Below are 144,179 nucleotides of genomic sequence, written 5' to 3'. Positions count from 1 at the left end.
GCAAGGTGTTCAGGGTCATCATCAACAGTGATAAGTCATGCTGATAGTATGTACTCTTTTTACGATACGGTGAACATGGCACTTTACCTCTGTAGTTTTCCTCCCCAGCCCTATATGTTTCTACTACACAATGAAAAACTGTAAAGTAACTGGTAACAGACCATATTGATCTCTAGAATTTTTCAAGAACAACTAGACGTTTTTAAGTTTTAAGAGAACTGAGAGAAAGCAAAGATGTCTGTATGCAAACTAAAGAATGAGAAATTGCCTCACCAGGCACTGTCTTCATACAGAAATAGTCAAAATTTTCTGTTATTAAAGTGAAGGATGATCATAGATATGTCAGAGAGCCAGAAAACACTAATATTTAACTGATTAAAAACCAAGAAAAAGATGGTTAAAGACACAGACATTTGTGTAGCAAGGTTTTGGTCTCTGGTCCCGTCTAAAGTCTGGCTTTTTAGAAAAGAATGAGGAGAATTAAGATGCAATGGCAACTCTAAGAGAAAGAAATACAGAACATGCTGTTAGAGGTCAAGACAATGCTTTTCCAGCTAGAAGGATTTGGGGTATGTCTGCAGACCAATATGGGCAGAATAAGACCGGAATCTAATAAAAGGCAAGAACATTGGCTAGTAAAGTTGTGTACTACATGCCAAGGTTGCAGAAAGCCAAATCCAGTTTTACCCTATTCTCTGTAGCAGGTTCTAGAATTACCTCATAATGACTTAGCCGGGAACTTTTGTTTCCAGAGAGTGTGAGCTGGGTAACTTGAAGTAATGCTCCTACAAGAAAGCAGCTAAGGAGTCTGAATTAAAAGATTTAAAACCATTTAAAACGCACTGGAGAGCTAAAAAGCTAGTAGGGAATTACCGGACAAAGACTAATGGGAAAGTAGGAACCCAGAGAGATAAGCAACCACAAAAGCTTGTTTTGTCCTGAGGACACTTGCTGATCAGAGAAAATTCATGGTTGTCTTAATGCCCCTGCAAAATTAGGGGACTAGAAATAAAAGGCAAGACCTCCTCAAGTTTCAGTGTCTAACACGAGACTTTCTCCATGTTTCTCCAGTTTAGAGTACTCAAGAGGTTACAAGGTTTCAAGGTACAGAGGAACTAGAAGTAAACTGGCCTATCCAGAGATTTGCAACCTAGGGTCACATTGCCTGAAATGGCCATGGAACTCAAGCCAGAAATTTGGTTTAAATTAGTTCTGTATTAAACTGTCCAATGTTGCCTGGAAAAATAAATATAGCCTTCCTTGGAGGCAAGCACCTTAATACCAGAACTCAAATTATTTTTACAAATGATTTTCAAGGAGTATAATCAGTTTACAAAGATAAGTAAGTACAGAGATAAAGAAAGATTCTATGTAATAGTCAGAAACTAGAGACACAGAAAGAGAATCACAAAGACTTCAGATATTATAAACTTGGGTACTCGTGTTCCAGGATATGTTTACAAGAATGTCTTCTAGCAACAATGGGTGTAAAGTCCAAAACTGAAGAAAACCTCAAATGCACATCAACAAAAGGATAAATTTTTGTTTAAATATTTATTTTTTAACATCTTTATTGGAATATAATTGCTTTACAATGTTGTGTTAGTTTCTGCTGTATAACAAAGTGAATCAACTATATGCATACGTATATCCCCATATCCTCTCCCTATTGCATCTCCCTCCCACCCTCCTTATCCCACCCCTCTAGGTGGTCACAAAGCACCGAGCTGATCTCCCTGTGCTATGCAGCTGCTTCCCACTAGCTATTTTACATTTGGTACTATATATATGTCAATGGTACTCTCTCACTTTGTCCCAGCTTACACTTCCCCTTCCCCGTGTCCTCAAGTCCATTTTCTATGTCTGCGTCTTTATTCCTGTCCTGCTCCTAGGTTCATCAGAACCTTTTTTTGATTTTTAGATTCCATATATATGTGTTACCATATGGTATTTGTTTTTCTCTTTCTGACTTACTTCACTCTGTATGACAGACTCTAGGTCCATCCAACTCACTACAAATAACTCCATTTCATTTCTTCTTATGGCTGAGTAATATTCCATTGTATATATGTTCCACATCTTCTTTATCCATTCATCTGTCGAAGGACACTTAGGTTGCTTCCATGTCCTGGCTATTGTAAAGAGTACTGCAATGAACATTGTGGTACATGACTCTTTTTGAATTGTGGTTTTCTCAGGGTATACACCCAGTAGTGGGATTGCTGGATCATATGGTAGTTCTATTTTTATTTTTTAAGGAACCTCCATACTGTTCTCCATAGTAGCTGTATCAATTTACATTCCCACCAACAGTGCAAGAGTGTTCCCTTTTCTCCACACCCTCTCCAGCATTTACTGTTTGTAGATTTTTTTTGATGATGGCCATTCTGACCAGTGTGAGGTGACACCTCACTGTAGTTTTCATTTGCATTCATCTTTTCACGTGTTTGTTGGCAATCTGTATATCTTCTTTGGAGAAATGTCTATTTAGCTCTTCCGCCCATTTTTGCATTGTGTTGTTTGATATTGAGCTGCATGAGCTGCTTGTATATTTTGGAGATTAATCCTTTGTCAGTTGCTTTGTTTGCAAATACCTTCTCTCAATCTGAAGGTTGTCTTTTTGTCTTGTTTATGGTTTCATTTGCAGTGCAAAAGTTTTTAAGTTTCATTAGGTCCCATTTGTTTATTTTTGTTTTTATTTCCATTTCTCTACAAAGTGGGTCAAAAAGGATTGTGCTGTGATTTATGTCATAGAGTGTTCTACCTATGTTTTCCTCTAAGAGTTTTATAGTGCTGGCCTTACATTTAGGTCTTTAATCCATTTTGAGTTTATTTTTGTGTATGGTGATAGGGAGTGTTCTAATTTCATTCTTTTACATGTAGCTGTCCAGTTTTCCCAGCACCATTTATTGAAGAGAGTCTCTTTTCTCCAGTGTATATCCTTGCCTCCTTTGTCATAGATTGGTTGACCATAGGTACATGGGTTTACCTCTGGGCTTTCTATCCTGTTCCATTGATCTATATTTCTGTTTTTGTGCCAGTACCATACTGTTTTGTAGCTTTTGTAGTATAGTCTGAAGTCCGGGAGCCTGATTTCTCCAGCTCAGTTCTTCTTTCTGAAGATTGCTTTGGCAATTCAGGGTCTTTTGTGTCTCCATACAAATTGTACAATTTTTTCTTCTAGTTGTGTGAAAAATGCCATTGGTAGTTTGATAGGGATTGCACTGAATCTGTAGATTGCCTTGGGTAGTATCGTCATTTTCACAATGTTGATTCTTCCAATTCAAGAACAGGGTATATCTCTCTATCTGTTTGTATCATCTTTAATTTCTTTCACCAGTGTCTTATAGTTTTCTGCAAACAGGTCTTCTGTCTCCTTAGGTAGGTTTATTCCTAGGTATTTTATTCATTTTGTTGCAATGGTAAATGGGAGTGTTTCCTTAATTTCTCTTTCAGATGTTTCATCATTAGTGTATAGGAATGCAAGAGATTTCTGTGCATTAATTTTGTATCCTGCTACTTTACCACATTCATTAACTAGCTCTAGTAGTTTTCTGGTAGCATCTTTAGGTTTCTCTATGTATAATATCATGTCATCTGCAAACAGTGACAGCTTTACTTCTTCTTTTCCTTTTTGGATTCCTTTTATTTCTTTTTATTCTCTGATTGCTGTGGCTAAAACTTCCAAAACTATGTTGAATAATAGTGGTAAGAGTGGGAAACCTTGTCTTGTTCCTGATCTTAGAGGAAATGGTTTCTGTTTTTCACCACTGAGAACAATGTTGGCTATGGGTGTGTCATATATGGCCTTTATTATGTTGAGGTAGGTTCCCTCTATGCCTACCTTCTGGAGAGTTTTTATCATAAATGGGCATTGAATTTTGTCAAAAGCTTTTTCTGCATCTATTGAGCTTATCATATGTTTTTTCTCCTTCAATTTGTTAATATGGTTTATCACATTGATTGATTTGCGTACATGGAAGAATCCTTGCATTCGTGGGATAAACCCCACTTGATCAGGGTTTATGACCCTTTTAATGTGCTGTTGGATTCTGTTTGCTAGTATTTTGTTGAGGATTTTTGCATTTATGTTCATCAGTAGTTTTCTTTCTCTGTGACATTTTTGTCTGGTTTTGGTATCAGGGTGATGATGGCCTCGTAGAATGAGTTTGGGAGTGTTCCTCCCTCTGCTATATTTTGGAAGAGTTTGAAAAGGATAGGTGTTAGCTCTTCTCTAAATGTTTGATAGAATTTGCCTGTGAAGCCATCTGGTCCTGGGCTTTTGTTTGTTGGAAGGTTTTTTTTGTTGTTGTTGTTGTTGTAAGGTTTTTAATCACAGTTTCAATTTCAGTGCTTGTGATCAGTCTGTTTATATTTTCTATTTCTTCCTTGTTCAGTCTTGGAAGGCTGTGCATTTCTAAGAATTTGTCCATTTCTTCCAGGTTGTCCATTTTATTGGCATATGGTTGCTTGTAGTAATGTCTCATGATCCTTTGTATTTCTGCAGTGTCAGTTGTTACTTCTCCTTTTTCATTTCTAATTCTGTTGATTTCAGTCTTCTTTTTTTCATGATGAGTCTGGCTAATGTTTTATCAATTTTGTTTATCTTCTCAAAGAACCAGCTTTTAGTTTTATTGATCTTTGCTATTGTTTTCTTCATTTCTTTTTCATTTATTTCTGATCTGATCTTTATGATTTCTTTCCTTCTTTTAAGTTTGGAGTTTTTTTAATTCTTCTTTCTCTAACTGCTTTAGGTGTAAGGTTAGGTTGTTTATTTGAGATTTTTCTTGTTTCTTGAGGTAGGATTGTATTGCTATAATCTTCCCTCTTAGAACTGCTTTTGCTGCATCCCATAGGATTTGGGTCATTGTGTTTTCATTGCCATTTGTTTCTAGATATTTTTAAATTTCCTCTTTGATTTCTTCAGTGATCTCTTGGTTATTTAGTAGTGTATTGTTTAGCCTCCATGTGTTTGTATTTTTTACAGTTTTTTTCCTGTAACTGATATCTAGTCTCATAGCGCTGTGGTCGGAAAACATACTTGATATGATTCAATTTTCTTAAATTTACCAAGGCTTGATTTGTGACCCAAGATATGGTCTATCCTGGAGAATGTTCCATGAGCACTTGAGAAGAAAGTGTATTCTGTTGTTTTTGGATGGAATGTCCTATAAATATCAATTAAGTCCATCTTGTTTAATGTATCATTTAAAGCTTGAGTTTCCTTATTTACTTTCATTTCGGATGATCTGTCCATTGGTGAAAGTGGGGTGTTAAAGTCCCCTACTATGATTGTGTTACTGTCAATTTCCCCTTTTATGGCTGTTAGCATTTGCCTTATGTATTGAGGTGCTCCTATGTTGGGTGCATAAATATTTATAACTGTTATATCTTCTTCTTGGATAGATCCCTTGATCATTAGGTAGTGTTCTTCTTTGTCTCTTGTAATAGTCTTTATTTTAAAGTCTATTTTGTCTGATATGAGAATTGCTACTCCAGCTTTCTTTTGATTTTCATTTGCATGGGATATCTTTTTCCATCCCCTCACTTTCAGTCTGTATGTGTCCCTAGGTCTGAAGTGAGTCTCTTGTAGACAGCATATATACGGGTCTTGTTTTTGTATCCATTTGGCCCGTCTATGTCTTTTGGTTGGAGCATTTAATCCATTTACATTTAAGGTAATTACTGATATGTATGTTCCTATTACCATTTTCTTAATTGTTTTGGGTTTCTGTAGGTCTCTTCCTTCTCTTGTGTTTCCTGCCTAGAGAAGTTCCTTTAGCATTTGTTGAAAAGCTGTTTTGGTGGTGCTGAATTCTCTTAACTTTTGCTTATCTGTAAAGGTTTTATTTTCTCCATCGAATCTGAATGAGATCCTTGCTTGGTAATCTTGTTTATAAGTTTTTCCCTTTCATCACTTTATATATGTCCTGTCACTCCCTTCTGGCTTGCAGAGTTTCTGCTAAAAGATCACCTGTTAACCTTATGGGGATTCCCTTGCATGTTATTTGTTGCTTTTCCCGTGCTGTTTTTAATATTTTTCTTTGTATTTAATTTTTATTAATTTGATTAATATGTGTCTTGATGTGTTTCTCTTTGGGTTTACCCTGTATGGTACTCTCTGTGCTTCCTGGACTTGACTATTTCCTTTCCTATATTAGGGAAGTTTTCGACTATAATCTCTTCAAATATTTTCCCAGACCCTTTCTTTTTCTCTCCTTCTGGAACCCCTATAATTCGAACATTGGTGCATTAAACGTTGTCCCAGATGTGTCTGAGACTGTCCTCAATTCTTTTCATTCATTTTCTTTATTCTGCTCTGTGGTAGTTATTTCCACTATTTTATCTTCCAGGTCACTTACCTGTTCTTCTGCCTCAGTTATTCTGCTATTGATTCCTTCTGGAGTATTTTTAACTTCAGTAACTGTGTTGGTCATCACTGTTTATTTGCTCTGTAGTTCTTCTAGATCCTTGTTAAATGTTTCTTGTATTTTCTCCATTCTGTTTCTGAGATTTTGTATCATCTTTACTATCATTACTCTGAATTCTTTTTCAGGTAGGTTGCCCATTTTGTCTTCATTTATTTGATCTTGTAGGTTTTTACCTGTAACACATTTTTTTGTCATTTCTTTTGTTTTTTTTTTTTTGATTGGTGGTGCTGTATTCCTGTCTTACTGGTTGTTTGGCCTGAGATGTCCAGCACTGGAGTTTGCAGGCAGTTGGATAGAGTTGGGTCTTGGTACTGAGATGAGAAGCTCCGGGATGCCTCACTCTTATTAATATTCCCTGGTGTCTGAGGTTCTCTGTTAGTCCAGCAGTTTGGACTCGGAGTTCCCACCACAGGAGCTCGGGCCCAACCTCCAGCCTGCAAACCAAGATCCCGCAAGCCGGTAACTGGGGGTTCCTCCCGTCCCCTTGGTGTCCGTGGTCCCCCACTGGTGCCTGGCAGGTGCCCTAGTTGTGCGGAGACGCGAATTCCACATCCTCCTATTAGTCTATCTTGACTCTGCAAGGATAAATTTTAGTATATCCATACAATGGAACACTATTGAAGAGTGAAAACAGCATGATGCATCTCAAAAAAACCATAATGTTGGGCAAAAGAAAAAACAAAAAATACATATAGCATGATTCTATATATATATATATATATATATATATATATAAAGATAAAAATAGGAGAAATAAAACAACATTTTCAGGGATGAATATATAGGTGGAAAACTATAAAGAAAAACAAGGAAGTAACTATTACAAAGGTCAATACAGAGGTTACATTTAGGGAAAAGGGAGAGCTTGTGATCAAGAAAAGACATTCTGGAGACTTGTGGAACTTAAAATAGCCTGTTTCTTGACCTAGTTGGTTGGAATACAGGTGTTTACTCTGTAATTATTTGTGACACTGAATGTTTATATTTTATGCATTTTGCTGTATGTATGTTAGGCTTCACAATTAAAAAAAAAAGAACAAGAACTTAGTGAATATGTTAAAATACCTAAGTTACTTGTAGACAGATTGATGTTGGTTTCAGTTTCTCACTAAGAATTAATTAAAACAATAATCGACAAATGCAGTGGATGTTTCTGTGTAGTTTGCTGCGTAGAATCATTTACTCATAAATTTAGTTTTAGTGATTACAGCTCTCCCTCATATTCAGTACTGTCACCATGACTCAAAACAGTGCTATTTCCTTCCTCGAAGTATGTAGCACTGTCATCTATGTCAGTTACTCAGTATGTAATACACAGCTGTCAGTTGGTTATAGATGGTGACTTGTTGCCTTCATAGACTTCTCAAGAATTCATGCCTTGTCTCCCCTACCAGATTGTAGTTGCCTTAAAGACAGGGCACTCTTCCTCATTTTTACTATAGATCAACTTCAGCGGGAGCAGATCCCGCAGCTATTTAAGTGATGGTGGAGTTTTATTACAATGACTGAGTATATAAAACTCATGCCTCCATTTTACAGATGCTGGGGATGACTAAGCTGGCTTTCTTGTCCCTTTGGGAAGATTCTCAAAAAAAGACATTTTCAGGGGCAGGGTGATGTTTTAGAGATTAGGCAAAAAGTGAAGTTAATTAAAAGGATACAAAAACTAGGAAAAAGAAAGCCATCAGAACAAAAGCAGCCATTCTCTCAGGCTCTCTCTCTTTCTCTGAGCCACATGGCCATTCACCTTTGATTACTAAACATAAATGATGTAGTCTCTCTCTTCAGAAACTGGCATTTCTTAGTTCCCTATGTACATGACTAAAGGTGGTGTCCCAGAGCTCCCTATTTACACATTCCTAAATTCCAAACACACATAATACTGACTCCTTCAAAAAAACAATATGTATTCTTTTCTTGCTGATTCTTTGCTGATTACAAAAGTAGTAGATGATCATAATTTAAAATATTTTTTAAATTATAGACTATTTTTTAGAACTGTTTTAAGTTCATGAAAAAAAAGTTAAAATTACCAAGTTCTCATATGCTTCCTCCTATTTCCTGCCACACACACACAGTTCCCCCTATTATTAACAACTTGCATTGCTCTATTACGTTTTCTATAATTGATGGACTGATATATTTTAAAATTTATTTCATTGAGGTAACGTTGATTTATAACATTATATAAGTTTCATGTGTACAACATATTTCTAATTCTGTATACACTACAGCATGCTTACTACCAAAAATTTAGTTTCCCTCCATCTCCATTCAGTTAATCCCCTTTACCTATTTCACCCACCCCAGCTTTTCTGATGGGGCTCGTTAAAGGACTGGCTTCTCTCTTGCTCTTGTTGGAGCTCTGGCAGGTCCAACAGAATCTAGCCACCTGGAGGAGAGTCAAGATGGTGCCTTTGGCTAGTAATATGAAATTTGTTGTTTAAAGGTAAACATGTATACTACAAAGCTACAGTAATCAAGACAGTATGGTACTGGCACAAAAACACAAAGATAGATCAATGGAACAGGATAGAAAGCCCAGAGATAAACCCACGCACATATGGACACCTTATCTTTGATAAAGGTGGCAGGAATGTACAGTGGAGAAAGGACAGCCTCTTCAATAAGTGGTGCTGGGAAAAGTGGACAGGTACATGTAAAAGTATGAGATTAGATCACTCCCTAACACCATACACAAAAATAAGCTCAAAATGGATTAAAGACCTAAATGTAAGGCCAGAAACTATCAACTCTTAGAGGAAACCATAGGCAGAACACTCTATGACATAAATCACAGCAAGATTCTTTCTGACCCACCTCCTAGAGTAATGGAAATAAAAACAAAAATAAACAAATGGGACCTAATGAAACTTCAAAGCTTTTGCACAGCAAAGGAAACCATAAACAAGACCAAAAGACAACCCTCAGAATGGGAGAAAATATTTGCAAATGAAGCAACTGACAAAGGATTAATCTCCAAAATTTACAAGCAGCTCATGTAGCTCAATAACAAAAAAACAAACAACCCAATCCAAAAATGGGCAGAAGACCTAAATAGACATTTCTCCAAAGAAGATATACAGACTGCCAACAAACACATGAAAGAATGCTCAACATCATTAATTATTAGAGAAATGCAAATCAAAACTACAATGAGATTTCATCTCACACCAGTCAGAATGGCCATCATCAAAAAAATCTAGAAACAATAAATACTGGAGAGGGTGTGGAGAAAAGGGAACACTCTTGCACTGCTGGTGGGAATGTGAATTGGTTCAGCCACTATGGAGAACAGTATGGAGGTTCCTTAAAAAACTACAAATAGAACTACCATATGACCCAGCAATCCCACTACTGGGCATATACCCTGAGAAAACCAAAATTCAAAAAGAGTCATATACCAAAATGTTCATTGCAGCTCTATTTACAATAGCCCGGAGATGGAAACAACCTAAGTGCCCATCATCGGATGAATGGATAAAGAAGATGTGGCACATATATACAATGGAATATTACTCAGCCATAAAAAGAAACGAAATTGAGCTATTTGTAATGAGGTGGATAGACCTAGAGTCTGTCATACAGAGTGAAGTAAGTCAGAAAGAAAAAGACAAATACCGTATGCTAACACATATATATGGAATTTAAGGGAAAAAAATGTCATGAAGAACCTAGGGGTAAGACAGGAATAAAGACGCAGACCTACTGGAGAACGGACTTGAGGATATGGGGAGGGGGAAGGGTGAGCTGTGACAGGGCGAGAGAGAGTCATGGACATATACACACTAACAAACGTAGTAAGGTAGATAGCTAGTGGGAAGCAGCAGCATGGCACAGGGATATTGGCTCGGTGCTTTGTGACAGCCTGGAGGGGTGGGATAGGGAGGGTGGGAGGGAGGGAGACGCAAGAGGGAAGACATATGGGAACATATGTATATGTATAACTGATTCACTTTGTTATAAAGCAGAAACTAACACACCATTGTAAAGCAATTATACCCCAATAAAGATGTTTAAAAAAAAAAGGTAAACATGTAGACAAATACTGAATACTGTAATATTTTAATCATGATGAGTAAGTCACTTTTAATTCTAGTATAAAAGTTAAAGAAAAAAAAACTATAATTTTAAAATCTGTTAAAAGATACAAATATGGGGGGCTTCCCTGGTGGCGCAGTGGTTATGAATCTGCCTGCCGATGCAGGGGACACGAGTTCATGCCCCAGTCCGCGAAGATCCCACATGCCGCGGAGCAGCTAAGCCCGTGAGCCATGGCCGCTGAGCCTGCGCGTCCGGAGCCTGTGCTCCGCAACGGGAGAGGCCACAGCAGTGAGAGGCCCGTGTACCGTAAAAAAAAAAAAAAAAAAGATACAAATATGAACAGATGTAAAATGTGACAACAATAATATAAAGTGTGTGGGGGACTTAAAATGTAGAGGTTTTGTAGGTGGTTGAACTTAAGTTGTTATCAGTCTGAAAACAGACTGTTACAGTTCTAAGATATTGTATGTAAGCCTCAACGTAACCATGTAAAAAAATACCTACAGCCTTACACCCATTAGGATTGCTACTGTCAAAAAACAGAAAACAAGTGTCAGTGAGGATGTGGAAAAATTGGAACCCTTATGCACTACCGATAAGAATGTAAATTGGGGGACTTCCCTGGTGGTGCAGTGGTTGAGAGTCCACCTGCCGATGCAGGGGACATGGGTTCGTGCCCCGGTCCGGGAGGATCCCACATGCCACGGAGCGGCTGGGCCCGTGAGCCATGGCTGCTGAGGCTGCGCGTCCAGGGCCTGTGCTCTGCAACGGGAGAGGCCACAACGGTGAGAGGCCCACGTACCGCAAAAAAAAAAAAAAAAAAAAAAAAAGAATGTAAATTGGCACAGTGGCTGTGGAAAATTGCATGGCAGTTCCTAAAAAAATTAAAAATAGAAATACCATATGATCCAACAATTTCACTTCTGAGTATATACCCAAAAGAATGGAAAGTAGGGTCTCAAAGAGGTATCTGTACACCCATGTTCATAGCACCATTATTCACAATAGCTAAAATGTGAAAGCAACCCACGTGTCCATGGATAGATGAATAAGCAAAATGTCATATATACATACAATGGAACATTATTCAGTCTTGAAGGAAATTCTGCAATATACTATAATATGGGTGAACCTTCAGGACATTATGCCAAGTGAAATAAGCCAGTCACAAAAAGATAAATACTGTATGATTCCATTTATATGAGGTACTTAGAGCAGTCAATATTATACAGACAGAAAGTAGAAAGGTGCTTGCCAGGGGTTGAGGGGAGAGGAGAATGGGGAGTCATTGTTTAATGGTTATAGAGTTTCAGTTTTACAAGATGAAAAAGTTATGTGAATGTATTTAACACCACTGAACTGTACTTAAAAATGGTTAGGATGGTAGATATCACATTATGTATATTTTACCACAATAAAAAAGAAAAATACAGACTTCCCTGGTGGCACAGGGGTTAAAAATCCTCATGCCAATACAGGGGACACGGGTTCGAGCCCTGGTCTGAGAAAATTCCACACGCCACAGAGCAACTAAGCCCCTGCGCCTCAACTACTGAGCCTGTCCTCTACAGCCTGCGAGCCACAACTACTGAAGCCCACACGCCTAGACCCCATGTTCTGCAACAGGAGAAGCCACCTCAATGAGAAGCCCATGCACCACAATGAAGAGCAGCCACTGCTCGCCACAACTAGAGAAAGCCCACACACAGCAAAGAAGACCCAATGAAGGAAGGAAGGAAGGAAGGAAGGAAGGACCTACAGAAACTACACAGAAGAAAGAGAGGAATCAAAGCACAGCTATACAAAAAAACAACAAAACACAAAGGAAGACATCAAGAGAGGAAAAGGCAGACAAAATAATTAAAAGACTAACAAAAAGGGGGTAGTGGGGGTTTAAAAACTGTGCAACATTGACAAAAGGACCAAGATAGTCAAGGCCCAGGAAGGGATAGCCCCAAGGACCTGGGGTGTCTCCTCTCCCGAGGCCAGGAGCAGCAGCAGGGTGGAAAATGGGGGTCCCCCTACCCCCTGCATGGCCCAGTCCATGGGCCTCTCTAGGTGGGGTGGTACCCCAAGGAAGAGGCCTCAGTAGTGTGTGCTTATCATGCAGCCTGGATGCCCCTACCACTCACTCCACTGCAGAAGGAGATAGAGTGACAGCAACTCAGGAGCATCCTCCCCATTGCTGAGGCTGTAACCCACTTGCTAAGAATGGCCAATTGCCACAGTGCCCTTGGTCTCGCTCCAGCGTGCTCTGGATCTCCTTCAGGACCCTCTCATCACTGAGCAGAGCATGCTCCATCTCAGGCCAACCTCCTCTCCTCTCCATCACCTTGGCTGAGTTCCTGGCTCCACCCAAGGCCTTCTCAGGGCCCAATCCATTGCGGGGGCAGCTGTAGTTCTTTGCTTCTGCTGAATCCACCAGACACTGGGGCTCAACCAGCCACTTGGTGGAGAGAGAGGAGTGCTCAAATTTGGAGGGTGAGATCAGGTAGAAACCTTGGCCATATTTGGTCAAGATGCAGAAAGCAATGCTGCTGACATCCACTTAGCAGAAGTAGCTATAATGAACCTGGGGCTTGAGCAGGGGCAGTGAGACCACCTGGACATCACCCACATTGGTGATGACAGCCAGGTGATGTTCCCTATAGTCCTCAGCTCGACAGCTGCGGAAGCAGGCCACAGTGACTCACTGCACCCGCAAGCCCTCTAGGGTGGTTAGCTTCAGCTTCAGCCTGGCACTGACCTTGGGCAGCGCGAAACACCTTGAACTGTTCTTCTGACCCAATGAACAGCTGGTGGCTTCCCTGAATGTCCAGGCTCTTTGACAGGTCATGGGCCACTTCCAGGGACTTGAGAAGGGGCACACTGTGTCCGTCCAGCACCAGGATGCCCACCAGGCATCAGCTGGATCTCCTTGGCCTGCTCCGCTCACACCGGCTCATCCATTCTGTGCTCCTCGGGTGTCACGCACAAGGCAAAGGCAAAGACGGTACTACCATTGGTGCCAGCCCACAGCAAGAGGCAGAGGCGAGAGTTGTCCCTCAGGTAGATGTCAGTGAAGTAGAGGGTCCGGACTAAGCCCGTGAAGGTGTCTGCTGCCGAGTGGGCCTCCATCTTGCACTGCACGGGCGCCAGCTCCATGTTCTGCATGTGGGTCTGCTCTGCCTGGTGCTCCCCTCCTGCACATCTCCTGGAGGGCCAGCGGGCCACTGCTACCTTTTGGACACCCGGCTGCAAAGTGTCCAGCGGAAGGACTGGCACAGAGACGTCTTTAGGGACTTCACATGGGACAGTGGGCCCTCCAAGGCTAGCTGATCACTGAGGTGTGTGCACTTGACAAAGACCTGCTGCTACTGCCGGTGGTCAAAGAGGCTGAAGCCGTGGCTGGTGCCGAAGGCCACGAAGTGCCACTGGGAGTGCAGGGCCAAGAAGGTGACCACAACCAGGGGCTGGCACTGCACCAATACGAAGGGCTGAAAGCCAGGCTCAAAGTGCACAGGCCCCAGGCAGGCACACAGGCGTTCCTGCCCCTTCCAGCGGTAGCCTTCCTGGTCCTGCAGCAGGTCAGCCTCCACCTGCTCCATGGAGTGCTCCACCTCCTCATCATTTAGCTCCAGCACCCTCACCTGCCCTGCCGTGGTGGCCACAACCAGGTAGCCACTGTATTTGCAGAGGAAAACCTTCTGGATGCCCAGCTGAGGATCGTCACTGTGGGGGTCGAAGGAGCCCACCTTACAGAGCAGGGACCACTCATCCTCACCCTGGGCAGTGAGGTTCTCACTGGGGTCTGTGTTGGTGAGGAACACCTGTACAGTGCTGAGTTTGTAGAGCAGCAACAAGCACATGCCACAGGCATCCCAGAACCTCACCATGCTGTCCTCATGCCCCGTGAGTTATGGGCCACTCCACGGTGGAGAGGTGTGTGTTCTGCCAGCTGCCAGCAGTGATGATGTGCTCCCACAGCTTCAGGAGGATGTTGGAGACTTGGTGGGAGCAGGTGATGGCAGAGCAGTTCAGGGAGGCCAGGCAGGGAGGCTAAATCTGCAGCCAACTGGCCATCTGCAGGTCAGTCACCACCAGCTCCTCCTCAGCCAACACCACCTGCGTGTAGGGGTCATCAAAGGTAGCCGCACAGTCCATCTCAACGAGAAGAGTAAAGTCGATGACTCGGGAGAGGAAGTCAGAGGCTGTCTGCTGGCTGTTGTGGACCACCGAGATGCAGTGGCAGTCCCCATAGCCAGCCCACAGCATTACACCCTTGAAGATGGTGAAGGGCAACCCCTGCTTGGTGGTCAGCCAGAAGATGTTGGTAATAGCTTTGCAAGGAAAAGGACCAAAAGGCACACAGCTGTGCAGGGGCTCTGGCTGCTGGGTATCACCGGACATGGGCCACTGGCAGTAGCTGCTGTCAGAATGGCAGCTATCAGATGACCATCCCACTGCCAGCAGATATTCTCCTGTTGCTGGCTGCTGAGGAAATGACAGAGCACGCGGCTGCCCTGCAGGTCCCAGATGACGATGAGCTCCCAGATGTAGCGAATAAGGATCTGGCTGGGGTGCCAAGGATGCTCCTGCAGAGCCTCCACCACCTCAAACACCCACAGATGGAGGGCCTCCTCTGGAAACTATGTTCATAGCAGCACTATTTACAATAGCCAAGACATGGAAACAACCTAAATGTCCATCAACAGATGAATGGATAAAGAAGATGTGATATGTGTGTATATATGTATATATACACACAATGGAATATTACTCAACCATTAAAAAGAATGAAATAATGCCATCTGCAGCAACATGAATGGACCTAGAGATTATCGTACTAAGTGAAGTAAGTCAGAAAAAGACAAATACCATATTATATCACTTATATGTGGAATCTAAAACAGGACACAAATGAACATATCTATGGAACAGAAAGAGACTCACAGACATAGAGAACAAACTTGTGGTTGCCAAGAGGGAGGGAGGATGTGGGAGGGAAGTATTGGGAGTTTGGGATTAGCAGATGCAAGCTATCATATAAAGGATGGATAAACAACAAGGTCCTACTGTATAGCACAGGGAACTATATTCAATATCCTGTGATTAAACCAAATGGAAAAAAAATGAAAAATATATATATGTATGATTGAGTCACAATGCTGTATAGCAGAAATTAACACAATATTGTAAATCAACTATACTTCAATAAAAAGTTTTTTAAAAAGAAAAAGAATAGACTAGAAAATATCAAAGTATATCTCCCATAATACCAATAAGTGTTATTTTATGACACTTGTTTCAGTTATGAGTATAGGCGCACACAAATGACATGGTGGGTTACAATATTAACCATACTGATACTTGTTACTGTGAGTCACAGTATAAAATGTGTGTTTTTTTCATGGTATAAAATGTTTGAAAGCTACTGCTCTCTCGTACCTAACCTAGAGGGATGCCTAATACTCTATGAATGCTTAGTGAATTGAACAAACTGAGTAGTATGATACAATACATTTATTACAACTTCAAAGCTTCCACTTTAAAAGAATATAAAGTATAATGGCTATTGGAACAAAAGTAAATGGATTCTGGGCTATGTGAAGCTATAGGGGACAAGGTGGAGAAGGAGTAGAGAGGGATCCGAATACTTCCTGTTATATTTCAACAGACTTTCTCCCCAATAACTAAAATGTGTCTATATTTAAGGAAGATTAAATACAATTTTGGCTAAGTTCACTTTGGAAAGCTTTTCTTGTTCACTGAAATCACCTCACGATTATAAAGTTCTACATCTTTAAAATATCTGGTATAGGTAATTCCACCATGATTCACAAAAGGATCTTTCAGAGGAAAAAGCAAACAAACAAAAAAAACAAAAAAAAACAAAAAACCTAACAAGACAATGAACTCAATGGTAACAGTAAATCTTTTTCTGTCAGTAATTAACATCAAATGAAAAAATATTAAACTCTTTAGTCAAAAGACAAAGAGTGGTTGAACGAATTAAAAAAACAAGACTCAACTATATGCTGTCTAAAAAGGACACACATGGGCTTCCCTGGTGGCACAGTGGTTGAGAATCTGCCTGCCAATGCAGGGGACACGGGTTCGAGCCCTGGTCCGGGAAGATCCCACATGCTGCAGAGCAACTAGGCCCGTGAGCCACAACTACTGAGCCTGCGCGTCTGGAGCCTGTGCTCCGCAACAAGAGAGGCCGCGATAGTGAGAGGCTCGCGCACTGCGATGAAGAGTGGCCCCCGCTTGCCGCAACTGAAGAAAGCCCTCGCACAGAAACGAAGACCCAACACAGCCATAAATAAATAAATAAAATAAAATAAAATAAAATAAAATAAAAAATAAAAAGGACACACAGGTTGAAAGTGAAGGGATGGAAAAAGATATTCCACGGAAATAGTAACCAAAATAGAGCAGGGTTGGCTATACTTATATCACACAAAATAGATTATAAGTCAAAAATTGTCATAAGAGACAGAAGGACGTTATACTGATAAAAGTGCCAATCTACCAACAAGATATAAGAATTATATATATCACACACATCAGAGCACCTAAATATATAAAGCAAACATTGATAGTTTGAAGGGAGAAATAAACAATATAAGACAAGACAATAATGGTAAGAGACTCCGCTCTCAGTAATGGATAGAACATCCAGACAGAAGAACAAAAAGGAAACAGAGGACTTGAACAAAACTATAGACTAAATGGACCTAACAGACATACAGAGTAAGTCCCTTACATACAAACCTTCGAGTTGTGAACTTTCGAAGATGGGAACGTGTGTTCGCATGTCCAATCACGTAAATTAGTTCACTTGTCTGGCGTACATTGTCACGTGCATGCATCCTCTACAAGTAGTTGTGCTTCTGTGTACTTTACTGTACAGTACTGTACAGAGTACAGTAGTACAGTATCTTTATTTCAGCTAGATCTGCAAGAGGACGACTTTATTGAACTCCTTGCTGTGCAAAATGAGGAGATTACTAATGAAGACCTGATGGAACTAGAGGCCCAGAGAAAGGACGAAGAGAGACAAGAGAAAGAAGAAGTAACTGAAGAACCGAAGAGATTCACGATGCAGGAAATGGCAAGGGGATTTTCTTTATTTGAGGAGGCACTGTTAGTTTTTGAGGCATAGGACCGGAACATAGAACAGTACACAAAGGTTGCAGCAGCCATTCAGAATGCAATCCAGTGCTACCATGTCATCTATGATGAGAAAAAAAGAGCTACCACCCAGACATCACTGGTTCATTTTTTCAAGAGGGTAGACAGAAATAATTCCAGCAAGGAACCAGAACCTGTGCCATCGTCAGGTGTGAGTTAAAACTGCAGCTTGCCCTCTGTCTCCTATTGTTGTCTTAACAAATTTAAGAAGATTGGAATTATACCAAATATCTTTTCTGACCACAATGGAATGAAACTAGCAGTCAACAGTAGACAAAAAACTGGAAAAATGAACAAATGTGGAAATTAAACAACAATAATCTTGAACAACAATTGGATTTAAAAGGAAATTTGAAAATACCTTGAGATAAACAAAAACACAACATATCAAAACATATGAGATTCAACAAAAGCAGTACTAAGAGGGAAGTTTATTGTCATAAATGCTTCATTAAAAAAGAAAAAAAATCTCAAACAACCTAACTTTACACTCCAAGAAGCTAGAAAAAGAATAAATTAAGCCTACAGTTATAAAAAAGATGGGAATAAGAAAGATCAGAACATAAGTAAGTGAAATAGAAAAACAAGTGAAAAAAACCAATGAAACTAAGAGTTGATATTTTGAAAAGATAAATAAAATTGACAAACTCTTAGAAAGACTAAGAAAAAAAGAGGTGACAAAATAAAATGAAAGAGAAGACATTAAAAACGATGCCACAGAAATTAAAAAGATCGTAAGTGACCAGTATGAACAATTATACACCAACGAACTGGATAATCTAGAAATAACGGATAAATTCCTAGAAACATACAACCTACCAAGACCTAATCATAAAGAAAAACAAAGTCTAGGGAGTTCCCTGGTGGCCTAGTGGTTAGGATTCTGGGCTTTCACTGCTGTGGCCTGGGATCAGTCCCTGGTCAGGGAACTGAGATCCCACAACCTGCATGGCACAGCCAAAAAAAAAAAAAAGTCTCAACAGACCTATAACTTGTATGAAGGTTGAATCAATAATCAAAAATCTCCCAAGGAAGAAAAGCCCAGGACCAGATGGCTTCACTAATGAATTCTACCAAACACTTTAAAAGAATTAATGCCAATCTGTCTCAAGCTCTTCCAAAAACTTGAAGAGAAGTATACACTTCCAAATTCATTTATGAAGTCAGCATTATCCTGATACCAAAGCCAGAAAAAGACACTACAAGAAAAGAAAACTACAGGCCAATATCCCAGATGAATACAAATGCAAAAAAAACCAAAAAACAAAATACTAGCAAACCAAATTCAACAGCTTTTTTTAAAAGGACTGTAGATCATGACCAAGTGGGATTTATCCCTGGGATGCAAAGATGTTGGTTCAACATATACAAATCAATAAATGTGATACACCACAATACCAGAATATAGAATAAAAATTACACAATCATCTCAATAGATGAACAAAAAGCACTTGACAAAATTCAAATATCCTTTTATGATAAAAACTTTCAAAAAACTAGGAATATAAGGAAATTACCTCAACATAATAAAAGCCATATATGACAAGCCCACAGCTAACCTCACACTAAATGGTAAAAAATTGAAAGCTTTTCCTTTAATATTAGTAACAGACAAGGATAACTGCTCTTGCTACTTCTATTTAACACAGTACTAGAAATTATAGCTAGAACATTTAGGTAAGAAAAAGAAATAAAAGGCATCCAAATTGGAAAGAAAGAAGTAAAACTTTCCATGTTTGCAAATGACAATATCTTATATATAGAAAAAAGACTACACCAAGAAACTGTTAGAACTAATAAATTCAGTAAATTTGCAGGATACAAAGATCAGTTGTATTTCTATATACTAACACTGAACTATCTGAAAAGAAAATTAAAGAAACAATCTCATTCATAATAGCATAAAAAACAACAGCATATTTAGGAATAAATTTAAACAAGGATGGGAAAGACCCATGCACTGAAAACTATAAGACGTTGATAAAGACACAAACAAATGGAAAGATATCCATATTCATGGATTGAAGAATTAATATTGTTAAAATGTCCATACTACCCAAAGTGATCTACAGATTCTATGTAACCCCTATCAAAATTCCAACAGCATTTTTCACAGAAGTAGAAAAAGCAATCCTAAAACTCATATGGAAACACCAAAGAACCTGAATAGATAAAGCAATCTTGCAAAACTGGAGGCACTCCACTTCCTGATTTCAAAATATATTACAGAGCTACAATAGTCAAAACAGTACTGTACTGGCATAAAGACAGAGATTTGGACCAATGGAACAGACTAGAGAGCCCAGAAATAAACATATGCATACATGGTCAACTGATCTTTGACAAAAGTGCAAAGAATACACAATGGGGAAAGGATAATCTCTTCAACAAATGGTGTTGGGAAAACTGAATATCTATATGCTAAAGAATGAAATAATACCCTTATCTTATACCATACACAGAAATCAACTCAAAATGGATTAACATTTAAAGAAGAATTCTGAAAGTGTAAATCTCCTAGAAGAAAATGTTGGGGAAAAGCTTTATTGGTCTTGAATATGATTTTTTTGTATATGACAACAACAGCCCAGGCAACAAAAGCAAAACAGTCAACTGGGACTACATCAAACTAAAAAGCTCCTTTATAGCAACAGAAACAACAGAGTGAAAAGGCAATTTATGGACTCAGAGAAAATAGTTGAAAACTATATAACTTATAAGGGGTTAATATCCAAAATATGTAAGGAAGTCCTACAACTCAACAGCCAAAAACCAAAACCTGATTTTAAAGTGAACTAAGGACTTGAATAGGCATCTCTCCAAAGCAGACATATAAATGGCTATCAGGTATATGAAAAAATGCTTCAGGGCTTCACTGGTGGCGCAGTGGTTGAGAATCTGCCTGCTAATGCAGGGGACACGGGTTCGAGCCCTGGTATGGGAGGATCCCACATGCCACGGAGCAACTAGGCCCGTGAGCCACAACTACTGAGCCTGCGCGTCTGGAGCCTGTGCTCCGCAACAAGAGAGGCCGCGACAGTGAAAGGCCCGCGCACCGCGATGAAGAGTGGCCCCCGCTTGCCACAACTAGAGAAAGTCCTCGCACAGAAACGAAGACCCAACACAGCAAAACTAAATAAATTAATTAATAAACTCCTACCCCCAACATCTTCTTAAAAAAAAAAAAATGCTCCACAGTCTATAACCATCAGGGAAATACAAATCAAATCAAAGCCACAATGAAATATCACCTCACTCCTGTAAGGATGGTTATTATTTAAAAAAAAAAAAAAAAAAAAAGGAAAAGACCACAAGTGTTGGTTAGGATGTGGAGAAATTGGAACCCTTGTGCACTGTTGGTGGGAAAGAAAAATAGTGTAGCCACTATGGTTAACAGTATAGAGGTTCCTCAAAAGATTAAAAACAGAACTACTGGGACTTCCCCGGTGGTCTGGTGGTTAAGAATCTGCACTTCCAATGCAGGGGGCATGGGTTTGATCCCTGGTCGAGGAACTAAGATCCCGCATGCTGTGCGGTGTAGCCAAAAAATAAAAATAGAACTACCATATGACCAAGCAATTCCAGTTCTAGGTATTTATCCAAAAGAATTGAAACTAGGATCTCAAAGAAATCTCCCATGTTCATTACACTCCATTACAGCACCAGTCACAATAGCCAAGACGTGAAAAAGCATGAATGTCTATCAACAGATGAATAAAGTCATAGTGGTATACACATACAATGGATTATTATTTAGCCTTTAAAAAGAAGGAAACTCTGCAATATGTGACAACATGGATGAACCTTGAAGATATTATCCTAAGTAAAATAAACCAGTCACAGAAAGGCAAATATTGCATGATTTCACTTATACAAGGTATCTAAAATAGTCCAGTTCATAGAATCAAAATGTGTAATGGTGGTTTCCAGGAGCCAGAGAGAGGGGATGTGTGAATTATTAATCAACAGGCATAAAGTTTCAGTTAAGCAAGATGAATAAGTTCTAGAGATCTGCGCTACAACACTGTATCTATCCTATAGTCAACAATACTGTATTGTATACTTAAAAAACTACTAAGAGGATAAATCTCATGCTAAGTGTTATTAAAATTAAACTCTGAAATGGGTTAAAATCAATGTGTTGACAGGACTGTGTTCCTTTCTGAGGCTCTGTAGGATAATTTGTTTCTTGCCTTTTCCACTCTCTAGAGGCCTTCCACATTCCTTGGCTTATTGCCCTCTTTTTTCATCTTCAGAGCCATCACCATCGGACTAAGTCTTTCTCACACTGCTAGCTCTCTGGTTCTTTGTTATGCCTCTCTCTTCAATTTATACAAATTATAATTACATTAGGACCATCTGGATAATCTAGGATAATCTCTCTACACATGGCAGAGTGAATAATGTCCTCCAAAGATATCCAAGCCTGAGTTCCTGGAACCTATGATTGCTACCATATATGGAAAAAGGGACTTTTGCATATGTAATTAAATTAAGGATTTTGAAATGGGGAGATTATCCTAGATTATCTGGATGAACTCTAAATATACTTGCAAGTGTTCTTATAATAGGGAGATTGAGGGAGATTTCATGAAAGAGAGGTGAAGGAGATATGACAGAAGCAGAGATTAGAGAGATGTGCTTCAAAGATAAAGGGGCCCCAAACCAAGGAATACAAGTGGCCACTAGAAGATGAAAAAAACAAGAAAAGGGACTTTCCATTCAGAGACTCCAGAAAAAAATCAGCCCTGAAAACATTTTGACTTTAGCCCAGTAAAAACTGATGTTGGCTTTCTGACATCCAGAACTGTAAGAGAATAAATGTGTGTTGTTTTAAGCAACAGAACTTGTAGCAACAATAGGAAACTAATATACCATCATCTCAAGGTCTGTTGATTACCAACCTTAATTCCATCTGAAACCTTCATTCCATTTTTCCATTCCATTTTGAATTTAATATAGTCACAGTTTCCAGGAATTAGGACATGGACATCTTGGGTGTAAGGGCATTATACTGCCTACCACAACTTTACACACAGTGAAAGTCCAGATGAACAAAATATGTCGATGTCAAACATTAACAGAAAATGTAGGAGAATGTGTTCATAATCTTGGGTGTGTAAAAGGCCTTAAGACAACAAAGTTGTTAAGACATCTTTTTTAAAAAATGATACATTTGCTTCCATCAAAGTTTTAAAATTCTGTAAGCTAAATAATACGATATATAAAGTAATAATACAAGCAACAAGCTGGCAGAAAACATTTGTAACATATATAACCAAGCATTAATAGCCCATTTTATACTAGTAAAAAATAGAAAACGACTTAAGTTTCCATCATTAGGGGAATGATTAACTAAATTGTACATTTATCCATACAATAGGTTACCTACAGCAGTTTAAAAGAATGAGGGAGAATCTTTCTGATTCTTTGCAAAAATCTCCAAGACATATTGACATTTTAGACAGTTATAGAACAGCATGTACTGTGTGATGCTATTTTAAGAGAGGAAACAACATGCACCAAACAAAGTCATAAAGTATTTCCCCCAACTTTATGAGGATATCAGCAATTACCTCTGGGGAAAAGAGTAGCAGCAAAGGGAAACATTAATTCTGTTCTATAACATTTGAATGCAGACACATTCATGTATAAACTGCATAATATTTTTTAAAGCACAGTTTTGTCTTGCTCATCACTGTATCCAAGCAGCCTGCACAGTACTTGATATGTAATGTTTGTTTAGTGAATGAAATCCAAAGAGATGGGACTTATTGCTAATGCTAAATCCCGTGCTAGTGAGAAAATGCCCTGGTTATACCTAAATTCTTCCTGCTTCAAGCCCCATTTGGTCTTCCTTTGGGAACTGCTTTGGGGAAACTGGAAGCCTGAGCCAGAAGTGTGTGCATGCGTGCACGTGCTAGCATGTATAATAATTTATATTCTTTATGTTTAATCCAGACAACAAGCCTGCAAAGTAGTCACCCTCATACCCATTTTACAAATGAGGAAATTAAGGCTTAGATAAGGGACTAACTGAATGACTTACCCTGGAGTTTTCTTTTTTCTCTTCCTGTAAATGCAATTTTGACAGTTGCAGAGTTCTTACAAAACAGAATGTGGTCAGTTCAAGAAACAACTTCCTTCTACCAGTACTTGACTTGCTTTATTAGTTATTTGTTTTACTAGTATTAGATAGTTTATACATTTGCTTTTAAACTGGCAGTAAATTGTATTCAGTACATCTACTTCCCTCCCTTGAGACAATAGTCAACAACTTTTTGTGTGTCTTTCCAGAAATATTCTATGTACATACAAGCACACATACAAATATTTCTAAAGTTTAATTTGAAGCATTTTACATACATTATCCGGTACCTCTCTTATTTCACTCAACAGTGTATCTTGGAAATCATTACATATTTGCTAGATCTGCTACATTCTGGACCATAGCTGTACATGATTAATTTTAGAGAAACCTCATAATTTAATTAATCCCTCCTCATTTATGGCCACTGAAATTGTCTCATATCTTGTTATTACAAAGCTACAGTGGCTATTGTTATACATGGGCCATTTTGCACATGTGCAGATGTATCTGCAGAATAATTTCTAGAGGAGCAATTGCTGAATAAAATAGATGTCCCTTAAAATTTTTCATGGATATTGATAATTTTCCTCTGTAGATGTTATATAATTTCACTCTCCCCAAGTAATGTTTATTCGTACCCCACCTCCAACACTTGGTAACATTTTCTTATACAAGAGGGAAAAGACAGAAAAAAGAAAAGAAAAAATCTATTTCATTTGCATTTGACACCCAAAGGTAGTTTCTTCAACCTTGCCCAGGGGCAAGTTGCAGTTCCATCAACCCCCCCATTTCCTGCAACTGTACTACTTTTCAACTGAAACTGTGAAAACTATTCCCCTCTCTTTTACTTTATACGTGATTGATCTACGTCATGTAGGACTCGGCATGGAAATTATTAATTCTGCTCTTCTATTTCAAAGATATCACTCCTTTCAAACTGATCGACCCCTCACAATCCTAGGTCACTTTCTGAGGGCACTTTCCAGAAATTTCCACCTTTGGTTCTGTGGTGTAGCTACTGCCTCCTCCTGAGAACTATTTACCTGAGGTACTTTTCCTGGCAAAAAAGAAACACACTGTCCCCATTTCTTTCTTCCCCCCCCTTTCATCAATCTCAAGTGTTTTCCTTAGGAAAACACTTTATTTCATTATTATTTAGCTTTGTGCAAACTAGTTTCCCCAGTTGCCCAACTACAAAGATAGACTCCTTGATTTCTAAGGCCAAATCTATTTTTTCTTACTATTCCTACACAAAGCTCGAAAATATGGCAACTGATAAAAAAAATTTTTACATATTAAAATAGCTTTAAAATTATATAGCAACTAATAGTAACTTAGAGGTTAGTAGGTAGAAGGATCCTGAGATGTACTTCCTGGTTTGCTAACTTCAAATTTCATCTGTGACAACAGTTTTCTCACCTGAGTTATTAACAACAACAAAAATCATTTCATTATATGATTTATAGTAGGGAGCACTATTTCTCTCTCTCTCCTCACCTCCAATAAAGAAAAAATACTATCACTAGCTTTTTCTGGGTAGAGTTAACATGTTGATTTGTTCTCTTATTCACTACAAAAATCTTTCTGGCAATCTTTACCAAATCAAAGCTATTTGGCTTGGTTGGAAAACAGATGTGATTTCAGTCCATTAAGAAATTTGTCTTTGTATGAGGGGAAAGATTTTCTCAGAAGGTAACTAGAACAGAACATTGGTAGATCCATGAACAGTACCAGTACTTTCTGTTTTGTTTTTATCTTTCCTTAGAGATGGTGAGTAGTCCTACTGCCTGGCACAGTGCCTGGCATACAAGAGGTGCTCAATAATTATCTCTTGAGTCAATTAATGAATAAGATTACTTACAGAGAAAGAACTCCTCACATTCTTCCCCCTCAGCTCTCACATATCTTTTTCTAGTAAACTGGAGTGCAAACAGGGTCGGGGGGAGCTCCATTGTCCACCTGAATGGAGACAGAGGTTAGGGAATGATTATTCTGTTTGCTCATAAATACCTTAAAGATATTAATAAACAGAGGAGATAACTTAAATAATTTCAGGTAGCAGTCCACAGGCAGAAAACGTAAATGCAGACTTGCTCCTTGGCTGCGATCCCTCAAGAGAAACAATTCTCTAAGAGCAAGCCGTCTACAGACAGAACTGGGGCAACACCCGATGATTTAGTCAGCTATTTAAAGAAAAAGACTATTGAGATTTCAGAAAACAGACTAAATCATTGTAAGCCAGTTCACTCAAAGAAAAGTTCAAATAGAAAACAAATGGAATAGTAATATTCACTTTAAAATATGTATGTTTGCTTATTGCGCGAACGTTATTGCTGAAATCCGGTACGTGAGTTCTGGGAGGAGGTGCTTCCTTTCCCGCCGGCCGCCCGGCCTACGCGGGCACCTGGGAGACGCGGCCGAATCCAGGGCTACTCTCTGGGGCCTCGGGCTCCCAGGTCGCTGCACCCGGCGCGCTCCCCACTGAAGCTAGAAAAATGCCTCAGTCCGGCAGTACCTTTTTTTCTTTCCTCCACGGCTGATTGGCTCCGAAATTTCGTCCGTTATTACGGGAAAGCCCCGGCCTCCGACCTCCGAGCCGAGCTGCGGTCCCGCAGCCTCCCCTCCGGCCTCAGGGCCCCAGCCGTCTAGCATAGAACCCCTCCCTCTTTCCTCTTCCTCGCTCCCTTTCTCTCACCCTCCTCGCTCTCTCTTTTCTTTCTTTCTTTGTTTTTTAAACCAGAGAAAGCCGCCGAGTTTCTCGGCCCGCTCTCCGGGGGCCCCGGCCCAGCCCCGCGCGTTTCACTTCCACGTCGCTCCGGCGGCGCAAGCGGCCGGCCAGGCCGTCGCTTTCCGTGCTCTGGAGAGGCGCACATGCACGCTCTGCTCTGCGAGCGCAAGTTCGAGCGGAGCTCTGGTTGGCCGGAGGCCCTTGGGGCTTACAAGTGAGCGTCCGTGCTGCCCCTGAGGCGCTCCAGCCTGCTGGCTCCAGCCTGCTGACTGCGTGTGAGGAATCTCCAAAGGAGAAGAGCAGGGTGTGCGTGCGTGCGTGCGTGCGTGCGCGCGTGCGTCTAATAAAGTTGAGGAAAGAAGAGCCAGCTCTTAACAGTGCAAAAAAGAGAAAGGGGGGAGGTGGAGAAAATTTGGAGGGGAGTAGCTGACTGTTAGAGGGGGCTTCAGAGAAGTAGTGGGGGACAGGTAACCCAGAAAGTGGGAAGGCGGGGCATGGAAGACTTGCGTCCCAGTCACAGAGGATGTATGGAGGAAGGAACTTGGCACATCAGAGGCATTTTGCCATTCTGCTCGAAAGCAAAACAAAACAAAGATTAGAAGGGACGTCAATGGAAATGGCAGAATAGGAAGCTGCACGGGCCCATCCCTACACAGAAACCCCCAAAAAATAAGTGTCAGAATTGACTTTGTGGGAACTCTGGGAAATAGCTGAGCGTTTGTAGCATCCAAGTGAATCCTCAATCAAGAAAAAGATGACTTAAACACAGCATAATGGGGACATTACTAGCGAATTTAAGGGAATAAAAAGGATTATGAGAGAAAACTCTGAACAGTGTACACTAACAAGTTAGGTAACCTAGATAAAATGGGCAAATTCCTAGAAACATACAGACCACCAAAACTGATTCAAGAAGAAAAAATAGGAAATCTGAGCAGCCTTAAAACAAGAGATTGAATCAGTAGTTTAAAAAACAAAACAAACAAACAAAAAACCCTTCTGACAAAGAAAAGTCCAGGACCAGATAAGATGGCTTCACTAGTGAATTGCATCAAACTTTTAAGGAACAATTAACACTAATCCTTTTCAAACTCTTCTAAGAATAGAAAAGCAGTGAACACTTCTTAACTCATTTGATGGGGCCAGCATTACCTGATGCCAAAACCAGAGACATCACAAGAAAAGAAAATTTCAGACCAATATCCCCTATGAGTATAGATGCAAAAAATCCTCAATAAAATCCTTGCAAACCAAATCCAGCAAAATGTTAAAAGAATTACACACCATGACTAAATGATATTTATCTCAGGAGGGATTCAACATACAAAAATCAATCAATGTAATATACAGTATTAATAGAATGAAGGAAAAACGTAACCATCTCAACTGATGCAGAAGAATAATTTGACAAAATCCAACACTTTTTCAGGATAAAAACATTCAACAAACTAGGAATAAAGAGAACTTCCTCAATCTGATTAAGGGCATTTATGAAAAAAAAAAAAAAAACTACAACTAACATCAATAGTGAAAGACTGAAAGATTTCCCCGTAAGATCAGGAACAACAACAACAAAAAGAATGCCTGCTTTTGCTTCTTCTATTCAAAATTGTATAAGCAGCATTGTCCTGAAAGTTCTAACTTGAGCAATAAGGCAAGAAAAAAGAAATAAGAGGCACCCTGGTGGTCCAGTGGGTAAGACTCTGCACTCCCAATGCAGGGGGCCTGGGTTTGATCCCTGGTCAGGGAACTAGATCCCACATGCCACAACTAAGGAGCCCACGTGCCACAACTGGGACCTGGTGCAGCCTAAATACATAAATAAATAAATATTAAGAAAAAAAAGAAACAAGAGGCATCCAAATTAGAAAGAAACAAGTAAAACTACCCCTCTTTGCAGCTGACATGATCTTATATAGAAAATCATAAGGAATCCACAAAAAACTATTAGGGCTAATAAACAAATTCAGTGAAACTTCAGGATAAAAGATCAACACATGAAAATTAATTGTATTTCTAAACACTAGCAATGAACAATCCAGATAGGAATCTGAGAAAATTCAATTTTCAGTAGCATCAAAAAGAATAAAATACTTAGAAATAAATTTAACCAAATAGGTGCAATACATGTACACTGAAAACTACAAAACATTGTTGAATTAAAGAAGACCTAAATGAATGGAAAGACATCCTGTGTTAATGAATTAGAAGACTTAATAGTGTCAAGATGGCAAAAGTACCTAAAGTAATCTACATATCCAGTGCAATCCTTATGAAAATCCCAATGGCCTTTTTTTTGGTAAATGAAAAAGCTGATCCTGAAACTTACATGGAATTGCAAGGGAACCCAGATACAAACTTGAAACAGGTCAACATTATTTTGAAAAGAAGAACAGAAATGGAATACTCACACCCCCCAATTTCAAAACATACTGCAAAGCTACAGTAATCAAAGCAGTGTGGAACAGACATTAAAAATACACATATACCTCAGTGGAATATGATTGAGAATCCAGAAATAAACCAATACATCTATACTCAATCGATTTTTGACAAGAATCCCAACCCATTCAATTGACAAAGAACAGTCGCATTAATAAATGGTGATAGGACAACTGGAGGTCCACTTGCAAGGGAAGGTAGAACCCTACCTTACACCATATGCAAAAAAATACATCGAAATGCATCAAAGACTTAAGTGTGAGCTATAAAACTCTAAAAGTCATGGAAGAAAACATAGAGGTAAATCTTCAACAAGGACCTACTATATAGCAAAGGGAACTCTGCTCAATATTATGTAACAACCTAAACAGGAAAAGAATTTGAAAAAGAATAGATACATGTATATGTATAACTGAATCACTTTGCTGTACACCTGAAACTAACACAAAATTGTTAATCAACTCTACTCCAATATAAAATACAAAGTTAAAAATAAATAAAACATAGAGGTAAATCTTTGTGACCTTGGGTTTGGTAATGGAGTCTTGGATATGACACCAAAAGCATAAGCAACAAACAAAAAAAACAAAATTAATTAGGCTTCATCAAAACTAAAATCTTTTGTGCATAAAAGGACACTCTCGGGACTTCCCTGGTGGTGCAGTGGATAAGACTCTGCGCTCCCAATGCTGGGGGACCGGGCTTTGATCACTGGTCAGGGAACTAGATCCCACATGCATACCTCAACTAAGAGTTTGCATGACACAACTAAGGAGCCCATGTGCCGCAAGTAAGGAGCCCCCTTGCTGCAACTAAGGGGACTGCTACAACTAAGGAGCCCCCCTGCAGCAATTAAGACCTGGCACGACCAATAAATAAATATTTTTTAAATAAAAAGGACACTATCAGTAAAGTGAAATTACAGCAGATACAATGAAAGAAAATATTTATGAATCATATATTTGATAAGGATCTAGTATCTATAATATACAAAGATTTCATACAACTTAACAGCAAAAAGAAAAGCAACCCAGTTTTTAAATGGACAAAGGACTTGGAGAGACATTTCTCCTAAGAAAATATACAAATTACCAATAAACACATGAAAAGATACTCAACATCTGTAGTCATTAAGGAAATGTAAATCAAACCCACAATGAGTTACCACTTCATACTCACTAGGATGGCTTCTAAAAAACAACAACAACAACAGAAAATAACAAGTGCTATTAAGGATGTGGAGATATTGCAATTCTTGTACATTGCTGGTAGGAATGTTTAATAGTGCAGCTGCTGTGGAAAACAGTTTGGCAGTTCCACAAAAAGTTTAACATATTATTATATGACCTAGCAATTCCACTCCTAGGTATATACCCCCGAAATTGAAAACAAGTATTCAAAAAAATACTGGTATACAAACGTTCACAGCACTATTCACAAAAGCCAAAAGGTAGAAACAACCCAAACGTTCATTACCAGATGACAAGATAAACAATGGAATATTATTCGGCCATAAGAAGGAGTGCTACATGCTACAACATGGATAGACCTCAAAAAAAAGTATGCTAAGTGAAAGAAGACAGACACAAAAGGCAACATATTGTATGATTCCACTTACCATCAAGTGTCCAGAATAGGTAAATCCATAGAGACAATAGATTAGTGGTTGCCAGGGTCTGGGGACAGGGAGGATCTAATGAATATGCTTAATGGGTATGGGGTCGCCTTTGGGGATGATGAAAATGTTTTGGAACTAGATAAATGGCGATGGTTGCACAACATTGTGAGTGTACTAATGCCATTGAATTACACCCTTTAAAATTGTTAATCTTATGTGAATTTCACTTCAATAAGCAACGGAGACTGAGGCAGCCCCAGCTGAAGTTGGAGCTACGTTCCTGCAACATCCCTGCTCTGGCAAAGAAGCGCGGAGCTGCTTTTGTCTTGGGTGGCATTCAGAGCCACAATCTCACAGCCCGCCGCTGTCGAATTCCGGGGCGCTGGGCCGGCCTGGAGGACCAGCTCACGCAGGCCCCAGCGGGATGCAGAACTCTGCGCGTGGTTGTGGGTCACGTTCTGCAGGCTCCGCCACCTATTATTGGCTGTGACGCTTTGTGCAAAATACCCAAAACCTTACTTACGGGGCTCGGATTCTGGAGCCAGGTAAGTAAGGGAAGTCTCAATCTGAGGTCTCCCTGGAGTTCCCATTTATCACTTTTTACCCCTTTTCATCGATCTAAAGTCCCAGCTTTTGACATTTCATTATCTGAAATCCGAATGTGTCTTATCAACCTATGGTATGCACTCTTACCTGCAGCGTTTTTCTTTCTAAGAGGTATGTGAAACGATGGTGAGTCTCAGAAACAATGCTATATCGGCGATTCAATGAAATAGGCCTTAAAATTTCTAGTTATGTGTTGTGTGCTTTTTAGTTGATGTCCCTGGCCCTGTCCAGGGACATCTGTTCCCCCCGCCCCCCCAACTATACCCCTGGTAAGGTGCCATAATAGGTGCTCAATAAATGTTGACTGAGTGAACGGAAAGAACCCTATTTGTTTTAAAATTTTTTGCGCCTTGGCTCCGCCCCTTGCGGGCAGTTTGACACAAGAAGCGTCACGTAAGCCATTTAAGCTTCGTTTTCCTAGTTCACAAAATGGCTGTAATATCCTCAGCGCCTGGCGGGTGCGAGGCTCGAAAGAGGAAGTGCCCGCTTAGATGTGTTCCCAGAGCCTGAGTACTGACTCCCGAAAACTCCAACACGATGAAAAGACAAGAACAGTGTCGGGTTTTGTTTTTTTTTAATTTTATAGCAAAATTTAAGGGAAGGAAGGGGGAGGCAGTTCCAATTTTTAAAAAGCGTTATTTGATGAATTGGAACTACGCAGGGAAGACAGATATGGTGGGGGTAGTTCTTGTATTCAAACTTCGACGACTGAAGATCAAATACGTAGTCGAAGTGTCTCTAGATTTCAAGGATTCTTTAGGGCGGGACTGTCTGTAGACGGCAGAAAGAAAAAAGACATTAGAAACCAGAAGTCAAAGACGTGCGACCCCTCCCTCCTCTATCGCAGCCCCCCACTGGCTATGCAGACACAGCTTCTTAACATCCACCAACCCTCAGCCCAGCGTCTGTCTAGGGAGTCTGGACCCTCCCAGCCGCCGCCGCACTCTCGAGCCTTCCCGATCTCGCAGCGCGTCCGCTTGACCCGCCGGGCTGCTCCGGGCTCGCCAGGCCGCTCCCGCTCTCGGGACGCGCCCGACGAGGGCAGGGAGACAGCAGCCGCGCAACTTGCGGGGTTGCGAGAACCAAGCAGGTCTATAACGAGTGCCAAGTTGTTTGCCACACATAATGCCAGGCGACTGGAGGTGAAGGGGTCGCTTTGCCCTTCGAACGTCCCCAGGTATCTCTTGCACCTGACGCACAGCGATTCGGCGAACTCGCATAACCAGAGAGCACCTCAGTCTCAGGGGCGCTCCGCAGTGTGAGAACCTTTCGTTCCAGTCGTATCTTCTTTCCCAGACCCTATCTCCCAAACCTGCTAATGGCTTCCTAACGTTTCTAGAACAAAATCCATGTTTTGACCTAACATCCTTTTTTTTTTTTTGACTTACAGGGCCACTACTACGTTATCTGGCCTCTGCCCTCCTCTTTGATCTCGTGTACTCGCTCCAGCTGGCCTTTGGGTCCTCTTAAACTGTCACGCTCTTTTTCATGTAAGTTTTTGCACTCGAGTTTCTCTGCCTCCCGTGGCTAATCTCTTCTCATGACTCAGGTTCTCTGACCACTCTTAAGATAGTCTCCCCGCCTATTCACACTTCACTCTTATCCACCACATCGGTTTTACAAACTCACTCTTCGAAATACAGTTATATTGCTTAAAAATCTACTTCCCAGAATGTAAGCTCTATGAGGGCAGGATTCCCATTTTGTCCTATTCACTTTTGTGTCTGATCTAGAACGGGGCTGATCACGCAAGTAGGAACTTAAAAAATAGGAAGGAAGGAAGGGAGGGAGGAAGGGAAGGAGGGAGGGATGGTGTGTACCTGGGTTAAATATCTTAGGTTTGATTATTCATTTGCCTGTGGCCCAACTCGATCATCTAAATCCTTCTCTTCAGCTCTTCCCAGTTCTTGCTCCGCCCAACAGCCCTGTGATTGGCCCCTAGTCCTATGCCGCATTCCATACGGAAGCTTCAGCTGGAGGAGAGAGAGGGTGGCAGGCTAAAGGAGATATGGGTGCCTCTCACACCCAAGGCCTAGCACTCAAGACATCTCCCAAAGGTCCAGAGCAAGCCTTTCTACTCTGTCCTCCTAGGCTCGCCTAAGGCACAGGGAGCCTAGTGCCCCAGTTCTGAGCCAAAATACGATAGATTTCAGTCTCTTCGAAGTCAGGGTTTACCTTAAATTTTCGCGTAATTTCGTATATTGCTATAGATAGATAGGTAGGTAGGTAGATAGATAGGTAGATAAAATGATTCCCCCTTCAGAAAAAAGTCAGAGTAAAGTTGGTACTTTAAGCAGGTAGGAGTGAAGTGGGGGAAATGGGCCAAGGGAAAAGAAGTCCTCGTGGTCGTAGGAAAAGGGAAGGAGGTCCACATATCCATCATAACAGAATGCTTAAGAGAGGGAAAAGCTTAAGAGAGTCTCTGTTTCTCAGAGAGTACAGCGAATCCCAGTGTGCAGACTGCGAGAGTTGGCGAGGTCTCCATCCCAGTCGCCCTCAGAACCCACTGGGGGAGCTCTGAAAAACTCCACCGCATAGAGCGGAAGGTCGGATTTAGCAGAGTTTTGCAATAGAGACGGGAATGATAGATCTCTGCCAGATGATGCCACGCGCAGTTGGCTTTGGAAATTCCAGGGTTGATTCAGCGACCTTGTTAAACTAGTGGGGAAACTGGGGGCCGTTGAAAGGATGCTGCTAGCCAGCTAATTTGCAGGAAGAGGGGCCACTAGACCTCTAGCCTCCGGAGTGCTCAATTTTCCACCGTCTGGTTCTCAAGTGTTTAGGGGATGGGAGGCACGGTTTATGGGATGGGCTTTAACGTGCGACATTCCATCTTGGGCTATTTCCCGTCTGCAGTCCTAACGAGGCAGCGCGATCGGGAGACTGGAGTTGTCCCACGGGTTGGCAGGGTGAGCTGAGGTAGGACCAAATACCCTAGTCTCCTGGGCCCAACTTTCTCTTCCGAAAAGTGAGTGCGCTGGGCTGCGGAAGCTGAGTTCAAACTCGTGGATCAGCCACCTCACCTGCGGGACCTTCCGCGGAGTCTGCGAGGGCGTGGCTCCCGCCTTCGGTGCCCCCTGCAGCAGCGCGCAGGTAGCGGGCGACGTCGCGGTGGCCCCGCTCCTCAGCCAGGTCCACGGGCAGGCGGCCCCAGGCGTCGCGCACGTCCAGCCGCGCCCCGGCTCGGTGCAGCGCCACCAACGTGTCCAGGAAGCCCTCCCGGGCGGCGTCGTGCACGGGTCGGGTGAGGGTGGCGGGGTCCGCGCAGTTGGGGTCCGCACCGTGGAGCAGCAGCAGCTCGGCCACGCGGGCGCTGCCCATCATCATGACCTGCCGGAGAGAGCAGAGCGGTCAGGACCGGGGTGGGGACAAGGGCAGGATTAAAGAAACTATTTGCGGAGCCCCCAGCCCGTGCAGACGCCCTTACAAGCCACAGGTGTCTAGTTACTACTTTCTTTCAGTTACCAGCTCGCTTAGCCAGTTCTCCTACCTATTCCATTTTCCTGTACACATTCTGTTATATTCTCCAACGTTCTGCAGGGTTCCAGCCACGCACAGAAAACTGCCAGAGTCACAGACAACAGCAAAAGGGTGAGGAACAAGCTGGCTTTTACTACAGCCTAACCTCCTCTATTTTCTTCCTCATTTTGATATGAAATTATGTAAGGCTCGGAGATTTTCTATGGCTCACTGCTGTATATCCAAGCCCAGAACGTGGTAATTGTTTAAAAGCAAAAATGAAAAAAAATGACAAAAACTTAATTCTTGCAAAACTTTAAGCTACCCTTGGTTTCCCTGAACGTTAAACTTCAATTTCTTTAAGAATAAAATGAGAAAGTTTGTCTAACCAGCCCTAAAATTCCTTCTTCTGGTAAACTAAATAATGCCCCCCAAAGATGTCCACTTCCTAACACTCAAAAGCTGTGAATATATTACCTTGTATGGCAAAGGGGACTTTGCAGATGTGGTTAAATTAAGGATTTTGAGGGAGATTAACTTGTATTGTCAGGGTGGGCTCAACTTAATTACATGTTTCCTTATAAAAAGGGCACAGTCAGAGAGAAGATATATGAATGGAAGCAGAGGTCAGAGAGAAGATGCAGGGGCCAAGAGCCAAGGAAAGTTGACTGTCACTAGACGTTAGAAAAGACAAGGAAATGGATTCTTCCTTAGAACTCCCAACAGGAGTGCAACCCCGTGGATCCATTTTAGACTTCTGACTTCCAGAACATAAAATAGTAAATTTATGTTGATACTAAATTTGTGGTAATTTGTTATAGCAGAAATAGGAAACTCAGACACCTTCCAAGATTACACTCTGAGAGTTCACTAAGTAGGGGGGTGCTCACCTCATTTGGTTCCTAAATAATCTTTGATACAAAGCCATTACTAAAGAGGAATTTTGAAATGGTGTTCACAATCACGGCAACCTTACAGTTTGAGTGTTACATGGTGCGTGGTGGTGGTAGACTATTCTTTTTTTAGGGTAACCATTATTTGGTTATATTAGCTAGACCATAGTGACTGTATAAAGAGGAATTACTTATTTTTAGTTACATTCTGTATTAAACACAAATTAATCTGTCCAAACCAATCATAACAGAATCATACCAAGTTACAGTATGTTTGTTGATTCCTGTCCTGGAGAAAGTGAAACTGATTTAATTTTCAAAAAGACAGAGAGAAAATATAAGTGAACCAACTTACAGCTACAAAAAGAAAGAAAAACTAATGCAGTGCATTAGAAGAAAGAATTGTTTTAAAAGAAAAACTGGTGAAACTGTCACAATATTATTAACTACTTATTTACACTATTAGATTTCTAATAGATTATGGGTTAATTTCCAAAACAAAGGGGCCACACCCAAGGATGATGTCATAATGTTTTGGAAGCTCTACTGCAAGTGCCAGAGCTAGTACATGTCTGCACACTTCCATTCCTGTATATAATGCAAGTGAAAATATATTAGTTGGGTTGGATAAATAAAGTCCTTCATCTTAGTCATAAAATTGGTTTTAAATGTTTTATTATATGTCACAGTAACACAACATTTAAATACTTAAACAATAGCAATCCAAAGCAAAAAGAAACTTAATCAAACAAACTAATATTTATAGGGTGCCTAAGTTAACTTGATGACCTAAATTTAATTTAGTAATTAAAATTTTTCTATAAACTAAGTATTTTTCTATTAAACACAAATTTGGTTAGGGTTCAAAACTAAAATCATACCCCCTTTTGTTTATGCTTTTATCCTATTTTAAAAATGATTTAAAATTAATTATCCAACTTTCTTTTTGTATTTAAACAATAAGGTCTCATCTAACACCTTCTAGAACTCGAAGGCTGAACGCCCAGTCTGCAAGGTGCTGGCAAAATTTTAGAGATATCTAATTATGACTCAGGCATGCATTTTTTAAAAAGGACTCAATGCTTCTCTTCTACAACCATTCAACCTTTCTCTCCCCAAATCTCTCCACATTTCAAATCCCAAATAATCTCAAATTTGAAGGTATTTTAGTTTTATTTTTATATCTGTATCTAAAAGTGTGTAAAATTTATCCTGTGTAGCATAGTTTCAGGAAAGGAAGATTCACTTGTGAAATCTGTTAAGTTCCAAGTGGAGTTACTTTTCCTTTGTCTTGTTAGGCTGGAGTTTTTGCAATGTGCATTTGCTTCATATAAATTTTGTTTTTCAGAATCAGAAATCATTGTCAAAACTGGGCGTAAAACAAGGGTAGTGACTGCCAAGAAGAATGTGTCTTTAGCCTCAGATTTAGGAAGTTAGTGAAGGCAAAAAACAACAGAAAAACGAACTCAACACACCCTCACACACACAAAACTAGAGTGGGGAGGGGAGAAATGACATTTTTAAACTCTGAGGAATTGAAAACTCTCAAATAAATTAACCTATATCAAGTAAGTTTAAAATACCCAAAATGATAGGAGATACTCCCCAAGTGGTTAACTAAATTGACAGCATTATTTCAGGCAAGGTTACATTAACGTTTTTCTTCAGATATGTCTATTTCCTAACAAGCATATATTTTCCTTACTCGGTTAAAAAAAACAAACACGATGTGTAGTTACTTCTGAAAAATTTAAATCGACCTTTATTCCAACATACACAGCAGGAGATTTCCACTGAAATCCCTCCCCCCACTCCCAACAAAGAAGATGATCAGCTCCATTCCCCATTCAGTGAGTTCGGGGTTAAGTGGTCCAGCAAATCTTCCATTTCTTTAAACTCTTACCCCAAATGTTCGTCAATTTCGCATCTGATGAAGAGCATACCTCGGTTTATATGAACACAAATAGGCTCTCCCCTCTAGATCTTCACACCAGTCTAGAGATCTGAACCCCATGTGCCTTTCAGTCCTCCGGTGGCTTCCTGAGCCCCCTGGGCGTCGCCGAGAGGAGGTCTCCGACTCCGACCTCCGTCTGAAAACTTCCCAGGAAGTCTCCCCTTTACCAAGAAACGCTTACCTGGTTCCGATCCACCGGCCAACCTCGTCCTTCTAAGTCGCCCGCCATCCCCCCGCCCCGCTCCGCCTCCACCTTCCCGCGGCAGGCCTGCCGACCTACCTGAATCGGGCTCCGACCGTAACGGTTCGGCGCGTGGGCCGGCGCCCCCGCCTCGAGCAGCGCTCGCACCTCGTCAGCCCGGCCCCGGGCGGCGGCGGTGGCCAGCCAGTCAGCCGAGGTCTCCATGCTGCTCCCCAACGCTCGCCCCTCGCTCCCTCACTCTCCCTCTCCCGCCTCCTTGGAGTGCAGGCGGCCCGCCCCGGCCGCCCGGGAGCAGCCCGCCCCTCCTTTTCCCTCCTCCAGGGCCCGCGGAAGCGGCCCCCAGACTCCGCTCCTCGACTCCTCCCGCGGACTCTTTCCACCCCGGAGAGCGCCCTCCACGCGTTCTTCCAGGAGGCGCCTTTTGCTCCCAACGCGCTGCAAATGAGACACCGCTGAATGGGCCCCACTTCATGCCTCCGCAGTCACGAGTCCTCCGCCCGCCCGCCTGGGGGCACCGGCCGGAAGCGGTCCGCCCCTGGAGCGCGGCGGAGCCCCGGCTGGAGGGCACCCAGGGCCCTCCCACCTGCCCCCCTCCCCGCGTCCCCCGCGCCCTCCTCCCAGCGCTGCGCCCCCACCCCCAGCAGAGGCGCACGCGCAGCTCTGAGCGAGTTCGTTCCACCAAAGCGAAATTCCTTTCGTGTACACCCTGCCTGGCATTAGAGAGCTGCACGGGATTCCTAACTGCCAAGTTCGAACCAATGTGTTTGGTGTCCTAGGCAAAGTATTGCTTCCTCTTTTAATCAGAAGAAACGGCCAGCCTGTCCTCGCGGTAAGAGCCGAGGATCGATATCACCCATGCCACCATGAGCCTTCCCTTCTTTCAGACGACACACTCCCCCTCCAACACTCAGCACTTGGATATCGCGCGCTGGCTCTGCTATGCCAGAAATTCTAGCTCAAACGTTCATTTTGGAGAGTGGGCTCACCCGCCAGCCTGTGCCTCCCTCCCTCCACACACATGAAAACGGATGTCGGGAGAGAGCGTTTCCGAGGCTTACACAATGCCTGGTACTAGTGCCTAGTATACGGGCTGGCTCCGAGAAGATGAGGTCTATTTAACAGGGATGGTGGAGATTTCTGCCTATAAGCAGATAGGAAAGTGGCAAGCGAGTCACTGGGCTGATAGGCTCCGTTCTTAATAAATAATTCCTCCTAGACCAGAAAAAGTGCTCAGCGCTCTAGGGGCAGAGTTGCATTCAGAGTTGACTCAGAGACCAGGCTCACACACTGTCCTGGCGCCGCTTCTGTCCCTCCCCCTACACCTCTCCTTCCTACTGGAAAAACCTTAAAATTTTCTTAGTTATAAAATGCGGCGGCGGGGGGGGGGATAAGAGTCGTCCCTACTTCACAGGACTGTTCTGAGTTTTAAATGAATTGATATACGCATAAGTATTTAGAACAGTGTCACACATCCTAAGCTAATGCCTGTTAGCTCTTAAATTATCCATTTTGAGGATTCTTTTGCAATCCTGTTATGAGACACAAAGAAGAAAATGCTTCGGGTAGAATTATCCATATTATACAAAAGGGAAGGCAAGAAGACCTTAATCACCGAAACAATGATAGACATCCTCCAAAAGCCGACATATTTAATGAAAAGTTTAACAGAATGAAGAGGATAATAAGCAAAAGAAAATCCAAGTTTCTAATTTATCCTGTGGTTATTACACACACACACACACATATATATACATATATATATACACACACACCACACACACACATATATATACTTTTTTAAAAGACTGGGTTGCTCAGGCTTTGCAGATGCCTTAATCACATGCTTCATCTGTCTACTACATAACCCAGCTCTATTTTAAAAGTTATGTTTCAGTACCTGCTTGACTCTTTTTTTTTTAACATCTTTATTGGAGTATAATTGCTTTACAATGGTGTGTTAGTTTCTACTTTATAACAAAGTGAATCAGCTATACATATATCCCCATATCTCCTCCCTCTTGCTTCTCCCTCCCACCCTCCCTATCCCGCCCCTCTAGGTGGTCACAAAGCACTGAGCTGATCTCCCTGTGCTATGCGGCTGCTTCCCACTAGCTATCTATTTTACATTTGGTAGTGTATATATGTCCATGCCACTCTCTCACTTTGTCCCAGCTTACCCTTCCCCCTCCCCGTGTCCTCAAGTCCATTCTCTACGTCTGTGTCTTTATTCCTTTCCTGCCCCTAGGTTCTTCAGAACCTTTTTTTTAAGATCCCATATATATGCTTTAGCATACGGTATTCGGTTTTTCTCTTTCTGACTTACTTCACTCCGTATGACAGACTTGACTCCTCCTGAAGACCCAGAATACCTGACTGTACTTTCAGTTGCTGTTAGATTAGACAACACATGAAGTTTTAAGTGATGCCAATTAAAACACTTATGGGGTATCAAATCCATTATAAAAATCCATCACTGTGCCATTTATATTTTCCTCCTGGCACCTCTCAATCATTAGGGCAACAATGGTGTGGAAAATTCAAACTGTGGTAGAGAACATAAAATTCTTTTAATGTAGCTTAAGGTATTGTATCATGGGGGAGGGGAAAATAGCCGTTGTGGTGATGGGATGGAGGGAACAGATTTCCCTTGTAATATGTCCGGCTTTTTGGACTAATATCAAAATTAGTTCTCATCACTAAAATGATGTTTCCTAATCTTAGGGCAGGGAGAGTAGGCCCTTTGGAGAACCTGTTGAAAGCTATATATCCTCTCCTCAAAAAATAAAGTATGCAATTTTATTTAAAAAGTGTGTTCACTGGCACATATAACTTTTAGGGAATTCAGAAATTCTTCTAAAACTCAACTATAGATTCCTACATCAGGAACTCTTTAAACTCTCATACAATATATTGGACGGTTACTGGAGGAAATGGGTGATAAAACCATATAAAAACATCCCTTGGATGCGTTATATACAGACATGGAGATTGACTTTCTTCAAGAGCAGGTTTTAGACATGTATGCGTTAGCTCCAGCACTTACAGTTGAGTTCCCCAAAGATTATGGTATCCTTGAGTATGGCCCCTTTGTTCTGGAAGTTGATCCCATACTCCACTGGAAATCTTGTGTAAATAAGTAGTTAATAATAGTATGAAAGCTTTCCTAGTTTTTCTTTTAAAGAACTACCAAACTCCCAATTTACTCATGTATATCAGCTCAGACCTGAGGGGAAAATCCTCAGAAGAAATAAAATATAAACCCCAGGATCCTGGTGCTGGTTATCCCAGTCTCAGATTCCCCACGTGTAAAATGGAGTCATAATATATTTCATGGAATGATAAAATAAGGCGATGTATGTCAAAAAGCTTCCAAAATTCTAAAGTTTGTTGGTTATTTCCATTACCCTCCTCAAACTTTCTTTCTTCTCTTCTTCCCTGAGGATGTCATGGCCTTATTTAGGTTTGTGCTGTGTTGGCAGTTTTGAAAATCTATACTATGAAATAAAAACCTGTCTCAATTCTGATCAGTTTTTTAAGATTATTCATTTAAAAAAATGAATGTTCATTCAACAAGCTCACAGGTTAAAGGTAGAGTGCAGGGGGTGGGTAGAAGATGTTAAACATATGGGCTTGAGTTGGAATGCCTGGGTTCAGATCTAGACTTTTCACTTAATTGCTCTATAACAAAGTAACTTAATGTACCTGGACCTCAGTTTTTTCATTTGTATAACTGGGATAATAGTACTCGCCTCAAAGAGTTGTTGTAGGGATTAAATGATGCATTATGTGTAATGTGTGTAGAAGAGCAAAGGGAAACAGAGGATGACACAAGAAAATGCAAATGGAACCAAACTCATTCTGGTGGCTTAGGCAAAGTCTTCATGGATGCTGGAAGCTCACCTTAGTCTTGAAAAGTGTAGGAGTATAAAGATGGAAAAGAAGAAGAAAGATGTTCCAGGCAGAAGTGAGAGCAAAGAAGTTTGGGAAAACTGAAAGTAATTTACTGGGATGCATGGTGAGAAACCGGAAAAATAAACTTCTGGAAGGAAAGCCTGCAAAGGCGTCTGCTAAGTGCTGCTCAGAGTGTCAGGAGGAAAACCAGGAGTGAATGGGATGCCGAGGAAGTGGGGACGCTCTGTGCAGGCTACTCTTTCACAGGTTAGCTGTGATAGCTCAAGGCAGTGAGTGGTGAGGGGAGGCAGAGGGAAGGTGCAAGAGGCCTGAGCACACACGTACCCTAAAGGAAAAGTGCCAGGTGACAGGAAGAACAGTTAGGAGAGAGAAAAAAAAAGAGAAACTGAGGACATAGGCAAGATAGGGTATTTCTGAGGACCTGAGCCATCTAAAAAGTAAGGAAGCAAAGGAATATAAGGCACAGGGAGTCATCACAAATTTGGATGCAGGAGATTCAGCTAGATTTGAGAAGGGAGAAAAGGTCAGGGCAGGGAGGAAGTTGAAACACTTCCTTCCATGAACAAAGAGGCTGGCTTGTTTTCAGTGATGATAAGATGGTGGGCTAGGAAGTGAGAGTGCTGAAGGTTTAGGATATGTTATGAGGAAAGAGGGATGGGCTAAGTCGGACTTAGAAGGCTTTTCATCAGCCTGGAGAACCCAGCTGAGGGTCGGTGACACTAGAGGGGCATCTGACTCTTTAAATTAAAGGAAGCCTTGCAATGATGGTGCTCCTGTGACCCTACAAATCCAAGAATAGTATTCTAGATGTGAACATTAATTCAACACATCACCAGAAAGAGAAAGAAAGACATTTGAGAAGGTAGTATTCTGAAATTAGGTTCTGGTTCTTACAAGGCACTGCAGGATTGGCAAGGTATGATATGCATAATATGCAAATACATCATATGTAAACTAACATCATTTTATGAGGAAAATAAAGGGTATTGGATAAACAGCTCTGAACTGGGACCAAGTGACAGTCCTGATTTGACTGTCTATCAACATGCTTTTTGATTGTGAAATCCTTTGAGGCTATTCTTAGCTTCAACGTCCATATCCTTAAAATGGACTCTATCTTGCTCTACCTTTATATCTCATGAGGTTATTATATCAAGTGAGGCAATACACACAAAAGCATACATCTGTTTACCATATTTAATATTAGTATTGTTATAAAAGAATTGTTAAAAATATAGTTTGAGGTTAAAAATAAAATATATATAGAATACCTCTGGACAGATATAGAAAAGTCTGTTAACTGTGGGGAGAAGAAATGGGGAACTGGGATGGGCATGTGATTTTCTTGTCACACTCTACAACTTGTATTGTTTGGATTTTGTACTATATGTATATATTAGCCATATAATTAATTAAGTAAACATAATACATTTTATTAGACAAATAAGCATTGAGCATTGCTTTTCTGAAAACCATCATTCATAACCTTATTTGACAAAGAGTAACTGAGTTCATACTATATGTCAGGCACTTGGCTTTAAGTTGTGTATACAAAAAAAGAAGGGTCCTTAGTCAAGAGGGTAAATTGGTAGCAACCATCGACATGTTTGATTCTCTGGAGGAGGAAGTTGGTCTGGAATTGGAATGCACGCTTTAGGGGAGCCTACATTAACAGTATAGGAGAAGGAGGATGCACTCTGACAACTGACAATTCAGACCTGTGTTATCAGGAAAAAGATGTTGCATTTCAGGGTCTGGAGAGGATCCAATAATTAACAAGACCTCCTTAGGAAATAGCTTATCAGAGCAGGTATGCTCTGTTAATGGAGCTTCTGGACATAGCTGGGTTAAGCCTGAATAGATGGGCTCTAGGGTGGAATGCTGGGTGCGGTAGAGGATTATTTGAAGACTAAAGCAACGGAAGAATAATTTCATGTACCCCTTTTAATATAGAAAGAGTTGCCAAAGTAAAGACCACAGGCCTAGCTCCACCACCGACTTTATTACCTTGAGAAAGTAATACTTTATTCTGGCTTTGATATCTGCATCTACAAAGTGGGCATAATAACAACTGTACCTCAAGAGATAGTTGTTCAGCTAAGAAAAGTGCCCCTCAAAGTGCCCCTGGGTAAGAATTCTAAGGGCTCAGTGTCCGATCTGGGTATTTTAAATGGGAAGGAAGGACTTTCTTGGGTGAAAAATGGCAACAAATGCAAGGTTTTCCTTTAATTATTTATTTTTCCACAAGGATAAAAGGTAACTTTAACAAAAAGGGAGACCTCTGAGAAAAAGAGCAGACCTCTGTCACAGGTTAGTTAAGACACAGGAATGTGCCCCCAGGGATTAGATCTTTGGAAAATTCAAGATGGAGGATATTTTCTTTACCTTTTTACTATTCTCTAACTAAATTTAATACAGCACAATTATTGAGTATCTGCTACGAATAAGGCACTCTTTTAGGGACTCTATGATAGCTCTTTTCACTTTCACTCAGTTATTGTAAAATTTATCTTCCTGCTCAAACAGGATTTGGGCAAAGAGCACAAAACTCAAAATCCCTTTAACTTATTATAAACCTGATACATAATTATAGGTAAGTCCTAATTTTTCAGTCTTATTTTCCAAAGTATTAACTGGGTATAGAATCTGTAGTATCTATCATCATCTTCCCAAGATCATTTTGAGGATAACTTGTTATATAGCAGATGTCTTTTCTAAATTGTGTGCAAAACAAATGTAATTTTAAATCTATGTAAGGAGTTTACTCTTAAAAATATCTCTAGAGTGGAGTCTTGTGAAATGAGGAACCTTTGAAGCTCATGAAAACAATCACTCCCTAACTCAATTGTTTTGTAAATGTCTGTTTTTGTTTGTTGAGAAGTTTCTTTTGTTGAATTACTTATGCCTATTTGTGGCTACTTGGCCAGTTGAAAAAAACTAAAAGACTAGCACTGTGTGTGTGTGTGTGTGTGTGTGTGTGTGTGTGTGTGTGTGTGTGTGTGTGTGTGTCTCTCTCTCTCTCTTTATGTATATATGGTATGTATATATATATATATATCTCAATAGATACAGTATGTATTTGTGTGCATACGTGCATAATTTGTTTACATGCACAGATATGGAGGATTAGAATTAGCCTCATCCTGAGGGAAAAAATAAGTAAAGCATATAATTACAGGAGAGAGACAGACAGACAGAAACAGAAACAATAGAAAATGCATTCAAAGTTGCCAGCAAAATCATAATGGCTACCATTTATTGAACCCCAACTATGTGATAAGCATTAAGCAGCTTTACATATGTCATTTCCCATGACTGTCCTGTGGAATACAGAGTAGTATCCTTTCTTCATTAATTAGAAAAGAAGCCCAGAGTGCTTAAGTCATAAGGTACAAGGAGATGGAGTCCAAGCTCAAGGTTCCCAGTTCTGTCTGAGACGTGCACACTCTCCCCACTATGTTTCCCTGCTGATTGATTTGTACAGGACATGGTGGACAACTCAGCAATGCTTTCTTTTCTTTGAGAACTGTGCCATCAGGCAGGTTGTAAATTCTGGACCCAAGGTGACAGGATTTCCACCTTCGGGAATTACTGTGCTTCTGTGTGATTATTCTTGGATAATCATACACATAGTGATAGAAATTTGGATCTTGAAGTCCCTCAAAGTGACTTAATCCAGTCCTCTCATTTTTGAATGATTTTTTCCTGATTATAGTTCACATATGTAAAAAAATGTAAGAAATGAGCTTCATAAAGAAAATGAAAAATTATACTACACGGAAACAATAACATTTTGAAATATTTCCTTCCTGTCTTTTATCCTTGCTGAGTGCTTGTGGATATAATACAATTTTGAAATGAGTTTTTCCTTTCACTCATCATTAGAGCATTTTCCCAAATTCTCCAAAATTGCTTTATAAACACTACTTTTAATAGCTACAACATACTCCACTGGGGAAAAAAAGCTCCAGTTTACCTACTGATGCTCCTGTTGTCATATATTTAAGGTGTTTCTAATTGCTACAACAAATAGTACTGCAGGTTTTCAAAGAATCTAAGTCTTGTGACACATATTGAAAAATTGTTTTTCATAAAGCTACCCCTATGATTTATAGATAAGGAAATGGAGGGGTGTGCATTGCCATGGTTACCCAGCAAATAAGTGTTTCCTGCAGGTCTTAAACCCAGTCCTCTCTTCATGTTCTTTCTATGGCCACAGCTACTTACACTGACTGCGACAAATGTGGTTGGTGAGGATGCCAACCACAGCCTTAAATAATAATCTTGGAGAAGACACAAATGCAGCATAGGTAATGGGACAATCTCAGTCTGCATACTCAGGTAGCCCTCATCCCTCATTTACCAGTTCTGCTGACTTGAATAAATTACATAAACTTTCTGATCCTCCATTTCCTCACCTCTCAAAGTGGGGAATAAAACATAGTTCATAGGGTTATTATAAGGAATAAAGAATGTCAGATATAGAAAAATCTAGGCACACAGTGGGCTCTCAATAAATGGAACTTACTTTTTTTTTTTAAGGATATGACATTTACTATCTTCTTATTCATTTAGGCCATCAAAGTCAATTTCCTCTTGGGTATTTTTTTCTCATTACTATACATTCTGGCAGGTATCTGTGGTTTGAACAAGCAAACTCCCTTCCAGAAAGTGTGATTAACTCTGTCTTCTTTGATTCTAACCCCATGAAAACAGAGCTTCTTTGTAATAAAGTTGGCTGTGTTATAATAAAAGTACTTCCACAAAAACTTTCATGAAATCATGGGAAGTGATGATGGAGTGTGTCACGGTGTTCAATGTTTCCTCTGCGTTCATTGCTACCCACAGCCAGTCCTTGGAGTGCAGTTCAAGTAGAAAGTACAATGGGGAAGCTATAGGCAAAATTATAGGAGAAATTATAAAGTTTACCTTCTCTAAACCTCTATTCCCAACCTCCCTCGTTTTCCTCCCTGATTGCACAGATTTTCTCCTTTCAAACACGTGTTGCTCTCTTAATTGTTAACCTTGAACACATACAGTATTCCATTTCTGCCTATCCTGCTGATGCTCGTATGTGCTATTATTGCCTTGAGAAAGTGAAACTCACAGAGCAGTAATATTGTGTTCAGTTTTCACTCTTGGTGGAAGTTGAGTGTTCATGGTTGATTGACTGGGTTTAACGATGATTTAGGATACTCTGATTTTGGGGAAACATCTATATTGAAGCTTTCCTCTTCAAAGGGAGACCTAGTTACCACCCTCCCCACAACTATCCCTTAAGAGTAGCCTGCCTTCTTGGAGTTCTAGAGTCTAACTGTTATCTTTTTTTTTTTTTTTTTTTGCCTTTCCTGGACTTCTGAAAATTCTGAAGCCAAACTATCCTCTGATATTGTAAAAGATCATAAGAAAATTTTCTGTGTTGGATCACTCTTCCTGGAGTCACATTCTTCACCCAATACGGGATTAAACTCCTCTGGAAGGAATCAACTTCATGATGATATACATCAATCCTGAATAAATCAGAAAATGCTTCCTATTCATGTTTTAGCACCTTTCACTTACAGATTTAACATTCCCACTGATGTTTTCCTTTGAGTCTCAGGGTTGAGGGTATAGTTTTATATTTCTCTTTCTTATGGTTAAGATGATAACTCCCAGACTTCATTTTTTAAAGGCAATGATAACAGAGCATACTTTATGTTTCTCTGCACTAATTTTATATACCTAAGTCAATTTTGCCTAAGGAAGTATATTTAACATATTTTGTCTCTTTGATATCCTACTAAATGTGAATAATAGCTGCAGGCCACCTTCCAAAGCAGACATTTTGGAGGTTTTGAGGATGACTTTAATGCTTCTTCCCCTCTTTCCTTCCACCACACACACACACACACACACACACACACACACACGCATGCACACTCTTCACACTAAAGAGTTTTTAGAAAATTCTGTGCCGAAGCTATTGATTCAGATATTCAGACTGCAGCAACTGTTCTGAAGGAATTGAGAGCCCATTATCTCAGTGTTCCCTCCAGAAATTATTATTTGGGGTTATTGAATTTTTTGATAAATTGAAGGCAAGTTAATAACTTTTTTCAGTTTTCTAAAACTAATTTAATTTCTTATCTTAGAAAACAAGTTCATGACTATTGTTTAATAGCTATTTAGTAATTACGAATACTAGAAAAGTTTAGAATCACACTGTAAAGGCCATCATATTGGGCTTCTGTACAAGTTTACAATGATTTTTTGTACAAATTTACCTGACACCTTGGAATATGCCAGGGATTTGAATAAATGTATTTTTATTATGATATGCATGTTCTTTAAAATGGAGTTGAGGAATTTCTAGCTACTCTAAATAATTAAATTATAGTTAAGAAGGCATTTACTGTAAAAGTAAACTAATGTACTTTTAAGGATTAGTTTAATTAGGCACTTTAACAATAATTGACAAATGTATGTGATACATACATTTGTATGTATGTATCATACATATCAAATGTATGTGATAGTATATGCAAACATCTCTTTGCACATACTATTTTATCTAGTTCTTAATGGATGAGTACTATAGGGTACCACCTTAGGTTTACAGATAAGAAAGTGGAAGCATTGAGAGCTTTAAGTACTTAGTCCTAATACCACACAGCTAGTAAGTAAAGGAAATGGAATCTAATCACAGATCATATATTCCAAGAAAGTGACATTTCTACTTCGTGCTTCAAGTGATTCCTATGCTGGTGCATAGGTTTCCTATTTACTGCTCTTAAATTGAAGTGTGAGTAATTTATACTTAATTTATAAGGGAGTTTTGAATTAGTTTTATTCTGGGCAAGAAATGAATTTCTGAAAGAAGTTAATTTTCTTGTTTTATTATGAGATTCAATGGCTTTTAGGACTTCAGTTATTAAACTGCCCTATTTTTCAGAACTTTTCTTTCACCTAATTAAATATATATTTGCTAGAACATATGTGGCTCATGCTGAGTAAAACAGAGATCCAAGGGAGTTAAGCAATTTACAAAACAACAACTAACTATAAGAGATGGAACTGAAACCATATACATATATACACACATATAGGTATATATATGTGCATGTATATATATATATATATATATATATATATATAACATGTATTCACTCAAGAGGCAGTTATAAAGGGCTAAGTTAGGGCATTTGGGGCAAGAAGCACGCCTAGTTCAAATTGGCAAGAGTTACTAGTCAATGACTTTTGACAGACCATGCAACCTATCAGAGCCTCAGTCTCCAGTCCATGAAATGAGACAATAAAATCCCTAAAACATAAGGATAATGTGACAATTAAATAAGATAATGTAAGTTGACGTGCTCTATTACTGTTAAGCTCCTCATAATTATTTTGAGGGAAAAGAGAAAGCAAACTTGACCATATGCTTTTAGAAGAAAGTTTCAATAAGCTTCTTTCAAAAATTGTGTTACATAAAATATATTCAGTTTCAATTATTCAGCATGTAAATTGAATGGAGTAAAATTCAAAGTGTCCCATGTTGTATGTACATTTAACAATTATTTCAGAATTAAAATATACTGCTAGTTCTACAGGTTGGGAAAGATTTGCAACTGGGGGGATTCATTGTGTTTGGATAGCTGCTGTTTCTTTAAATTGGGTGAAAGAGTTGTACAATTGCTGAGTCAGATGGTCTGGCAGCCTGAGAGATTCAGAGCAAGAAAATGGTGGCACTCAAAAAAAGAAAGTAAAACGTAAGCTTTCCCCCCGATACATCAGCAAAGTAACAGGTGTAACATTAGAAAAATGTAGTTGAAAAGCAGAAAAATTATGATTATAAGTTGGAAGGCATAATATTTTAGTTTTACTTATAATAGCAAATTATTCTTTAGCTTACATTATTCTACATATTTCTCCCTCATCAATGTGCTTTTATAGACACAAAGACTGCTCATTTTATCTATAAGTGCTTTATTCTGTTATGGCTACGTTCTACTGCAATTTTGCCTTGATCATAAATAAATATAATTTAAATCTGTGGAATACTTTTATGTTTTCTTTTTCTTCTCTTACATAATTTTACGTTGTTATGTTTACTGCCTGGTTTCTGGTTTGGAAGATAAAGTAAAATAAAAGAAATCCCTTATTACTTATTACTCTATCTATCTATCGAGGACCATCCATCCTATGTAAACAACAGTAAGTGTATGTAGTGTTTCAAAAAGGTGATGTCTTTTGTGGAAATTTTCTGGCTGGTGCTACAAGCTTTAATGCACAAGTGTATTCTGTTACATTCTTCGCCCCAAAATGTGTTCTGATTGTAGAGATCTGGCATCTAAGAGATAATTTTTTCCAATTCAGATGAAGGATCACATAATAATAATAAAGGGTATCCTTCATTTGGTAAAATAGCTCCTCCAATGATTTATTCAGATTCTCAGTGTCCTTCCTGGCACCCAAAGTGTGATTCTAAAATTTTAAATCTTATCTAAAAGGCTAAACCTCGATTCAAAAATAAATGAGCAAAAATAAGGTTTAAAAAAGCAATGTTGGCCATATTTGTCCCAAGGAGCCACCTCCTAACAGAATCCCCCTTAAATGCTGTAAAATGCAGATTCTTGGGACCCATAGCAAATCTGCTGAATCACATATTCTGAGGATGAGCTCCAGAAATATGTATTTTAAACAGCAGCCCAGGTAAGGATGCTGCTGATAACCTTTGCCTTACTTCTTTGACGTCACATTACTCTCATGCTTAAATTAAGAAAGTAAGGGCATATATATTAACACCACTCTGATTGCACAATTTTATTAGTTGCAATTTGTTTAAGAGATTACATGTCTTTGTTCATATAGTTCTGAACCTCTACAATCTACAAAACTTTTTTTCCCTGAGAAAAAACTCCTACTGGCTTCGTAACCATGTAAATAAATTCTGAGATTTTCTTTTTGAAGGTAAAGGGGAAAATTGAGAGCTAGTTGAAGAAGAATTAAAAAGTCATTTGTGATAAAAAATAAAAATCAACTTATTCTTTTTCAAAGGACCTCTGAGGCACTGTAATTTTAAATCTTGTAGTTGACATTTTAATTTTTTCTCCTTTATTACTTCTTTCTGATTATGCAGTTCTACCCAACTGCAACAATCATTCCAGGGTTTATGAACTAGAAAACTGCACTGACAGGCAGAGATTTTCTTCAATCCTCTTTCTTTAAAAAACAAATGTTATTGACATTTAGTAAATTCAACAATTGTCAGTACACATGGGATTGCTGAACACACAGTGAAATACCATGAATTAGGATATGGTGACTCTGCGGAGACCCCAGATTGGTGGGCATTTTCTAAGATGGAGCAGTCTTTAAAAGCACCTTCCTTCTCCTATGAACAAAGCCTTTATTTATTCCTAAGGTTTTCTCCATCGGTTGGCTTACTGACATAGAAGTTGACCTTATTTTAATACTGACTCATGTTTTTTCATTCTAATAAATGATTTTATTTGAATGTCTTGACTAAAGGAGAAAGTTTACAAACATGAGGAAAGCTTCAGTATAAGAAGAAAACTATTGAGAGACATCATCACTAGAAAAATATGACGGGCCATTCTTTATACCACCTTGCACCCCAGACAGAGAAACAAAGAAAACGAGGCCTTTCAATACTCTGGTCACCACCTAGCCTGGAAGGTAATGGAATAGCCGCCTAGTCTTGGAAGTGCACCTCACCATCTCTCGTTCCGTTCCGTGCCTCGGAGTGAACCTGTCCCATCCCGCTCCCTCCCTTCCAGAAAAAAAGGCCTAGTCAGTTTCACGCTGGTGGAGGTGACACAGAGATGTCCCCTGTCATACCTTGCACCCCTCTGGAAGCCACGAAGCCCACTCAGACTCCGCCTGTCCCCACCCCTTCCTCACCCAGGGCAGCCCCCATCCTGCTCTGCGTTTAACTCCTGCTCTGCTCTGTTACTCTAATGAAATATTACCTGCGGAAATAGTTGGGGTGAGGGGCGAGGCCCAGAGGAGGCTAAAAATAGAAGGGCTGGGTGCGTTCGCGTCGTTAGGTGATAAGTGGGCCTGTGTCCTACCCCAGCGGCCAATAAAATCTCCGGCATCCGAAGCATCTCTAAGCATTGAGAGGGTGAGGGATGAGTCAAGGAGGGTGGTTGGAGTTGAGAGGTGAAGGAGGCGAGGTCCGAGCAACTTCGAGTCTCACTTCCTACTCTGGGGTCCTGGGGACACCCGCTGCGACCCCAGCCCAGCTCTGGGAAGTGGAGAGCCCCACCCTGAAGTCGTCCAGGGAGGACTTGGGAGAAGGGGATCCCGAGGAGGGGCAAGTGCTGGGACCAGAGAGGCCTAACACCCAGGCGCCTTGGAAACAGGTATAGCCACGCATTTATCATTTATTTAAAAACGAACTACGTTGTGAATAGGCACAGCGTGCCCTAAAGTCTGAAGTCAGAACCCTCTCAGGCTTTCTCCAGACCTTAAAGCCACCTTCTTATATAGGATACGCGTACAACTTATTTTCCTCACCCTTTCTCACTCCTTCCCCAACTAACGCTAAGTAAGCTCTTAGTTCATCTGTACTGTATGAAAATAACTTTTTTTTTTAAACTGGTGATGGTCATAGCACTTTGGAAGACACAAAAGTGTAATGAAGAAATAAAGATCACCAACCATCCTGAGGAAGCCACTATAGATATTCTGATACATTGCTGTGTGTGTGTGCGTATGTATGTGTATGTGTAGAGAAAGAACGAGAGAAACAGAGAGAGACGGAGAGGAAAAGCAAGAATAAGAATTGTTTATTGCTTTAAATCTTACTTTTTTTTTTAAAAAAAAGGAAATCACCTACCTTTATAATGTAATAATTTTACATTCTATTAAATATTCTCCAAAAACATGATGATTGTCTGTTACATTCCAGCTGAAATATTTCAGACCATAATTCCAGAGTATAGGTATAATTGAACATAATTTAACAATGTGATTGCTAGAATTTTAGGCAATTTTCAATTTCCTGCTACTATTTATCTGTTTGTATTGCTCTTTGTCAGAATCTTTCTTTCCTTAAAATAATGCCTACATATAGAAAAACTGAATAAAAGTATATGGATATTTTACAAGTTCTTGATACATAATGTAAAAATGTTCTTGCCAGTGAGGTGTTTAGGAAAGTGCATTAATCTTCAGTCAATAAACAGACACAATATTAGTCATCAGGTATGTGAAAATCAGAATTTAGAAAACTGTAGTTTTTTTTAAAGCTATTCAATATTATAATTTTATGTTTAGAAAATGAAACTATACCCATTGTTTACATTATTTAAACTGTAGAAATAAAGCACCATAAAAACTCTTTATGAGGTTGGATTTTGTAGCAGAGAGAAGGATTCTCTGGCCTAGGGTGTTTTAGGATGGACTGGGGCAAGTGAGATTGTCATGCTTCTCAAAAAGTACTAAAGGTTTTAAAAGAGCAAAAACACTGGGCCAAATGTTCAGCCTTCCTTTAAGAAGGTATTTTTGAGATGATGTAGATCACTTTACTATCAGGTGTCATTCACATGTTGGGAAAATGGTTTAGCTTAACCCTACCGTGTTAGTTACTTGTGATGAACTAACATGTAATTAGCAGACCTGTAAAATACTGTTGGATATAGACAGCAATAGGCTGTGTTGTTGTTACCTTAGGATGAGAATGGACTTTTTAAAATTCAAGAGTCCCCAAAGAAGTAAGTGAATATTAAATCTTGATGTCTGAAAGAATTATTGTTCATTTAGAACATAATACAAGCTAGGGATCATGTACACATTGGGAATAATGGTTTATGCTAACCGTATAGTGCTTACCTTGAGAGGACACTATGCTGTTAAAGGAGGGGAAAAACCCTAAGAGTTCCCACATAACAGTAAACAAATAAATATTTAATTTCAGAAAAATATGACTAGTTTGTAAACACACCAAGGTAGAAGTAACGAGTCAATTAGTGTAATTCATCAGGCACGTGTGGATAAGAAACTAGTAACGTGGAATTTTATTATATACAGTTTCCAGTTATATAAGAAAAGTCATAATGAACATGTTTGCAAAACTCTAAAAATATGTTAAAATAATAACACCTTACAGGTCTGCATTAGTATTAAATAATTCATACAAGTTAGTTTTTAGCGCTATTGCTCTCAAGGAATTGTATGAGTCCCAACATAATTACCACCCATATATATTCTTAAATCAGTATAACCATAGACATAATATATATTAATGTGAAATATATAATTACATGTCACTTATAATTAATACTTGTAGATGTTTGTATATGTGTAAAATTTTATATATGAAGTTGGAGAATTGCACATATTTTCAAAACATATTCTATTCTATCTACGTCATGTGTTCTGTCTTCAGATATTTGCTGAAAATTGGGCTTTTCATATAGTCAATGCATTTAAAAATAACTTTCATTCCTGAAAATTGATTTATACCTAAATAACAAGAAATGAATGGCTATTCTCAATGAATCTATCATTTTTATATTTTTAACACTTATACAATAAATATATTATAAAATGAATATTTCTCTAACTTAAAATAATCACAATATTATATTATGTATTCCTAAAATAGAAAACACATAATTACAGTATTTACATAGATTAAATTTTTCTACTTTGTTACTATAGAGTTTTGGATGTAACTTAATAATTTAAATAAAATAACTTTATATAGAGAATAATATTAAAAAACTAAGATATTCAAAAACACATCATAGTGGCTAAATGCTTGCTGGTACGGATAAAGCACCGTTTTAAAAAATAGGATCCTGTTAATGTTTTAAAATGAACTGAAATCAAGACCAGCAACATGCCTTGAAATTCTTTACAAGCTCCTTCTACTAATTCCAAAAAACCCCCTGAACTTTAATAATAATATGAAAAAGAAAATGTGTATTTTTCCTATAAATTGTTTGTAGATTTTTGCCAATAGAAATTGAGGCACCTGATTAAACACTGATAGTGTTAACAGTTTTACATTTACATGTCAAAAAGTCTATTAACGTTACAATAAAAAATAATTCCCCCTCTGCTGACCTTTGCTTTTTCAAAACACATATTCATGGGGAAATAATGCCACAAGGAAGGTCACAAAAATGAAGCCCCATTAAATTGTTTTTGGATTCATTACCCAAGTTCTAATTAGGACTCTATATATTGTAGCTATATATATATATTTCAACTATCCTCGTCATAGGAAATTACATCGACTATGTAAAGATTTATCTTATTTGAGGACAAAACTACCTAGAATTCTGTCTTTCAAGAAGTAGGCCTCATTTGGGGCCTGTTAATTGGGGCCTGAGATGACTAAAATATGATCGGTGCGATCCTTAGACTCCCCACTGTAGTTCTGCCTTCTGCTAAACATACGGGCATTGTCCCAAGTACTTAGATATACCAGGCCGCTAAAGAAGAAACCTGCATCTCACTGCGAAAGTTTGACTCTCCACTGACTGCACAAGCAAGTGATTGCTCCTCTTAGCAGTTACTGATCCTTCGATCAAGATCAATGTTACTATTTCGGGAAGTTAAACTCTGTGCGAGCCCGCACCCTCAAACGTCCTCCACTACTGGAAGGAGGGAGGGTTGACGAGTCAGGAAGACTGGGGAGGAAAAAGGCGGCCTCCAGAAAACTAAGACCGTTAGTGATACTTTCCTCCAGGGCGCAATAAAGTGCCTTAGAAATACACCTTGTGTGTGTGTGTGTGTGTGTGTGTTTACTGATTCCCACTCAGGAAATTCAGGAGTGACTGACTTCTAAAGTGGGTTTAGAATCTCCCGGTTTCCCCCAGAGTTTCAAGGGATTAAGGAGGTGTGTGAAGGCGGCTCCGGGCTTCACATACTGGGAGAACAGCACCTCTAAGTAACTGTAACCCGTATGGAGAGAAAGTGGAAGGAGCCTCCACCCACGCCGAAACAACCTCCTCCAACCTCGTCTGGAGATGATTTATCTGTGTATTAGCTTACATCAAACAAAATCACCCAAGGGCCGACTGCGCCCGGGATTTTCGAGGCCTTTCCTACCTGGTCTAGGATGTGGTTGCTGCGCTCTGCGCTGGCTCCTCACTAGCATCAGCACGAGGTCCGCAGCGGCCCGCACGACCGGCGCTGCCCACTCACGCGCTGGCCGCGCGATCTGCACGACGAAAGCCCTGACTCGCGGCGGGCCGTACGCGCGCCGAATCCGCACTGTGATCAAGAGTCGGCGCACCATGTTCTTGCCGCCGCCGAGCTCGGCGGCCGCTGCGCCGCCTTTTGACTTCAGAGGTAGGCAGCTCGGCGCCCGCCCCCCGATAGCAAACTGAGACCCACGCGCCGCCCCCAGCCCATCCCCGCCCCGCACGCGCGCACCCGCCCTCCCTGCGCGCGCCCGCTCGCCCCCCACCTCCTCAGAGCCCAGAACCGTTCTGCGCCCAGCGCGCGCGGGAAAGGCGGGCTGAGGCGCCTGGAGGCGCGCGCGCGGGCAGCTAGCGTCCTAGGTTCCTCTCCCTCCCGCCCACCTCCTCTTTCCCGCCCTGTCCGCGCCCCCCCCCCCGCCCGCGCCGCCACCTTCCCACCCTCCGCGCGGGCGCCCCACGCGGTGACAGCTCAAGGTCCTGACGCCACAACGCATCTCCAGGCAGCCCGCCCCCTCGCAACATCCGTCACCTGACCCTGCCATATCAGGAACCGCCGCGGTCCAGCTCGCGTCCCTGCTTCCCTGTCCCCCTTCCTTTATTCCTCGCTCCCCACGCTGGGGAATTCTTCCTTTCTCCAAACCGGATTATTTAAAAGAGAAAAAGAAAGAAAAAAAAAAAGCAAATTTATCTCATGGGTCTATCCGCCATTCAGGAGGCTGGATGTCAGTTTTTAAAGAAATGGCGCTATGCTCCACTTCTCGATTTGGGAAACGAGCGAAATTAAAGGAAACTGCTGCGACATCTGGACACTGCGTGGCGCTGGCGCCGCTGGAGCGGCGGGCCCCGCGCCGGACCAGGTAGGCGGAGCCGAACCCCAACCCCTGCTGGATCGGCGCGCCCCTTCCCCTGCCTGCTCCCGCGTTGCGGAGGGCTCTGGGCTAGGCCGGCAGTCCATTCACCAGGCAATTTTTATTTTCGGTTTTAACATCCCGCTCAGAGAAGCATCTGAACGCTTCTTCCTCTTTCCTCCTGCCGCGGTGCTCCCCTCCCCCACGGCTGCTCCCCGCTCTCCCGTTGTCCCCGCATCCACTGGTCGTTCCTCCCGCAGCCTCCTCCTCCTCCTTCCGCCCGGCGCTCCGACACCCTTCCCTCTTGCTGCCTGACTCTTCAGCGTGGTCCCTTTCCTCTCTCCTCCCCTCCTCCCTCTTCCCCCTCTTTTCTTCCACATCACTGACCCTTTCTTTCTGGATACCCCCCGCCCCCCCCCCCGCGCTGCTGGGGTCCACTCGGCACAGGAAAAGCGAGGGAAGGAAAGGGAAGAGCCGCATAAAGGAGGGGTGAGTCGAGGACACCGAGGCGGCCTGAGGACACGCAGGAGCCGGGTTCCAGAGTGCAGACTGACGGGTTCCGGCTGTCGGGCTGGATGGAGCTTTGGCGCTGGTTCGCCGGCTCCCCCGAAGGCGAGTGGTCGAGCCCAGGACGCCTCTTTCAGGCGGGCGGTGCTGACCCGATGCCCCAACTTCCCGGGCCTGAAGTCAGTCTCGATGGGCCGAGAGCCTCGCGGGCTGGAGGCGCGGCCTGGCCAGCCCGGCGTGTAAGAGAGGATGTGGGACTAGGCCCAGCCTTCGGAGCCTGAAAGGTGGCCCGCCTCGAAGTGGCTTCTTTTACTTGTGGCCGAGCCAACTGGCCGAGCTGCAGGAGTGGATCCGTAGCGAGACAGACGCCAAGCCTCTCACTATCTGGAGGAGGCAAGTGAGGCTTGGATGGTGCAAGCCACCGTACTGTAACTGAGAGACCTGGTCCAGCGGCACGCAGGCTGCTTCCACTTCCCGTCCCTCACCTCCGCACAGGATGTAGCCTCCTGACCCGCCAGCTGAAGTGAGACTTAGGGACCAGGCTTAAATAGCCACTCTAAATAACTTTTACAAATGCACCTCTCCCCTCTCCTGTAGGACTCCCTCAGAATTTACGGAACACCCAGGCTCCATGCTGAGGCTGCTTGCTGCTCCACTGTGACAGAATGAATGCGCTTTCTGGCTCTTCACAAGGCTAGCTCCTACTCCTTCAGGGTGCTTCTCAGGTATATCCGCCCCCCCGCCCCCCTCAGAGACTCTTCCTCCAGGCACCGTATTTTTTTTCCCCTAAAGCACTTACCATACAGAAGTTATCATTAGTAATTGTTTACTTGTTTGTCTGTCAGTAGTTAGTATGTAAACTCCGTGGAAGGCCGGTCTTGCTCTGTCTTGCACCACACCTATGATTCCCCTCCTCCACCACCACCCCCAAAATAAACCTCATAGGAGAGAGATGGACTAGTAAAAACATACAATTATAGTGAGGGGATTTCATTTTATGGCAAACAGAAGAGGGGTACTTTACGAGGTGGGGGATCAGAGAAAGCATCCTGGAGGGGAAATGCTGCCCAGTTTCAGCACAGTATCATTTAAGGACTCTGGAGAAGTGGAAGAGAGAAGGGTTTCCTGGACCCAGGCAGAGTTACTAGCTGTGGCAGTAAACCATGGTGCGGGAGGGTGAGAAAACCTGTATTACACATTTCTTGAAATTATTAGTCAGGGTTCTCTAGAGACAAAACCAATTGTGTGTGTGTGTGTGTGTGCATGCGCGCACACGCTTGTATGATTTATTTTAAGGAATTGGCTTACCCAGTTGTGGGGCTGGCAAGTCTGAAGTCTGCAAGACAAGTAGGCAGGCTGGAGACCCATGGAGGAGTTGATGTTGCAGTTTTGAGTCAGAAGGCAGCCTGGAGACAGAATTCTTTCTTCCTTGGGCAACCTCTTTTCACTTAAGGCCTTCAACTAATTGGATGAGGCCCACACAGATTATGAAGATAATCTGCTTTATTTAAAATCTATGGATTTAAATGTTAATTATATCTAAAAAATACCTTTACAGCAATAACTTGACTGGTATTTGACCAAACAATTGGGTACCACAGCCTAGCCAAGTTGACACATAAAATTAAACCTCACATTATCCTATTATGCCTGAAAGGTCTGCTGAGCCTCAGTTTCCCAACCAAGTTTACATTCTGTGATCTTTCTGTATTGATTGGGCCTGTATAGCTTAACCTATAACCATTTCCCGTCCGCCCAAACTTGTTCTGGGGATAAGGGTAGTTACCCACTTCAGAGGAATGCCATTTGAGTAAGAGCACTGAGTAAGATGACTATACAGTAAGCTCTGTGTTCAAAGAATATAAAATTTAAAACTCAAACTTAAATTCCATCTTGGTTTTCCCCTGCTACCCAACACCTGTGTTTTGTTAGTTGTGGTATGCAGGGGAATTCTATCTAATTTTAATATTAGACTAAGCAAAATACAATTATGAAGATGAATCTTTAGCAACACAACTAATTTGTGGCATTCCAAACACGTTTGGAATTCCAGATGACTTTGGCTTTGTGTTCTTCAAGAAGAGTATGATCAAGAGCTGATCAGTGTTATTTGTGCACACTTTCGCTTGTATTACTTATCCTCACAGCGGCTCTTTGAATTTGGGATTACTACCCTACTTTACAGGTGAGAAGACTGAGGCCTAGAGGCACTCAAATCTTAGATACTTTATAGCCAGCAAGTGCCAGGGCTGGAATCATTAAGAAGGTCTTTGGACTGAAAGCCTTGTGCCCTTTCTGTTGTGCTAAACAGAGTCAATAGGAAGTGAAATATTGATGTGTCATTTTTGCAGAAAGAGAATCATTGAATGTCGGAGCTTTTATTTGCTCTCTTCCTTTGGCCTAAAAACTGACTTGGCAGCTGAGTTTTTGAATGGAGGAAAATTATTTTCTATTTTTTAAAATGATTTTCTATTTTGGATCAGCAAATTCATCCCACAGGCAGAGATAGGAGAGGGCATTTTACTAATACCTTGTCTGTGCCATGCCACCCAACTACCCTCTAGCTGTGATGTCCTAGGACACTAGCTTTTTCCCTCAGGTATCTCTTGATTATCAAAATTCTGTGAGAAACTTCCCTAGTATTGCACATGCTCAAACTAAAAACCCCAAAGGTATAAGACACAAAACACTAGAAGATTTTAAAACTATTATTTGAACACATATAAAATATTAACTTCTAGAATATATAAATACATAAATGAGTAAAAAAATAACCCAGTAGAAAAGTTAGCAAATAATATAATGGGCAGTTTAGAGTAGAGGATATTCAAATAGTCAAATGGTTAAAAAATTATGAAAATATATTCAATTTTACTGGTTAGTAAAGGAATGTAACAAAAACACTGACATATACCTACAGGTGTGGCAAAAATAAAAAGAGTGATAACATTGGCAAAGTTGTCAGAAAACAATCTTCTTACATACTATTGTAACTTGGTACATTCATTTTGGAAGGCAACTTTACAGTATTTATTAAAACTGTATGTGCATATACATACCCTTTGACTCAGCAATTCCACTGAGTTTATGTATGCAAATATACACATACATAAATAGATGTATGGAAATATGTATACTTTTATGTAGTGTGTATATATGTATGGAAAAAAATACATATTACATATGCATGTATATATGTATTACCCTTTGACTCAGCAGTTCCACTCCTATAACTCATCTAAGTATGAAAAATATATATGCACATATACGTGTATATATATTATTGAAGATATACACATACACACATATATATACACACATAAGTATGGAAAGATTTTACACACACATATGTGCAGACATATACGGTATGTGTGTGTTTGTGTGAGAGAAAAAGAGACAGATGTACCTTTAGCCTCAGCAATATCACTTCTATAAATTGATACAGATTGCTCATACAAGGATGAAAAGAAGTTTCTTTATAGCAGCATATGTAGTAGCAAAAAAAAAGGAAATAATTTTTATGTTTGTTAATAAGAGACTGGTTTTAAAAAATTTGGGTTTATCCATAAAATACAAAACTATGCAGCTATACAAAAAATGAAGTGCATCTTTATTTCCTAATGCAAGTTGTCAAAGATCTACTATCAAAAAAAAAAACAAGTTGCAGAATGGTTTCCTAAATGTGTGTGTTGGGGCAGGGCTGTTTACAATTATGTGTACCTATATTTCTGGGAAGTTGATTAAAAGTTTTCAAAAATAGTGGTTACTCCTAGATAGTGAGAATGGTGGATAGGGAGGTTTCAGGAGATAGTAATTCTGTTTACTTTCTGTACTGTTTGAAAGTTTACCATGAACAAGAATTTTAGAGTAACAACTATGGAAATTTTTGGCTCCAAAACTAGAGATTCTAATTTTGTAGTCCTGAAGTTGGTCAGTGAATTCAAAATTTAGAACATGAATGATTGAGAGCCAGGGTTGAGAACAACTTCCCTATATGTTGGTCTCAAATGACTGATGGGGACAGCACCATCATTGTACAGACATAATAAATACCTGAGGGTGAATGTAAAATGAAATGTCACGTAATTTTTCCCTAGAAAGGGGATGACATTAAATTCTTCTGTTCAAGGTGGGATTTAAACAGATCAAAAGGCTCCTGCAGCTCTGGAATGGATCCATATATGATATCTCTAACTGTCCAAGGCAGTCTAGACATTAGAGAGTAGTAGAAGACAAAATATTTTAGGCAAGTTTATAGCTTATAACTCTAAGGTGGCATATTGGGAGCAGATATAGGAGACTGTACAGGGTACTGCTGTGCCCTAGGAAAGGTGATAGAGCTTAGTACTCATAACCCACAGAATGAGAAGCCATTGGATATAAATATTTCCAACATTCACCCTTCAGAAGAAAACTCTGTGTGTTGTCATAATCTGTTGACTTATCTGTGGCTTTGTGAACAGAAAAAATGTTTACTGTTTTATGTTTATATGTTATCTCTTATAAACATATTATAAAATACATAATGACATACACTGAAATTATTTACAACTTAATTTGATAAGGAAAACAAAATGCAATTATTTATACTATGAGATGAGTGAAAACTGAAGAACAATGAATAACCTTTACCTATCTGGTTTAGGACTATACTGAAAGCCACCCAAACAGCAGACACTCATGACCGGTTCTGACTCCCACTCTTATCCACAGCTCAGTAACTATTATCTGGTCAGAAGAAAGTGGAATTCTCAGGGAGACCCAGTTTTCAGCTAAGGCAAGGAGATGAAGAAATTTGTAAAGTGAGAAGAAGGTAGAGTGGCGTTTGGTTAAAATGCAATGGAGACCCTGAGGTCACACAAGAAAGGGTTCAAAGGAAGTAGCACCAATCCTTTCATAATATAGAGTATTCCAAAGAGAAGATAGACAAATAGATTATGCATTTTGGGAGAAGGCCAAATTTGAAAGGGAAATGAGCCATGGTTTAATTACTGTAATTGGTCTTAAAGTTTTCACTTTAACTCTGTTGTAAAACATTTTATGTGCCAGCACTGACTCTATAGATCTACTGGAGGTCTAATGTCAGGGGCTTCTGAATGAGAAGGGCATTAACAGGTGTTTGGGGTTCCTTTGTAAATTTCCAATAAAACGTAGATGTCTGTGAGACAGTCTGTGTATCATCTTCATAGTTTTTTTTCCCCAGAAAAATCTTTGGTTTATATTGATTTCAAACTTCAAATTATAATACAAGTCAGCCATTTCAGGAGGGCAGAGAATGAGATGAAAAGAAAGTAACAAAAGGAATAGAAGGAGGAGAGGCATGGTGGTGTTTTATGGAAGATGGATCAGTAGTTTAACAGAATTAATCAAATCAAAACAAACTGCTTATGGTCTACACGCTGGTGGGGCTTGTGAAATATTCCCAGGCCTGAAATAATGGGAAACTGCTCATTCCCTACTGTCTTGATTTTCTGTAAAACTTTTCTCAGGATCAGCTTTTACAAATGGTAGGAGTCCTTTTTGGCCTCTTGAATTCCTTACTCAGACTTTAATAGCATTCCTTGCATAAAGGAAACAAATACTTTATAGAAATGGTAACTTGTATATATCACCCCTTTGTTAATTATGTAATACTGGAAATTCTGCTTTGAAGCCAGTGCTACTAATGAAATAATATGTAACTGGCATGGATTACATATTAATCACAGTAATATAAATCAACATGTATTGATATTGAGGTGATACAGAGCTCTTCCCTGACCAGCTGGTTCCTACTATCATCCAGGCAACATTTAGGGACCTAAAACTTCATGGAATCCAATGGAAACAAACCAGAAAGAACGGACCTTTAGAAATGGGTCTGTAAACTCCACAGCAGCTATTTACAGAGAGTTATTCATCTTCTAATGAATTTTCTACATATTTTAGCATTTCGTGCCTTTGCACTTTCTATTCCTTCCAATGCCACCAACATTTTTTCTTGGTTCCAACTCCTATACCAACCCCATTTAGGTCAGTATCACTTGTTATATGTTTACTTAATAAACACTGTTTCTTTCAGAGCATTTACATTAGTTTGTAAACACCTACTTCAGCATTTATTTTAATAAATTTATTGGGTCTACCTGCTTATCTCACTTAAAGAAGTGAATTCTTTTGGTGGCTATGAGTCACATGAGAGAAATGCAAAATGCAACAGAAAAAAAACCCAGAGGTAAGACAAAGTAAGAAAGAGCTTAAAATTAAACTACATATTTATTTTGCAAAGCATCTTTTCTGTGCTGGTTTCCACAAACTTGTTGGTAACTTCTCAACTAACTGGTGGAGGTGGTGCTTATGGAGATCCGCCACTCCACAAGGCTCCAGAATTTAAAAATGCATCTCTTCTCTCTATTCCTTTATATAGCTTTTCTTGGCTCAGACAAGCAAAGTGGCAAAATCATTACTAATAAAATATAAGACCCCATTACAGTCATGTATGCAACAAACTTATAAAGCGATAAAACTTTAGTGATGGTAGGGAACTTAAAAGTAATCTAGTCCAACTCCCATCTTTTATAGATGAGGAAATTGGGGCTAATCATGTCACATGATTTTGTAGGTCATATATTCAATTAGTTGAAGAACTAATACGAGAACCCAGGTTTTCTACCTTCCAATCAAGTCCTAATTTATCTCTGCTTCACTCCCTCTTTCTTCCCTGGGATTATAAATAGAACAGGAGAAGATATTGAAAGTATTGTGATTCAACTCTTGTTGCTCCTTCAAGTAATTTTTAAAATTAAAATGTTCTTATTTTCTTACTTATTTCTCCCCGTTTCCATCTTTTTAAGCTTGGTAATTGAACACTGTGAAATTATGCCAACCTAAAATTTATTTTTCAAGTTTTCACAAGATAATGAAATAGTTTGTTGATAGTGAAAACTTAGTAGTCATGTCAGATTTTGGTTATGATTAGCTGCTGACATAAATACCAAAGCAGACTTCTTAGTCTGCTAAGAAGATGACTGTAGATGACACCAGCTTTTGCATTTGTTTCAGAAGGCAGTCCACAAGAGTGCTTCCAAGATTATTTCTATCATTTTTGAAGATGACTACTTCTACTTGCTCTTTTTTCTTTTGGTAGAGTGGCAACGTCTTGAATGTTGGAAAAATTACACCCTATCATAAAAATAATCAGCCTCTGATAAAGCATAAAAGGAAAATAAGCATTTCTTTTGTTTTTTAAAAAATAATTGATACTTGCAGAGGTGGTAAAAAAAATCCCTATTCACTACTACATATTAACACACAAGTAGTTTGTTTTTAACATTTCCCATAAAAGGAAGGACAATATAGAATCTCAATGTGGTTGGTCTAAGTTAAATTAGTTTTATTTATTTGCTGAAGGTCAGTTACCTAGCTTCATAAAATGAACTAATTTGGTCCTGGACACCATATTCATATTGCTTTTGTCATAATATAGAAATAAAATACAATAAAGCATTCCTATGAACACACTTTCCCAAAGCCATTTGGAACTGTATGGATCTTGAGCTCTGTTTGAATCTATTTTTCATTCCTTATATCTGAAATTACTAATTTTAGCCATTAGAACACAGGAAATTTTAAATAGATTTTGCTTTCATAGTAAATCATCCTTGTTTTCTCATCCATTCACTCGGCTGAAAAAGGAAATATAAAAATGAGGCCAAATGAATACATTATTGAATTCTGAATTTATTTCACTTCCAGATCTTGCAATGAAGGCCAGGTAGTAAGATGTGTACAAACCTTGGTAATATTTTAGATACAGAAATTAACACGTATATTTTTCTGTAATTGTAAAATAGAGCCAGAAGCAGGGCTCATGTATATAGAGCTATATTTGCTTGCATGTATCCTTCAAAGTGAAATCTTAAACAGATTTAACAGTATATACTTCTTGTGCTGCTGATAAAACACATTGACCAAATCTGCCTACCAGGTGGATTTGAAATCTGAATTTACTTTTACATGTATTCATAAATTACTATTTCAGTGCAACCAGGTGGTACTTGATTTTCCAATAATGTATGATGTTTTGGTTTTGCCAAATATATATATATTTGCCGAATATATATATATATTTGCCAAATATATATAATATATATATAATATATATATGGCTGTGGATCTCACAGAACCCTGTAGTACCCAACCACATTTTCTTGATTTAGTTTCCCTTAATATCAGGTTGTCATCAGATTCCACAATTTCTTTAAATTAGGAATGGAATCATGTTTTAAGCCAAAATCTTGGAGTCCAATCTCAATTTTTTTTACATTAAAACAGTGAAATATCAGTTATTCCAATGCTGTAATGTATCAAGCAACACTGGAAATTTAAATCCCCAAACAGTACACCTTTAGTTTGTTCAGCAGATATTAAGACATTCCGCGAGCCATCATCATATATTTTCAACAGTTTTATATTCAATCTACTCTTAGCAACGCTTTGGGAAATATCCTGAGATAATTTACTGGGTAAGTGCATGGATCTTCTAAAATACATTTGTAATATTTCATTGTTTGACCCCCTGAGACTGTAGTAAAGGAAACAGAAAATTTAACAGAGAAATAAATAGGTTAAGGATCAAAGCAATCTGGGCGTTGCTACTGTGCCATAGCTTCGTGTAAAAGCTGTAGTTCTTCCTCACCTCTTTCCCAAGGGCCACGAGTTACTTTGTTATTTAAAGTCTCCGTAAGTAAGACTGCTATTGAAGAACCACCCAGAAGTACAAAATATCACGAAATCTTTTCAAGTGGCAATTTACAGGGGGCTCTCTGTATCCTACCGTTCATAGATTAAACAAATCGTTACAGTTAACTGCCTACCTACAGTTGCTCTCGCTACAATCCCCGACTTCAGTCTGTGCGCGGACTGCTGGAACGCCGCAAGAATCTCGCCTCGATTTAACAACAGCAAACGAGCGCCCCTTTCGGAGAGCTGTTCAGAACCACCTTGCCCTGGGGACTTTAGAATAAGCAGGCAAGTTCGAGGTGACTTCCGGGTCCTCTCTTCTCCGTCACTATCCGGTGTAGCTGGGCGCGAGTCCCCAAGGCTTCCAGTATGGAGCGTTTTGCACGTGACCTGCTCTGCTCCGTGCAGCTTGTAAAGAAAGAGCCCACGACGACCGTCATCATTGCTTGGTCCTCCGTCTTCAGCTTTGCCCTCATATCCCCAGGGCCTAACGCCTGACGTAGGGGCTTAAAGGCGGGGGGGGTCCTTCAAGGTCAATGGGGCGAACGTTATCACCTGCCTCCCACCCGAATGCCAGTCACCGCCGCCTCCCACTCCGCCCCAGCATCTTTTGTGTGAAGATTCGCAGCGCTTGGGTTCCTTTGCGGATTTCTTCATGTGCCACTTTTCGCCAGAAAACCCTGAAAAATAAACCTGGGAATTCCACATTCGGCTCCTAAATCTCGCTGGAAATCCATTTGCCCCACCTCTCTGCGTTTCACTTCACGGTGAGTGTCGAGGGCTGCGTCCAGAGAAAAAAAGAAAAAAAATTTCTTCCCGGTCTGTCCCTCCTTCCCTGCGGGGAATCAGGTCGCCCAGGAAGACTTCCGCCGCTCCACGTTTGCAGACCTCATTGAATTAAGTTGGGGTGAGGAACTGGAGAGAAAAGAAAAATCGTTTGGGGCGGCTGTGTGCAAGCGCCATCAGTCTCCCTCGGCCGCGCGCAGGTAGCGGGCGACGTCGCGGTGGCCCCGCTCCTCAGCCAGGTCCACGGGCAGGCGGCCCCAAGCGTCGCGCACGTCCAGCCGCGCCCCGGCTCGGTGCAGCGTCACCAACGTGTCCAGGAAGCCCTCCCGGGCGGCGTCGTGCACGGGTCGGGTGAGGGTGGCGGGGTCCGCGCAGTTGGGGTCCGCACCGTGGAGCAGCAGCAGCTCGGCCACGCGGGCGCTGCCCATCATCATGACCTGCCGGAGAGAGCAGAGCGGTCAGGACCGGGGTGGGGGCAGGTAGAGTCTTCTCAAAGAAATACCTATTCATGATCCAGAGACTCTTACAAGCCTCAGAAGTCTAGTTAAGCTTCATTTGCTGACGCAATACCATCCCCCCCCACCCCCGGCCCCAGCCCCAATTATACTCTACTCAGCCCTAATTAGTTCCATTTTATTCTCCAAACGTGGGAAGACAAGAAAGAGCTGATGATAAACTGCTTATCGCCGTTGTGGGAGATTTCTTTAAAATTTCCATTGAAACAGGGGAGTCTATTTTGTTAAATGATTTATGGGTGGAGTTAAGACTTTTAAAGTCTTAATTATTTTCCTTTTTCTTTCCTCTACCCCAGCCATAATCCCAGTCTAAAAAATTTACTAGGCAGTCAGCTGATATATTTATTTTAGAAGTTAGAGCAGTGCTTTAGGAGAGAAAATAAGAAACAACTAAGTCTAAAACAAGGTTTACTTTGTTTAGTTCTTGCAGTAAATCCCCTGTGGAAGGCGTTTGCTTTTCACTGTTATATATGTCTCTGCTCATAAAAGGGAATACAGTCCCACAATTGGAGCCAAAATTGGAGATAAAAGGGAAAAAGTAAAGTCATGCATAGTTTTATAAGATGATGAAAACAAATTGTTTTTAATGAATGGTTCACCACTTTTAATATTTAACATTATAGATAAAGGCTAACATTTAGAGGATAATATATTTGAGGTAATGTAAAATAAACACTATATTTACATTGTACAGGATTTTATAATGTTGAATAGTAAACATTTCGCTATCTAAAAAAAGAGCTTGGATCTTAGCAGTCACATCAGAGCAATGCATAATTTAGAAAAAGGATGTTTTGGAGCAGTAATCCTATAGTATCCATTTGTGTACATGTACATTATGCAAGTATTTACTTTCTCATTTTAACAATAAAACAAATTTTTTAATGTTTATCCATTCAAGTTTCCGGTTTCCATTATTTTATTTTTTTAAACATCTTTATTGGAGTATAATTGCTTTACAATGGTGTGTTAGTTTCTGCTTTATAACAAAGTGAGTCAGCTATATATATACATATATCCCCATATCTCCTCCTTCTTTCGTCTCCCTCCCACCCTCCCTATCCCACCCCTCTAGGTGGTCACAAAGCACCAAAGCAACGAGCTGATCTCCCTGTGCTATGTGGCTGCTTCCCACTAGCTATCTATTTTACATTTGGTAGTGTATATATGTCCATGCCACTCTTTCACTTCGTCCCAGCTTCCCCTTCCCCCTCCCCGTGTCCTCAAGTCCATTCTCTGCATCTGCGTCTTTATTCCTGTCCTGCCCCTACGTTCTTCAGGACCATTATTTTTTAGATTCCATATATAATAAAATAATTTTTGATAATTAAATATACAAAATGTTGTTATATGTTCTTGTGAGTTTATGTTTTAAAATGTACCACGGAATCAAAAGATAGTATGCAAAATTTTTTTGTTTCATGGATATTAAAAACATCTATTTCCTCCCTTAGAAACCATGATATGATTTCTATTAGTGAAGTAAAGGGCATTTCATACATAGAGAAGAGGCGGAAAAGTGGTTCTTAATATCTCAGAATATGGTGAATTAAAAACGACAAACCTCTTTCTACAATTAATATAATTTGAAGTCTTTAAGAGCTACTTTACATATTGCTGCTGCTTTAAACAATCCGTCATTTCTTCCAATATTTTCTATGAATTCAAAATGAATGAATACATATTTTCTTTAAAATCTACACAATTAACAAGATTCCTTAATAACGGCTTGGTTCTGGAAGGTGATTGTGAGGTGAATACTAAATATGACCATAATAGTCAACAATAAAACACAAAACATTACCTTATATTTTAAAGAAATTAAAAAATATATTTAGCACTAATTAAAATGGGATTAATAGTTAAACATATTGAATAAATGAATTTTAACAATGAAGAGACTATTTATGAAGGCCCTTTGCCATTTAACAAAGCTGCAGCAATGCTTATGTAATCCAAGCATTCAGTATAACTAAATAAAAATATATAGAAGCACATTTTTTTCTTATGTAACACTCAAGAGACACTGCTTACATAAAAGGAATTAAGTATTGTGGTTGAGGAATCCTGTCTTTTTTCTTTGTATTCAATTCGTCTGTATGAGGAAAGAATACAAAATTTCACATCACAGCTTAAAGATTCAGGGTGATTTTTTTTCATGTGCCGTGATTTTGTATGATTCCTTAAATTCAGTCCAAATTGTGTACCTTGTAATTTAATTATCTCTATCGTTGAAAGTTGATCGCTGTTTGTTGAAAGACAAACAGATAAGACAAAACAGTTCTCCTCCCCTAATAACCTCTCCTCTTCCCCTTTCCTCTCCAGTTGAACCTATCCCTTGCATCTCTTATGAAATGGGAGAGGGGATATTGGTCTTTTTCCCCCCATTAAAAAGAAAACCAAACAAGTAGTGGGGTTTCCAATACCTTTCTTTAAAATTTTTTGTGGGTGAAAACCTGCTTTACACCTGAGCTGAATACTAGAGCAAGAGAGACAGAGGTCTAAGTCGGTGGAGATCTCAGTCCCCAGCCGCTTCCCACGGAGGCCGCGGTGCCGTGTTTGTGCGCCCCCTGACGGCGAGGCCCGGGGCCCCCAGCTACCTGGATCGGGCGCCTCCCGAAGCGGTTGAGTCTGTTGGGATCAGCACCGGCTTCCAGGAGCTGCCGCACGGCCTCCACTTGCCCCCGCGCCGCGGCGTTGGAAAGGGCCGCATCACCGCCGCCACCACTGAGCATGCCCTTGTCCTCCTCGCTCACTTCGCAGCCCCCAGGCGCAAAGTGTCCCGGATAATCCACCGCTGGTCGTGAGCTTCGCAACACGCCCCACCCCTCCTTCCCACCTCGCCCTAGCGGGCTCTCCCCACTCGGAAAGAGCTCAGTTCAGCTTCAGTCCCCTTTCGCCGTCCTTCTGCGGCTTGGGGGGTCCGTCAAATGGCCGAAAGGCCTGTAGTTAAGCCGGGCTTTTCCCGGATGGCTCCCAGGAAAAGGCCCCTCGCGCAGCCGCAACGTCGCGCGATCCACTCTGGCCGCAGAGTGCGGACGCGTTGCAGCGTCCTCACCGCCGAGCTACACTCTGCCGGAGTGGAGAGCCGGCAGGGACTGAGTTCGTTTCCAGCTGGGCAGTCGGGCTGGGTGCTTCCCACCTCCTTAGGCTCCGCCCCGTGTCCGTTCGGGCATGTCCCACTGTGCTGGCTGAGAGGCCTGGCGGGCAGCTGACGTTACAGCCGCGAGGGTAGGGGCCAGGAAGAGCAGCCCAGAAGGTGCCCGGCCGCACGCGCCAGACACCGCAGAGCGGATCCCACTGCGCAACTCGCTGCGGGGTGTCCAGCAATCCTAGGCTAAGTTTTTTGGAAAGGTCGAATCAGTGCACTCAGCTCTTAATCACCTCCCTCCAGCAGGCGGAGCAGAGGATTTCTATTCCTTCCGTCCCGGGGCAGCTGGTTTCACTAGAAGTTAGTCGCTCCCCGCGTAATCAAAAGGCTGAGAGAAAGGAATTTAAAATAACCATGTCTCTCTTAAGATGTCTTAAAGTGACAGCTCTGCACCTGTCATGCTGGTGAAATTCATCCCCAGGCGGTACTTGAACTTCACTAGCTTCACGTCTTGCATCAACCTTAGCAATTGGGGGGGGGGGGATATCTTCCTACTTGAATGAGCCAAAAATCAGTCTAAGTGAAAAATCCTGAGAATGCTGCTTTGAATGTACTTTTTATTCTTTTCATCTTTGAATTATGGATACAATCCTAAAACAAAACAAAACAAGAAAAACGAAAAAACAACTCTCACACACAGCTAGTTTGAGATTGAGAGTTATAGCTTGGTACCTCACTTAAAAATATAAATATATATTTTAAGAATCTGAGATCCCAGTTTCATGATATTTGAACAACCTATTTTTCTTTGCACTCTTACCTATTTAAACCCACCTCAGCAAGTATTTGATTTCCATTTATCATAGGTAATAAAGGAAATTATGCCGTAATAATGAAACATAATAAAACAGGGATGTGGTTCTGGACCTGTCATTAAACAGGCTGTCATTAAACTGTCATTAAACCCACTTCTGAAGATTTAAAGGCCAAGTGCTTTGCTTTTCTTCCTAATCTTTTTAAGTGAGTTTGTATTAACATATGCGTTGCTTTTTTTTTTTTTTTTTTTTTTTTTGCGGGTGTGGGCCTCTCACTGTTGCGGCCTCTCCCTTGAGGAGCACAGTCTCCGGACACGCAGGCTGAGCAGCCATGGCTCACGGGCCCAGCCGCTCCGCGGCATGTGGGATCCTCCCGGACCGGGGCACGAACCCGTGTCCCCTGCATCGGCAGGCGGACTCTCAACCACTGCGCCACCAGGGAAGCCCATGCGTTGCTTTTAAGGTTAAAAAAAATTACAGGTGATGCTCTACTGAAATAGGAAGAGAACCACAAGTTATGTATCTGTTGCCTGAAAACTTTGGTGAGCAGTTCTCATGCTCCTAACATTTAACAGCTCTTATCTATAACATCATTTTTGGTTTAGAGTACTGAGATACACAGTCTTAAAGTGAGGGCAATTGCTTGGTTACTCACAAATGAGAGACTCCACGTGTTTCTTCTAGCATATCTTAGCTTGGATTCCCCTCCTCCCAATCCACTGTAGAATAAAGAAGAGCTCTTTACAGACAGGGTAGGGGGTGGCATGGAAGTGGTGATTATGGCTAAAGATTTGCTGACTGAGCCTCAACAGAGTTGAAATTAACCTGGATGGGGAAGGGAAGGGGGCAGCATTAATAACAATTTTTCTCTCTCTTACCACACCTCATTTCTTAGTTTTCAGGTCCTTAATTCCTCTACCTTTCACTCTTTTTTTTTTTAACATCTTTATTGGAGTATAACTGCTTTACAATGGTGTGTTAGTTTCTGCTTTATAACAAAGTGAATCAGTTATACATATACATATGTCCCCATATCTCTTCCCTCTACCTTTCACTCTTATTTGAACCTCCACTCTTATCTAGCAAAAAACTGTCTTTTTATTTGTTGATGCTGATTCTATTATGGTCTGGCCAGAAGAATAGAAATCTACTGCTGGGTGAAAAGCATGGATGAGCTGTTTTCATCTAGTCTTAGAGGCCAGTTCCCATGCACAGTGTATTGGGGATTACAGGTGTGCCAGTTGAAGGGGAGAAGGAAGAGAAAAGATGGACGGTAGGAAGCCAGGATCTTTGAAATAAATGGCATTGCTTCTTTGCCAGTTACCTGGAGGGGCTGAGTCACTATACTGATATTGGTGGGTGTGGTGGCAAATGGGCTCAGTCAAGAATATCTTCATCAGAACAGCCTGATTACTCTGAAATTTAGTGCACAGCCAAATGCAACAAGGCAGGTTGCCTTTTAAAGGAGTATTGTTGGATCTGCCCTCTAATGGATTCAGTAATTAAATTTAGTTCAACAAAACTTAGTTCAGCATATCCTATAACACAGTTCACAGTTGGATAAGATATGGGTCCTAGATTTTAAGAAACTCTCCCTAGTGGCATTTAAACCAACAAATAGAGTTTCAGAATCAATGCAATCCCTATCAAAATTCCAACGGCATTTTTCAAAGAAATAGAACAAATGGTACTAAAATTTCTATGGAACCACAAAAATCCCCAAATAGCCAAAGCAATCTTGAGAAAGAAAAACAAAGCTGGAGGCATCATACTTTCTGATTTCAAACTACATTACAAAACTACAGTTATTAAAACAGTATGGTATTGGCATAAAGACAGATACATAGATCAATGGAACAGAACTGGAAGCCCAGAAATAAACCCACACTATGTGGTCAATTAATTTATGACCAAGGAGCCAAGAATATACAATGGGGAAAGGAGAGCCTCTTCAATAAATGGTATTGGGAAAACTGGACAGCCACATGCATAATAATGAAACTTGACAGCTATCTTACACCATATACAAAAATTAACTCAAGATGAATTAAATACATGAATGTAAGACCTTAAACCATAAAACTCCTAGAAGAAAACATAGGCGGTAAGCTCCTCGACATAGGACTTGGCAATGACTTTTTGACTCTGACAACAAAAGCAAAAATAAGTAAGTGGGACTACATCATACTAAAAAGCTTCTTCACAGAAAAGGAAACCATCAACAAAATGAAAGGCAACCTATGAATGGGAGAAAATATTTCCAAACCATATATCTGATAAGGGACTAATATCAAAACATATAAAGAACTCATACAACTCAGTAGCAAAAAACCAAGCAATCCAGTTAGAAAATGGGCAGAAGGTCTGAATAGACATTTTTACAAAGAACATACAGATGGCCAACAGGTACATGAAAAGATGCTTAAAGTCACTAATCACCATGGATATGCAAATCAAAACCACAGTAAGATATCTCACACCTGTTAAAATATCTATTATCAAAAAGACAAGAAATAACAAGTGTTGGTGAGGATGTGGAGAAAAGGCAACCCCTGTGTACTGTTCGTGGGATGTAAATTGATGTAGCCACTGTGGAAAACAGTTGGAGTTTCCTCAAAAAATTAAAAATAGAACTACTGTATGATCCAGCAATTCCATTTCTGAAGAAAATGAAAATACTAACTCAGAAAGACATATAAATTATTTACAATAGCCAAGATATGGAAACAACCTGTGTGTCCACTGATGGATGAATGGATAAAGAACTTGATATATATATATCTGCTGCAAAAGACTGAAATCTTCCCATTCATGACAATGTGAATGGACCTTGAGGGCATTATGCTAAGTGAAATAAGTCAGACAGAGAAAGACAAATACCATATGATCTCTTTTATATGTGGAATCTAAACAAAAACAATCCCCCACCCCCCAAGAAACAAAAGAAAAATAATCAAGCTCATTAATACAGAAAACAGATTGGTGGTCCCAGAGGCAGGGGGTGGGAGTGTGTGAAAAATGTTTGAACTTTCTCTCTTTTTTAGTTTAAATAAATATAAAAAACGCATTTCCCACTTTTATTGTAATAACAGTCTCCTCTTTCTCAGCTCTATAATTTCTCCTTTGGTATATTCTAATTTGAAGTCTAGTTCACCCCTACAGCAAGTCAGAATGCTTGTGAAGGTTAGGAAGACAACTACAGCCCTTGCTACTGCAGCTGGTTACAAAGCCACTACTAATAATCCTTGTCTCCCTCTTCAACTCCCTTTCTAGATTCCCTCACTCTTAGCACATCTAGTTATCTAGGTGTCTAACTTAGTAGGTTAAGTAGACCCCCATTCCTGAGAGTTGTGAGCTAGTAACCATGCCCTTTTCACACCATGGCTGGTATACTTGTCCATTTACTATCACAATTGGACAGATAAATATCGAGATATTCCAGTGGATTACCTGGATATCAAATGCTTTTTTACTGAATGCTTCTAGATTCAGAAGCCCTATCTTTTCCTGATAAACATGATCAATTATCCTCTTTAGGAGAGATGACTCCTATACTTCCTAACTGGTCTCTTAGCATGAAGAGCCTGAAGTGATTGGGCAGCATCTAGAGCTTAAATGGGACTCTTCCAACATCTCATGGTAAAATTGTTCTCTCTATATGAACCAAGATTTCCAGGCCACAGATATTAGAATTGTAAGGATGGAAAATATAAATTCCTCGTGTGGGTTACAAAATATGATAAATAGAGCCACTCCTGGCAATGGTCAGAGAGGTAGCGATGTCTGGGTTCCAGAGGAGGGCCATCCAGGATGAAATAGAATCCTAGCTCATGATCAGAACAACAGAGGAAACCTAGGTAAAGTTTCAGGTTTCCCAACCAAAATGAGTTCAGGATAGAATTTACTCTTATGAGAGTTCTGTCCTATGACAAGACAGCATTAGGATTGAGGAACTGAAGGAAAGCCTACTAGCGATGGATAATCAAGGTACTCAAGAACTCAGAAGTAAAACAACAGATTACATGCAGATTTGCTTTTTGAAAAGGTAGACGTAGGGATAGATGAAAATAGTGCTTGAATATACTACTACTATATAAGTATACAACTCTAAAATGAATACTTGTATGACTGCATAAAAATATGCCTGCATGAATTACAAATCCAGGTGAGCATGAAAGCTAAGATCATAAATTTTCCTTAAACTGAAATGAATTTTCCTGGCCTAGTCTTCTGAAACTGCATGCTTCATCAGCATAGGTAGATATGACATGGTGGAGAAGAGAGGAAGAGTGGAGTGGGTACAAGCTGGCCAGTGCTTAAAAAAAAAAAGGCTCCTAGATTTTAAAAAACTCTTTCTAGTGACACTCGAAACTAACAAAACTAACAACAAGAGTTTCAATTTAATGTGATAACTTTACTGAGAGATACATCTACAGCGTACCTTGGAAGTAAGAAAGAGGGGAACTTAAAAAGTGCAGGGAATTTCCTTAGAGGTGTTGCAGCTGAAGAGTCTTTAAAGAATGCATTGAAAATCAACTGTTTCCTATGTTCTTGCTTTGAGCCTTGGATTTCCTTAAAACTTAACAAAAAGGTTAGTAAAATATAGCCTGAGCCAATATTTGAGCCACCTTCTTAAGTGGTGGGTATGGGCAAAGTGTCTAAGAAATAAAAACTATTTGAAGTTGATAAGATGGAAGAGAATGGTTGTTGTTGTTGAAGGAGACATAGATAAAGAATGTTAAGATAGGAAGAAACCCAAAGAGCGGAAATATTGATAAGCTTCCCAGAGGCAGATATGTGAGCTGCACTAGACAAATTGACTGGAAAAGAACTTTGGGCAGGGAAAAACTTTGCCAGGGGTATGCGTGGTTACTAGCACCACGGACAGCGCTTCTCTATTAAGCAAAATCTGGGTGGTCCTAACCCACTCCAAACTGAGAATTCCTGAGGAAGCTTCAAACTTGATTTTCCAAGGCCTTTTTCTCCCCTGAAATTTAAAGGAAACCACATGGAAGCTCAGTGGACTTCTTTACAAAACCAACCTGCTCAACCTGGTTTCCAATTATTATTGGATTTTCTAATATTCTCTATGTAAAGAATATTAAATATCCTCTATGCTTAAAAGATGAGAGGAGAAATTACACTTGTCTACTCTGTTCCAAATGTTTTAAAGTATTATTTTATTTAATCCTCATAAAACTCTTATGCAACATGCACTCGTATCTCACTTTTACAGGCAAGACAAAAGAGAAGTTAAGTCACTGGCATACTAGCTAATCATTGCTGGAGGTGTAGTCTAACCTGTGTGGCTTCAGATCCTCTACCATTTGCACTACACAGGGTTTTCAGCAGTTGTCATTGTAGGCTTAACTGGAAAGAAAGCACAATAAACTAGTTTATAATTATTTTTCAGTCTACAGTGTGTTTTCCAGATGGCTCACCCTCACAACATATCCTTAATAGACTTCAAAGGTGACTTTTCACACATAATACAATAGCACATTTGTCTTGGACAATAGAGTGAGATAATGAAACGTTTTACCTCTTCCTGAAACCCAGCTGTCTCTAGGGTGAAACACAACCTGTTGTTAATGCTTTAAACACATTTAAGAGATGAAATGGATGAGAACATAGTGGGCAATTGAAATTTGGAATAGTCACAGCTCTGCCTTTTAATAGGGTGGATTATTTACAAGTGAGAAGGGAGAGAAAGTAAACAGTAAATTGGCATAGAATTTAGGAGGTTAATAGAAGGGAAGGGATAGAATCAGTTTCAATATTATAAATAGTTCAGATCCCTAGTGAAAATGTTTATATTCTAGTTGGTGAAACTATATATGAACTCACTATAAAAGTGTGAATAAAATCAGCTGAGTGACCAAGAGAAGTAGTTCCATAATCATGTCCTCACTTGTGTGTGTGTGTGTGTGTGTGTGTGTGTGTGTGTTTTGGTTGGATCTAAGACAGTGATTCTAAGTTGGGGGAGAAAGAAATTCAGAATCATTTTCGTGGCTTTTTCAAGCTATATATGACCCCCATCTCACCAGGAGGCTTGATTCTCTCCATTTCATCAGTTGAGATTTATTGCTCCAGGATCCCCATAAATGGTTCTAAGTCTAATTGAATGATGGACATATACATCATTTTAGCATCTGTATTAGTTTTCTAGGGCTGCCATAACAAAATTCCACAGACTGGGTGGCTTTAACAACAGAATTTTATTTTTTCAGTTTTGGTTTTCTCTCCTTGGCTTGCAGATGGTCTCTCTCCTGCTGCCGCTTTACATAGTCGCCCTGTGAGCATGCAAGCTGCTGCTATCTCTTTTGTGTGTCCAAATTTCCTCTCCTTATAAAGACACTAGTCAGATTGGATTAGGGCCACCCCCCAGCCTCATTTTAACATAATCACCTTAATGCCTTATCTTCAACTACAGTCATTCTGAGGTACTGGGTGTTAGAGATTTAACATATGAATCTTGGGGGACACAATTCAGTCCATATGGAGTCTCTTCCAATTTTTACACATATCACTTTTCATTGCTTTTTAAAAACTGTTGTTAATAATTTATTTATATGAATAAGGATGAAAATAAAATCAACACATTGAAATTGATTGAAATTTTTACCAGTCTCTTGTGTCTCTTCTAATCTATCAGTTCCCCTCTTTCTTTCTTTCTTCTCCTTCTCCTTCTCCTTCTCCTTCTCCTCCTCCTTCTCCTCCTCCTCCTCCTCCTCATCCTTCTTCTTCTTCCCCCTTTCAATTGATTTGTTGCAGGAATTGAGTTGTTAATTCTGTGGTTTTCTGAAGTCCGGACTTTACAGAATGCTTCTTCATGATGATATTTAACATTTTTCTCTGTCACTTGTATTTCTTATCATGTGGTATTTAGATCTAGAGTTTGGATGTGACTCAGGTTTGATATTTTGGCAAAAATACTTCATAAGTAGAATTGTAAACTTCCACCAAGAGGCACATACTCGATTATCTCTTTTTCTATGACTTCAGCAGCCACTGATAATTATTTCTTAGATCTAATATTTCCTTAGGGGTTGCAAAATGGTGATATTTTAATCCTATCAACACTTCTTCATCCACTAGCTGGAATACTTCTATAAAGAGAAAATTTTCTTCATTATCTGCTTGGTTGCCCTCAGGTATATATAAGAGACAGAATGAATACTTTATTTTCAAGTTTTCAAAATGGTGAGTTGAGTCCCTAGCCTCTTCCAAAAGTGATTACTGATTTTTAAATTATTGTAAACATATGCATTTAAACATAATTGGTGTGTTTCAATTTACTATAATTATCATTCCTATTGATGCTCAAGCCCTATCTTTGGCCACTGGGAGCTCCTGCAAGTTGGCTCTTGAGTCTTTTTAACATGACTTCAGTAGTCTTTGACAGAATCCTTGATTTCTGGTATGACAACATATTCCACTCTTATCCGGTACATTTCCTGCACTACGCATGGTATCAACCATTTCTCAAAGGAGCACTGATTATTTTTCAGTGGGAAATGGTATTTAAAAAGCACAACCTGAGTGCTGGGGACCTTATTGCTAGCCAGTTGGTCATAGTATTTCTAAGCCTTTGTGTTTATAAATAAAACATAATTAGTTTCTTAGATCAGAATATTTACATACATTTTCACCTACATGAATGAGGACTTACATTTTCACCTACATGAAGAGGGCTTACTGCTCAACTTAGACATGTTGAATAATACAGCAATATAGGAGTCAGTAATTACTTGTGACATGAAGTTCTCTGTCTTTCTCTTATATTGGATGTCTAGTTTTAATGTTAGGATCTGGTGAATTTCACAACTCTTACTATTGTAGATGGAATATCAGGAGGGGGAATGAGAGGTTGAGTTACCTGAAAAACATTTTCTCAAAGTAGAGATAGTTACTTAATTTCTTGAAATATGCTAAAAAAGATCAGTGAATTGAGAATTTTACTTTATCTTAGTTTTCTTTTGAAGATTGTTATTTGGCATAAATTACATATTTAATTTGTGTTTTTTTCCCCTCAGAGATATGTTATTTCTGAGCTATGTTTAGTACTAATCTTTCATTAGGTATAATGCATACATTTCTTTTTCATTTTTATAAATTTATTTATTTATTTATGGCTGCGTTGGGTCTTCATTGCTGCGCACGGGCGAACAGGGGCTCCTCTTCATTGTAGTGTGTGGGCTTCTCATTTCGGTGGCTTCTCTTTTTCCAGAGCATGGGCTCCAGGCGGGCAGGCTTCAGTAGTTGTGGCTCACGGGCTCTAGAGTGCAGGCTCAGTAGTTGTGGCGCATGGGCTTAGCTGCTCCACGGCATGTGGGATCTTCCCGGACCAAGGCTCGAACCTGTGTCCCCTGCATTGGCAGGCGGATTCTTAACCACTGCGCCACCAGGGAAATCTATGATTCATACATATCTGTTAAAGTATTTACCCCCCAGGGCTCTTGGCATAAAACCCTCTCTATAAAATGTAGTAATTTTTTAGAACGTTTTTAAAAATTTTACCAGGCTTCTTTGTTTAAAAAAATGCATGTGCCTGTACAAGCACATGTACAAATATCTCAGCAGGATGAATTGGCTTGAAGATTTGATTAATATGATATGCTGTGGAGCCAGCCCTACATTCAAGCCTCCATCTTCATGAGTTACTGTGAAAGGAAAATTGGATTTTTTTTTCTCATCTGAAATTGTTGCTCTTGTAGATCTAATCACACAGCACAGACACAATTAAATAATTACCTTATGCATTGCTAGAGAAGCTACATATTCAGAATTTAAGCTCCTTGGAAGAGGAATGTTATCTCTATTTCCATTCACTCCTCCATCTTTTGTAATCTGGCTTTCATTCAGAATCTAGGTAACCACTTGGCAAGTGGTTCCAATGATTTTCTTGTTGCTAGATACAATAATCTCAGTCTTCATCTGACTGTAGTTTATTTCTGCAGCTTTGTATCCCGATGGACTCTTTTTTTCTCGCTGCTTTTAACTTTCTTGCCTCTCATGAAGCCGTCCTCTCATATATTACCAATATGTCATGTGTGTGATGTAAATAATACCAACATGTTCATATCTTCCTAAAAATATATTCTTAATCCACATTTAATTCAACCATATTTTCAGTAACAATGCTAAAATAAAATCTTGAACTATTAGCTATCTGTAAAATATTTTACTTATCCATTAAGAAATTTGATATTGAGTCCATACTAAATATCAGATACTATGTGCTAGGTGTAAGTGATGAGGAAATCAGAGAGTATTAGCTATAAAACATGGTAACTGCCATTAGGTAAATGTCCTGGATGCTCTGTGAATGCATAATGAGGGAACTGACTTAGTCTGGTGGTCAAGGAAATTAAGGGATATTTGAGGTGAGATCTGCAAGACTATGTTGGTATTAACTAATCAAGGGAATGGGGCAGTAGCTGCATTCCAGGCTGCAAGAACTGCATCTGGCAAGCTGTGAGGTGGGAGAAAGCATGGACGTATTGAAGAAGTTATGGTTAAGCATAGGGATGGAGGAGGAGAGTATGGCTACTGTGGTTGGAAAAAGAAGCACAGCAAGATCTTGTAGGGCAGTATAGGCCATGGTAAGAATTTTTATCTTTATCTTAAGAAAAGGAGAAGCCATTGAAGTGATGTGATCAGATTTTCAGTTACATAAAAAAGAAAAAAATCACTTTAGATGCACGTTGGAGAATGGTTTGGAGAAGATGTGAAAGCGGATACTAGCAGGCTGGGAGTTCAGAGGAGAGATTTTGGTAGTTTGAACTAAAGTGTCTGTATGCAAGATGGAGAGAAGTAGAATGCTTTAAGATATATTTAATAATTAAGGAATAACTTCAACAGTGTTTAGCAATAAACTTGAGATAGAAGATAAAGGAGAGGAAGATGTTATGCAGGTTTATATAGCTGAAGAGGTTGGTGATCATGGTTACCAAAACAGGGAACACTGGATGAGGATGCGGTTTGAGGTAAAGATCACAAGTTTGAGTTCAGAGAGCCTGAACTTGAGACATGGTGATATATCCAGGGTGGAGATGTTCAATATTAGAAAGAGCTGAAAGATGTTCAATATTAGTCTAGAGCTCAGAGAGGAGTGCAAATTTTAAATGTAGACTAATTTATACTGACAAGTGTAGAAATGAAATTTTATGTCACAATTTTAGCATGGAAGATTCATTTATTTTTCAGAAAAAAATAGTAGATGTTATAGTAATTCTGAAACTTGTCCAGCAAAAAAATTTGATAAAATATGTTGATACCACCTCTTCCATCCCTAAATTTGCTTAATCACTCTGAAGATTTTTTTATACTTCTTTACACTGTTAATTCTTTTTTATTTAAAAAATTGTAGTCTTAACATTTTCTTTGATTATTTGTATATAAGGACATGTTCCCAAGATATAAATATACAGGCAGACTTTGGAGATATTGTAGGTTCAGTTCCAGACCACTGCAATAAAGCAAATATCGCAATAAAGCAAGTTGCACAAATTTTTTGGTTTCCTAGTGCGTATAAAAATTATGTTTACACTACACTGTAGTCTATTAAGTGCTAAATTGCATTATGTCTAAAAAAACAAAGTGCATACCTTAATTAAAAATACTTTATTACTAAAGGGACTTCCCTGGTGGCACAGTGGTTAAGAATCTGCCTGCCAATGCAGGGGACACGGGTTGGAGCCCTGGTCCGGGAAAATCCCACATGCCGTGGAGCAGCTAAGCCCATGCACCACAACTACTGAGCCTGCACTCTAGAGCCCGCGAGCCACAACTACTGAAGCCCGCGCGCCTAGAGCCCATGCTCTGCAACAAGAGAAACCACCGTAATGAGAAGCCCGTGTACCACAACGAAGAGTATCCTCCGCTCACCGCAACTAGAGAAAGCCCGTGTGCAGCAACAAAGACCCAACGCAGCCAAAAATAAATAAATTTATTAAAAAAATACTTTATTACTAAAAAATGCTGACCATCATCTGAGTCTTCAGCAAGTCATGATCTTTTTGCTGGCGGAGGGTCTTACCTCCATGTTGATGGCTGCTCACTGATCAGGGTGGTGGTTCCTGAAGTTGGAGTGGATGTGGCAATTCCTTAAAATAAGACGACAATGAAGTTTGCTGTGCCCATTGACTCTTCCTTTCACAAAAGATTTCTCTGTAGATGCAATAGAGTTTGCTAGCATTTTACCCACAGTGGAATTCCTTTCAAGACTGGAGTCAGTCTTCTCAAACCTTGATGCTGCTTTATCAACTAAGTTTATGTAATATTCTAAATTCTTTGCTGTCATTTCAACACTCTTCACAGCATCTTCACCAGGAATAGATTCCATCTCAAGAAACCACTTTCGGCTTCTCTGGTGGCGCAGTGGTTGGGAGTCCGCCTGCCAGTGCAGGGGACATGGGTTCGAGCCCTGGTCCGGGAAGATCCCACATGCCGCGGAGCGACCAAGCCCGTGCGCCAGAACTGCTCAGCCTGCGCTCTAGAGCCCGCTAGCCACAACGGCTGAAGCCTGGAGCCCGTGCTCCGCAACAAGAGAAGCCCCCGCTTGCCACAGGTAGAGGAAGCCCGTGCGCAGCAACAAAGACCCAACGCAGCCAAAAATGAACAAATAAATAAATTAAAAAAAAAAAGAAACCACTTTCTTTGCTCATCCATAAAAAGCAACTCCTCCTCTATTAAAGTTATATCTATCATGAGATTGCTGCAATTCAGTTACATCTTCAGGCTCCACTTCTAATTCTAGTTCTCTTGCTATTTCCACCAAATCTGTAGTTACTTCCTCCACTGAAGTCTTGAACCCCTCAAAGTCATCTATGAAGGTTGGAATCAATTTCTTCCAAACTCTTGTTAATGTTGATATTTGGGCCTCTTCTCATAAACCATGAATGTTCTTTTTTTTTTTTTTTGGTACGCGGGCCTCTCACCGCTGTGGCCTCTCCCGCTGCAGAGCACAGGCTCCGGACGCGCAGGCCCAGCGGCCATGGCTCACGGGCCCAGCCGCTCCGCGGCATGTGGGATCCTCCTGGACCGGGGCACGAACCCGTGTCCCCCGCATCGGCAGGCGGACTCTCAACCACTGCGCCACCAGGGAAGCCCCATGAATGTTCTTAATGGCATCTAGAATGGTGAATCGTTTCCAGAAGGTTTTCAATTTACTTTACCCAGATCCATCAGAAGAATGACTGTCTATGGTAGCTGTAGCCTCATGAAATGTGTTTCTTAAGTAATAAGACTTTAAAGTCAAAATTACTCCTTGATGCATGGGCTGCAGAATAAATGCTGTGTTAGAAGGCATGCAAACAACCTTAATCTCATTGTATGTCTCTATCAGAGCTGTTGGGTGACCAGGTGCATTGTCAATGAGCAGTAATATTTTGAAAAGAATCTTCTGAGTAGTAGGTCTCGTTAGCAGGCTTAAAATATTTATTTAGTAAACCACGTGTAAACAGATGTGCTGTCATACAGATTTTGTTGTTCCATTTATAGAGCATAGGCAGAGTAGATTTAGCATAATTCTTAATGGTCCTAGGATTTTTTTTTTTTTTTTTTTTTTTTTTGCGGTACACGGGCCTGTCACTGTTGTGGCCTCTCCCGTTTGCGGAGCGCAGGCTCAGCGGCCATGGCTCACGGGCCCAGCCGCTCCGCGGCACGTGGGATCCTACCAGACCGGGGCACGAACCCGAGTCCCCTGCATCGGCAGGCGGACTCTCAACCACTGCGCCACCAGGGAAGCCCTGGAGTAACACTTTTAATTTCCTTCAAGAACTTTTCCTTTTCATTCACAAATTAATGAACTGTTTGGTGCAGAGGCCTAGCTTTTGGCCTGTCTTGGCTTTTGACCTGCATTCCTCACTAAGTTTAATCATTTCTAGCTTTTGATTTAAAGTGAGAGAACTGCAACTCTTCCTTCCACTTGAATACTATTGTAGGGTGATTAATAGGCCTAATTTTAATATTGTCATGTCTCAGTGAATAGGGAGGCTTGAGGAGAGGGAGAGAGACAGGGAAGTTCAGGTTAGTGGAACAGTCAGAACACACACATTTATCCATTAAGTTTGCCTTCTTTCTGTGGGTACAGTTCATGGTGGCCTCAAACAATTACAACAGTAATATCAGAGAAACTGATCACAGATCACTGTAACAAATATAATAATAATAAAAAAGCTTGAAATATTGTGAGAATTACCACAATATGACACACAGACATGAAGTGAACATATGCTGTTGGAAAACTGGTGCCAATAGATTTGCTTGATGCAGGGTTGCCAAAAATCTTCAATCTATAAAAAACACAATATCTGTGAAGCACAATAAAGTGAAGTGCAATAAAATGAGGGCTGTAATTCATATTAGAATAATCTATTGAATTCAAACTTGGAATAATCTATTGAGAAAATTCAGAGAACTACATAAAAAACACTCAGAAACAATGTCAGAAGAAGGCATTTACCACATAATATACCTGATAAGAGTTTCTTCTAAAGTTTCTCTTTATATATGCACTCTTACTAAGTGAAAAAAATAGTGAGCAAGGCAATATTATTAGAAAATTATCTAAAAATAATGCCCTTTCTGAATGAGGAATGCTTTTCTTCATGGTTGCTCATTTCTGTGTGCAAGTTTGTTTTGATTGTTCAATTCATCTAATAGTCACTCAACAAATATTTATGGAGTGTTATGTGCCAGGCACTCTTCTAGGCTCTTAAGATACATCACTGACAAAATAGTAAAAGATCCCCATCTTCATGGCTCTTATATTCTAGCAGGAGTAGCAATTTTTGTTGTAAAGTTAATCAAATTATAGAAATAACACTTAAAAGAGGTTATTTTAAAATTGAATATACTTCATATTTTATACTCCACCCTCAAACATACAAGGTCTGGCTTATGAGAAATCAATACTCACATCATATAAAGACTTTAAAAATCATTTTTGTTATATGAGTGAATCAATAATAAAACCATTTCCACAAAAATCATAAACAGAAGGCAAAATTATTATTCATCTTAGAGAAACCTTGGTAGAGTTAAAATAAAAGCTTCAAGAAACAGACCTAGGTACCAGAATAAGGCATGTTGGGTTTGGGTTTCTAATTTTGCTATTCCCATATTAAATGAGTACTCATAATTCAGCGTTGAAGAACTAGATACAGTTATAAACCAAGGCATAGTTGAAATGAAAGTTTTAAAAAAAATTCTCATAAGCCAAAATTCAGTATCACTATGATGGCAGTTTTTGGATTTTAATTTTGACACTCTAGTCTCAAATTGTGTTTGTTGTGGTTATAATCAAGGCAGTGTTGAAATGAAAGTTTCAAAACAAATTCACGTAAAGAGATAGCAGAAACATAAGCAATATAAAGGCAATTTTAGGATTTTAAATTTGGCACCCTGATCTCAAATTAGCACTTGAAATTTAACAGTGAAGTATTAGATAATGTTTATAAAACAATGTTACTGATTTTGATGTATACTTTGTTAGTACAGTTTGAGGTTCATCTACGTGGTGTTTTTGATGGAACGTTTGATGTGAATCTAATCACAGAGGAGACAGTCTAACCAATCCAGATTGTTGGATGTTCTGCAGGAATACTGGCCAGGACTCTTTAAAGGATTCAGAGAAGAGAGAATGTTGGTGGCCATGCTGTGATGGCACCTCCCATCTGGTGTATACCCCAACCCACAAGACTGTGGTAGTCAGTATGGTATGTGCCACTGAGGCACACACCTACTGCTAGTGGTGGTCATCTTCCAGGGCTATGAGGGCAGAGAAGAGCAATGGGAAGACATCTCTTCTAAATTTAATCTGTATATTATTAGAGAATATTTCAATGGCCTGTTTTCAAATATTTACTTAGAATTTTCCATTTTCATGTATTTACTTCTGACTTTGTCTTTTTACAAGTACATTTTACCTTGTATGTGATCACTAAGGTCTGAATATTGTGGTATTAATACCCCATGATTCAAATAAGCAAAAACTTGCTTCCTATTGCAAAATGGATAGTGGATAATCTGAGTATAGAAAGTAATATTTCCCATCTAGGACCTTCCACTCTGTGTAATCTCCTGAATTCTAATTGCCACTGGTTCATGAGCTGTAACTTTAGTAATCAGTTTTCTCAAAGTAGATTTTCAAGTCTATTTTTCTTGATCTAAAGACATAAAGCTCAAAGCTCTTCTTGAAAAGAGAATTAAACACATGTTAGTTACCCTTATTACCTGGAAAATCTGGTTTTAGTCAGAACTTACATGTCATACTGAAAAAGCAAAAGGCAGATGCTGTCTTTTCTTGAGGAAAGACTTCTTTGCAGTTAAATAGCTCACTAGGTGTTTGGAGCCCATGGGTAATGTGCTTCTTCTTTGCTTGTAGACTTGTCCTTGGTTGAAAGGACATACAGAGGAAGTGGTGAGTACCAACATCCCTGCCTGGTAGAAGCCCTAGGAAGTGCCTGAACTTTATCTTTCTGTTTGCTCCTCTACCCTTTGGAGTGAGTTGGGTGAAAGAGTTTGGGCCAGGAAGCAACTGCTTCTTTTATTCTGTTTAATGTGTATGTCCTGTCTGGGTATTTGGCAAAAACAAAAAAAACAAAATTCGTTCTTTGACCTTGTTTTGAATGCCCTGGTGTTGATATATTTTCCCACATTCCAGAGGAAAAAAAAATTGGAATGCTGAAATGTAAAAGTGTAAGAAGTCAAAAAAACATGAGGTGTGGACATAGTGAGTAGAAGTTCAGTCCTTTAAGACATTACTGGCAAAGTAGAATTAAAACAGGCTTTGGAGCTAGGTAGACCTGAGTTTAAATTCTAGCTTTGCTATTTTCTTCCTGAGTTATTTTGGCCAAGTTGTTTAATCTCTTTAAGCTTCAGTTTCCTCATTCAAAAGACATGATAATACAATCTTCCTCATAGGATATGTATTAACTGAAATTTTTTACACACGTTTTAGCATACAGTAAGCTCCTAATAAATGGAAGTTATTATTAATACATTGCTAGGAAAAGAAAATGCACAGGGAACAAATGTTTTATTAATAAAAAAGGTGATGGATTATTTGTAGTCAAAAAATTTAGAATTGGATTTTCAAGCAGTTGTCTCTTTTACCAGGTGTAATTAGGTTTGCTCCATTAGTAACAAAGAACATATCTAGTTACCTTCTTAAACCAGAATCATGGGGCATAAGTTAATGAATAAGATTTGATGCATTTATTGAGCATGTTAAAATTTATGCAATCATTTGTATACCACTTTCACAACGTTTGCCCTATTCTTAGACTATCTATTACATTATTTTCTTAATATTTTTCTTCAAGTTGACTCACCTTTTCCCCAACTTCATTTAAGTCTTATTTAAGCAACATTAGCTGTAAAATCATGGGTTTGCTGTGCAAGTTATGTTTTTTCTAATGTACTCTAAAAACAAATACTTGAAAAAATTTCCTCCTATAGTCCAGGTACCACCTATAATCATCTCAAGCACCTCCAGTGCTATGTTACTGTACTTTGGAAAACATTCACACATGTGATCTTCCTTGGTCCTCATAACAGTTATATGCGGCAAACAGAGAAGGTATAATTATTCCCATTTCAAAGATGAGAAAATCAGGTTCATGGATAAAATTTTACAGCCAGAACTGGGCCTAGGCCTGTACTCATGCTTTCTCTATATCAGCCTAATGTTTCTAATGTACTACTACCTCTTCTAAGGAACACAAACTTAGAACCAAAGGCAAAGTTTTGTTTATTTAGCCATGACTAGTTTGGAATTTTTGTGGTAATTTGAATAGCGATCAGACAGGAAAAAAAATTAGCAAACAAAAATACTGAGAGTAGATTGCCAAGTTGTGGTCGGCATTTTCTCAGATAGCTCTTGATTAGCTCAACCTCCTAGGATTCGTGCCTGTGTAATCCCCTCCACTTGAGTAACTTAGTACTTCTAGCCAATAGAATGTGGCAACTTAGAGGAGGTATCACTTCCCTGATTAGTTTACAAAAGATTATCACTTCTATCTTGCTAGAAGACTCTCTCTTGCTGATTCTGATGAAGCAAAGCTGCCATAGGAGAGAGGAGCTGGGCGCAGTCTCCAGCCAAAGCTGGCAGGGAACTGAAGCCCTTAGTTCAACATCCCTCAAGGAAATGAATCCTGCCAACAATCATGTGTGTTAACTTGGAAGCAGCTCCTTCCCTAGGTGAGCCTTCAGATGAGACCCCAACCCTGATGGACACTTTCACTGCAGCCTGGTGAGAGACTGTGAAGCAGAGGACCCGGTTACACCATCCTCAGAATCCTGACCCACAGGCATTGTAAGCCATTCATTTTTAGGAGGAAGGTGATTTAATTTGTTATTCAGCAACATATAACATAAGTCCACAGTGGTCATTTGAAGAAGTGATTCAGTGAGGTGGGATCAAGTGATCATGGCTGTGCATGGGCCCCAAGGGCTTGCAGTTCTAATGGACTGTGATATCTAACACTGGACACTTTTTCTTTCTCATTCTCCCATTCTTTCCTCCTTTCCCTCTTTTTCTTCATTTCTTCTACTCTTTCCTATGCTTTTAATTAATAGAGCAGTTAGAAACTTAAAGACAATAACAACACAAAAGAGAACTCCTCCATCTGCAAAACATTATCATGTATACTTTTCCACAATGTCCTGCCCTGGTCTTCATATATAAGCTTCATGTGCATATGTAGGAGATACTTAACAAAGGTTTGGCTGTTGGTATTATTTAGTCATCATGGAGTTGCTTCATTGCTGTCCATTCTATTTTGTTTTCATTTTTCTATTTGTGAGGGTGTCTTTATTCCTTGTGGGCTTTGTATAATTATGTTTTCTCTTTTCCTCTGTAGGCAGTTTATAGCACTTATCTATCAGTACCACTTGCTGACTTCGATGGGAAGATGGTTTTTTCTGCAGGTACTCTTTCTACAAAATTCACAACACTGAGCAGGAAGAAATAACATGCATGCTTTACATCATCTTACTGAAAAGATTTTCAATTTTAAGCAGTGTTTGCTACTATCTCACATGTACAAGTAGCTAAAGAGAATCAGGCAAGGACCATTCCAAGTGAGCCTATCTGTATACGACCTTGAAAATAATCTGAACCTAGCCCTTGATAAATGGGGGAGGGGTGCAGTATGTGAAGCGATAGAGTGGGTTGTAGGGGAGGTGTATATATGGATGAATTTGAATAACAGATTTCTCAGTATATGCCAGCAAAATTTAATAATAGCACTCCTAAACACACACACATACACACACAAGTAAATGAATAACGTAAAAACTTCCAACAAGTGCTGGCAAGTCAGATGGCAGACTCACCCCAAAACCTGTCTCTCCAATAAAAACCTTGTAATTAAAAACAAGGTTGTCTATAAATTATACATATAATAACAATTATATGCAACTGGTACAAGTCTTGATTAGAAACGTAAAAGTTAGCTTTCTCAGGTGAATTCTTTACCTCTACCAGCTAGCAGGTTATCATCTATACTTGAACAGTGAGATGCTACCTGCATTCCAGTACAACTTTATTTACAAAAACAGGCAGCAGGACAGATTGGACACAAGGGTCATAGTTTGCTGACCCCTGGTATAAGTGGAAACAGTTCAGGTGGAGTTTGAGTATGGCTCTTTAACTCTAGCTAGTATTCTTGGGAAAGATACTTAATTTACATTTGATGTAGCTGCCTTATCTGTAAAATGGGAACAATAAAACCTACTTCACAGACTGTTATGAAGATTAAGCTGCGTAGCTAAATACAGCAAACTGGTGCCTAATAAGTGCTTAATAAATAGTAACTACAATTATTATTATCATCATCACAGTATTATTATTTTAAGTTTTAAGTTTTTTTCAGTTGTTTCAGCAGTCTAACTAATGTATTTACAGCAAACCAATAAGTGCTACTGAGGGCAGTTGGAACTGTGTTTTGCTGGCTCATCATTGAAAATTCTTCTACTGGAATTGGAAAGTTGCTTTAGAGAGGGTTGGTGCTTATTTCATACTTACTGAGCTAATACCATTCTCTCTTAGTTCTAATTTCTCTACCTCAAGTCCTTTGAAAAGAATTTAATAGAAACGGGTACAGGTGTTGCTTTTCTTCATTTTCCTTGCTGGGTAACCATGCATATGTTGATTGGCATCAAACACAGCTCTCACCTTTCCCCATGCTATAAGCTTCTATTGACTGAATTCAGACCAGCCCTGGTGGCCCTGTGAGTGGGAGAGTCTGGGTGTGTCTGGCTTGGGCTCTGGCACCAGGAGAGGGTGGATGTACCTGTTCCACTTGTGTAACATGGGCATCAATGTAGTGGCTGCTTCTCTGTGTATTTGCCTTTTTCTTCTTTGTGAAACCTCACTGGCTGATTTGAGCTGCTAGGCTGAGTCCCACATACTGTGCATGCCGTACTGGCCTTCTCTTTGTGGCATGTAGCCTCATTTCTAGAGGTGAATTTGGTTCATGAAAGTGAGACTCTAGTTCTATATCTTTATGAACTTCCCTAGAAGGAAAGAAGGCTATGATCACATCTGAAGGTCTTGAGTCATTGTAGACATGAACTTACTCAAAGAGAATGTTTTGTTAGAGGAGAGCATTGTACAGTAAGGCAGAAGCCACAGAATGGGGCCTGGGATGTTGACTTATCATAAACGTAGGGGCTACATTTAACAGATGACTTTCACTTCCCACTATCGAAAAGATGGTCAGTTCCTTTCTCTTTTTTCTTGAGCTTTTTTCCCTCCTCTCCTTTTCTTCTGCCTTTCTTATAATGAAGACTAAAGACAAATGATAACAAATGTGCTTTGGGCTGGTATGAAGGCAAGATATCCATTTAATAATAGAAATTGGGTCAAAGTTCACTTTTATCTTTTTGACTTGAAATTATAGTGTGCACTGGCTAATTAGATTGAAGGCTTTAAACATTAATGAAGATAAAGATTGCAAAAGTGGCTCGAGAGAAAGGGTCTAAAACAACCTAGTAATATTTAAGGATAATATTAAAAGTCTTTACACACTGCACTTTAAGACAATACTTTAAGACAAAATTTTTTTTTTGGTAGGTAAAATAATCCAAACACTCAAAAATTTTTTTATTAAAAATTCACTGTAAATCATTATAATTCTGGAGATAAAACATGATAGTGACAAGTAAAGAATGCATAATATTTCATACTTTATTTACATATTCGTGCCATTTTCTGCTTTTGCTTAACCTTTTGAAAAAGTGTTTAAGTTGCATCAAATAACAAAGCAAGTTTTAGCCTAGATTGTTTCCTCCTGATTGTTTTCTTTCACTTCTATACATATGGACATGTCTCTATGCTAAGCTACCTCATTCTTTTAAAATCACTGTATGAGATATTCTATAATTTATTTATACTCCCCTATTAATGGATATTTAGCTTGTTTCTTATTTTACTTAGAAAGGTTTTACACTTGTGTGCTCATGACAAAGTTAGGAATTGTACGTTAATTTAATGGGTGGTGTTTTCTTCCATAACTCCTGGCTTCTTGTATGCCTTTGAGAATGATCTCATGAAACAAGCCCAAAGTGATTTTGGAAAGGTGTTTTATATATATTTATATCTACTTCAGGTCTATTTCCATGATTTAGCTGCATCAGAGACCCAGCAGTGTAGGTGTAATTGGAAATCCAGTAAAAACTAATACTATGGTTGGACTCTGGTCAGACAAGTTGCTGCTAACGCACCTGTGGGATGGGGTTCAAACGTGACTCTTCCACGTTCTCATATCAACATACCAATTTGGTCTTAGCTCCTTCCTTTCTCTTCTTTTCTCTTGATTGCTCTCATATAATTATTTGTGTACATGTCTGGCTTCTTCACTCCTCTAAGTGTAGGAACCATACCTTATTCATCTTTGTATTTTTGAAAGTTTCAACCACCGCTAGAAATTCTCATTCATATTTCTGTATCTGAACAACTGGCTTTCAACTTTTTTTTTTTTTTGCTGTACGCGGGCCTTTCACTGTTGTGGCCTCTCCCGTTGCGGAGCACAGGCTCCGGACGCGCAGGCCCAGCGGGCATGGCTCACGGGCCTAGCCGCTCCGCGGCATGTGGGATCTTCCCGGACTGGGGCATGAACCCGTGTCCCCTGCATCAGCAGGCGGACTCTCAACCACTGCGCCACCAGGGAAGCCCAGCTTTCAACTTTTTGGGTGGGATAAAGAAGAAACATGGGTTTTAGGTACCTACTTTACTATGTAGAATTTAAGAGCTGCCACACAAGTTCAGAGTCCTCTGTAGTTTTCCAATGTTAACCTCACTTGTATCACTAGCCGTGTCTCAGTACTAGGTGATTCTTATGCTGGCATGTTTTGGCAGGAAAGAACTCTTTGCCTGGTTTGCCTAATCTACATTGGCTTCTAGTTTCAACAAGAACTGTTTACATGCATTTAATTTTAGCTTTTGGGCTATAACATGTCATTGTTCTTTTCACTCATCCCCTCCCCTCTTCAGTTCCTGCTGTTCCTGTTTGGTGTGCTCTCAGGTGGCTTTTAGCTTTGCCTTTTAGCTTTCATGGCACTCCAAGATATCTTCCAGTTGTATATCTTGTGTAAGAAAATATAGGGCTTCCCTGGTGGCGCAGTGGTTGAGAGTCCGCCTGCTGATGCAGAGGTCACGGGTTCATGCCCCGGTCCAGGAAGATCCCACATGCCGCAGAGCGGCTGGGCCCGTGAGCCATGGCCGCTGAGCCTGCGCGTCCGGAGCCTGTGCTCCGCAACGGGAGAGGCCGCAACGGTGAGAGGCCCGCGTACCAAAAAAAAAAAGAAAAAAAAAGAAAAAAGAAAATATAGACTATGTCATTATAAAGGGAAGTGGAAATTGGGGGACATTATTTAAATCATTCAGGGAACTCATATCCTGGCTCAAAGGAAAATTAAAGTGAGGTATTTGGGTTAATTTATCTCATTTAATTGTTCTTCTGTGTTCAGTTTACAGGATAATGCATTCAGCTCTTAGTTTTATCTGTTCCTGTCACAATGAATCTAGAAGAAAAAAAATATATTTGGGGCTTAGTTTTAAAAAATCATTTTTAGTAGAATTCCTTTTTTTTTTTTTCTTATTTAGGGAAAAGTAAATTCCCTAGAAAAATAATAATGAACTTTGGACAAAACAATGTTTTCCTAAGAGTAAGTACTCGTGAAAATTGAAAGTACCCAAAGTAATCTTGCACAAGTGCTTTGAAAAGTCTCTTGCACAATTCAATTTCTTTATAGTACTTACACAATCATATTTCTGAATGATTTTCTATAAACAATTTTTGGACAAAAATCTTAAAGATGTACAAATAAAGAGATAACTTTGGAAGAAAATAGATTTATGACTGTACTTCTACACTAGGACAGACATAAAATTAGGGATTTTTAAAGTACAATTTTCAGGTCAGTTGTTGAGACAACGAAATGCAATACACTATAGGAGGTATCATTTCGCCACCTAGAGGAGAGATGTGAAATGCAACATTTCTCCAAATTTACTTCAGTAGAATTCATTCATTCATTCATTCATTCATTTAATTATTTACTCATTTAATTATCAAAAAAATTAAGTACCTACTAGGCTTAATTACTGTGCCAGTACAGATTTGATAATCTACTCAAGAGTTATGAGCTCAAAGAAACCACAAAGTGTATCTTACTCTAATTGCACAGCTGCTTCTCTTTAAAATCTTTTGTTTTTAAGACTATAACTCAAATATCTAGACAATTCCAAATACCCATATTTGTGATGTATGTTACTTTTAGCTCTTGGGATATAATAAATCTTTACTGTTTTTTACTCATCCCACTGTAATATCTACAGTGTAGCTATTAGTGGCTTCTCTGTACAAATTAGGAAATGTAGCCTCAGAGAAATTAAATAACAAGTTTAAGGTGTCACAGCTATTTCATTATAGTGCCAGTGTCTGAACTCAAGCCAATCTGACTCCAGAGCGACATCACCCTGCTCAATTCTAGTCCAATCCAGATGCTCACAAACAACCAGATTGCATCTGGGGGTGTGCGCAGTGCTTATGGGCTGAAAAGGAGATCATGGTCAGCATCAGACTGCCAATAAAGCAAGCTGGGAGAAGCTTTATGAAGTCAACCAACTAGATAGAGTGTACTAAAGATGGTAGGATTGCTCATACATATGGATTACTTGCACCCTGAAGAATGAACTCCTAACTATCCCTGAGTTAGTCCAGTCTAGGTAAGAGTAAACAGCAGCAGGCTGGGACAGCTGGTGTGCATGACTGACCCCTTTGCAGCTGGGTATCTAATATCATTAACAACCACATCTCATGTAATACAGAGATATACAGTTTCTAAATGAATGCAACATAAAACTCTTCTGCAGTCTGATTCAATTTCATTGTCATTTCTGTCAGGTAGACAGGGCCAGTGTGAGCATGCTGATTATGTGGGTGAGGGAACTGAAATACAAGAGGTTTCCTGAATTCAAAGTCCACCAGGTAATCCTTGGTGCCAGAACCAATCCCTAGGTTTTCTGAAGTCAATCCAGCATTCTATCATTTCTCACTGCCAGTAGAACTAGCGTTGCTTTCTTTGACTTTTCTTAGTCACTCCTGTGGTTTTACACCATTCCCTCCTTGTCATTAAATAACTCTCAGGCAAGGCAGAAATTCCCATGAAAACAGAAAACAAATGTACCAGAGAGTTAATGGTGTAAGAGAGAAAAGAGATAAGGAGAAGGCATGTTGCAAAGTGGTGTCCATTACTGCAAAAGAGAAAAGGGATATATTGGGAGGAAAGGAAAAGAGAGAAAATGAAAACTTCGGAGTCAGTTCTGAAGTAGTGAGGAGAACAAATGTTACATGTGCACCTGAACCTCTTCAATAGGTATCATCCGGAGGAGTTGCATATAAGGTGAACAAAAGTGTAACTGTGGAAATTGTCTAGCCCTTGGGGTCCTACTGGGAACGATTTTTCAAAGTGAAGAAAACTCTGATCAACCTCTAGTTCGCTTCTGGAGAGGACTTTCCCCAGCTATACCCCAAAAGCTTGAGAATATCACACCAGCATACCCCTGAGACAAATTTTGTTTACTAGGAAAATTTGCTTAAAGAGAAACATTAAAATTTGTTTAATTCTACTGCAGGGACATGTGGCATTCTCATTATGACCTTCTATTATAAGTTGGAAAGACTAAACCTTTCTGCATCTATTGCCAAAGGAGGAAGGAGAGCATTTTCTTAGGGTTTTGAACTAGTTCAGTTGAAATCTGACTGAAAAAGGCAGCACCAGAGACTGTATCTTACTTACTTTGTTTCTTTCTCTGCACCTAACAACGGTTTTTTTTTTTGATGATTAGTAAAAGGTGCTGTATTTTATTTAGATATTTATATTTAGATATATCTGGATATTATTCAATAAATTTAAACTATTTTAATAAAGACATTTGAAGACACTTTACATTAGAAAATTGGATCAATTTGACTTACAATATATTTCCTTCTAGTTGAAAACTCACAGGCTCCAAAGCAACTGTTTTCTGTTTGAAAAAAATTCAAAAATCACACAGAAGCAGTGGCCCTGATCCCCATGCTTCTTTTATTCATGTGTGGTTAAAGTTCAAATTTCTCAACATACCATAATCTCAGTGTAAGTGGCCAAATTCCATGGTGGATAATTAGATCTAGCATAGCAGGGCATATTTGGATGGAGAGAGCAGTCACACTGTACTGGGAATCTATTAGCCAAGTTTACTATGTTTGATGAGTGGTTGGACTCACCTCACTTGCTGACTGGACTAGCCCAGCAGGTTCTACGGGTGAGATCACTGCTTGGCTCTCTCATTGCTAGGCCTGGTGGGTGGAAGAGGAACTGAAATAAATGGCCTGACTTTGGATTTCAGAAACTCTCTTTCCTATTCCCTCTCCCAAATGCTTTCTTCTGCCAACTCTCTAGGGACTGAAGCATTCATTTCCAAACTCATGCATTCATTCATTCAACAAATATTTACTTAATACCTATAATGTATCAGGCACTGACCTAGGCTTTAGAAATATAATAGTGAACCAGACATTTCCTGCCTTTGAGGATCTATGATGAATAATGATAGTACACAGTGAAAAATATTACCATTCGCAGAGCTCAATAATCCAAGTCTCTTAAAAAACAGAAAGTGCACAAATGCTCTTTGGAAAGGTATGGCATGGAAGAGTATCTATAGATTTGAACATATAAAATTCACGGACATGTGAAGACTTGTTCATCTGTTTCACTGTGAGTCCAGAGTAAACCCCACCCTCCCTGCCATACCCTCCAACTTTGTCTCGGAGAAGGCCACCACTGCAGCGCTGCTGGAAGCACCACTCTCAGGGGTCTCAATCCACATTGTCTTTGAGTGTCTTCAGCATGTTGTCTCACAAGTACTCAGACCCAGTAGTAAGATTAAAATATTCTACCATAATGTTCACCTTGGCCTTATCACGTTAAAGAAAGAAAAGCAGGTATGACTGAACTTACTTCTCAAAAAGCCCTTATGCTTCAGCAAGAGTCTCTGAAGTCTCTTTCGTTACGTAATTGTACAAGAATGATTGATGCTAAATGATATTCTTAAACCCTCCTAATCAATTAAATTTATAATATTTATGACTAGGTAATGTGTTGCCTTGTTTATGAAATATGTACATGCTTTGAAAATCTATTTACAATGAGTTTTTATGACATTCCTATTAATAGGCTGTCATTGTAACACTATTATAACATTGTTTATATAGGAATTTTAATCCCATCTGTTTCTTTTAATTTTTAGCTCCCTCCCCAACCAATTGTAAAGGGCTATCAGGTCTGTACTTTATACGATTTGAAGCTTTAGGTTATTTGTTGGTATAATATCCACATTAATCATTCATTTAACAAAGCAGTATTGAATGCTACTATGTGCTTAGACTCTTCCAATGTTGTGAAGAGTGAGTGGTTAAAAGTTTCTCCAAATATAATTGAAATCTAAAAGTTTTTTAATCCATGCATTTTAAACATTGGTGAAGATTGTCTCATATTCACACGTTTTTCTCAATAGTAAGAAATTGTTGGTGTTGAATAAGGTATGAATTACAGTTTAAGCCTTGTCCATATTTGCTGCCTTTGTAAGATATTTTTCTCCAGTAAGAGCTCTCTGAATAAGGGGAATGTTCTGATTAAAGACACACACACACACACACACACACATACACACACACAGTTTTAATTACCTTCAAATTTAGGTAGCTTTCAGTTGTTGAGCACATGTTAACATACTGACCCAGATGGAGACTGAATTTTCCCTTAAGAGATTTGTAATGTAGTAGGGGAGAGATTTGCCTCTTTCAAAATGTGGCACTCCTTCCCTACTTGTTAGATTGTGAAAGCGGTTGTTTATGCTTTATTTGTTTCCCAAACTTCAGTTGTTGCTGTACCATCTTCATAATTTTTGCTATATTCACATACCACCTGTACTATTGTGCTTCTGTAAATATACTATTTTTAACTTAATTACATTTATTTAATAATATTTGTTAAAACACTAGGTTAATGTGATAGCTGTAAAATTTTCAAATATACTTTAATATAAATATATGACTTCTAAATTAAATATTTTTGTGTGTGTCTGTGTGCACCCCCAAGTCTTCTCAAGTGCTCTTAGTACTACACATATCATACTTTGGGAAGCTCTATATGTAGGAGTTACCTTTGAAAGTGAGGAATGGCAGAAAAAAATAAAATGAATAAATAATGATAATAACCGTAGCAACGGTAACAAGAGCTATTATTTATTAAAGGCTTTACATGTGTCATTTAATTTTATCTTATTTTAATCTCTGCAACTCTCACAGGCATGCCTATCACAATGTGAAGCAAAAGGGCAGGAAAGAGGGAACAGTGGAAGTGAAACTTCATTTTGCATAGAGCAGCTGTAACTAATACATGCCATAATATTTTAGTATTTATTCTTTAGTTAGCTGAGATTTCATACCTGATTATTTTACAAAAATTGGAGTGTGATGGTGGCAGATTAAAACACTTTTTATCAAATATATTTGCTGTTAGTCAAACAGAATACTAATCTCAGAAAAAGGATGTTAGTGTCAATTAAACCCATTCTAAGAATGCAGGATTAAGTGGAAGAAATCAGATTAAAATACTTTTTTTTTTTTTTTTTTTGGCTAATTGTTTTTTGTTTCTCCAGTTTCTAATCAGTGAGAATATCTTTGTCCTACTGAAACAAGGCATTTGTTCAAAAGCCTCTGCATTCTCTGGTACAAGTGCCTAATTTATTAAAGGCAAAATTCTTCTAGCTCTCTGCTAAAAAGTGGTGAAATAAATATTTTTATAACCATATTGTCACAAAATATTAAAGCTGGAAGAGCCCTGAGGAGCCTAAGACAACTCCCTCACTTTACAGAGGAAAAAAAGTCCAAACCTGGCAATAATTAGAAAATATTTCCCTGTGTTTGCATAATTGGTATTTCCATCCTAAAGTTTATGACATGCACATGTTTTTATTTGCATATCTGAATTTTGCTTCTAATATATGGTAAACTCCCAGCACAAACCATGCCTTGTTTGTTTCTCACCTGCATTTTCAGCAGAATGCCTTGTACTTAGCTGGTGCTAAATAATTGTTTTTTGACGAAATGGGATAATATACTCCATAAACCTGTCTTTTAATTCTTCTTTGACATAAACTTTCTAGATACTTAAACCTCATTCCATTATTTATCTTCCCCATAAAAGGGTTAAAGACAGTGTATTTGAGAGATACTTTGGTGTGAAATGTACTTTAAGAAGTGTTGTATTTCCAGAGCTCTGCTTTCACCTGTGAAGGTCAATGCATCTTCCTTTTTAATCCTCAAAAAAATTTTTTAATAGTTTGATGGAATATAACACGCTTCTCCGATCTCCTCCTTCTTCCCGTGCCTTTTTCCCCACGAGTTTCTGTTTTTGTTTTTGTTTTCTATTCCTCTTGGCACTTGGACATATTTTTCTGCCAAATGAGTCAGTTAGAGTGGAAGTGTTTAACTCACATTTTCCATCTTGGCTGGGAAAAGAGGTCTGAAGGCAAAGATGCCTGAGTATTCTTCATTAGGGTCCTCACACAACCCTCCTGACCCTCTCCTGAGAACACCACTTTGTATTCAAGTTAGAAAGCACCAAATGATCTGCCACTGTGCAAAAAAAATCACAAGATCTTGAAATCACAAGATCAATACTCAGTTTATAAAGTTTTTCTCTGAAGAAAGATAAAAATGTTACTGAGTTACTTGTGTGTATGCATTTTTCTTAATACCTAGTCTCCCTCCACAAAGAATTTAAGGAGGTTTTACAAACACAAATAATACTGTAGGATAAAGAGTGGAAAGGAAAAATATGTAGATTTTTCAAAAAGGGAAAAGGTAAATAGGGGTAGAATTATAATTTGAAAATGAATTGTTTGTATTCTAGCATAGAGTAGCTACTACCTGTTGAGTGTTTACTGTATATGGAACACTTAACACTATCTAATCAAAATATCTAGTCTAATCTAGTGGAATAATCACTGTTTTGAATCTGTCTAGATTTTGTAGATGTAGAAATTGAGGCTTGGACAGGTTAATTTATTCAACTTCACACTGTTAATTAGTGTCGGAAATGGACTTTGAACCCTCCGATCACCACCACAACGTCTATATCTTGCTTTTGGCACAGGTTTTTATGGTAATTCACAGTACTATCTCAGCAAACATACAAATAACTTAGCTTCATTAAATTAGTCAATCTTTTTCCAAACATCAATGCTTAAGAAGTAGAATAGGTTGGAGGAGCAGTAATTGTTGGGTACTGGCAGTAGTTGTGGTTTTGATGGAGGAAGTAGTAAAATACACAGGCTGTCCCTGCTCTTTCCTACAATGCAGGTCAAAAACAGATCATTTAAAGTCTAATGTTATCCTTGGAGGCTGTATTCTTCACCGAGATCTTGTTAAATAAACCATATAGACCGAGCAATATGCTGTAAAGGTGAAGATATGACACTATAAAATTCTACTCTGACGTAAATTGCTCAAAATTGTGGTTAAAGCTCTTTAAAATCCTCATCAATCACCATGCACATTCATTAAACAATATTATATGTATATAATAATACAAGACCATACTGCAATATCACAAACCGGACCTAAAATGAATTTATCGGCTATATTAAATACTAAATACTTAATAGGTTGCAATTTTGTTTGCACTAGACATAGAACATAGGAAAAAAATTGGGACAACCTGAATAGCTCAGGTCTCTTGAGAAAGCTTTTTGAACAGCTTCTTTTCCTCCAGATAAACTTCACTGTAGCAAATGGAAGCCATCAGAATAATTCCCTAGACCTCAAAGCTAACTCAAAGTACTGTAATTTGTCTCCTCGACAGCTTATTGAGCTAGATCAGAGCAATAATTCAAGAAAAATGTGTTGACTCTCTATGTCTTAGGCACTGTGCTAGGAACATTATGCATATCATTTAAAAAAAATTTAATAGCAACTACATGAGATGTTATTATCCCCATTTTAGAGATCGAGAAACCACAGAAAGATCAGAGAAGTAAAATAATTTGCCCCAGGGCCACATCCATGATGGAGCCTGAATTTAAACCTAGATATGATGCCAAATCCCATGGACTTAACCACTGGACTGTCTGCCTACCCTCTCAAGGAACTGCTAAGGTTGTCATAAAGACTTGACTGTATAGACAGTTGCTTCAAGAGAGGGAAAAGGTAAGAGGATTTGGAGCACAGATTTATTTGCTAAATTTGCTAAAATTGGAAGACGGAACTATTGTATTCTAGTTATTGAGTAGAGGTATACCATATTCAATATATTTCTCTACTCTACACACTGTCCAGGTGATAAAGGGGCCTAGGAAGAGCGACCAGGAAATATCATCTGTGTTTAGGTCATAGGCAAATCACAGGATGAATATTTGCCTCCTCTTTCTCCTACATCCAGTCTCTCTTTTGATGAGAAGAAGAATAACCTCATTCTGAATCAATGAAAAGACTTCCGTCTTCTTGCCACTGGATATGTGTTATCTGCACTTACAGAATTGAAAGTGTGCATCAAAGGAGCATTCTCTTGGGATGAAAGGTAATGAGATAAAATGAAAGAGAATGGGTAGTTTTAAAATCATGGAGACCTAGGATCAAATCCTGGGGTTGATGCTTTTTAGTAGCATAGCCTACTTTACTTCTTTAAGCACCGATTTCTCTTTCTGAAAAATGAGGGTGATCCAAATTACCTCCAGAGTTATAATACAGATATAATGCATGTAATACAGATAAACTCATGACACTAAGAGGCATAAAACAAATGAAGTCTTTTCATCTCTTGTATTTGCCCAAGAGCTCTTCCTTTCCCTTTCCTTCTCCTCTCCTCTCCTCTCCTCTCTTCTCCTCTCCCTTCCCTCTCTCCTCCCCTCCCCTTCCCTCCCTCTTTTTCTATCCCCTCTTCTCCCTTTTGTTTTCTTTACCTTATTTTTTTTCTGTACCAGCAGTTTTTCACAAGCCCTAGAGTTTTGTATATGTATATTGTTGCTGCAACTATGTATAAATGCAACTGATTCTTTGCATTCATTTATATGCTGGTATAAGTGTTTCATCCTCACAAGTTTTATAGGGGAAGTCTGGATGCTGGTGGAGCAGTGAGAAAGAAGAACTTATTTTACCTCTGACTTGAGCACTGAAAAGATACACCTTCACCACTGTTGCAACTCCATACTTCTAAGAACTGGTGAGTTGAAGAACATTGTGTCTCCATTAAAGAAGATATATTGTAAAACATAGCTAATGATGAGACAGCAACAACAACAAAAATAGAAAAAGGATCTACTATGTAACTGCTTCCTAAGTATTCTCCCTTTAAGGAGATTTTGAGATACAGCTTTTCTGTGGTTAGACACTGTGAGAAAATATTGTTGGAAACTCCAAGGGTGATGTAAGTCATTGGGTATATTTTAGAGCTGGATTTCATCATCAGCTAGCTTGTCACTGCCATCTTATAAATGTGTTTTTGTACTAACTCCGTTGCCCCAGGTAGTCACGTGCCTCTGTAAGAAATCTCTCAGCTGTGGCCTTCTCTTGGAGGGAGGGAGCTGGCCAAAGGGTGCATATCAACCAAAGCTCTTCATTATATTGGCCTAATTGATCCTACATTTCTTAGCAAATCTCTCTTTCTCCTTCTCTTCTGCATAACTCCAGTGGAATCATTTCCACTGAATTACATGGAAGAGTCTGTTCATGGGGCTAGCCTGGCAGTTAGGTTCTCTGTTGGATTTTTAGCTTTCACAATTTCGTAATTTGCATATATTCTTTTCTTGGAGGCATATTTCATTCTTGGGTCCTTTAAAGAGTTAAATGTCTTTAATTGCCTTTTTAAGGTTTTACTGTTTTTTTTTTTTCTGGATAATTTTTGGGGATATATCTAGTAACCAATCCCTGTCAGGGAAGCAGTAGGACAAATAAATGAATTTTGAACCACCCTGGTTGATGGAATAAGATATTTGAGAGAACATTGGAGAAGTGAGGGGGTTGGAGGGGGATATATTAAAATGTTCTATTACTCTTGCCCTAACTCTACCCCTTTGTCATTTTGGTGGCCATTTTTTTTCTGGCTGCGTTGGGTCTTTGTTGCTGGGCACGGCTTTCTCTAGTTGCGGGGAGCGGGGGTTACTATTCCCCTTGCAGTGCACGGGCTTCTCGTTGCGGTGGCTTCTCTTGTTGTGGAGCACGGGCTCTAGGTGCACCAGCTTCAGTAGTTGCAGCACGTGGGCTCAGTAGTTGTGGCTCACGGGCTCTAGAGAGCAGGCTCAGTAGTTGTGGCACATGGGCTTAGTTGCTCTGTGGCATGTGGGATCTTCCCGGACCAGGGATCGAACCTGTGTCCCCTGCATTGGCAGGTGGATTCTTAACCACTGTGCCACCAGAGAAGTCCTTGGTGGCCATTTGACCTGAAGAAATATTAATTACAAATCTAGTCTTATTTGAAAATGAAAATCATAACAGTGTTTACCTCATAGGGATATTGCAAGATTCAAATGAAATAATTTGTATAAGAGGTGTGGCACTATGTTTTCCATTCTATAAGGGCTCAGTAAATATCAGCTATCCAACTATTACTACCCTCAATTCTGAATTCCTATTGTTCAAATCTTCCCCAGTTGGAGTTTTAAAATAAAATCTAATAACTAGGCTAATATGCTATGTGGTTCTTCTAGGGTTCAAGCATTACTGTGAAGGATATTAGAAACCTTCCCTGAGTCAGTACTGCTTTTGAGGATAAAATTGGGATACCTATTTGGAATGTATTTAACTCCAAAGAAATGGTCTGAGGTAACTGGTGGGAGATAGGACACAAAAACCTTTTAGACATGCTAATTGAATTAATCCTAATTGAATAAAATTCCTGAACAGCTCATTGCCACATCTGAAGAACAATTTGGGTCTAAATGAGACTGACCAGAGAATATAGGAAAAGTTCCTTCCTGCTCTTTTAAAATATATTTGTTTATATATTGAAATATAGATGATGCACAATATGTTAGTTTCAGGTGTACAACATAGTGATGTAACATTTACATACATTATGAAGTAATCAGCATAATGTCTAGTAACCAACTGTCCCCATACGAAGTTATCATAGTATTACTGACAATATTCCCTATGCTGTATATTACATCCCTGCTTATGTATGTCAAAATTTGTACCTCTTAAGCCTCTTTGCCTATGCCTATTTTGCCCAACCCCTCCCCCCTCCCTGGCAACCATCAGTTTGTTCTCTGTATCTATGAGTCTGTTTTCATTTTGCTTGTTTTATCGTTTTTGGTTCTGTTTTTGAATTTTATTTATTTTTTATACAGCACGTACTTCTTAGTTAACTATTTTATACATATTAGTGTATATATGTCAATCCCAGTCTCCCAATTCATCCTACCACTACCACCCCCCCGCCACTTTCCCCCCTTGGTGTCCATATGTTTGTTCTCTACATCTGTGTCTCTATTTCTGCCCTGCAAACTGGTCCATCTGTACCATTTTTCTAGGTTCCACATATATGCGTTAATATACGATATTTGTTTTTCTCTTTCTGACTTACTTCACTCTGTATGACAGTCTCTAGATCCCACCACATCTCTACAAATGACCCAATTTCATTCCTTTTTACAGCTGAGTAATATTCCATTGTATATATGTACAACATCTTCTTTATCCATTCGTCTGTTGATGGGCATTTAGGTTGCTTCCATGACCTGGCTATTGTAAATAGTGTTGCATTGAACATTGTGGTACATGACTCTTCTTGAATTGTGGTTTTCTCAGGGTATGTGCCCAGCAGTGGGATTTCTGGGTCATATGGTAATTTTATTTTTAGTTTTTTAAGGAACCTCCATACTGTTCTCCATAGTGGCTGTATCAATTTACATTCCCACCAACAGTGCAAGAGGGTTCCCTTTTCTCCACACCCTCTCCAGCATTTGTTGTTTGTAGATTTTCTGATGATGCCCATTCTAACTGGCGTGAGGTGATACCTCATTGTAGTTTTGATTTGCATTTCTCTAATAATTAGTGATGTTGAGAAGCTTTCCATGTGCTTCTTGGCCATCTGTATGTCGTCTTTGGAGAAATGTCTATTTAGGTCTTCTGCCCATTTTTTGATTGGGTTTGTTTTTTTAATATTGAGCTGCATGAGCTGTTTATATATTTTGGAGATTAATCCTTTGTCCGTTGATTCGTTTGCAAATATTTTCTCCCATTCTGAGGGTTGTCTTTTCATCTTGTTTGTAGTTTCCTTTGCTTTGCAAAACTTTTTAAGTTTCATTAGGTCCATTTTGTTTATTTTTGTTTTTATTTCCATTACTCTAGGAGGTGGATCAAAAAAGATCTTGCTGTGATTTATGTCAAAGAGTGTTCTTCCCATGTTTTCCTCTAAGAGTTTTATAGTGTCCGGTCTTACATTTAGGTCTCGAATCCATTTTGAGTTTATTTTTGTGTATGGTGCTAGGGAGTGTTCTAATTTCATTCTTTTACATGTAGCTGTCCAGTTTCCCCAGCACCACTTATTGAAGAGACTGTCTTTTCTCCATTGTATATCCTTGCCTCATTTGTCATAGATAAGTTGACCATAGGTGCATGGGTTTATCTTTGGGCTTTCTATCCCGTTCCATTGATCTATATTTATGTTTTTGTGCCAGTACCATATTCTCTTGATTACTGTAGCTTTGTAGTATAGTCTGAAGTCAGGGAGTCTGATTCCTCTAGCTCCTTTTTTCCCCTTCAAGAATGCTTTGGCTATTCGGAGTCTTCTGTGTCTCCATACAAATTTTAAGATTTTTTGTTCTAGTTCTGTAAAAAATGCCACTGGTAATTTGATAGGGATTGCATTGAATCTGTAGATTGCTTTGGGTAGTATAGTCATTTTCACAATACTGATTCTTCCAATCCAAGAACATGGTATATCTCTCCAACTGTTTGTGTCATCTTTAATTTCTTTCATCAGTGTCTTATAGTTTTCTGAGTACAGGTCTTTTATCTCCTTAGGTAGGTTTATTCCTAGGTATTTTATTCTCTTTGTTTCAATGGTAAATGGGAGTGTTTCCTTAATTTCTCTTTCAGATTTTTCAGCATTATTGTATAGGAATGCAAGAAATTTCTGAGCATTAATTTTGTATCCTGCTACTTTACCAAATTCATTGATTAGCTGTAGTAGTTTTCTGGTGGCACCTTTAGGATTCTCTACGTATAGTATCATATCATCTGCAAACAGTGACAGTTTTACTTCTTGTTTTCCAATTTGTATTCCTTTTATTTCTTTTTCTCCTCTGAATGCCGTGGCTAGGACTTCCAAAACAATGTTGAATAATAGTGGTGAGAGTGGACCTCCTTGTCTTGCTCCTGATCTTAGAGGAAATGCTTTCAGTTTTTTACCACTGAGAATGATGTTTGCTGTGGGTTTGTTGTATATGGCCTTTATTATGTTGAGGTAGGTTCCTTCTATGCCCACTTTCTGGAGAGTTTTTTTTAAATCATAAATGGGTGTTGAATTTTGTCAAAAGCTTTTTCTGCATCTACTGAGATGATCATATGGTTTTTATTCTTCAATTTGTTAATATGGTGTATCACATTGACTGATTTGCATATATTGAAGAATCCTTGCATCCCTGGGATAAATCCCACTTGATCATGGTGTTTGATCCTTTTAATGTGTTGTTGGATTCTGTTTGCTAGTACTTTGTTGAGGATTTTTGCATCTATATTCATCAGTGATATTTGATATTGATACTACAAAAATACATTTTTTTGTAGTATCTTTGTCTAGTTTTGTTATCAGGGTGATGGTGGCCTCATAGAATGAGTTTGGGAGTGTTCCTTCCTCTGCTATTTTTTGGAAGAGTTTGAGAAGGATGGGTGTTAGCTCTTCTCTAAATGTTTTATAGAATTCACCTGTGAAGCCATCTGGTCCTGGACTTTTGTTTGCTGCAAGATTTTTTTTTTTTTTTTTTTTTTTTGTGGTACGCAGGCCTCTCACTGTTGTGGCCTCTCCCGTTGCAAAGCACAGGCTCCAGACGTGCAGGCTCAGCGGCCATGGCTCATGGGCCCAGTCGCTCCACGGCATGTGGGATCTTCCTGGACTGGGGCACAAACCTGCGACCCCTGCATCGGCAGGCGGACTCTCAACCAGTGTGCCACCAGGGAAGCCCTGCTGGAGGATTTTTAATCACAGTTTCAATATCATTACTTGTGACTGGTCTCTTCATATTTTCTATTTCTTCCTGGTTCAGTCTCGGAAGGTTGTGCTTTTCTAAGAATTTGTCCATTTCTTCCAGGTTGTCCATTTTATTGGCATAGAGTTGCTTGTAGTAGTTTCTTACAATGCTTTGTATTTCTGCGGTGTCCATTGTTAACTTCTCCTTTTTCATTTCTAATTTTATTGATTTGAGTCCTCTCCCTCTTTTTCTTGATGAGTCTGGCTAAAGGTTCATCCATGTTGTTTATCTTCTCAAAGAATCAGCTTTTAGTTTTATTGATCTTTGCTATTGTTTTCTTTGTTTCTATTTCATTTATTTCTGCTCTTTATGGTTTCTTTCCTTCTACTAACTTTGGGTTTTTTTGTTCTTCTTTCTGTAGTTCCTTTAGGTGTAAGGTTAGATTGTTTATTTGAGATTTTTCTTGTTTCTTGAGTTAGGTTTGTATTGCTATAAACTTCCCTCTAAAGCTGCTTTTGCTGCATCCCATAGGTTTTGGATCATCATGTTTTTGTTGTAATTTGTCTCTAGGTATTTTCTGATTTCTTCTTTGATTTCTTCAGTGATCTCTTTGTTATTTAGAAACGTGTTGTTTAGCCTCCACAGGTTTGTGTTTTTTATGTTTTTATCCCTGTAGTTGATTTCTAATCTCACAGCATTGTCGGAAAAGTTGCTTGATATCATTTCAATTTTCTTAAATTTACTGAGGCTTGATTTGTGACCCAAGATGCGATCTATCCTGGAGAATGTTCTGTGTGCACTTGAGAAGAAAGTGTAATCTGCTGGTTTTGGATGGAATGTCCTATAAATATCAATTAAATCTATCTGTTCTATTGTGTCATTTAAAGCTTGTGTTTCCTTATTAATTTTCTGTCTGCATGACCTGTCCATTGGTGTAAGTGAGGTGTTAAAGTCCCCCACTATTATTGTGTTACTGTCAATTGAGGTGGTCCTGTGTTGGGTGCGTATATATTTATAATTGTTGTATCTTCTCCTTGGATCGATCACTTGCTCATTATGTAGTGTCCTTCCTTGTCTCTTGTAACATTCTTTATTTTAAAGTCTATTTTATCTGATATGAGTATGGCCAGTCAAGCTTTCTTTTGATTTCCATTTGCATGGAATCTCTTTTTCCATCCCCTCACTTTCAGTCTGTATGTGTCCTTAGGTCCTAAGTGGGTCTCTTGGAGACAGCATATAGATTGGTCTGGTTTTTGTATCCATTCAGCGAGCCTGTGTCTTTTGGTTGGAGCATTTAATCCATTTATGTTTAAGGTAATTATTGATATGCCTGTTCCTATTACCATTTTCTTAATCGTTATGGGTTTGTTTTTGTAGGTCCTTTTCTTCTCTTGTGTTTCCCACTTAGAGAAGTTCCTTTAGCATTTGTTGTAGAGCTGGTTTGGTGGTGCTGAATTCTCTTAGCTTTTGCTTGTCTGTAAAGCTTTTGATTTCTCTGTCGAATCTGAATGAGATTCTTGCTGGGTAGAGTAATCTTGGTTGTAGGTTCTTCCCTTTCATTACTTTAAATATATTGTGCCACTCCCTTCTGGCTTGTAGAGTTTCTGCTGGGAAATCAGCTGTTAACCTTATGGGAGTTCCCTTGTATGTTATTTGTCATTTTTCCCTTGTTGCTTTCAATAATTTTTCTTTGTCTTTAATTTTTGTCAATTTGATTACTATGTGCCTTGGTGTGCTTCTCCTTGGGTTTATCCTGCCTGGGACTCTCTGCGCTTCCTGGACTTGGGTGGCTATTTCCTTTCCCATGTTACGGAAGTTTCCGACCATAATCTATTCAAATATTTTCTCGGGTCCTTTCTCTCTCTCTTCTCTTTCTGGGACCCCTATAATGTGAATGTTGTTGTGTTTAATATTGTCCCAGAGGTCTCTTAGGCTGTCTTCATTTCTTTTCATTCTTTTTTCTTTATTCTGTTCCACAGCAGTGAATTCCACCATTCTGTCTTCCAGGTCACTTATCCATTCTTCTGCATCAGCTATTCTGCTATTGATTCCTTCCAGTGTATTTTTCATTTCAGTTATTGTATTGTTCATCTCTATTTGTTTGTTCTTTAATTCTTCTATGTGTTTGTTCATTAATTCTTCTAGGTCTTTGTTAAACACTTCTTGCATCTTCTCAATCTTTGCCTCCATTCTTTTTCCAAGGTCCTGGATCATCTTCACTATCATTATTCTGAATTCTTTTTCTGGAAGGTTGCCTATCTCCACTTCATTTAGTTGTTTTCCTGGGGTTTTATCTTGTCCCTTCATCTGGTACATAGTCCTCTGCCTTTTCATTTTGTCTATCTTTCTGTGAATGTAGTTTTCCTTCCATAGCCTGCAGAATTGTAGTTCTCCTTGTTTCTGCTGTCTGCCCTCTGGTGGATGAGGCTATCTAAGAAGCTTGTGCAAGCTTCCTGATGGGAGGGACTGGTGGTGGGTAGAGCTGGATGTTGCTCTGGTGGGCAGAGCTCAGTAAAACTTTAATCCGCTTGTCTGCTGATGGGTGGGGCTAGGTTCCCTCCATGTTGGTTGTTTGGCCTGAGGCGACCCAGCACTGGAGCCTACCCGGCTCTTTGGTGGGGCTAATGGTGGACTCTGGGAGGGCTCACACCAAGGGGTGCTTCCCAGAACTTCTGCTGCCAGTGTCCTTGTCCCCATGGTGACACACAGCCAGCCCCTGCCTCTGCAGGAGGTCCTCCAACACTAGCAGGTAGGCCTGGTTCAGTCTCCTATGGGGTCACTGCTCCTTCCACTGGGCCCCGATGCACACACTAATTTGTGTGTGCCCTCCAAGAGTGGAGTCTCTGTTTCCCCCAGTCCTGTCAAAGTCCTGCAATCAAATCCCGTTAGCCTTCAAAGTGTGATTCTCTAGGAATTCCTCCTCCCTTTGCTGGACCCCCAGGTTGGGAAGCCTGACATGGGGCTCAGAACCTTCACTCCAGTGGGTGGACTTCTGTGGTATACGTGTTCTCCAGTTTTTGAGTCACCCACCCAGCAGTTCTGGGATTTGATTTGATTGTTATTGCACCCCTCCTACCGTCTCATTGTGGCTTCTCCTTTGTCTTTGGGTGTGGGGTATCTTTTTTTGGTGTGTTCCAGTGTCTTTCTGTCAATGATTGTTCAGCAGTTAGTTGTGATTCCAGTGCTCTAGCAAGAGGGAGTGAGTGCACATCCTTCTACTCCACCATCTTCAACAAATCTCTGCCTTGTTTGCTTTTTGGATTCCACATATGACTGACATCATGGGGTATTTGTCTTTCTCTGACTTATTTCTCTTACCGTAATACCTTATAGATCCATCCTTGTTGTTGCAAATAACAAGATTTCATTTTTTATGGCTGAGTAATATTTCTCTCTCTGTGTGTGTATGTATGTATGAAGGTGTATATATATGTGTGTGTGTGTGTGTGTGTGTATATCACATCTTCTTTATCCATTCTTCTATTGGTGGACACTTATATTGCATCCATAACTTGGCTATTGTAAATAATGCTACAATGAACATAGAGGTGCATATATCTTTTCGAATTAGTGTTTTTGTTTTATTTAGGTAAATACCCAGAAGTGAAATTGCTGCATCATATGGTAGTTCTATTTTTAATTTTTTGAAGAATCTCCATACTGTTTTCCATAGCAGTTACAACAATTAACAATCCCATCAACAGTGGTCAAGTGTTCCCTTTTCTCCACACCCTCACCAACACTTGTTATCTTTTATCTTCTTGATAACAGCCATCCTGACAGGTGTGAGTTGATATCTCATAGTAGTTTTGATTTGCATTTCCCTGATGATTAGTGATGTTGAGCATATTTTCATGTGTCTGTTGGCCATGTGTATGTCTTTTTTGGAAAAATGTTTATTTAGATTCCCTGCCCAGTTTTTAATCGGGTTTTTTTTTTTTTTGCTATTGAGTTGTATGAGCTTAAAAATATATATATTTTGGATATTAACCCCATATTGAACATATTGTTTGCAAATATCTTCTCCTATTCAGTAGGTGGCTTTTTCATTTTATTGATGCTTTCCTTTGCTGAGCAAAAGCTTTTTAGTTTGATGTAGTACTATTTGGTTATTTTTGCTTTTGTTTCTTTTGACTGAGGAGACATATCCAAAAAAATATTGCTAAGACAAATGCCAAAGAGTGTACTGCCTATGTTTTCTCCTAGGAGTTTTATGGTTTCAGTTCTTACATTTGTCTTTAATCCATTTTGAGTTTATTTTTGTGTATGCTGTGAGAAAGTAGTCCAGTTTCATTCTTTTGCATGTAACTGTCCAGTTTTTCCAACACCGCTTATTAAAGAGGCTGTTTTTTTCCCATTGTGTAGTCTTGCCTCCTTTGTTGCAGGTTAATTATTGATCATGTAAGTGTGGGTGTATTTCTGGGACTCTTTCCTGTTCTGTCTAAAGACAAACCTCTGTGGCATTTACCCAAGAAATGCAGCTTTTCAGAACTGAGTGTAAGTCCCACAGGTCCTTTACCCGTGAAGCTCCTTTTCCCTCTCCGTTTAGAACTCTTCCCTCATACCACTCCCTCTATGTGGGCCTCCAGTAACTGTCAGCTCTTATACAAAGGGCCACACAAGGACTGCCCCTCCAACCAGCCAGAGCACACAGGCCAACTTTTAATAGTAACTGCAAAAAGTTGGGGCAAAAGAGAAACATAATTTCCTTCACAGAGCTGTAATGGCTCTGATTAAGACCAAGGGCCTTGAAGTCAGACAGACCTGAATTTAAATATTAGTTCAAACAATAAATTTCTTTCTTTCTTTCTTTTTTTTTTTTTTGAGTTCAGCAAGAGAAACAGTTTTATTTCCTGATTTTTAAATCCAGGGCTATGAGTTTAAATACATTTCAATTTATAATGTGTTGGAAGGTTTTACATAATGTATTTTTTTTAACATCTTTATTGGAGTATAATTGCTTTCCTAAACTTAGGCATAGTGTATAATGTTATTAAATAATACATATTTCATGGGATTGTAATGAAGAGGAAGTGAAGTAATATTTGTAAAGTGCTTCACAGATTGGCCAGCATATAGTAAACATTTAATAATCAACAGCTAGTGTTATTTTTTCCTCAAAATATTTTGTCTGCCAGCAATCATGAAATTCAGTCTTGTATAGATTCCATGACTAGGACTTGGAGAAGAAAAATGGTCTGAACAATTTAGACAATTATCTTTTCCCTGTAGAATCAAGGGAGGCATTTTTGTTCTTAAATATCCAATTGTCCATGTCACTTTTCTTATCCGGGTACTTGCCAGATCTACACCTCACTTTTATGCAACTGGAAAACATTTAAAAAGTTGTATGTACACACACATACACACACCGCTTAAGTATTATATATGAATATACCTCCTATAACATTTTGCTCATCTGTTCTCTCCTATGACTGTAACCCTCTGAGATAGGTTTTATATTATCTCATTTTATGATTAAAGGAAAAGGGAAGCAACTTGGCCAGGCTAAAGGCCTTGCAGTTGATTAGGGACAGAACTGGGGTATCCTGACCCCTTTCTAGTTTTTCTTCCTTTGTACTGCTCTGATGACCATAGAAATGAAATACACTAGAACTTGGATACCAAAGAAGTTTCGGCTGACAGGTAACCAAAGGAAACAGCATGGCTGAAATCCAGTTAAAAGTTAAAATCCTGCTGGGCAATGTCTCTTTCACTGACAACAGGGATTGCTGTCATATCCCCATCTAGCCACTTTGCAAACAGCAGGAATGTTAGCGTGAGCTCACGGTGAACAGTGAATGCTTCCTAAGGGAGCAGTGATTGCTTTGGCAGGGTTCTGCTGTAGCAGCTTCCTGGTGATGAAGAGACTGTAGTCAGACAATTGGAGGCGGGAACCATTTTCTAATAATCACCTCAGGCTTTTGGCACCTAATTCTCTGGCACTGCCTAGGGAAGCTTTTTATGTTATTTCATGCTACTTGTCAAGTCAAGCTGCTTGTCTAATTTTGCTGGGAAATGTGACACTGCCGGTCAAATCGCTCACCACAGTGAGATCCAGTGCGTGCCTTGCAAAGTGCTCAGAGGGTTCTGATCGTCTCTGACAAGCATACGGCGGAGAGAAATTTTTTTAAATGGCCCCAGTTTACACAGTTTTTCCATCCGTGGTTCCATGGTGTTTTGAAATCAGGTTGTGGTCCTGAGTTAATGACACAAGGAAACACTTTGATGCTCGTATTGCCTACTTGGTTTTTTTGAACCTCACATGGACTGGCTTCATCCTGTCCCCAAGTTCATAAGCCTCTATCTTCCTCTCCGCTTCCTGTGCAGGCTTCCTCTGGTTTGTGGGCTGTGCACTTCATCTTGTTCCTTCAAGGCAAGCACTGAGCCTCTGGTCAAACAGAGTTTCTGTGGTGGCTTCTGCTATCTGCTTATCATCCAATCCCAGGCTCAGGTTTTCCTTCCTTATTTTTTTATACCTGAAATAGCTCTTTTCCAATTTGTTTATAGCTTTCTCTTTCAACTTTCTCCCCCCTCCTCACAGTAATTAAGCAGGGGTTATGCTCCTTCTCCAGATCTTGATTTTGTAATACTTTTATTCCTAAAGAGTTATGTTGATGAGACTAATCTAAATATGTTAAACTTGGTACTGATCAGGTGACTTCATAAACACTCCTTGACAGTTTTTTGTGAAAGAGCTTGCTTGAAATCTCTGCTAATGTAGCCGAATTTCCTTCTAAAGGCAGTTACATATAATGCCTCTTAAAGGGAATTATCTAAATTTGCAGTTTGGCAGGCTCTTCCTGGGACTCTGGAGGGTTAACAAGTCATGGAGATTACATCTTCAAGTGGGAAATATGAAGGCTCCAGTGTGGGTAAATACTACTTAAGAAGACCCTACATTACAAGGAAGGTTGGAGATATTCTGGAGACCCATAAAATGCTCCCTTTGTACCAATTATCACAGTGAACTTTCTCCTTCTAGTTTATGTTATATTCACATTGAATCATTCCAGGGATTTTGCTTTTAGCCTGCATATGCCATGTATGTTTCTCATCTGGGTAGATAAACCAGCCTTATAGATTTAAAGGAGATTGCATGAGCTGCTGCTGGGAAGTTTTTCTTGAGTTAGTTAAGAACCTGTGAAACTTAGTCCTTGATATTTCACTAGCTGTCATTTGTAATAAAATCTACCTTAGCCTAGGGTTAAGTGATGACTCTGGTCCTCACAGCATGGTGGGGGATCCTAGGGGTCAAATAAAGGGAAACTCTCTGACTTCCCCACAGACTTATGCTGAGACCTTAATTGAGGGGCTTACTGTTTCTCCCACTAAAAAAACTACAAATTTTAATACTTTCCTCTAACCAAAAATAAAATTATAAGATTGTAATACTCTTCCAGTGCCCTTGAAATTGTCAGAGGCTGCCCGGAGGCTTCCCAAGAGCTGGACTGGCTCTGACTCAGTCACTGTTTCATCCATAGAGCCTTACATGATGCCTGGAGCATACAGAAGGCACTCAGTGAATGAAATGAGTGAATGAAAGGAAAGATAGGACCAGAGTCACATTTTAGCAGCCTAATAATATATTTTCAGGGTAATGTATTTAAAAAGGGACAGTGATAACACATTTCTAAAAGGAGATGAATGGCATATTTAACACTTTCCAAGAAGAAGGAATTCTGCTTCTATCACTTGATCTAGGTTTTCAATTATAGAAACATTGAGAATTCCCTGGGGCTGAATCTTTAATTTTTTTTTTTTTGCGGTACACGGGCCTCTCACTGTTGTGGCCTCTCCCGTTGCGGAGCACAGGCTCCGGACGCACAGGCTCAGCAGCCATGGCTCATGGGCCCAGCCGCCCCGTGGCATGTGGGATCCTCCCAGACCGGGGCACAAACCTGTGTCCCCTGCATCGGCAGGTTGACTCTCAACCACTGCGCCACCAGGGAAGCCCTGGGTGAATCTTTAAGGCAGTTGAAGACCCAGGCTGCCCTTGTGGACATCAATACTCCCATGGAGCACTTTCCATGAAGAAAAGTGTGGGCTTGCTGTCTTTGCATCAAAACTCCTAGAATTTGGCTGAATGCCTGGTTTATCCCAGGACATTAGTCAGCCCACAAATCCCACATTTGCTTATTCAGACCAGAGCAAGTGAATACTGCCATTCTCCCATCTCCTTTGTTGGCAAATGCTTTGTTAACCTGAATTGAGTTCTGCAAAACAAAACAAAGTGACTAATCTTTTGGGGGTTTCCCCCTCTCAGGTTCTTGTATGAGCAACTAAATCTATAGACCACAAAGTCCCACACTGTCGTTTTCCCTCATGCTGCCCTTTTATTCTGATGGCTCCACGTTGTACTTAAGGGAACCAATACCTTCCAGAATGTGGTGGAACTGGCACCACCATTAAGAAAAAGAGGTTACTGGACTTTTTAGTGTAGCAGCAAAGTGGGGCTACGTTGATTATTTACACTTATGTAGTCTACTGCTGGGCATCTGCAAGAATCATCACCTTGCACTCTCAGAAAGTTTTCTACCTCTGAATATGTGGGTCTGAAAGTGCAGGAAGTAGAAATTTTAACAAAAAGCAACCAGTTTGGATGATCACAAATATTTGGTAGATCTGGCATATGCAACTAAAAAGAATGCATACCTTAATCACTAGGCTATTTGTCTATCTACAAATACGTGTAAAGGCCTAAATTTTTTAGCAAAAGTCTGAGCATCTAATTTGTAAATTGCTGTTGACCACAAAAGAGTGATTAGTTTCAAAAGAGAACTGTTTTGCAACATGGTGCAAAAAAGAGGAGGGGATAAACGAAATCATAAAAATTAACATTCATGACATTAAATCCCAGTTGTTTTTATAGCATGTTGCACATGGCAGCTTGGCAAATAATTCTCCCTCATTAAGCTTGTAGAAATTCTATTTGATTTATAAAGTTTTGACTCTGACTGTATTTACCATTGATAACCTGTTTTTCTCTCTCCTCTTCCTCCAACTCTTAGCCAGAACTACTTTCCAGTGACTTCTTTCTACCACACTTCTCCTCCTCAGTGTAAGAGGATGAAAGCACATGATGATATTTGAAGCAAGAAGATTGAAGAATTGCTGGCTGCTAACCCAAGGCTTGGATTAGTACAATCTTTTTAGTACAATCTTTTTAGCTTTTTACTGTGAAGTTCAGGGATCACAAATGTTGTTTCATCCATGGAACTTTTGCAACTTGTTATTTTCATACCTGAGATCTGGGGGGAAAGTTTAGTCTAAATGGTTTCTAAAATAGCCATTAGCTCAGGAGATATGCAGCCAATGCATGTGACAGGAGCTTTGCCCACACTACCCTGTTTTTTGGTCATGTAGTTTTTTTTTTTTTTTTTTTTTAATGATGTCATTTAAAAACTTTGCTTTTGGGGAATGATTCCCCCCACTATTTTTCTATAGAGGGTCAGGAAAATGTATAAATAATTTCTGGGCTTGGGTGCAGAAGATATTCATGCTGACAAACAGAAATCTAAAGTGTTAAAGGAGATTGTCCTTTGAAGAAACTTTTCCAGGTTTGAGTTCTATATTTTTGGATTTGACTCAGTGAAAAATCTTTACTGAGTACCTAGTATATGCCCAGCATTCTGCTGCATTATAGGGGTTGGGGGACTATAGTCCAGTTGGGATACAGGAAGGATGGAGAGAGAATATATATAGTTACAGCACAAGGCAGAATAAGTTATAGTATACAATGGGCTATGGAATATTGTGGAGGAAGAGAGCATTTTTAATTAGTGGAGTCAGGAAACGCATTACCAAGGTGATGGCATTCTTGCTGGGTCATGAAGGATAGATAGGATTTTGGCAGGTGAGGAGCCATTCTAATGCAAGAGAACAATAATAGAAAAAGCCCGGTGGTCCATTGAGGGTAGAAGCAGGGAAATAAAGGGCGGCTGGGTTTATACTGTGATTACTGAGCTGCAGGCACACAGTTGTCCACGCCCTCCTCCTTGAACCACTTTTTAAATATAAATTTATTTATTTATTTATGTTTGGCTGTGTTGGGTCTTCGTTGCTGAGTATGGGCTTTTCTCAAGTTGCTGTGAGTGGGGGCTACTCCTTGTTGTGGTGCGCGGGCTTCTCACTGCAGTGGCTTCTCTTGTGGCACAGCACGGGCTCTAGGTGTGCGGGCTTCAGTAGTTGTGGCTTGCGGGCTCTAGAGCGCAGGCTCAGTAGTTGTGGCACATGGGCTTAGTTGCTCCGCGGCATGTGGGTTCTTCCCAGACCAGGGCTCGAACCCGTGTCCCCTGCATTGGCAGGTGGATACTTAACCACTGCGCCACCAGGGAAGCCCTGAACCACTGTTTACTCCAGAGTCACAGCATCCTCCTGACTCTGACAGTCTTAACAGCCGTTGCTTCTCAGTCACCTTTCTTGGGTGCTCTTCCTCAGCCTGAGCTCTGCATGTTGAAAGGCTTCAGCATCAGTTTTTTAGCTTTCTTCACCTGAGTTGCTATCATTTAAATATTAAATATTTAACATCTACATGCCAGTAATCTCCAAATCAGTAACTTTCCCCATGACCCATGCCCTGACCTCTAAGCTGTATATCAAATTGTCTACCCAACATCTTCACTTTTGATGGCTAAATATCAGGTTTCTTGATTCTTTGCTTCCCCTCTCTGCTGAAATCCTGCTCAACCACCAGTCTTCTCTATCTTAGTTAATGGGCCTGCCATCCACCGAGTTGCTTAGGTGTCCCCCAAACTAGATGTTATTCTAGATATAGCCTTTTCTCTCACCTTCACCATATAATAACGAGTATTTTGAGTCCACCTCTACCCCACCCCAAATAAGTGACTATTGTTTTTTGTTATAAGTTTTATGGTAGTAAGATTTGCCTCTAAATCTACATGAATTATCTTGATAAAAATAAATATTAAATTAAAATATTACTTTCACAGAGATTGTTTCTTGATTCCTTTCCAGAAATTAGCTCATAAGTTATCCAGAAGAGCCATGTATTCTTAAGTTTGCATGTGTATTGGAATTTATTTTTCCCATCTTCTAAAAGAGTCTTCACATTTTCTTGTCTTTCAGACCCAGCTGCTATGGATTAGATACACAAATACATGTCCCTGTGTATGTGTTTCATAGTAAAAATAACAATAATGATGAGAACGATAGTATTACTAATACTATTAATAATTAGCACTTATTAAGACCCACAGGCACTGCAATAAGCATTGTACATTCACTGATGGTTTAAACCTCACAGTGACACTATGGGATGGATACTGTTACTGTCCTCATCTTAGACCTGCCCAAGGCCACACAGCTGGGAAGAGGCAGAGACTCAGGACATGGACCTATTTCTGCCAGACTCCAAAGCCCATGTTTTTAACCAAAAGTAATTTAAAATTCTGAACCACTGAATAGAGGTAGATGCAGCTTCTAGTGCAAAGAATATTTTGGCTGCCACACTCAGGAAGATATAAAGATATAGCTCTAGAAAGATGATACAGTATAAAAAACAGACCTCTTTACATCACCTTTCCATAGGCCTCATGGTGTATTCTTACATAATTTTCAAGGTAACTTCATCTTTGGGGAATGCTGAAAAATTGCCATTCGTTAATGTTTTTTCCTCTAACATTCATCTCTTCTCAGTCTCTCTAATGGACAACTTCACTGACATCAAAACTGTAAAGAGAGGGGCTTCCCTGGTGGCGCAGTGGTTGAGAGTCCGCCTGCCGATGCAGGGGACACGGGTTCGTGCCCCGGTCCGGGAGGATCCCACATGCCACGGAGCGGCTGGGCCCGTGAGCCATGGCCGCGTCCGGAGCCTGTGCTCCGCAACGGGAGAGGCCACAACAGTGAGAGGCCCGCGTACCGGAAAAAAAAAAAAAAAAAAAAAAAAAAAAAAGCAAAAGGCTATTCTCATTCAAGACATATCCTCATCAATGGTCACATTCTGTGATATATTCTCCTTCTATCCAGCATCTATCTGTACCCCTATTTCTTCACTCTGGGCACAAGTGCCACTATTGTCTTTATGTAGAAACTGCCTCAGGAGAGCCTCCTGGACACAGAAGTTCTTTGATTGATTGACTGATTTTGTTTGAGGCTTTAAATTCTTCCCTGGAAGGCTGATTACCCCCTGTGCCTTCTTTCCTTGGGTTTTGGGCCATTCTGCAGTTGGAATAGTCTAATTTGTGCTTCTTGAAGATATCTTTGGCTCTGAGAGCCCCCTGTAAAAGTACTGTCGAATTTTTAGCATGGACTTTGGAAGCAGACGAGTTGGCTCTGCCACCTACTAGTTGTGTGGTATCGTGAAATGTCTTAACCTCTTTCAGCTTTAGTTTCCTTATTTGAACAGGGCTGTTATTCATTATTTGAACAGGGAAGTGATTGGATTTGAGAGAAAGCCAGGAGATAATATTAGTAGAAATTGTTGATGAATTGGGTGAGGCAGAGGGGGGAGGCAAGGATGACTACCAGTTTTCTATCTTGACTAATGGGTGGTGATGCCTTTTACTGAGGAGGAGGTAAGAGAAGCGATGTGTGTGTCTGTGTGTGTGTGAAACAGAGGAAGAGAGAGACAGAGAGAGAGAATAATTTAGGACATGAGGATTTGAGATACTTTCTAGATATATAAGTGGAAATGTTGAGTTAAAGCTTTAATGGTATATAGGCAAGTGATCTGGACTGCTAATAGAGATTTCAAAGTCCTTTGCATAAAAAGATAATTGAAGCTATAGGAGTAGATGAGATACACCTCTGAAAATGAGCAGAGAAGAGAGCTTAGTGTGAGCCTGAGAACTTCTCTATTTAATGGTCTCTAGAGAGAGTAGAGGATTCTTCCCAAAAATTAGCTTTTATGACACCACACTCCCTCCTTTTCCTCTTACCTCTCTGGACATCAATTTTTTTTTTCAGTGAAGAAAAAGATTATGTTGCCTACTTAGAGTGAGGGGGCCTCAACAGAGATGTATAGGTTTAAAATAATTACTGAGGAGAGTAGGAAGGAATGTTGATTAAGTGAAAAGACTGAGATATACTGAAGTCTTAAGATTGGAGACCTATGTTTGTTGGGACATAAATCTGAATGGTTTAACATTTTGCTTAGGAATGCTCAGCCTTTTAGGTACCAAGATGGCATTGATCCTGTGTTGGGAGTTTTCTAGGTGAGGGCAATACAGGAAGAGACATATTTGGATTTGAGGGTGCTGGTGGTGAGTAGGTCAGATAGCCAACTACTTGTAGTCTGCTTGGGGGAAGGTGGATGGACTCTGAGGAAATGAAGACCCAGGAGCTGGAGGACTAAATGAATTTGAAGAGCAGGTGTGTTCAAGCGAGCGTCCTGAGAGCACCGGAGGAAAGACAGCTGGGTCAGAGAATGCAGTGTTTGTAGTTAAAATTTTTGGTGTGGAACCATTCTGGGTGATGACAAGTTTCAGGATGTACCCTGGCAGTGTGGGGAAGTCTAAGTGGAGTGAAGGTGAGAATAGTTATTGTGTATTTGAGGTCAAGGAACAGTAGATTGAAGGTATTGGGTGGATTGCTAGCAAAGACACTGAAGTTTTCTGGAATATAATGGCAGAAGTTGAGTTTGAGGGGAGAAGAGGAGTGTTATGTCTTAAAGAATGTGACCAGGAGGTCAGTAGATGATAGAAATATAGAAGTGTACAAAGTGGTATTGTCAGATGTCAAAGGTACCAGGATGGAACTGTGGTGGTTCTAAAGTGGCATTAAGGAGTAATAAATTTTCACCCCTCTCCTTAGTTCTATGGTAGGTGAAATATAGAGCATAATGTGGGGAGATGCTGTGTTTATTGGTTCTTTCTCTTTTACGTAAAGGAAGAAGATTGCAGAGGTTCTAGTGGTTTGAGGAGAGAAGCCAAAGAGAAGAGGTACAGAGCATTAAGGGGTTAAGAACAGGGGAGGCAAACTGACTTTCTTTTGGCATATGAGGATTATAAGAATGGAAGACTTAATTGGAATTAATTGACCACAGACATTCCAAAGGTGGGATTAGTCATAACAAAGATGTCTGAGTGTCTGAGGCGGGATCTGGCCCAGTCATGTGTGGGTGAGCTCACTGTGTGGGAACTGGGACCATAAAGGGTCTGAACATGGGCCCTCTCCTCTATGCAGGATGGAGGATCAGACCTCTTTTCCATGCGGTGGTCTCAAGATGTGTTGAGTGGCCACATGCAGGATAGGTGTCATTTAACATCTGATTTCTAGCCTCACGATAAACCTGGAAGGTGGGCACAGCAATAATGATAATAAAATAATGATAATAAAATATTTGCCTTTCTTCTATCCCTGGAGTTGTGAAGATTCAATGCAATCATTTGTGGGAAAGCACTTTAACAACTGTAATCACTATGTGTATGCTGAGTTTTATTGTTACCCACACCTTTGATGTATTTCTCTCTGTGCTTTTCCATGTATCTGTGACATATTCCCTAAGATAATAAGGGCTTCCCTCTGACAAAGCCAAGATTCTTTATTTATAGTGTTAGGTTGGCACTGGGCTGATTCTCTTTAGTGTTTATGTAGTCTGGATGTGGACTGGCATCTTTCCCTGGACTCTGAGTATCTTCCTCTGCAGCTTCTCATGGCTAGAAGTTCTATCTGTGTCCTTCTATTACAAAGCCCAGACTCGTAGGCCACCCACCAAGTTCCTCACTCCAGTCTGAAGGATGCCTCCAGATCCTGGCTCATTTGCAGAACAGAATTGACTGACACACCCTAAGCAGGGATGCCAATCTAGTCTAGTTTTCCAGATACTTCTTGATGATTTGATAGAAAGGCATCCAACGGAAAGGGGTACTAGACTCTGAGAACTACAGATTTACAATGTCCAAAGTCTTCTAGACTTTCTTGGAGAGAGGCAGATATGATCCTAACCAAGAAAAAGGCATTCCTTGATTAATACCCTGACTCCCTTTGAAATTTAACCAAGACTGTACTTGACTTTTTAGACGTCAGATTTTCTTGGAAGCAGAAAGAAGCTCCTGTGATGGAATAGACTTTATTTTTTTGTGTGTCGGGGGGTGTTAATTCCCAAGTAATTTGTTTGCTTCATTCTATCATCACTTTTCTACTGAGTTATTTTTTTCTTTTTCATTACTTGGGATACAGAGACTGCTCTGCAGATGGGCTAATGAGCTGCACCTACCTTAATTGTTCAGCGCAGTATAACACACTTGGTCAACTATTAAGAGGGGCACAAATTACTTTTAGTAAAATGTGAGTCAGTCTTGGGAGAAAAAACTAAGCTATACGTTTCCTTTACTCACTTAGTTGACAACACTCCAGAGAACTGACTAGAAGGAGAAGGTATTCTTCTATTCAGTATCTGTTCGTACCCCATCTCTTCATACTGGGCAAAAGGGCCATTTTATAGACTTCATGTAGGAACTGCCTTAGGAGCACACTCTGGACACAGAAATCTCTGAACTATCACTGATTTTTTTTAAGGCTTTTTAGGCTTTCCTGGAAGGCTAATTACCCCAGTGCCTTCTTTCTTTGATAGCTCATATTGAATTCTCTCCAGCTTTCTGATTTTATCCATTTGAATCAACCGCAAGTTCTTTTTTTTTTTTTTTTGTGGTACGCGGGACTCTCACTGTTGTGGCCTCTCCCGTTGTGGAGCACAGGCTCCGGACACGCAGGCCCAGCGGCCATGGCTCACGGGCCCAGCCACTGCGCAGCATGTGGGATCTTCCCGGACCGGGGCACGAACCCGCGTCACCTGCATCGGCAGGCGGACTCTCAACCACTGCGCCACCAGGGAAGCCCAACCCCAAGTTCTTTTACGTCTCTAGAATTTGTACCATCTGGGGGATGAAGGGTTGACATCTACCAAGTAAACATTAATTTGTTTAAATTCTTGTTCAACTTACATTTTCTGCTTTGGTACTTCTACTTTCCTGGCTTCTTGAGAATTTCCAAAAACCTACGCTTATCTTTTGTCATGTCACTTTGAGCTCCATGGGGTGTCCCCATCAAAGCATAGGGAGGAGAGGTTTTTTGTTTGTTTGTTTGTTTTTTTACAGTCCCCCTCTGCAGAGCCAGCTTCTGGAAGAAAAACTCCAATTACTAAGATAAACACATTTTTTGATCTTTCTTTCTTTTTTTTTTTTTTGGTAGGCCAGTGGAAATTTAATACAGGAGTGTTTTTTTGGTAGAATTGTACAGTCTCTAATACTCAGATGGCGACTAGCATTATTTTTCTTACTGTAAGAAAACAGATCTGTAATGTATCTTCTATTCAGGAGACAGGACTTAATCATTGTCATCTTTGGTACTTAGTGGTGCTGCCAAGGCAATGTGGTCAGAATGAGGATGGAATGTTAAATAAAAGAAACTGGGGAGAACATGAGCTCTGTTGAGTCATGTAAGCAACTATCTCAGCTTCCTCACCTAACACAGCACCAAAATGTGTTACTGCAATTACAGAGTGCTGATTTAAAGGGAAGATGAAAAGGTAAATACACAAACACAAGCAGCTATGCATCTAGGAAGGATGTGAAAAGCTGAGATATGAAGGCAGGATAAAGCATCTCTTTTAAACTCTACAGCCCGCAGCGGTAAGCATGGTGCTGGCCCCATAGCAGGGGTTCCATAATGTTTGTTGATTGACCTATTTTTTGAAAGAATACTATAATGTACAAAGCAAAGAGCCCCCAAATGTCTTTATAAATCTTAAGAAACAGGCCTTTACTTTCCATATTCAGCTACAAAACACAAGTTTGAATTCAGAGTATATTTTGGGTTGCAGGTAAAGAAGGTAAAATGAATCAATGAAATCTGAAAATATTCAAAGGCTGTCTTTTCTCCCCAATTCAGGAATCCGAATTTCCTTTTGTTTCATCAACCTATTGTTTTCTGACTCGAACAAGACAACCATAATTTATTGAGCAGGAACCATGACTTGTTGGACTTTGCAGTCCCCAAGCATATCATAGTCCGGTGCCTGGTACATAAGACGGAATTACTATATATTGAAATGTTAGTTTTGGTTTCACTTTTTCTTCCTTTCCCAGATATTCCCCCTTTTTGCTATTTGTGTAAGAGAACTTTCTCTTAATTCTCCCCAAATTTAATAAGACTACTCCATGCTCCCATTTTCTTGTTCACATCTGTGAACAAGACAGAAAGGATCCTGGCCTTCATGGACTTTACAATCAATCCAGGAAGGCAAACACTGAACAAATAACTATAGGTGTGACAAGTGTTAGGGAAGGCAAAGTTCTAGATGCGAGGAGGTATAATTGAGTCCAGGAGATCGTGGGAGGTATTCCCGGAGAACTGTGAGCTGAAGGAAAACAAGATTTGACTAGGTGAAACGGAGCGATCAGAAAGGCAGTGAGAGAAGTGCGTTCCAGGCAGATGGGACAGTATGCTCCAAACCTGGATTTGAGAGAGAGCATGATTTGTTCAAGGAACCTGAAAGGTGGAGCCTCTAGAGCAGGAGCGTGAGGGTGAACTCTTAAGAGGCCTCTATTGGACTCTTTTCCAGTGGTGTAGTGGGTGGTCTCTAAGTGGATTTGTAATCACAATAATATCAGTATTACAACGCCAAATGAGCTCTTTTGGTAGATGTAGATGATTTTGGAATTTGTTTGTTTGTTTGCTTTCCCAGGTCATGGTCAGTGAGTCAAGCAAATGAAACATCATTGAGCTTAGATAGTATATCCCACTAAATTCCTTGGTTCCTTAAGTTCCAAGGCAGGCAGTAAACTGGTGGTCAATCTATTAATTGAGGTCTAAGAAGTAATAGCCACACCCATCAGTACTGCAACCCATTAAGCTGAGCTTTTCCTAGGCGACAGTGAATCATGGAAATTGTTCCAGGGACCCATGCTTTGGTCTTGCTTGCTGGTAGCTATAGATGTCATCAGAAGTTAATTTCCACATTCCTATAACCAAGACAAGAGCAATGGCCTGCCTTCCTCTTTGAACATTACCTTTCTTTTCCTTCTGTAAGCTTTAATTCTCCCTGTATAAAAATAATGAGGTAGAATATAGGTGGGGCCCATAGAGTGATAACCCTACACGCAGCTTCCTGTCCTGCGGTTCCCTAATGCAAGGTTTTGCACCCTAGAGTCCTCTGGCATAATAACCTCTGGCTATGGAAGATGAGGGGGAATATTATTAGTTAACAGATTCCCAAAGCACACAGAATTTTTTTCTCAAATTAACCACCATCGCTGAGGAATATTGATAGGTAACACAAATTGTACATTCAACAAACTCTATTAAAAGTATTCTCCAGTATTCTCATCAAAGAACTCCTAGGAGGGCTTCCCTGGTGGCACAGTGGTTGAGAGTCCGCCTGCCGATGCAGGGGACACGGGTTCGTGCCCCGGTCTCGGAGGATCCCACATGCCGCGGAGTGGCTGGGCCTGTGAGCCATGGCCGCTGGGCCTGCGCATCCGGAGCCTGTGCTCCGCAACGGGAGAGGCCACAACAGTGAGAGGCCCGCATACCAAAAAAAAAAAAAAAAAAAAAAGAACTCCTAGGAAAATGAATGCAATACTGAGATATACCTATATAATTTTACGGGTATTGGGGAGCATATTTTCTAATGCCCAGATGCCTCAGATTTAGTGGTGGTGGAATCCCATTCATTTTGTGAAAACCAAATAAACATTTGTCCTAAAAATGGTTAGAAAGCAGGATCAACTCTGCTTTATGAACATACAAGACTGTAAAATGATTTGCTTGTCAGAGAGTTGGAGTGAGGTGTGGGAGGGAGATGCATTATTTTAAATTGTGTTTTAGGTGACAGAATGGGAGTCCATAATGTTCTAGTTCAGAGGAACTAGATTTTATTGATTCATTGATTGATTCATCAAAATTTATTGAATGATTGCTATCTTTCAGGCACTGTTATTTGGCACTGGGGACATAAAGATGAATAAGGCATGGTTCCTCACCTCCAAATGTTAATACTCCTTGGAGAAGACATGTAAATAAATGAATACTATATAATATGACATATATTCCAGTCCAGGTAGGTAGGAAGGCCTAAGTACAACTGAGTGATCAATTTCACTTGAGTGGAGGGTTGTAATCAGGGAAGATTTCCCAGGGAAAGTGATGTATTGTTCAGTGAGTAAGCTTTTGTCAGACAGACAAGGAAGAATAAGGGCATCCCAGACAGAGGGAAGAGTGTATTCAAAGGCAAAATGACATTTGACAATAGAGTACATGGAGGAAACTACAACTAGGAAGTGTGAGGCACACCATGAAGTGTGTGTTACATCATGGCCATGGCAGTGGAAACGTAACAAATTTCTTCCTTTGGGGGTACAGAGAGCTACTAACATTCCTCCAAACAGTTCCTATATTCTTATAATCTAAGATAGACATTAATAGGATCTCATAGAACCAGAAATCAATGCAAATGTTAGTGATCTTAAAGGCATTTTGTCCAGTGTAGTTGTTGATTTTACCTAACTCAGAGGACTTGTAGAGGAGACAGGCCTAGAGTAGCTGGCAGCCATCTTGTGACACATGGAGCCTAAAAGCACAGCCAATATAAAGGAACATAGCAGGCAGATAGGAGAAGATTAGATCCTGGTGACATGATGCAATCCTTGGTTTAAGACCCATCTGAAACATGTCTACTTCTGGACATAAGTCAGTTTGAATTTTCTGCTTAAGTCAGTTTGATTTTTTTGGTCAGTTGTAACCTAACAGTTAATCTGGCATCTTCATTTTACAGTTCAGGAGACCAATATCCAGCATGGCAAAGTGACTTGCTATCAAGGGGCTAGTTAAAAATTGAGACTTGGTCTTCCCTGGTGGCACAGTGGTTGAGAGTCCGCCTGCCGATGCAGGTGACGCGGGTTTGTGCCCCGGTCCGGGAAGATCCCACATGCCGCAGAGCGGCTGGGCCCGTGAGCCATGGCCGCTGAGCCTGCGCGTCCGGAGCCTGTGCTCCGCCACGGGAGAGGCCACAATAGTGAGAGGCCCACGTACCGCAAAAAAAAAAAAAAAAAATTGAGACTTGAACCCAGGTCTCTTGACTCAGGTCAGGCTTAGGAATATCCAGCATTTAAAAATTATCTGCATGTGATAAACATACATGTACTTAGAGATCTGCTTTGCAGTAACCACATATTTGAGAGTACAATTGAGTTTATTTTAAAAATACATTTCTACATGACAATGTTTTTAGAAAGAGCATGTGACCAAGACTTGTTGGTTCATGGCCCACTTTTGCCACTAATTACCTTTGTGACCTTGGGTCTATCTCTTTGGGCCTTAGTTGTTCACGTGATATAACTGTCTCTAAATCTTCCTCCATTTCTATGGTTCTAAGCATAAGTACACCGAATTTTCAATGATCCATTGTGGATCTTACATATGGCTCTCTTCCCTGGGGTAAGCTTCCTCTTGAACTGTTTTGATATTATTGGGTTCAGCTTCACAGATACTTAACTGAACACCAATTATGGGCTAGGTGTTGCAAAAGAGAATGATTATTTCTAATCAGTATTGCTTACTTACTTTTTTATTCTCAGATGCAATTTGATATTGTTTGCTGCTCCGAAGTATTAAACAATGCTTTCTAATCCAGGGAATGTGTGATTCCAAACAGGAGTGGGATTAGACAGAGAGATGATCTGTCACTGTACATCAGCTGGAGAGGTGATGCCATAGTGTCCAACAGTCAGAGGGAGGAATAGAGCAGAGTCCTGAGAAGTACAGCAGATTGGGAACCACATATGTATACAAAGGCACATTCCTGCCCAAATAGAATTGGATTCGGATCGTTAGTCTTCCGGAGATCTGCACCACAGTGATCACTATGGATAACTTTGGGTCTTTTCAGATTACCTCTGAGGTTAATAACAACTTGCTAATATTTTTCTTTATGAGACATTAATTAATGCTTGATGTATTCTTTTGGATAATCTTTTTGTAATATAACAATTCATTTGACTCACCGAAGTAATTTTCTAGCTTGTATAAAGACCAGCTTCAGTCAGTTTCTTAGCCTGTCTACATTTGAAGAATTCCATTTGCTGGAGAATGACTCTGGAGTTCCATGACCTCACTTGAGGAGTCTTGGAGAGGAACAAAGATGCTGGCTCTGCAGTTTGCTGGAGCCAGATTCCATTTCTTCTCTAACCATTCTTGCCTGTCTGACCGTGCACACGTGACTTAAGCTCTCTGAGCCTCAGCTTTGTCATCAGTCAAATGGGAATAATGATATCTCCCTCAAAGTACTGCCCAACACGGTGATCATTTACAGCATAGCTTGAATAAATGCTATTAGGTAATATAGTATTAGTGAGGTTTTCTTGGGACTGTGTTCAAGTGATACATAAGGTTCCAAAGAAGAAAAATGGCAGGAGCAGGAGACACTCTAACTTGTAAGGTTGATACACAGTATGAAGATGCACCATAGTTTGATAATTTCATTTGACCATAAGATAAAATGGTAGAATTTGTCCTAGTTAACTACTACCTTGCTTTGTAACTTGGGGAAAAGTATTTAACTTCTCTAGACTTCCACTTATTCATAGTTAAATTCAGGGTAATATTGCTGTCTTATTTCATAGAAACTGAAAGGAGATAATGAATATGAAAGTCTCTGAGGGTAGAAAGCAAGAATGTGAAAGTTCATGTTAATGTAGTACAATTAACATTAAAAGTTAATAATAGTATAGATCATTCCTTTTCTGTGCATAGTAAAAATTGTTATATTTTTGTACTGGCCCTACCGTTAATTAAAATATTATTTTCTCTGCTTATTAATTTCTGGGAGGCTAACTGATATTGCCTTCATACTTTATAAAGGGTCCTAGAAAAGCAATATTTGTCAGATGTTTCAGGCAAAATAGTAAAAAGGGAATAGTTATACATGTTGAAAAGAGCTATTGTCAATATATAGTTTCTTCTACCAAGAAAATAATCCTTTCCCTCTAAAGAGCTATTAATTTTTACAGCAATATTTCCACTATTCAAAAAGATTATGTAGGTAGTCTTTGTCCGCGCCATGGAACATGGTCCGATCCGGCGTTTAGCCCCGCGCCTGGGCATCGCCGAGCCGGAGGTGCTGAGCTTCCTGCATGAAGTGCCCCTTGGACAGGGCTTATTTAATTAAACTTTCTGGTTTGAACAAGAAGATGTATCAGAGTTGTCTTAAATCTTTTGAGTGTTTACTGGGCCTGAACTCGAAGATTGGCATAAGAGACCTAGCTGTACAGTTTAGCTGTACAAAAGCAGTGAACATGGCTTCAAAGGTACTGCAAAGCTATAAGTCCAGTCTTCCACAAACACAGCACGTGGATCTTGACTTATCCAGGCCGCTTTTCACCACTGCTGCACTACTTTCAGCATGCAAGATTCTAAAGCTAAAGGTGGACAAAAATAAAATGGCAGCCACATCCGGTGTAAAAAAAGCCATGTTTGATCGACTCTGTAAACAGTTAGAGAAGATTGGGCAGCAGATCGACAGAGAGCCTGGAGATTCAGCTACTCCACCATGGAAGAAAAAGAAGACAGTGGTTGAACCTTCAGCAACGGAAACAGAGAATGTAGTAGAGATCCCACATAAACCGCAGAAAGATGAAGATCTGACACAGGATTATGAACAGTGGAAAAGGAAAATTTTGGAAAATGCTGTCAAAGCACAAAAGGCTACAACAGAGTGATTTCAGCTCCCGGACCACCTGTACTGCAAACCAGCGGTGCACCTGCCACCTCAAGGAAGATGTGAGGGCTTTGGAAATTTGTTTGAACTTTTATAACAAGGATCCTATCCTTAATAGCAAAGAAGCCAGCATTGGGGCTGAGCAGGGTGGCTCTCACATGGGCAGCAAATTTGTTAGATTAGCCACAGTGCCTGGTTGGCTCAGCCTTGGCTCCCCACAGGTCTGCTCTCTCCTACAAAATGTCATTGAAGCTATTTTGCTTTCTTGTTTTGTTTTAAGCAAAAGACGGTCTCCTGTCCTATCCAGAATATGAAATTCAAGCTGAATGGAGTCTAAAGATTTTACTTGTTTTTGTGTTAATCTCTTGGTTTGACTAAATATATAGTACAACCTAAGTTAATAAATATTATTTCTATATGCAAAAAAAGATTATGTAGAACATGTGTTAAACCATTATTTATCTCTGCAAAATATTTCTAAGAGCATATGTGCATCTAGGCTAGGAAAGTATGCAAAAATCCCCTAGCATTTTCACATCGAGCCACATGTATTTAACAAACACCACCTCAAAGAGGAACATTACCACCAAAGCACTACACAGTAAGGAGGGAACTGAGAGATTTCTAAGAATATATGGGTGTAATTTTCTGTTAACAGAGAGTGATTGACAATTCGTGGAAATCTGCCTTCAAAATAACCTCTTTGCAGCACTCTTAGTTTTACTTGGTGTGAAGGAAACTGCTTGTTTCTTATCCATTTAGCTACCAGAAACTCTTTTTCTTTGCCATCCTAATTGTCTAAATCCCTATGGATATATTATGCAAAATCCATGTTTATTTAATTTAATTTTTTTTTGTTTTTCCTATTTGAGAGTTGGTTGAAATAAGATCATGTACAGAAGACTATGGTGTAGTCTACATCTAAAGTCATTATATGCACCTGGGGGATTTTAATAACATCTGAGGTCCTAGAATTTTAAGACCATTTTCCAAAGGGATGAGTTTTATTTCATTTCATATGCATGAATAAAGAGAAACTAAATTGTGCTGCTAAAAATAGTAATTCCCAAATAAGAAAGAGGAATTAGAAGAAAAAGTCAAGCTGAATTTATTTTATCCACAGAACCTGCTTTAAGGGGGATTATGAAACTATCACTAAATAAAGGCTTTGACAGAGGAGGTAGAATAGCACTTGAGGGACCCATCGACCACTTTGGGATACATAGCACATGCGAAGTAAACTTCAGACTTCAGCTATTTGCTTCCTGTTGCCTCCCCATTAAAATCTTTGTCCATGCCAATACTCTCAGTATGCTGCTCACTGAGATGCTCTTAGACTTTACTGGGTTCCTGTACTTCCCTATTCCTCATCCTGTGCTCAGCTCTGAGTCCAGAGAGGGGATCTTCATATCGTGGATCGTGGTTCAGAGAAAGTCTTCATTCTGAAAAACCTGGTTTGCTAAGCCAAATTAGTTTGCCATGAAATTTTCGGAAGTTCACGTCCACACTTTAGATTTCCATCTGTTCTGCCAATGATGTTCTAGACCATTATTCCTGTATGTAATGGGTATACCACTGGTGGTAGAAGAGAGGATTTTAGGTGGTAGTAGATAAATGTTTATTTTGACTGCTTGTACTTAAAAAAAAAATTAATTAATTAATTTATTTTGGGCTGTGTTGGGTCTTCGTTGCAGTGCACGGGCTTCTCATTGCAGTAACTTCTCTTCTTGCAGAGCACGGGCTCTAGGCACACGGGCTTCAGTAGTCGTGGCACACGGGCTCAATATTTGTGGCTCGTGGGCTCTAGAGCACAAGCTCAGTAGTTGTGTCACATGGGCTTAGTTGCTCCGCAGCATGTGGGATCTTTGTGGACCAGGGGTCGAACCCGTGTCCCCTGCATTGGCAGGCGGATTCTTAACCACTGCGCCACCAGGGAAGCCCCTGATTGTTCTTTTAATGCATATAAAAATATGAGTTTTCCATTTATGACAGTGATGTAAAGTTTCTTCTTTAAACACATTTAAATGAAAAATATGAGCTATTGAAAGATATATTAATAAGAATTCTGGAGGAACTCAGGTATGGTAAAAAAAACAGGAAATTGGCATGTGAGGATTGGGAAGCACTGTTAAATACTCTAGGCCATCACCTTGCTTACCCTTAGGCCCGTAAACTAGTCAGATTCTCTCAAAAGTCAGGACGTCCTTGGCATTTTGGCCTTTACCTTAAGAATGTCAGGCAATGATGAGGAAATACACCTCAGGAGATTCTAGGAGATCTTTGACGTGGACAGTGGTGATAAATATGAAAGAAGGAGTCACAGGGTATGATGGAAATAGAGGAAAGGACACTGAAATTTAGCAGTTGGGATTTGGAAATGTTTACTGAAAGAAGAAGAATTTACTGGGATGAACAGGAGATAGCCAGGTAGAGAAGAAGAGGAAAGGAATGATGTATTCCAAGCTTATTTCTCAAACCACAATTCCCAATTGTGAGCTTTTGGGCTTAGTCTGGAGGAGATGGGAAGAACCAGGCTCTCTGAAACTTCATTCCTGGCATTCAAGTGTATGTAGCTTGATTTTTACTGCTTCCCCTGCAGAGGATGGAACAGGGTAATGGTCTCCTCTATGATCGGTCACACCCAATGGGAGACAGGGCAACAGCAAAAGAGGTGAACCACCTAAGGGATCACCACTCACCTGAAATAAAGTTGCAGGAATGAGAAGGGATTTCTCCCTGTATTTAATACATTCCAGAAATGTCAGATTTCGCTGTCTGAGACTGTCTTACAGTAGGGGAACTATGCATTCCTAAGGGGTCTACTAAAACCCCTGCAATACTTGGAGGGGTGATGAGGGAGCAATGCTGGAGATCTTGCTCTTCTCAGCAGAGTTTGCATCTTTCCCTCTTAAGTCAGGCATGTTTGATAGAAAAGTGAACTACTGGCAGCCTCAGCTTGGAGAAAGAGGTTTGAGTTCCTTTTCAAACTTTTTCAGAATGACATAGAACAGGGATGTCTAATAGAAATATAACGTGAGCCACACAGATCATTATAAGTTTTTAATAAAGACATTATAAAAGTAAAAGGAAAGAGGTGAAATTAATTTTAATAATATATTTTGTTTAACTCAACATATCTAAAACATTTTAACATATAATAAATATGTAAAATACTGAAATGTTTTGCATCTCCTTTCATGTACATATTTGCTCTCTGGGGCATATTTTCCACCTACATATAGAACATGTCAATTAGGATATTAAATTGTCCTTGAAAATAATATTTAGATTTCATAATATTGAAAAACTAAATTTATATATCCAAAATGCCTCAAACATGCTTAAAGTTTTCCAATAACTGAATTAAATATTAGTTTAATATAAAATAATTATACTTATTTTTTCAATTAACTTAAGTTAAACAAAAATAAAATTTCAGTTTCTCAGTTCCACTAGCCATGTGTCGGTACACTATTGCACTTGAGGCTAGTGGCAACTGTATTTGGATCATAAGGTAGAAGAAAAAATCAAAATAAATTTTTGGGGTCACTTTTACTTCCTTTACTTCTGTAATGATTACCAAGGTAGGAATTTCAGAGCAGGCTGGGTAATGAAAGCACATTGGACAAAGGCTCAGAAACCCTTGTTCTAGACCAGGCTCCATCATTGATCATGCTCTCCTGTAATTTGAGGAGAATGATACCTGCTTCTCTGCCTTGTTGGTTTTTGCATTAGATGCTTTGGAGATCCAATAATGTCCTAAATGACAAATTTCCGGGGTTTGAATTGTCCTCAGGTATCTTAACCAATGGTTCTCAAATGCTTGTCCACAGACCAAGTGTTTTTTCCCCACATGATTTTCCTCCATATTTTTAAGCTTTTTATTTTCATCAAAACCTTTCTTAAATGAATTTACCAACTCCAATTCCTTCAACAATTTTTCCCCCAGGTCAGGGTTTTAATTTCACTATCATGGTTTTTCTCAAGTGAACATGTTCTTGTTTGTCTCTATTTTTCTTAATTGCAATATCTTGAACTGAATGCACTTAAGATAAGACTTGACCAGTGTAAGGTAGAGTAGGGCAGTCATCTTCCTGATCCAGATACCATGCTTCTATTAATGCAGTCTTTAGCTTTTGTATTTGCTTGCTTTTCAATTTTTTTTTCTTTTTTGGTAGCCATAGTCAATTGACTCATATCAAGCTTATCAGTAACTGAAACCCCTGTTTGCCCTCTTCCTGTACTTGTTTGATTAATTTTGTTGCACTTTCTGAAATACCTCATTTTTTTTTTGAAAAAAACCAAAAACAAAAAACGCAACAGTTGATCTTGCCTCTACACCTGCCTCTATGTTTTCTTACCTATCCAACATTTTAAGCCATATTGTGTTCAATTTGAACAGGGGGTGTAAAGGGGCTTGAGAAGTCTTAGGGAAGTGCCTCTCAGACTTTAACAAACGCGTATCTATACTGGGGATCTTGTTAAAATGCTAATTCTGATTCAGGAGATCTGGGGCAGGGTCCAAGATTTTACATTTCTAACAAGCTCCCATAGATTACATTTTGTACCAGAAAATCTTGGAGTATCTGAAGGGTTTTCTTACAACTAATCTTCCTTCCATATTTTCTTCATTATCAGATGAATATGCATTTTCTTACTGTAAACCAGCTCTGAGATCCTTTAAAATCTTAGCTGGGGCTTATGTATGCAGAGTTTTGAGATTCTCAGTTCTTTAAGGGAAGGAGCCATGTATACTCTTCTTTTGGGCTACCTCATAGTCTGGTAAAATAAGAGTGTTAATAAATGGTGCTGATTTTTACTGAGTTTGTTTGGCTCCCTGGTGAGAGCTGGAAAAGGCCACAATCATGCAAACCTTACTGAGGAGGCAGGGGCAACTACCACCAACGTGGTTGTCAATCTCTGCAAAATACGTCTTCAATTGACCTTGTATCAGATTTCATTTTTAATTTCCTCAGTTCTAATTCATTTTGTCAAAATTAAAAAGAAGTAAATGCAAAATGTAAATATTGGAGATCATTTAATTTCATCGGTGGGTGGAAGAGAGGAAGGCTGAAAGAAGGTGTGAAGGTTCCTGCACTGGGTGAGGAAACTACTTGTGGAAAACTGAATTTAGTCCTGTTGGAAGATTCGGGGCTCCTCAATGCCGTTTATACTCTCAGATGCAGACCCAAAGTGAGGTAAAAAGTGGGTGCTTTTTCTTCTTCAGAATGGAAATTTGCCCTATATATTTTTTTCCCACTCCTTTCTTTATCATCTCTAGATCTACGTTTTCCCTTAGATGCCCCTCTCCTTCCTCTACTGTTACAGCTTTTTTTCTTCTTAATCTTCTTGGGTTCATCTAGCCTTGTACTGCATTTATCACACTCTGAAAATCTACTGTTTGTCAAAGTGTCTTTCTAGTAATACAGATAGCCCTCACTCGATACCTTTAATGTGGTTTCTGTAGAGTCATATAGAGCAGCATTGCTTTATGGAAATGAATTTGACTGAATCTTCTTCTTCACCAAAGCAAGGCTGATAGGAGGTATGGAAAACCACGTGTACTTCACACTTACATGTGTGAAAGGGGCCTGTTGGAGTGTTTTTCGCTCTCTACTAAATCTCAGAGGTGGTGCTGAGTAACTGTCAGAGGCATGAGCTGTTAAGAAGTCCCAATTTGGCTGGCTCTGTGCAATCAAATGCAGCCAGCCCTGTTTGTATGTGAAAGGACTGGGTTTTCCCCAAGCTGTTGGTAATGATGCAAGAACAGACTTTCCCCTCTCTGGCTCCCTGGAGTAAAATGGCTGCCAAGGTATTTGGAATAGAACTTGAAAATGTACTCATCACTGGAAGACAGTAACAAGGATCCTTTGATATTTTTGTGTTCACCATGATCACCTAGCATCCACTTCCTTCTTAGGTAAGGATTCTGAAACATCATCGGTTGATGCAAGCTTGTGACCTGGCTACCTCTGCTCAGGATACAATGTGGAGGAGGGGCGCAGGCGGCCCTATTTGGATTGGGAGTCCTTAAGGAACAGAAGTTTACAGAAGAGTTCTAGTGGAGCCCATCAGGGAGCAGAAAGAAACCAAACACAATGGGGAATGGTTAACAATTAAAACCAGCCCTTGCTTGTGTGGTCCTGTGTTTCACCACATCATTCTAATAAAATGGACTGCTGGGAGGAAGAATGGATTTCTGATAGTTTATGAAGCCAAAAACCTGTTGAAGACTCTTTATAAGGTAGTGGGGAAAATGGCAAAACCCTCAAAATTTCAGGGAAGTTACTTAACAGCTCTGATTACCACAGGCCACCAGGCTGTTGGGTCATGGGATCATGGCTGCACGATGAAGAAAATAGGAGGTGGGCTGAGCCAGACTCAGAAACAATTCCAAAATGCACTAGGACTTTCCAGGAGGCTAGTTCTTTTTATTTTTAAAAAAACAAAGCTTATTTATTTTTTTGCATTGAAAATTAACCTATGCTCATTAAAAATATCATAAAATGTCAATAAGAAGAAAAATAAACAGTATAAATTCTGCTTCCACCAACTAGAGTCAACCCCCATTCACACTGTGGTGCATTATTTTTGTTGTTGTTCTCTATGCTTTGAACAAAAACATAATTATGTCCATATGGTAGATATAATTTTGACTCCTTTTTAAATTTTAGCTTGTCAAAGTCTATTTTGTGTTGTTTCAAAGTTGTCACGCACAATTTGTCATGTACGTTTTAATGACTGCTTTTGTAAGTTTGAGCCAAAAATTACTTATTCATTCCTATGCTGTTAGGCTTTTTTTTTTTTTTTTTTTTATTATAACTACTGAGGCCACGTGTCTTGAACATTTTGGATTAATTCCCCAAAATTAATTCTCGGGGAGGTTATTTACTTTTCTGTGATGGGCAGAGTCTAGTGGATCTATGATTGAATTCTTATGTGATTTAAGAGAATAGTGTTGTCTAGGCCAGTATCTGCAAGGCCAGTATACTGTCTAGGCCAGTATCTAGTATTGCCAACCTAGTGGCACTTGAATCACCCAAGTCCCTCTCTGCTCCAGCCTTACCTGCAACCAGCAGGCTCAGTCCTGTCCGACCAGCCCAAGGGAGAGGGATCTTGGGGATTAAAGAAACAGGAACTAACTGCTCTTCTGAGTGCAGTATGCAAATTGATTCAAGAGAGCCCCTGGGACATGCTGTGCTCAGTGAGCTGAAATCCCCCCTTTTAGTGCTCTTATGGTTAGGCCCTGTGGGGGAATCGGGTTGAGGGGAGTGGGTTTGTTTACTAGCCCTGTAATCTTGGGCAAGTCTCTTAACCCCCCCGAGACTCAGTTTTTCCATCTGGTACTCAACCGCTTGAAGGGTTGATGTAACAATTAGAGAAAATGTTTGTAAAAGAATTAACACAGCGCCCGATCTGTGATGAATACTCAGTAAAAGTTAGCTAGCACCCTCCTCCTCGTTGTTGTTGCTGTGTCCTGCTAACCTCTTTTCCCGAGGCCTTCATTCTGCCTCCCACAGCCCTTCAAATACCCCCAGCCACAGGCTTTCTGGAATCAGGTTGTTTCACCCCCTGATAAAGAATTTTGGCACTCTAGCTGATCTGACCACCAGACTTGCCCACCTCCAGAAAATGACATCTCTTCAGACTGGTTCCCTTTACTTCTACCTGAGCTTACCTGAGCGTCTACTTTTCTTTACTTCTATCTGAGCTTAAACTTTATGTATTGGCTAAGGCAAGAACTTTATGTTTAGGGAGGAGAGTATAATTATGTACTGTATACCATATATCTGTGGTAAATTGGGCCCTATACAAAACATATAGAGAACTGTGTTTATTAACTTTATTTAGAGTCAGGACACCCAACTCTGGTTAGGTGGTAGTTGGATAAGTCAGACCTGGGCAGTGGAAGAACCAAATCACACAAACTAGAAATTTCCACTTGGCTGAGCTGTATAATCTGGGCAGGCCTCAGGTGTGAGTCAGGGGAAGAAATCTGGAAGGACAAATGCCATATCAGAGGATATTTCATGACTGGTGATTATTAGAGGTCCAGGTTGGAGAAAGGCAATTGTGATGTAGAAGGCCTAACTTAGGATTTGTTCACTGAAAAGGAGGCTAGGAGCAGGAGGAGAACATGAAACAGGAATTACATAGATTTGTGTCATAATAGCAAAAACAACAACTATATTAGCTTAATAATTCTAATAGCTTGCTATATGCCAGTCCCTGTACTTATATTAAGATATTTACATATACTATCCATCCAAATCTCATTTAATAGGTATTAATATCATCTTCATTTTCCTGATGAGAAAACTGAGTCTTAGACGAAGTAATTTGCTCAAGGTTATAGGCATGTCATTAGCAAAGCAGGGATTTGAATTTAGATGTGTTTTTCTCTAAAGCTTGGATTCAGATAAATAGATCTGGCAGCACTAGAAGATTAAATGCAGTGGGGGTTAGGGGGACTGGATGCACAGTGACCACTAATGGAGTGACTTTTAGTATTCAAGAGAGCTATGAGCATCTAAAGTAAGGGAGCTGCAGTAGGGATGGAGAGGAAGATACACATACAAGATCAGGTAGGAAGGTATACTCCAACAGTGGCTTCCAAATCTCGATGAGTATCAGATTCTTTGTGGAAGTTCTGTATATTTATTTTTGAAAGTAGATTCCCACAGCATACCTCAGGCCTTCTGAATCAGAATCTCTGGGGCAGGGCTTCGTATTTATACAAAGCACCCTAGTTCTGAAGCTCTGCCAGGTTTAAGAACCACAGATCTATTGGCCTTGATTTAGATGTTTGGGGTGGAATATGAGAGATGGAAGATTCTAGGACGACATCCAAATTTCTGAATTTTGTGACTGAGTGAATTATGGGCACACTCCACTAAGCTAAGAAATAGCAATAGTTTTGAAGGATAAGATGCTGAGTTCAGTTTTGGACATGTTGAGATGGACCAGTCCTGTGGGGAGTTGGATACCAGAGTCTAAAGCTTGGAGGAGAGGCCAAGGCTGAAAATTTAGATATGGAGGTCATTGGTATTTGGAGGGTGGTTGCTGTATATTTTACATGGAATTTTCAAAATATCCAAACCTTCAATTTTTTCTCAATCATCAAATAGTCACTCTACATCTTAAGTACATTCCCTTTCTGACTCTTTTTCTGACTCTTGACCGAGTCTATTGTTTTTTAAATTTAAGTAACCACTTCTTTATAGCTCCTTCAGAGTCATGCACTGTTATAAGTACTTATTTGCATCATCTCATGGGATTCAAACCAACCACTTGTTAAAGTAAAATTTATTATCCCTATATTTTAGATGAAGAGATTTAGGGAGGCTATGTAATTTGCCTAAAGTAATATAGAATCAAATGGTTGAGTCAGAATTTGAACCTAAGATTCCTTCTGACTCCCGCTTCAGAGCTTTTTGGCTATTTCACAATAGAGCTGTTCCCAGGTCAAGCAGACAATACTCATATTACCTTTGCAAAAGAAGCAATGCAATCTACCATCAGTAAATTTTACAGGCTAATTCCAAAGTATGCTTAAATACAGAAAAATACATTTAGAAAAAATGAGTTCAATGTTTTTGGAGGCACGGGATGCTTAGTAAATAATACTTATTTAATAAAATGAGTTTATGTGTACTTTCCTGGGACCATTAGGATTGAACTGATCAACGTACCTTTTGAACTTTGTCTAATAGCACATGGAGTAGTTTACATTTTCTGTACTCTCAGAGAAAGGGGGTGGGGAGGGGTATAGTATTGGTTTTATGGCTCAGGAAATTCTGTTGCATGGTTTGGCCTTCCAGGATTTTCCCAACTTTGTGTTGTATATTCAGATTTGGGTTGAAATTAAAATGGGCTCTTGGTAAGCTCAAGTTGAAAATATGTCTCAGCACTAACATTGTTATTCTTTAGATTTGGATAAATACAGACAACTGCCACGTCTTCTTGGTAGCACTGGTAAGTATGAGAAGGCCTGGTTAAAAATATGCAGGCCATTATGAAGATTGGCAGGTTAGAGTTGATACACTAAAAGAAATTACATTCTTTTCCACAAGATGAGTCATACAGCTGAAACTGTGTGGTATATCATCTGGGCCAACAAACATAATAATGGTATTTAACCTTCAAGTGATAGATATCTAAGATAACACTACACCTAGATGACAACTCAGGTGACAATAGCCCAGCTTTTTTGGAATGGAAACAGAAGAAATGCTAATTGAGCAATTATTTTTTCATAGGGAACTCAAATAAGGTAACACTATTAGAGCTTTAATAATCCCCAATAAACTCTGGTTACTAAAATTCAAGATAAAAATAACTTCTACCCGTATGTAAAATATGGAACTATTTGGGCTATGATCAAGGAGAAAAGGTCTGTCAGTTAATTAAGAGTTAGGTAGCTAGAATTTGCCCCCAGATCCAGGTAAGCATAAGGTAAGGGAAAACTCACCTAGCTGTGAAAAGGCAAACTTACCGTCAAGTTTGTTTTCCCTAGCCCCACCCAGCCAATTGCATTCCTATTGCCCAGGTGTGCCTGTTTATCCCCAAGTCCCAGCCACACCTACTCCCTGTTCTAACCCCACACCAAGGAACATATAAAAAGCCCCTCCCTTTAGATCTCAGAGCACATATCTTGGAGTCACTATTGATTCTTGACCTACTTCCCCTTGTCCATCCTGTCTAGACAGGTATACCAACGTCTTTTCTATTCTACACTCGGCACATAGTAGTTGTGAAATATCTGTTTGTGCCTAGATTTGGTATTGACTCTTGTTTTTCTGTTCTTCCACATCTTAGCTTGTACCTTTGATCTCATTTCATAACCTCTTGATTTTGTCCTTCGGTATTTGGTTGTGAAGACCCTCAGGAGGCGGGAGAGTTCAACGCAAAGAACACAGGATTTGGGATCAGAAAGACCCAAGTTCAGATCTTTGTTCCATATTTACCAGTTTTGTAAACTCTAAGAAATCACTCCCTTTATTTGGCCCTTAATTTTATATCTTGAAAATTGGAGTTAAAAATGTCTGTATTATAGAGTTATTGTTGGGATGAAAATCAAAATAAATACAAAGAACTTGGCACCCTTTTGGTGCTCAATCAATATTTCAATATTTGTTGAATGGCCATTTCCTGTCTCCTCATGTCTGCGACCAGATCCAAATTCAGTCATTTATTTGATTCCATTCATTCTGGACTGGGGAATAAAGTCAAGAATTATGCTTAGAAAGCATTTATAACACTAGTAACTCGAGAGAGGTTTATAGACCATCTCATTTACTGGAGCTAAAGCTATCTGTCAGGGCCAGATTAAAACACAGACAAGACCTATGCACAGGTGAGATAAAGGTGCCCCTCCACATATTCCACATGTAAGTTAAAATTTAAAAAAATAAAAATGTCTAACAAAGCCCAATAATGTTCTTTTTTTTCCCCATGATGTCTGCTCTGCAGCTTTTTAAAAATATCAAATTCTTAAAAACAATAACAACAACCAGTTTTAAAATTGGTCTGAGATTGCCCTTGCAGGCCTTTCCTGCTCACAGTAGCTGAGGCAGGTAGAATAGGGGAGAAGGATTATCAACCAATCAATGTTTTTTAAACCCCTGAGATAAAATTTTTTTGAGAGTTTACTCTATTTGGACCCTTAAAAAAAAACTGTTAGCTTCCATCTTCTGTGTGTATTTTGTCTATTTGGCCCAGGTTTCTATTACTTGTGACACTGAAATAAGAGTTTTCTCCAATATTAATCCTTAGACTTTCTGCATGTCCCAACTTGTTAAAGTCTTGTGTTAATGCAAGCTCATGGCAAACAATGTGGATTGAATACCCAACAGACATTCCCCTCATAATTCCTTGCCAAGAGAACCCCAATACTGTTCAGTTATTAGGCCCATGTTCTTTATTGATACCTCCTTAGCCTCAGTGGGTGAATGAGGATTAGGTTAAGGCAATCCTGGTGTAATTCCTTTTCTTCTTGCTAATGTTTGATTTTATACAGGGGCAATCTTGCTTGAGAAATGTGAAGGCAAGTAATGGAACTTTTAGGTTTCCTTTGCTCTGCAAATGGACAAAAGGTTCATACTTTCCTGAATCTGGTCATTGTTGGACGATGACTGGTGCCATGGAAGCTCTCTTGAGATCATGAGAAAATGAATATGAGGACAAAACTGACATGCTAAGAATGGCAGAGGAAAATATGGCAAGAACCTCGATCCTTGATGTCACTGAGTCACTGACTGAATTTATGCTGGAACTATTAGAAATCAGTCCTTATTGTTGAAGATACTTTTAGTCATGTTTTCTATTACAAGCATTTAAAAGCATCCTAGGTAATTAATGTTAAAGGCATCTCTCACAATTTTTACTTATTTTTCAGAAACGCTTACTAGAAATTGCTATTGCTGGTTATAAGATTTATTCTAAATAGATTGAATTTTCTAAAAGATTGTCAATCTCTCTAAAAATAAAAGCATGACTTGATCAGCAATTGTTTAGTCTGGTATTTCTCAAATTTCTATTATTTACATCCCAGTTTTATGATTTTGTCATATCCTTGTGTCATCTATACTAATAAAAATATTTTTCTTTAAGTTGTTCCTTCTTTTTAGTATTAAATACATCTATTTAAAAATAAACTTTCTTATTAACTAAAATTGAAAACCAGTATTATTTGCCTTAAATAGAAGATAATCATAAAAAGAAATACCATGAACTGAGTAATGTTATTAAATTCTTGCCAGATATAGTTTCCTGTGAAGACTGAGCTGGAGGCCTGCTATTTCTGTTGAAAGGAGACACTAGGGAGGGTTCCTGAAGTGGTAAAATAATCCCTATGCCAACTGGTACTATTTCTTTGCCATAACCGGAAGAACTAAAAAAGAATGTCAAGGGGGATATCTATTACTAGCTGAATTTATCTAAATGTCATGCCGGTGCCTTCTAAAATCGTCTGGTATGCCACCAGTGCTCTGATTGCCCCTAAAACTGACTTGCCAGATAGCTTTCAAGGGCCTGGCACACTGAGCAATACCTCCTGCAGAAAGGCTCACAGTAACCTTGAGGAGAGGAAAAAAGACCTAAGAATCAGCCTTTGTTGTGATCATGAAAGGTCATAAGAAGCCAATGTTGCAATGTTTTATTATACTTGATAGTAAAGCAAAGACAAGTAGTCATTTATTATTCTCTCCATGTCAATGTTTTTTTACCTTTTGGAATCAGTTGCTGCATTGAGAATTTTTGGACAACTATGGTACTTCTACTCAGGAAAATGCACAACTGTACGCACACACACACACACACAATTTTCACAGACAATCAGAAGGTCCACAGACCTTAGACTAAGAACCAGCATTCTATATATTTTACACACGTTCTCCTACAGCCCACCATGTGACTCAGTTCAATACAAATTGCAGCTGAGAGCAAAACATGGTTTTCTGAATATGTCTAAGAATGAGTAAGAGTAGTAGGTTAATTTAAATGCACTAAACTGGAGACTTACTCTCCCTTAAACATCTACTTTGAATAGACATAGGTTACACTGGTATTGCCTTCCAGGAGGTTTCGAGAGACGAGGCCAGGTTCTATAAAAGAGTATCAGCCAACTCTACAAAGTCATCCTTCTGAAGTTTGAAATACCACTGAATGTACCTAGTAAAATTATCCCTGGGCAAGCAGACTCCCAAGCCTGGGTGGAGTTCATAAGAGTTACTTAGGTAAAATAAACAAAAAAGACAGAAACTTTGGATTGCCTTTGTCTGAACTTGAGTGTCTGGATGGATCAGCAAAAGCAGCAAACCACACACCTGCTTGTCAAAGCAAAGAGAAACCTAACAGGCACCTGTTTCTTACACTGTCAACTCAGTGTAAGATCTGCAAAGATCTCTCAGGATTCTAATTTATGATGGCCCAGCAGTCCTTAAAAACACCCCCTCCTTTTTTTCCAGCCAAATAGCTCTACCTTTAAAAGGCACAGGATGAGTAGCAAGATGAAATGAACCATTTTAATCTCTAATTTCAAATGATAATATTAAAAACATTCAGTAGTAGGACTAAGACATTAACTATGTAATAAAACCTAGAATAGTTTTTGGACCAAATTTTAATGGGTTATGAAATCACAAATTAAGCTTTTTAATTTTTTTCTCTAAATTTGGTATTAGATTGAGCTAATGGTTAATTTTTTAAATTTGTAAATGATTCAATTAAAACACGTTCCTTCCAAACATTACAAAAAATGGATTTAAAGTATTTGATCTTGAAGAGGAGATCTAATTGGTGATGTTCACCTGATACAATTCTTTACATAACAGATGTTAGAAAAATACTAAAAAACCTTGTAAAAGGTGAGTTGCTCATTATCTTCAAGTTACTTGATTTATACAATATTAAGAACCACTTGCAATTTTCCTTTAGTTTTTAGTTTACTTAACACTTGGTCAGAGACATCTAAAAATATCAAATGTCTCAAAAAATTTTTTTAAGAGCGGTAAAGATGAATTTATCTGCTTCACTGGGTTGCGAGCTTAATTCTGTCTCTGGAAGAATTTTAGATTTAACTTCTTAACAATACTGTGGAAGCTGTAACAAAGGCCATAAGTAAAATATTATGAAAATGTTATTTTTTTTCTTTGAAAATTCTTTTTCTCCAAAGCCAACCAAGGCTGACCAAATTAGGTGATGGCAGACATGCTCTAGTGACTTGAGCACAGAATCAGTTTGATGACA

At 39.6% G+C, this 144,179-nt stretch overlaps 2 protein-coding genes, 3 long non-coding RNA genes and 2 pseudogenes across 9 annotated transcripts; 3 read left to right on the top strand and 4 right to left on the bottom strand.

Annotated features, from left to right (window-relative positions):
* Window positions 1-12,368: 12,368 nt before the first annotated feature.
* LOC113610637 (lethal(2) giant larvae protein homolog 2 pseudogene) lies at window positions 12,369-17,329 on the bottom strand (annotated as a pseudogene).
* Window positions 17,330-23,695: 6,366 nt separating this feature from the next.
* LOC113610672 (uncharacterized) lies at window positions 23,696-26,770 on the bottom strand. The gene is made up of 3 exons (XR_003429166.1): window positions 26,258-26,770; window positions 25,604-25,701; window positions 23,696-23,724 (listed from the first exon to the last, which is right to left on the bottom strand). It is a non-coding gene; the product is annotated as an uncharacterized LOC113610672 (long non-coding RNA).
* Window positions 26,771-31,693: 4,923 nt separating this feature from the next.
* LOC113610608 (cyclin-dependent kinase inhibitor 2A-like) lies at window positions 31,694-55,813 on the bottom strand. Of its 2 annotated transcripts, none has more exons than XM_027088915.1 (3): window positions 55,624-55,813; window positions 34,160-34,466; window positions 31,694-31,907 (listed from the first exon to the last, which is right to left on the bottom strand). In XM_027088915.1, the coding sequence occupies exons 2-3, from the start codon at window positions 34,461-34,463 to the stop codon at window positions 31,882-31,884; spliced, it is 330 nt and encodes a 109-aa protein (XP_026944716.1). In that variant the 5' UTR covers window positions 34,464-34,466; window positions 55,624-55,813; the 3' UTR covers window positions 31,694-31,881. The 2 variants fall into 2 exon arrangements, with proteins under 2 accessions (XP_026944716.1, XP_026944715.1); XM_027088914.1 differs by lacking the exon at window positions 55,624-55,813 and adding an exon at window positions 37,723-38,169.
* Window positions 55,814-56,221: 408 nt separating this feature from the next.
* LOC113610664 (uncharacterized) lies at window positions 56,222-116,721 on the top strand. 4 transcript variants are annotated; one of them, XR_003429165.1, is made up of 5 exons: window positions 56,222-56,575; window positions 57,671-57,798; window positions 101,008-101,145; window positions 101,666-101,787; window positions 115,768-116,721. It is a non-coding gene; the product is annotated as an uncharacterized LOC113610664 (long non-coding RNA). The 4 variants fall into 4 exon arrangements; XR_003429163.1 differs by lacking the exons at window positions 56,222-56,575; window positions 57,671-57,798 and adding an exon at window positions 95,770-96,506 and having other exon boundaries at window positions 100,905-101,145; XR_003429164.1 differs by lacking the exons at window positions 56,222-56,575; window positions 57,671-57,798 and adding an exon at window positions 96,235-96,506 and having other exon boundaries at window positions 101,674-101,787.
* Window positions 64,773-70,429, bottom strand: CDKN2B (cyclin dependent kinase inhibitor 2B). Its single transcript, XM_027088990.1, has 2 exons — window positions 69,696-70,429; window positions 64,773-67,017 (listed from the first exon to the last, which is right to left on the bottom strand). The coding sequence occupies exons 1-2, from the start codon at window positions 69,828-69,830 to the stop codon at window positions 66,757-66,759; spliced, it is 396 nt and encodes a 131-aa protein (XP_026944791.1). The 5' UTR covers window positions 69,831-70,429; the 3' UTR covers window positions 64,773-66,756.
* Window positions 116,722-126,737: 10,016 nt separating the features above from the next.
* Window positions 126,738-129,859, top strand: LOC113610609 (origin recognition complex subunit 6 pseudogene; annotated as a pseudogene).
* Window positions 129,860-136,428: 6,569 nt separating this feature from the next.
* Window positions 136,429-142,042, top strand: LOC113610612 (uncharacterized). The gene is made up of 2 exons (XR_003429146.1): window positions 136,429-139,406; window positions 140,250-142,042. It is a non-coding gene; the product is annotated as an uncharacterized LOC113610612 (long non-coding RNA).
* The last annotated feature ends 2,137 nt before the right edge of the window (window positions 142,043-144,179 follow it).

The sequence above is a fragment of the Aethalodelphis obliquidens genome, unplaced genomic scaffold, assembly GCF_003676395.1.
Source record: "Aethalodelphis obliquidens isolate GAN/ISIS:26980383/991018 unplaced genomic scaffold, ASM367639v1 scaffold64, whole genome shotgun sequence".
Classification (NCBI taxonomy): Eukaryota; Metazoa; Chordata; class Mammalia; order Artiodactyla; family Delphinidae; genus Aethalodelphis; species Aethalodelphis obliquidens.
Note: the sequence above shows the minus strand (reverse complement) of the source record. Positions and strands in the feature narration are given on the sequence as shown.

Coding starts and splice junctions, on each gene's coding strand:
- CDKN2B (XM_027088990.1), bottom strand. CDS start 69,830: ATGCTCAGTGGTGGCGGCGGTGATGCGGCCCTTTCCAACGCCGCGGCG. Junction 67,018..69,695: donor TCGGGAGGCGCCCGATCCAG/GTAGCTGGGGGC, acceptor TCTCTCCGGCAG/GTCATGATGATGGGCAGCGC.
- LOC113610608 (XM_027088914.1), bottom strand. CDS start 37,848: ATGGAGACCTCGGCTGACTGGCTGGCCACCGCCGCCGCCCGGGGCCGG. Junction 34,467..37,722: donor ACGGTCGGAGCCCGATTCAG/GTAGGTCGGCAG, acceptor TCTCTCCGGCAG/GTCATGATGATGGGCAGCGC. Junction 31,908..34,159: donor CTCCGCGGAAGGTCCCGCAG/GTGAGGTGGCTG, acceptor TGCCGTCTACAG/ACAGTCCCGCCCTAAAGAAT.